Genomic DNA, 125,000 nt, shown 5'->3' with positions numbered 1-125,000 from the left:
ACCAGCCACAGCTGACACTCGTTGCCTCTGATTGGGAGTCACTCAGGCCAACAAAGAAACAGAAGAACTAGAACCCCCAACATAGAAATATACCACATAGAATGAACACACCCTGACTCAACATATAGAGTCCCAGAGCCAGGGTGTGACAGTACTCCCTAAAGGCGCGGGACTGCGACCGCGCCTCAACTAGAACAAAACAGGGGAGGGCTGGGTGGGCATTCCTCCTCGGCGGCGGTTCTGGCTCCGGCCTTTCCCACCACCCTCCAATAAACCCCCATAGCGCCCCTGGTCCGGGTCTGGCCCCGCTGGCTGGAGCTGAACTGGACGTAGCAGGAGCGGTTAGCTTCAGCTCCGTAGTGGAGCAGTTGACCGGTACCTTACCAGGCACCGGTGACCCAGGCACGGGTTGTGCTGGACTGACGACGCGCACCCCTGGCTTGGTGCGTGGAGCCGGAACGGGCCGGACCGGGCTGACGACTTGCACCCCTGGCTTGGTGCGTGGAGTAGGAACGGGCCGAACCGGGCTGACGACTCGCACCCCTGGCTTGGTGCGAGTGGCAGGAACAGGCCGGGCCGGGCTGGCAACGCGCACCGTAGACTTGGTGCGAGTGGCAGGAACAGGCCGGGCCGGGCTGACGATGCGCACCCCTGGCTTGGTGCATGGAGTAGGAACAGGCCGGACCGGGCTGGCGACGCACACCGTAGGCTTGGTGCGAGGAGCAGGGACAGGCCGGACCGGGCTGGCGACGTACACCGTAGGCTTGGTGCGTGGAGCAGGGACAGGCCGGACCGGCTGGCGACGCACACCGTAGGCTTGGTGCGAGGAGCAGGGACAGGCCGGACCGGGCTGGCGACGCACACCGTAGGCTTGGTGCGTGGAGCAGGGACAGGCCGGACCGGGCTGGCGACGCACACCGTAGGCTTGGTGCGAGGAGCAGGGACAGGCCGGACCGGGCTGGCGACGCACACCGTAGGCTTGGTGCGTGGAGCAGGGACAGGCCGGACCGGGCTGGTGACGCACACCGTAGGCTTGGTGCGTGGAGCAGTGACAGGCCGGACCGGGCTGGCGACGCACACCGTAGGCTTGGTGCGAGAGGCAGGAACAGGCCGGACCGGGCTGGCGACGCGCACCGTCCATTTGGTGCGAGGGGCCGTAACAGGCCGGACCGTACTGGGGACACACACCACTGGCTCTACCCCGGGATCTTCTGTCCCTACTTTGACCAGTGGCCCCCGTAACCTGGTGGCCTTCTGAATACGCCCCTTTTCTGCCTCCGTCAGCCCCGTCGTCCATGCCCTGTGCCCCCCCCTAAATTTTTTTTTGGGTTGCCTCTCGACCGTCCGACAACGACCCTGATCACGCCGTTGCTCCTCTCTCCGTCGCCTCTCCACTGTCTCACTCCATGGCCGGCGATCCATCCCGGCCAGGATTTCCTCCCAGGTCCAGGACCCCTGCCCGTCCAAAATCTGCTCCCACGTCCAGGCTGCCTGCTCCTGGACACGCTGCTTGGTCCTGGTATGGTGGGTTTTTCTGTCACGATCGTCATACATAGAGGAGACCAAGGCGCAGCGTGTTGAGCGAACATACTTTAATTAGTTAAAGTGCACACATGATACAAAACAACTAAACGACTCGTAACGTCCTAGGTAACAATGACCAACTGGAACAAAAACCCACAAACACCAAGGGAAAACAGACAGTTTAAATATGGCTCCCAATCAGAGACAACCAGCCACAGCTGACACTCGTTGCCTCTGATTGGGAGTCACTCAGGCCAACAAAGAAACAGAAGAACTAGAACCCCCAACATAGAAATATACCACATAGAATGAACACACCCTGGCTCAACATATAGAGTCCCAGAGCCAGGGTGTGACAACGTGTGTGTATAGTGCGTATGTTATCATGTGTGTGTGTGCATGTGTCTGTGCCTATGCTTGTGTTGCTTCACAGTCCCTGCTGTTCCATAAGGTGTTTTTGTATCTGTTTTTTAAATCTGATTTTACTGCTTGCATCAGTTACTTGATGTGGAATAGAGTTCCATGTAGTCATGGCTCTATGTAGTACTGTGCACCTCCCATAGTCTGTTCTGGACTTGGGGACTGTGAAGAGACCTCTGGTGGCATGTCTTGTGGGGTATGCATGGTTGTCTGAGCTGTGTGCTACTCGTTTAAACAGACACCTCGGTGCTTTCAAAATGTCAATACCTCTCAAAATACAAGTAGTGATGGAGTCAATCTCTCTTCTACTTTGAGCCAGGAGAGATTGACATGCATATTATTAATGTTTGCTCTCTGTGTACATCCAAGGGCCAGCCGTGCTGCCCTGTTCTGAGCCAATTGCAATTTTCCTAAGTCCCTCTTTGTGGCACCTGACCACATGACTGAACAGTAGTCCAGGTGCGACAAAACTAGGGCCTGTAGGACCTGCCTTGTTGATAGTGCTGTTAAGAAGGTAGAGCAGCGCTTAATTATAGACAGACTTCTCCCCATCTTAGCTACTGTTGTATCAACATGTTTTGACCATGACAGTTTACAATCCAGGGTTACTCCAAGCAGTTTAGTCACCTCAACTTGCTCAATTTCCACATGATTTATTACAAGATTTAGTTGAGGTTTAGGGTTTAGGGTTTAGTGAATGATTTGTCCCAAATACAATGCTTTTAGTTTTTTTAATATTTAGGACTAACTTATTCCTTGCCACCCATTCTGAAACTAACTGCAGCTCTTTGTTAAGTGTTGCAGTCATTTCAGTCGCTGTAGTAGCTGATGTGTCTAGTGTTGAATCATCCACATACATAGACACACTGGCTTTACTCAAAGCCAGTGGCATGTCGTTAGTAAAGATGGAAAAAGTAAGGGGCCTAGACAGCTGCCCTGGGGAATTCCTGATTCTACCTGGATTATGTTGGAGGCTTCCATTAAAGAACACCCTCTGTGTTCTGTTAGAGAGGTAACTCTTTATCCACATTATAGCAGGGGGTGTAAAGCCATCACACATACGTTTTTCCAGCAGCAGACTACGATCTATTAATGTCAAAAGCCGCACTGAACTCTTAACAAAAATGGGAGGGGCATGTTTCAAGTTTATTTGCCATGTGTAATGAATACATTGGAAATCTTACTCACCTGACCTCCCACAAATGCACAGGGGAAAGCATGGCTAGTCTTCGGTATGAAAAGACATGAACAGCATTTGACTATAAACGTGGTGGCGTCCTCTTTGCATCTCTGTGTGTCATTTCTTTTTGAAGACACCTACCAAGAAAATAAACAGTACTTTTTTTTTTCTTTGCCAAACTATTGCAGTTACACTTTGAATGCTATTGAAGCAAATGCTTTCGTCATATTGTATGTATTTCCTGTTTACATTATTTGCAGGTCTAGTGACTGAACCAATGATCTGGATATTGCTTCCTTCTACTGTTACTAGGTTCTTTCTTCTTGCTACTGCTTGTGTCCCAAATGGCACCCTATTCCCTTTGTAGTGCACTACTGTTGACTAGAACCCTATGTAGTGCACTACTGTTGACTAGAACCCTTTGTAGTGCACTACTGTTGACTAGAACCCTATGTAGTGCACTATATAGGGTATAGGGGGGCCATTTGGGAGGGGCCCATAGCATGTTAAGACAACAACTACATCCATCTGTACAAAGTCCATTTACGTCACATTCATTTTTGTACACTATCTGAAAGACGTTTATAATAAATGTTTCCAACTGAGTAACAACAATTGTGCCTCCCGTTATGTTGTATGTTTAAGTAATTGTGCCCCTCGACGATTAATACAGCTTTCGAATTCAATTGAAGGGTTCTGTTTTGTATGCAATTTAAATGTAGCTAGTATATACCTGGGGGATATGTGTTGCTGAAAATGTTTATTTATCTGTAAAACACAGCTGGTACAATGATTTGCTTTGGGCTGTTAAAACATATGAATATGATAGGCCAAGCATGGGAATGATTTATAACCATGTAATTAGAACAACAACAAATGCAGATTTTGCTGTGTGTTTGTCAGGGGATGGATCCCAAATGGCACCCTATTCCCTATATAGTGCACTACTTTGACCAAAGCCCTATGGGCCATGGTGAAAAGTAGCGCACTATACAATGAGTGTACAAAACATTACCCGTAGCACTCACGTCTGTAGCCATGAAGTGCTTTGAAAGGCTGGTCATGGCTCACATCAACACCATTATCCCAGAAACCCTAGACCCACTCCAATTTGCATACCGCCCCAACAGATCCACAGATGATGCAATCTTTATTGCACTCCACACTGCCCTTTCACACCTGGACAAGAGGAACACCTACGTGAGAATGCTATTCATTGACTACAGCTCAGCGTTCAACACCATAGTGCCCTCAAAGCTCATCACTAAGCTAAGGACCCTGGGACTAAACACCTCCCTCTGCAACTGGATCCTGGACTTCCTGACGGGCCGCCCCCAGGTGGTAAGGGTAGGTTACAGGAGGGGGGTCGCAGTTCCGGAGCGACCCACTAGGTGTCATCCTCCGACAACCTTAGGCAACTCCTCGCTCACAGTCGGGACTAATCATCATCCTATTGGTGTCACCTGTGTCTATCTGATTCACCTGTGTATTTATGCCCTCACTTCCCTGTGTTCCCTTGCTCAGTTTTCTCTGCTAGTTTCACTATGCCAAGCAGCACTAATCAGTGTCTGATCGCGGGACGTATGGACAAGGTAAGTGAGAAGTGTTCTCCCCTGTTATTTTATATATTGTTATTTATTATTTTATTATTTTCTATTTTTCTGCCTGTTTCTTGGAATCTTATTTGCTCCGCCTTTCTTTTTCGTGTAAAGTCCGTTATTTTGTATCCTGGCTTTGGGACCATCAGTAAAGTTCCTTGTTTCACCATCTCTGCCTACTGTCTAACCTGCACCTGGGTCGGGTCACACCTCACACCAACCCTTAAAGCCCTCCAGTATACCTACAGCATCCGATGTCACAGGAAGTCCAAAAAAGATCATCAAGGACATCAACCACCTGAGCCACGGCCTGTTCACCCCGCTATCATCCAGAAGGCGAGGTCAGTACAGGTGCATCAAAGCTGGGACCGAGAGACTGAAAAATAGCTTCTATCTCAAGGCCATCAGACTGTTAAATAGCCATCACTAGCCGGCTACCACCCGGTTACTCAACCCTGCACCTTAGAGGCTGCTGCCCCATGTACAGTTGAAGTGGAAAGTTTACATACACTCAGGTTCGAGTCATTAAAACTCGTTTTTCAACCACTCCACACATTTCTTGTTAACAAACTTTAGTTTTGGCAAGTCGGTTAGGACATCTACTTTGTACATGACACAAGTACTTTTTCCAACAATTGTTTACAGACAGATTATTTAATTTATAATTCACTGTATGACAATTCCAGTGGGTCAGAAGTTTACATACACTAAGTTGACTGTGCCTTTAAACAGCTTGGAAAATTCCAGAAAATGATGTCATGGCTTTAGAAGCTTCTGATAGGCTAATTGACATGTGGATGTATTTCAAGGCCTACCTTCAGACTCAGTGCCTCTTTGCTTGACATCATGGGAAAATCAAAAGAAATCAGCCAAGACCTCAGAAGAAAAATTGGTTGGTTCAGTCTGGTTCATCCTTGGGAGTAATTTCCAAACGCCTGAAGGTACCACGCTCATCTGTACAAACAATAGTATGCAAGCATAAACACCATTGGACCACGCAGCCGTCATACCGCTCAGGAAGGAGACGCGTTCTGTCTCCTAGAGATGAACGTACTTTGGTGCGAAAAGTGCAAATCAATCCCAGAACAACAGCAAAGGACCTTGTGAAGATGCTGGAGGAAACAGGTACAAAAGTATCTATATCCACAGTAAAAACGACTCCTATATCGACATAACCTGAAAGGCCGCTCAGCAAGGAAGAAGCCACTGCTCCAAAGCCAGACTATGGTTTGCAACTGCACATTGGGACAAAGATCGTACTTTTTTGAGAAATGTCCTCTGGTCTGATGAAACAAAAATAGAGCTGTTTGGCCATAATGACCATCGTTATGTTTGGAGGAAAAAGGGTGTGGCTTGCAAGCCAAAGAACACATTTACATTTTAGTTATTTAGCAGACGCTCTTATCCAGAGTGACTTACTGGAGCAATTAGGGTTAAGTGCCTTGCTCAAGGGCACAGACAGATTTTTCACCTAGTTGGCTCGGGGATTAGAACCAGCGACCTTTCGGTTACTGGCACAACGCTCTTAACCACTAAGCTACCTGAACACCATCCCAACCGTGAAGCACGGGGGTGGCAGCATCATGCTGTGGGGGTGCTTTGCTGCAGGAGGGACTGGTGCACTTCACAAAATAGATGGCATCATGAGGAAGGACAATTATGTGGATATATTGAAGCAACATCTCAAGACATCAGTCAGGAAGTTAAAGCTTGGTCGCAAATGGGTCTTCCAAATGGACAATGACCCTAAGCATACTTCCAAAGTTGTGGAAAAATGGCTTAAGGACAACAAAGTCAAGGTATTGGAGTGGCCATCACAAAGCCCTGATCTCAATCCTATAGAAAATGTGTGGGCAGAACTGAAAAAGCGTGTGCGAGCAAGGAGGCCTACAAACCTGACTCAGTTACACCAGCTCTGTCAGGAGGAATGGGCCAAAATTCACCCAAGTTATTGTGGGAGGCTTGTGGAAGGCTACCCGAAACGTTTGACCCAAGTTAAACAATTTAAAGGCAATGCTACCAAATACTAATTGAGTGTATGTAAACTTCTGACCCACTGGGAATGTGATGAAAGAAATAAAAGCTGAAATAAATAATTCTCTCTACTATTATTCTGACATTTCACATTCTTAAAATAAAGTGGTGATCCTAACTGACCTAAGACAGGGAATTTTTACTAGGATTAAATGTCAGGAATTGTGAAAAACTGAGTTTAAATGTATTTGGCTAAGGTGTATGTAAACTTCCGACTTCAACTGTACATAGACATGGAATCACTAGTCACTTTAATAATGTTTACACACTGCTTTTCTCATTTCATATGTATACACCGTATTCTACTGTATTTTAGTCAATGCAATCCGACATTGCTCATCCTAATATTTATATATTTCTTAATTCCATTCTTTTACTTTTAGATTTGTGTGTATTGTTGTTAATTGTTAGATACTACTGCACTGTTGGAGCTAGGAACACAAGCATTTCGCTAGACCCGCAGTAACATCTGCTAAATATGTGGATGTGACCAAAACAATTTGATTTGATTTGTTAGAATCTTGGCCCGTCATAGTGTATTTACCGTTGGATCGTCATTGTGTCTCAGATGTCCTCCCTTATTTGGAATGTGTTCTGTTCTGTCCGCTTGGCCGTCCCTTCGAGTAGCATTGGAATGTGTTCTGTTCTGTCCGCTTGGCCGTCCCTTCGAGTAGCATTGGAATCTGTTCTGTTCTGTCTGCTTGGCCGGTCTTCCAGCCTGCATCGTGTTGCCAGATCCTTTTTATAGTCTTCCAGCCTGCCTGGCGTTTCCAGTTCTTGTTAATTGGGATGTTTAACTGTCTGTGTGGTGGATGTCCACTAACCCTTCAGACCTTTCGCTGCTGCCTGCCTGCCTGTCTGCCTGCCTGCCTGCCTGCCTGCCTGTCTATCTGTCTGATAGAGAGAGAAGTCGGGTCCCAAATGGCACCCTATTCCTTATATAGTGCACTTCTTTTGACCAGGGCTCTGGTAGGAAATATGGTGCCCTTTGGGACGCAGACGAAGAGAAAACGTCATATCTCATAGTGGGATCCGTTTGGCTTCACAGCTTGTAGGGGTGATGTGGTCAATCCAAGCCCTGTGTTAGCGACAACTAAAGTGACGTTTCTAGCTAGCCTGGTCCCAGGTCTGTTTGTATTGTCTTCCCAATGACCATAGGAGTTGGCGAGATGGCACAAAAATATCTGGGACCAGGCTACTTTCTACGATTTGTAAACCCTTTCTTGTTAGATCAATCCGAGCCATATGTTAGTTGGGTTACTGTAATGGTTATCACTGATCCCTGAAGACCAGTTTATAACAGTTTCTTGTAAGATCATCTCACAATGATGTTTATATTCTATATCTCATCATTAGTGACGTGTTGAGATGCCAGGAAGGTGTTGGATTAACTACCATAGACTCTCTGCTGCCCTAGAAGTGTTTTTAAAAGGTATTTCTGTGCTGTATCCCAAACAGCACCCTATCCCCTACGTAGTGCACTACTGTTGACCAGGGTGGCTCCCTATCCCCTACGTAGTGCACTACTGTTGACCAGGGTGGCACCCTATCCCCTACGTAGTGCACTACTGTTGACCAGGGTGGCACCCTATCCCCTACGTAGTGCACTACTGTTGACCAGGGTGGCACCCTATCCCCACGTAGTGCACTACTGTTGACCAGGGTGGCTCCTATCCCCTACGTAGTGCACTACTGTTGACCAGGGTGGCACCCTATCCCCTACGTAGTGCACTACTGTTGACCAGGGTGGCACCCTATCCCCACGTAGTGCACTACTGTTGACCAGGGTGGCACCCTATCCCCTACGTAGTGCACTACTGTTGACCAGGGTGGCACCCTATCCCCTACGTAGTGCACTACTGTTGACCAGGGTGGCACCCTATCCCCTACGTAGTGCACTACTGTTGACCAGGGTGGCTCCCTATCCCCTACGTAGTGCACTACTGTTGACCAGGGTGGCACCCTATCCCCTACGTAGTGCACTACTGTTGACCAGGGTGGCACCCTATCCCCTACGTAGTGCACTACTGTTGACCAGGGTGGCACCCTATCCCCTACGTAGTGCACTACTGTTGACCAGGGTGGCTCCCTATCCCCTACGTAGTGCACTACTGTTGACCAGGGTGGCACCCTATCCCCTACGTAGTGCACTACTGTTGACCAGGGTGGCACCCTATCCCCTACGTAGTGCACTACTGTTGACCAGGGTGGCACCCTATCCCCTACGTAGTGCACTACTGTTGACCAGGGTGGCACCCTATCCCCTACGTAGTGCACTACTGTTGACCAGGGTGGCACCCTATCCCCTACGTAGTGCACTACTGTTGACCAGGGTGGCACCCTATCCCTACGTAGTGCACTACTGTTGACCAGGGTGGCACCCTATCCCCTACGTAGTGCACTACTGTTGACCAGAGTGGCACCCTATCCCCTACGTAGTGCACTACTGTTGACCAGGGTGGCACCCTATCCCCTACGTAGTGCACTACTGTTGACCAGGGTGGCACCCTATCCCCTCACGTAGTGCACTACTGTTGACCAGGGTGGCACCCTATCCCCTACGTAGTGCACTACTGTTGACCAGGGTGGCACCCTATCCCTACATAGTGCACTACTGTTGACCAGGGTGGCACCCTATCCCCTACGTAGTGCACTACTGTTGACCAGGGTGGCTCCCTATCCCCTACATAGTGCACTACTGTTGACCAGGGTGGCACCCTATCCCCTACGTAGTGCACTACTGTTGACCAGGGTGGCTCCCTATCCCCTACGTAGTGCACTACTGTTGACCAGGGTGGCACCCTATCCCCTACGTAGTGCACTACCCTATGGGCCCTGTAGAGGGAATAGGGTGTCATCTGCTCTCTGTATGTCTCTATTATAACTACTGTACCGAGTCAAAACACAACGTACAGCAGAGCGTTACTGTACCGAGTCAAAACACAACGTACAGCAGAGCGTTACTGTACCGAGTCAAAACACAACGTACAGCAGAGCGTTACTGTACCGAGTCAAAACACAACGTACAGCAGAGCGTTACTGTACCGAGTCAAAACACAACGTACAGCAGAGCCATTGGCATGGTGGTGTTAGTGCTTACCATTGACATATTGTTGTTATTGCTTACCATTGACATAGTGTTGTTAGTGCTTACTGTTGGCGTGGTGTTGTTAGTGCTTACCGTTGTCATGGGATTGTTAGTGCTTACCGTTGGCATGGTGTTGTTAGTACTTACTGTTGGCATGGTGTTGTTAGTGCTTACCGTTGTCATGGTGTTGTTAGTGCTTACCGTTGTCATGGGGTTGTTAGTGCTTACCGTTGTCATGGTGTTGTTAGTGCTTACCGTTGTCATGGGGTTGTTAGTGCTTACCGTTGTCATGGGGTTGTTAGTACTTACTGTTGTCATGGTGTTGTTAGTGTTTACCGTTGTCATGGTGTTGTTAGTGCTTACCGTTGTCATGGGGTTGTTAGTGCTTACCGTTGTCATGGGGTTGTTAGTGCTTACCGTTGTCATGGGGTTGGTATTGCTTACCGTTGTCATGGGGTTGGTATTGCTTACCGTTGTCATGGGGTTGTTAGTGCTTACCGTTGTCATGGGGTTGTTATTGCTTACCTTTGTCATGGGGTTGGTATTGCTTACCGTTGGCATGGTGTTGTTAGTGCTTACTGTTGGCATGGGGTTGTTAGTACTTACTGTTGGCATGGTGTTGTTAGTGCTTACCGTTGTCATGGTGTTGTTAGTGCTTACCGTTGGCATGGTGTTGTTAGTGCTTACCGTTGGCATGGTGTTGTTAGTGCTTACCGTTGTCATGGGGTTGGTATTGCTTACCGTTGGCATGGTGTTGTTAGTGCTTACTGTTGGCATGGGGTTGTTAGTACTTACTGTTGGCATGGTGTTGTTAGTGCTTACCGTTGTCATGGTGTTGTTAGTGCTTACCGTTGGCATGGTGTTGTTAGTGCTTACCGTTGGCATGGTGTTGTTAGTGCTTACCGTTGTCATGGTGTTGTTAGTGCTTACCGTTGTCATGGTGTTGTTAGTGTTTACCGTTGTCATGGTGTTGTTAGTGTTTACCGTTGTCATGGTGTTGTTAGTGCTTACCGTTGGCATGGTGTTGTTAGTCCTTGCCCCGCCTCCTCTCCTCATTCTCATCCTCCCATCTTTGCTCTCTTATTTACTTCATATAGATATGGTTTCACTTTGCCTGACAAGATACTAGAGGATTTAAACAGTTAACAACATGGGGGTTAGCTCCAAGAAGCAATGATTTTAATGAACCCGATAATAACAACAACAACATGAAGATCTACAGTGCCTACAGAAAGTATTCAGACCCCTTGACCTATTCCACATGTTGTTGTGTTTCAGCCTGAATTCAAAATTGATTAAATAGATTTTTTTTCTCACCCATCTACACGCAATACCCCATTATGACAAAGTGAAATGTTTGCACATTTATTGAAAATAACAAACAGAAATATCTAATTTACATAAGTATTCTCACCCTTGAGCTAATTAAGTGATAATGCTGGAGATGCTGGTGTTTGTTGGATATATTGCCACGGGTGTTGTTAGGCCAGAGAGGAAGTCAAGGGCCGGCAAACCTTGCCAATATACCCTCCAAACACTGGCTTCGAGGGCATTATCACTTTTATACAACGGGTTACCAACATATTCAAATAATGATTGACATAATTTCATTAAAAACGTTATTTTGATTAATGTATTCCTACTATTTCATCCTTCCACAAGATATAGTCCCGACACAAATCTAGAGTTGGTAGAGACGCGACCCAGTCGTTCAGTCTTTTTGTTCTGTATCTATGGATGCGACCCAGTCGTTCAGTCTTTTTGTTCTGTATCTATGGATGCGACCTAGTCGTTCAGTCTTTTTGTTCTGTAACTATGGATGCGACCTAGTCGTTCAGTCTTTTTGTTCTGTATCTATGGATGCGACCCAGTCGTTCAGTCTTTTTGTTCTGTATCTATGGACGCGACCCAGTCGTTCAGTCTTTTTGTTCTGTATCTATGGACGTGACCCAGTCGTTCAGTCTTTTTGTTCTGTATCTATGGACGCGACCCAGTCGTTCAGTCTTTTTGTTCTGTATCTATGGACGCGACTTCAGTCGTTCAGTCTTTTTGTTCTGTATCTATGGACGCGACCCAGTCGTTCAGTCTTTTTGTTCTGTATCTATGGACGCGACCCAGTCGTTCAGTCTTTTTGTTCTGTATCTATGGACGCGACCCAGTCGTTCAGTCTTTTTGTTCTGTATCTATGGACGCGACCCAGTCGTTCAGTCTTTTTGTTCTGTATCTATGGATGCGACCCAGTCGTTCAGTCTTTTTGTTCTGTATCTATGGACGCGACCCAGTCGTTCAGTCTTTTTGTTCTGTATCTATGGATACGACCCAGTCGTTCAGTCTTTTTGTTCTGTATCTATGGACGCGACCCAGTCGTTCAGTCTTTTTGTTCTGTATCTATGGACGCGACCCAGTCGTTCAGTCTTTTTGTTCTGTATCTATGGACGCGACCCAGTCGTTCAGTCTTTTTGTTCTGTATCTATGGACGCGACCCAGTCGTTCAGTCTTTTTGTTCTGTATCTATGGACGCGACCCAGTCGTTCAGTCTTTTTGTTCTGTATCTATGGACGCGACCCAGTCGTTCAGTCTTTTTGTTCTGTATCTATGGACGCGACCCAGTCGTTCAGTCTTTTTGTTCTGTATCTATGGACGCGACCCAGTCGTTCAGTCTTTTTGTTCTGTATCTATGGACGCGACCCAGTCGTTCAGTCTTTTTGTTCTGTATCTATGGACCGACCAGTCGTTCAGTCTTTTTGTTCTGTATCTATGGACGCGACCCAGTCGTTCAGTCTTTTTGTTCTGTATCTATGGACGCGACCCAGTCGTTCAGTCTTTTTGTTCTGTATCTATGGACGCGACCCAGTCGTTCAGTCTTTTTGTTCTGTATCTATGGACCGACCAGTCGTTCGTTCTAAATGTTCCATTGCCATACTGGCTGGCAACGTTATTTCCCCTTGCTAGCTAGCCAACTACGGCTAATTTACAGTTACATCAAAAAAGTTAAGCCAGGCAAAGTCGCGCATCATAAGCTGATTGTTATGGATGTATCCAAATAAATGTCACCTAGAAAACAGCTAAAACAAATGCAAATGCAGCTACTTTGCTGGCTGTTATTCTGTCTGAACTTTGTGACTTCGTCTCAGGCCTAACAACACCCGTGCCAATATATCCAACAAACACCGGCTTCTCTGGCGTTGTCACTTAAACATCCATAACAATCAGTTTATGATGCGCGACTTTGCCTGGCAGAGAAAGTGTGTTCTCTTGTTCAGACAAAAGAAAGACAATCCATGACATTCATTTGAGCTGATTTTAATAAATGAAACCATACATTATCTTTGTTATCCACCACCGTTGACATAGCTATAGCTACTTATCGTATGTCACATTTATCTGTACACTCTCCTGGATGGTGCATTGGTTGAAATATCTGTCGGAGTCTGCTACAACTTCTGCTGCCTTGCTTCAGCCTTTTGGGTGTTGATGGTGCTGCGGTGTTCTCTTTGTTTTCGGCCAGGATGTTGCTCCAGCGTTTTCTGTCTGTCAGTGAGGGACGCCAGTAGCTATGGAGCGAACCTTTGCACCGATGCCCACCCACTGACATCATCTCCCTCGCTTCTAAACCAGCATTGGCCAGTTTCTGGACTGTCGTGGTCCTGATGCTGTGATGTGTGTATGTAGGTGTTCCCGCTGCCCTGCAGATCTTGGGTAGAAGTGCTGCTAGTTCACGCCCATCGGCTCTGACGTGTACCAGATCGAGTCCCCGATATACTCTCCTCTCCTTGGGTGGAGATAAAATGCAAGGGCTTTTCTCTGGGCATTTCGATAGATATTTCTCCGGTGATGCCACCGGGCATAGTGGGTTCCCTGGCTGCTCGAGCATGAATTCCCTCTCTCTTGGGTCCAGATGATTCTTTGTGGCCTCGTTATATGTGAGAGTGGCGTATCCTAGAGAGTGAATGCGTTGTTATAATATTGTTTTCCAGATGCCTAATTACGAGTGCAACTTAGAAATAACACAAACAGGCTATGAACAACATACCTTAGACCGTTGTCGTCTGTTTTTACGAGGAATAAGTTGGGCTTTCGTTGTCTGTTCCCCTCTTTTCCTCTCCGACCCAGATGTAACTGGAGGTCGAACAACACTTTCTGGACCAGACCCCTTGGTATACCGGGATTCAGAGCCTGGGCGTTTTGGAGCTGGGCTCTGTTTTTTTTTTTATTTTATTTTTTATTTAACCTTTATTTAACCAGGTAAGAAGCCAGTTGAGAACAAGTTCTCATTTACAACTGCGACCTGGCCAAGATAAAGCAAAGCAGTGCGATAAAAACAACAACACAGAGTTACATATGGGGTAAAAAAAACATAAAGTCAAAAATACAATATAAAATCTATATACAGTGTGTGCAAATGTAGTAAGTTATGGAGGTAAGGCAATAAATAGGCCATAGTGCAAAATAATTACAATTATAATTTAGTATTAACACTGGAGAGATAGATGTGCAGAAGATGATGTACAAATAGAGATACTGGGGTGCAAATGAGCAAAATAAATAACAATGTAAATAACAATATAGGGATGAGGTAGTTGGGTGGACTAATTACAGATGGGCTGTGTACAGGTGCAGTGATCGGTAAGGTGCTCTGACAACTGATGCTTAAAGTTAGTGAGGGAGATAAGAGTCTCCAGCTTCAGAGATTTTTGCAGTTCGTTCCAGTCATTGGCAGCAGAGAACTGGAAGGAATGGCGGCCAAAGGAGGTGTTGGCTTTGGGGATGACCAGTGAGATATACCTGCTGGAGCGCATACTACGGGTGGGTGTTGCTATGGTGACCAATGAGCTAAGATAAGGCGATAATTTGCCTAGCAGTGATTTATAGACAAACAGGCTATGTCCTTATCGGTGATGGGAGGGTGGCTGTTTGTGATATATGTTCCTTGCCTTCATAGCTGTTTTGATGTTGCCCAGAAATACATGATTCGAGGTGGTAAATTAAGTGTCCTTCATAAGGCACCAGCTGCGACCGATGGGTGGGTAATTTAGAAACAGGTTGAGCCCACTCCGGAGTCCCAGGCAGCTACTTATGCTGGACTGCTCCCCCTTCACATTTCCTACATTTCCAAAAAACTGTCGGAGAAGGATGTTAAACTCTTCCTTAGTGACAGTTTTGAAGCCAACAGCTTTTTTTCTTCTCTGCTAGCCAGCCCTCGAAGCACCACACAGCCCAATTTGTATTCTTAACTGTGTTTTATATAAAAAAATTTCGTTGTGGCTTTTCTCTAGGTCATTCAATGCAGTACCACCCAAATCTGCATGCCTGGGTATTATTGACATCCCATAGTCAAAAAGATCCAAAGAAATGCTCCACTCATTCATTTTAGTTTTCGCAACAAAGTATCGATTTAGTCAACAACAACAAAAGTTGTGTATGTTGCTATGACAACCAGCTCAATTTGCTGTCGGTCACATTCACTTGATATGGGACGGTGGAGATCGCAATAAGGTCGGAGAGACAGACAGCAAGGTTTATACAAATCTCTGCTGTTGAAAACCAAATGCTAGTCTAAAAGAAATAGGAGATAATGTCTAGATGCTTTTTAAAGTGGAGATCAAGTTGATACATTTCCAGCAGGGCTGATGAGACAGTGGATTGGGCAGTCAGATGGAACAGAGTTAATAGGCATTTCAAGGTCATAGATTTAGCCGGTGGTAACTTGTGAAATAGACACCGGCTGGAATGCAGTTTTAACCAATCAGCATTCAGGATTAGACAATTTTTCAAGTCTTGCCATATATTTTCAAGAAGATTTAAGTCAAAACTGCTACTAGGCCATTCAGGAACATTCAATGTCATCTTGGTAAGCAACTCCAGTGTACATTTGGTTTTGTGTTTTAGGTTATTGTCCTGCTGAAAGGTGAATTAGTCTCCCAGTGTCTGGTGGAAAGCAGACTGAACCAGGTTTTCCTCTAGGATTTTGCCTGTGCTTAGCTCCATTCCGCTTCTCTATATACATATCACTAGTCCTTGCCAATGACGAGCATACCCATAACATGATGCAGCCACCACCATGCTTGAAAATATGCAGAGTGGTACTCAGTGATGTGTTGTGTTGGATTTGCCCCAAACATAATGCTTTGTATTCAGGACATAAAGTTAATTTCTTTGCCACATTTTCTGCAGTTTTACTTCAGTGCCTTATTGCAAACAGGATGCATGTTTTGGAATATGTTTATTCTGTACAGGCTTCCTTCTTTTCACTCTGTCTTTTACATTTTTATATTTTAGTCATTTAGCAGACGCTCTTATCCAGAGCCACTTACAGTTAGTGAGTCATTTAGCAGACGCTCTTATCCAGAGCCACTTACAGTTAGTGAGTCATTTAGCAGACGCTCTTATCCAGAGCCACTTACAGTTAGTGAGTCATTTAGCAGACGCTCTTATCCAGAGCCACTTACAGTTAGTGAGTCATTTAGCAGACGCTCTTATCCAGAGCCACTTACAGTTAGTGAGTCATTTAGCAGACGCTCTTATCCAGAGCCACTTACAGTTAGTGAGTCATTTAGCAGACGCTCTTATCCAGAGCCACTTACAGTTAGTGAGTCATTTAGCAGACGCTCTTATCCAGAGCCACTTACAGTTAGTGAGTCATTTAGCAGACGCTCTTATCCAGAGCCACTTACAGTTAGTGAGTCATTTAGCAGACGCTCTTATCCAGAGAGACTTCCAGTTAGTGAGTCATTTAGCAGACGCTCTTATCCAGAGCCACTTACAGTTAGTGAGTCATTTAGCAGACGCTCTTATCCAGAGCCACTTACAGTTAGTGAGTCATTTAGCAGACGCTCTTATCCAGAGCGACTTACAGTTAGTGAGTCATTTAGCAGACGCTCTTATCCAGAGCCACTTACAGTTAGTGAGTCATTTAGCAGACGCTCTTATCCAGAGCCACTTACAGTTAGTGAGTCATTTAGCAGACGCTCTTATCCAGAGCGACTTACAGTTAGTGAGTCATTTAGCAGACGCTCTTATCCAGAGCCACTTACAGTTAGTGAGTCATTTAGCAGACACTCTTATCCAGAGAGACTTACAGTTAGTGAGTGCATACATTTTTTTGTGGAGTAACTACAATGTTGTTGATCCATCCTCAGTTTTCTCCCATCACAGCCATTAAACTCAGTAACTGTTTTAAAGTCACCAATTGGCCTCATGGTGAAATCCCTGAGCGGTTTCCTTCCATTCCGGGAACGGAGATAGGAAGGACGCCTGTATCTTTGTAGTGACTGGGTGTATTGATACACCATCCAAAGTGTAATTAATAACTTCACCATGCTCAAAGGGATATTCAATGTCTGCTTTAATATTTTTTTACCCATCTACCAATAGGTGAGGCATTGGAAAACCTCCCTGGTCTTTGTGGTTGAATCTGTGTTTGAAATTCACTGCTCGACTGAGGGACCTTACAGATAATTGTATGTGTGGGGTACAGAGATAAAGTAGTCATTCAAAAATCATGTTAAACACTATTATTGCAGAGAGAGTGGGGGGGGGACAGAGTGAGTTCATGCAACGTATTATGTGACTTGTTAAGAAAATTTGTATTCCTGAACTTATTTAGGCTTGCCATAACAAAGGGGTTGAATTCTTATTGACTCAAGACATTTCAGCTTTTAATTTTGAATACATTTGTAAAGTTTTCTAAAAACATAATTCCAGCTTTGACATTATGGGGTATTGTGTGTAGGCCAGTGACACAAAATCTCAAATTTAATCCATTTTTTAAATTCAAGGTGGTAACGTAACAAAATGTGGAAAAAGGTAAAGGGGTCTGAATACTTTCCAAATGCACTGTATGTTAATGTCTATAACCTGAACGCTTCAGAATAACAAACACCCCTCCTTGTAACTCACACTTCTCTTCTTCATCTTAGTTCTTCTTCGTAGTGCGTAAAAATAGTCTGTCCTCGGTTGCAACACTCATTACCGAGTTCCAAACTGCCTCTGGAAGCAACGTCAGCACAATAACAGGAGCTTCATGAAATGGGTTTCCAGGGAAATCTTAACGCTACAGCAAACAATGACATTCTAGATGATTCTGTGCTTCCAACTTTGTGGCAACAGTTTGGGGAAGGCCCCTACCCTGTTTCAGTATGAAAATGCCCCCGTGCACAAAGCGAGGTCCTTACAGAAATAGTTTGTCGGGATCGGTGTGGAAGAACAGAGCCCTGACCTCAACTCCATCGAACACCTTTGGGATGAATTGGAACGTCCACTGCGAGACAGGCCTAATCACCCAACATCAGTGCCCAACCTCATTAATTATCTTGTGGCTCAATGGAAGCAAGTCCCCGCAGCAATGTTCCAACATCTAGTGGAAAGCCTTCCCAGAAGAGTGGAGGCTGTTATAGCAGCAAAGGGGGGACCAACTCCATATTAATGCCAATGATTTTGGATTGGTGTTCACATACTTTTGGTCATGTAGTGTACTTCAACCTTGCAGCTCTGTGTGTAATGTTTCCAAGGTTCTCCACCCTCCCTACCTCTCTATCTGATCAAGGTTCTCCATCCTCCCTACCTCGCTATCTGATCAAGGTTCTCCACCCTCCATCTGATCGAGGTGACTGACTAGTCTGCCTCCGCCATCCGCCTCAGGAGAAGTATTGGAGCTGCACAGGCCTTCATTAATATCCATGTAGTTGACACTTGTTGTTGTTGTTGTTGTTGATGTCTAGCAGAGCTGTCATAACCTTGATGACATCAGATGTCCTCTATAGGCCTGATAGCGCTGTTGTAAAGTACTTAAGTAAAAAATACTTTAAAGTACTACTTAAGTCATTTTGGGCAGTATCTGTACTTTACTATTTATATTTTTGACAACTTTTACTTTTACTTCACTACATTCCTAAAGAAAATAATGTACTTTTTACTCCATACATTTTCCCTGACACCCAAAAGTGTAACGTGTACGCTGGGAGTCAGGAAGCAAGTACAGGGAGTGAATTTAATAATAAATGAAACAAAACAAGAACCACGAGAAGCGCACCATGAAACACTGGAGCAATAACAATACTGCCTGGGGAATAACCCAAAGACAGATATAGGGGAGGTAATCAGGAAGATGATGGAGTCCAGGTGAGTCTCATAATACCGCGCAGGTGCGCGTAACGATGGTGGCAGGTGTGCGTAATGAACAGTCAACTGGCGACCTCGAGCGCTGGAGAGGGGGAGCTGGAGTAGACGTGACAAAAGTACTCGTTACATTTTGAATCCTTACCAGGACAGGAAAAGTCCATTCACACACTTATCAAGAGAACATCCCTGGTCATCCCTACTGCCTCTGATCTGGTGGACTCACTAAACACAAATGCTTCGTTTGTAAATTATGTCTGAGTGTTGGAGTGTGCCCTTGAATATCCATAAATTTAAAAAACAAGAAAATCGTGCCGCCTTGTTTGCTTAATATAAGGAATTTGAAATGATTTATACTTTACAAAAGTAAAAGTATATTTAAAAACTAATACTTTTAGACTTTTACTCAAGTAGTATTTTATTTGGTGACTTTTACTTGAGTCATTTTCTATTAATTTACTTTTACTCAAGTATGACAATTGGGTACTTTTTCCATCACTGCCTGATAGTTCCTTATAGTTCCTAGCTGGCTTTAAAAGTGATTGGCTCCGTGTCAGGGCCCTGGACACTGCATAGGGAACAGGGTGCCAAGTGATTGGCTCCGTGTCAGGGCCCTGGACACTGCATAGGGAACAGGGTGCCAAGTGATTGGCTCCGTGTCAGGGCCCTGGACACTGCATAGGGAACAGGGTGCCAAGTGATTGGCTCCGTGTCAGGGCCCTGGACACTGCATAGGGAACAGGGGGCCCTGGACACTGCATAGGGAACAGGGTGCCAAGTGATTGGCTCCGTGTCAGGGCCCTGGACACTGCATAGGGAACAGGGTGCCAAGTGATTGGCTCCGTGTCAGGGCCCTGGACACTGCATAGGGAACAGGGTGCCAAGTGATTGGCTCCGTGTCGGGGCCCTGGACACTGCATAGGGAACAGGGGGCCCTGGACACTGCATAGGGAACAGGGTGCCAAGTGATTGGCTCCGTGTCAGGGCCCTGGACACTGCATAGGGAACAGGGTGCCAAGTGATTGGCTCCGTGTCAGGGCCCTGGACACTGCATAGGGAACAGGGTGCCAAGTGATTGGCTCCGTGTCAGGGCCCTGGACACTGCATAGGGAACAGGGTGCCAAGTGATTGGCTCCGTGTCAGGGCCCTGGACACTGCATAGGGAACAGGGTGCCAAGTGATTGGCTCCGTGTCAGGGCCCTGGACACTGCATAGGGAACAGGGTGCCCTGGACACTGCATAGGGAACAGGGTGCCAAGTGATTGGCTCCGTGTCAGGGCCCTGGACACTGCATAGGGAACAGGGTGCCCTGGACACTGCATAGGGAACAGGGTGCCATTTGGGACTCACACCTTATCTTCCAACAGCCTTCTTTGCTCAGCATCAATCAATCACGTTTGTTTTGTTTTGTTGATGTTTTATAAATTTTTTATAAACAATACAAAACATACACATACAAATGACATCACACAAACATTAATGACATCACACCTGTCCAGACCCACCTGCTCACACCCCCATCTCCAAGGAGAGATGAGACTAGTGTTGTTATCTCTCATGGAGATAGATGTCCATGTTATGAAGGGTTGTTATATCTCATGGATATAATGTCCATGTTATGAAGGGTTGTTATCTCTCATGGAGATAGATGTCCATGTTATGAAGGGTTGTTATCTCTCATGGAGATAGATGTCCATGTTATGAAGGGTCGTTATCCCTCATGGAGATAGATGTCCATGTTATGAAGGGTTGTTATCTCTCATGGATATAATGTCCATGTTATGAAGGGTTGTTATCTCTCATGGAGATAGATGTCCATGTTATGAAGGGTTGTTATCCCTCATGGAGATAATGTCCATGTTATGAAGGGTTGTTATCTCTCATGGATATAATGTCCATGTTATGAAGGGTTGTTATCTCTCATGGAGATAGATGTCCATGTTATGAAGGGTTGTTATCCCTCATGGAGATATATGTCCATGTTATGAAGGGTTGTTATCCCTCATGGAGATAGATGTCCATGTTATGAAGGGTTGTTATCCCTCATGGATATAATGTCCATGTTATGAAGGGTTGTTATCCCTCATGGAGATAGATGTCCATGTTATGAAGGGTTGTTATCCCTCATGGAGATAGATGTCCATGTTATGAAGGGTTGTTATCCCTCATGGAGATAGATGTCCATGTTATGAAGGGTTGTTATCCCTCATGGAGATAGATGTCCATGTTATGAAGGGTTGTTATCTCTCATGGATATAGATGTCCATGTTATGAAGGGTTGTTATCCCTCATGGAGATAGATGTCCATGTTATGAAGGGTTGTTATCCCTCATGGAGATAGATGTCCATGTTATGAAGGGTTGTTATCCCTCATGGAGATATATGTCCATGTTATGAAGGGTTGTTATCCCTCATGGAGATAATGTCCATGTTATGAAGGGTTGTTATCTCTCATGGAGATAGATGTCCATGTTATGAAGGGTTGTTATCCCTCATGGATATAATGTCCATGTTATGAAGGGTTGTTATCCCTCATGGAGATAATGTCCATGTTATGAAGGGTTGTTATCCCTCATGGAGATAGATGTCCATGTTATGAAGGGTTGTTATCCCTCATGGAGATATATGTCCATGTTATGAAGGGTTGTTATCCCTCATGGAGATAGATGTCCATGTTATGAAGGGTTGTTATCCCTCATGGAGATAATGTCCATGTTATGAAGGGTTGTTATCCCTCATGGAGATAGATGTCCATGTTATGAAGGGTTGTTATCCCTCATGGAGATATATGTCCATGTTATGAAGGGTTGTTATCCCTCATGGAGATAATGTCCATGTTATGAAGGGTTGTTATCTCTCATGGAGATAGATGTCCATGTTATGAAGGGTTGTTATCTCTCATGGAGATAATGTCCATGTTATGAAGGGTTGTTATCCCTCATGGAGATAATGTCCATGTTATGAAGGGTTGTTATCCCTCATGGAGATAGATGTCCATGTTATGAAGGGTTGTTATCCCTCATGGAGATAGATGTCCATGTTATGAAGGGTTGTTATCCCTCATGGAGATAGATGTCCATGTTATGAAGGGTTGTTATCCCTCATGGAGATAGATGTCCATGTTATGAAGGGTTGTTATCCCTCATGGAGATATATGTCCATGTTATGAAGGGTTGTTATCCCTCATGGAGATAGATGTCCATGTTATGAAGGGTTGTTATCTCTCATGGAGATAGATGTCCATGTTATGAAGGGTTGTTATCCCTCATGGAGATAGATGTCCATGTTATGAAGGGTTGTTATCCCTCATGGAGATAGATGTCCATGTTATGAAGGGTTGTTATATATCATGGATATAATGTCCATGTTATGAAGGGTTGTTATCTCTCATGGAGATAGATGTCCATGTTATGAAGGGTTGTTATCCCTCATGGAGATATATGTCCATGTTATGAAGGGTTGTTATCTCTCATGGAGATAATGTCCATGTTATGAAGGGTTGTTATCCCTCATGGATATAATGTCCATGTTATGAAGGGTTGTTATCCCTCATGGAGATAGATGTCCATGTTATGAAGGGTTGTTATCCCTCATGGAGATAGATGTCCATGTTATGAAGGGTTGTTATCCCTCATGGAGATAGATGTCCATGTTATGAAGGGTTGTTATCCCTCATGGAGATAGATGTCCATGTTATGAAGGGTTGTTATCTCTCATGGATATAGATGTCCATGTTATGAAGGGTTGTTATCCCTCATGGAGATAGATGTCCATGTTATGAAGGGTTGTTATCCCTCATGGAGATAGATGTCCATGTTATGAAGGGTTGTTATCCCTCATGGAGATATATGTCCATGTTATGAAGGGTTGTTATCCCTCATGGAGATAATGTCCATGTTATGAAGGGTTGTTATCTCTCATGGAGATAGATGTCCATGTTATGAAGGGTTGTTATCCCTCATGGATATAATGTCCATGTTATGAAGGGTTGTTATCCCTCATGGAGATAATGTCCATGTTATGAAGGGTTGTTATCCCTCATGGAGATAGATGTCCATGTTATGAAGGGGTTGTTATCCCTCATGGAGATATATGTCCATGTTATGAAGGGTTGTTATCCCTCATGGAGATAGATGTCCATGTTATGAAGGGTTGTTATCCCTCATGGAGATAATGTCCATGTTATGAAGGGTTGTTATCCCTCATGGAGATAGATGTCCATGTTATGAAGGGTTGTTATCCCTCATGGAGATATATGTCCATGTTATGAAGGGTTGTTATCCCTCATGGAGATAATGTCCATGTTATGAAGGGTTGTTATCTCTCATGGAGATAGATGTCCATGTTATGAAGGGTTGTTATCTCTCATGGAGATAATGTCCATGTTATGAAGGGTTGTTATCCCTCATGGAGATAATGTCCATGTTATGAAGGGTTGTTATCCCTCATGGAGATAGATGTCCATGTTATGAAGGGGTTGTTATCCCTCATGGAGATAGATGTCCATGTTATGAAGGGTTGTTATCCCTCATGGAGATAGATGTCCATGTTATGAAGGGTTGTTATCCCTCATGGAGATAGATGTCCATGTTATGAAGGGTTGTTATCCCTCATGGAGATATATGTCCATGTTATGAAGGGTTGTTATCCCTCATGGAGATAGATGTCCATGTTATGAAGGGTTGTTATCTCTCATGGAGATAGATGTCCATGTTATGAAGGGTTGTTATCCCTCATGGAGATAGATGTCCATGTTATGAAGGGTTGTTATCCCTCATGGAGATAGATGTCCATGTTATGAAGGGTTGTTATATATCATGGATATAATGTCCATGTTATGAAGGGTTGTTATCTCTCATGGAGATAGATGTCCATGTTATGAAGGGTTGTTATCCCTCATGGAGATAGATGTCCATGTTATGAAGGGTTGTTATCCCTCATGGAGATAGATGTCCATGTTATGAAGGGTTGTTATCTCTCATGGAGATAGATGTCCATGTTATGAAGGGTTGTTATCTCTCATGGAGATAATGTCCATGTTATGAAGGGTTGTTATCCCTCATGGAGATAGATGTCCATGTTATGAAGGGTTGTTATCTCTCATGGAGATAGATGTCCATGTTATGAAGGGTTGTTATCCCTCATGGAGATATATGTCCATGTTATGAAGGGTTGTTATCTCTCATGGAGATAATGTCCATGTTATGAAGGGTTGTTATCCCTCATGGATATAGATGTCCATGTTATGAAGGGTTGTTATCCCTCATGGAGATAGATGTCCATGTTATGAAGGGTTGTTATCCCTCATGGAGATAGATGTCCATGTTATGAAGGGTTGTTATCCCTCATGGAGATAGATGTCCATGTAATGAAGGGTTGTTATCCCTCATGGAGATATATGTCCATGTTATGAAGGGTTGTTATCCCTCATGGAGATAATGTCCATGTTATGAAGGGTTGTTATCTCTCATGGAGATAATGTCCATGTTATGAAGGGTTGTTATCCCTCATGGAGATAGATGTCCATGTTATGAAGGGTTGTTATCTCTCATGGAGATAATGTCCATGTTATGAAGGGTTGTTATCCCTCATGGAGATAGATGTCCATGTTATGAAGGGTTGTTATCCCTCATGGAGATATATGTCCATGTTATGAAGGGTTGTTATCCCTCATGGAGATAATGTCCATGTTATGAAGGGTTGTTATCTCTCATGGAGATAATGTCCATGTTATGAAGGGTTGTTATCTCTCATGGAGATAGATGTCCATGTTATGAAGGGTTGTTATCTCTCATGGAGATAGATGTCCATGTTATGAAGGGTTGTTATCCCTCATGGAGATAATGTCCATGTTATGAAGGGTTGTTATCTCTCATGGAGATAATGTCCATGTTATGAAGGGTTGTTATCCCTCATGGAGATAGATGTCCATGTTATGAAGGGTTGTTATCCCTCATGGAGATAGATGTCCATGTTATGAAGGGTTGTTATCCCTCATGGAGATAGATGTCCATGTTATGAAGGGTTGTTATCCCTCATGGAGATAATGTCCATGTTATGAAGGGTTGTTATCCCTCATGGAGATATATGTCCATGTTATGAAGGGTTGTTATCCCTCATGGAGATAGATGTCCATGTTATGAAGGGTTGTTATCTCTCATGGAGATAATGTCCATGTTATGAAGGGTTGTTATCCCTCATGGAGATAGATGTCCATGTTATGAAGGGTTGTTATCTCTCATGGAGATAATGTCCATGTTATGAAGGTTAATTTTTTTTTTTTTTTTTTTTTTTTTGTCATTTAGCAGACGCTCTTATCCAGAGCGACTTACAGGAGCAATTAGGGTTAAGTGCCTTGCTCAAGGGCACATCGACAGATTTTTCACCTAGTCGGCTCTGGGATTAGAACCAGCGACCTTTCGGTTACTGGCACAACGCTCTTAACCACTAAGCTACCAGGGTTGTTATCCCTCATGGAGATATATGTCCATGTTATGAAGGGTCGTTATCCCTCATGGAGATAATGTCCATGTTATTGTTCCCCATGATGATGGTGATCAGGAGTACTACGCTGTATCCCAAATGGCACCCTATTCCCTATATAGTGCACTACTTTTGACCAGGGCCCGTAGGGCTCTATAGTGAATAGGGTGCCATTTGGGATGAAGCCTACTTTTAGGACATCTATTGTCTCTCAGGGACCATTCAGGCATTATTTTTTATAAGAAGATTATCATGAAACAACCCAGACAGGATTTGTTCCGATCCAGTGCTCTCACAAGCACTCTACACATTGAAGTCAAGTGACTATATACCAGGCAGGAAGAGCGTTAGGCTCCTTCACTAATTGGAATAAGATAACGTGTCATTCAAACAGATGTACAAGTCCCCAAGGACCACAGACAACCAGCACACATCCAAAGTGAAATATCGAAGATCCCTCGCCACGGCCGTTTCACTTCAGCACCATGGACAGCACAGCAGTTATGGACAGCGCCACTGACAGCTCGCAAAATAAGCCACTATTGCAGTACCCTTATTGGTTACAGAGAGGAACCTGCCGTTGCTTTCCACCTCCAGACCTGAAACACCGTGAGCTTTAAGACCATGCAGTACTCCAACAGGCAACATCTGTCCTCTACACTGTAAATCGCGCTTGGCTTCCAGTCTGCTTCTACACAGACGGTGATCTGACACACACAGCGCTGCCAGAGGAGCCATCCCCAACAGAGTGACGGACGGTGATGGGATGATATTATCCCACTTCTATTTTCTATTCTATATAAAGTGACTAATATCATGAGGAAAAGTGGAGCTACACGTGCAGACCACGGCAAATAAGACGGTGCTGCAAAATGGTAAGATCTCGTTGAACTAGACACCAAGGTAAGATCTTGTTGAACTAGACACCATGGTAAGATCTTGTTGAATTAGACACCATGGTAAGATCTTGTTGAATTAGACACCATGGTAAGATCTTGTTGAATTAGACACCATGGTAAGATCTTGTTGAACTAGACACCATGGTAAGATCTTGTTGAACTAGACACCATGGTAAGATCTTGTTGAACTAGACACCATGGTAAGATCTTGTTGAATTAGACACCATGGTAGGATATTGTTGAACTAGACACCATGGTAAGATCTTGTTGAATTAGACACCATGGTAGGATATTGTTGAATTAGACACCATGGTAGGATATTGTTGAATTAGACACCATGGTAAGATCTTGTTGAACTAGACACCATGGTAAGATCTTGTTGATCTAGACACCATGGTAAGATCTTGTTGAACTAGACACCATGGTAAGATTTTGTTGAATTAGACACCATGGTAAGATCTTGTTGAACTAGACACCATGGTAAGATCTTGTTGAACTAGACACCATGGTAAGATCTTGTTGAACTAGACACCATGGTAAGATCTTGTTGAACTAGACACCATGGTAAGATCTTGTTGAACTAGACACCATGGTAAGATCTTGTTGAACTAGACACCATGGTAAGATCTTGTTGAACTAGACACCATGGTAAGATCTTGTTGAATTAGACACCATGGTAAGATCTTGTTGAACTAGACACCATGGTAAGATATTGTTGAACTAGACACCATGGTAAGATCTTGTTGAACTAGACACCATGGTAAGATCTTGTTGAACTAGTGTTGTCGTGTCTATTCTTAGGCTAGAACTGTCTGTCTGCACAACTGAATAGAACTGTCTGTCTGCACAACTGAATAGAACTGTCTGTCTGCACAGCTGAATAGAACTGTCTGTCTGCACAACTGAATATAACTGTCTGTCTGCACAACTGAATAGAACTGTCTGTCTGCACAGCTGAATAGAACTGTCTGTCTGCACAACTGAATAGAACTGTCTGTCTGCACAACTGAATAGAACTGTCTGTCTGCACAACTGAATAGAACTGTCTGTCTGCACAACTGAATAGAACTGTCTGTCTGCACAACTGAATAGAACTGTCTGTCTGCACAGCTGAATAGAACTGTCTGTCTGCACAACTGAATAGAACTGTCTGTCTGCACAGCTGAATAGAACTGTCTGTCTGCACAACTGAATAGAACTGTCTGTCTGCACAACTGAATAGAACTGTCTGTCTGCACAACTGAATAGAACTGTCTGTCTGCACAGCTGAATAGAACTGTCTGTCTGCACAACTGAATATAACTGTCTGTCTGCACAACTGAATAGAACTGTCTGTCTGCACAACTGAATAGAACTGTCTGTCTGCACAACGGAATAGAACTGTCTGTCTGCACAACTGAATAGTTCAGTGTCTGTGGCCTAGTGTTCAGTGTCTGTAGTGTTCGCTAGCTGTTCTCAGCTGAGAAGGAGATTACAGAAAGCTTTGAACAATAGACTTCCAGCTGTGCGGATTGATTTATTAAGAATCGTGTTAGCTTGAAATGTATTATATTTCTTATATATACCATGAGGATCCATTTTTCTCACAAATACTGAAATCTTGCTCTTTGCGTAATGCATGTAAGGAAAGACATGCAGCAACGTCGTCTGCTGTAAAGCGTGTGAAGGCTATATTCCTTAATGGGGAAACAGCTCATGTGTTTTCCACTGTTTTCTGGAAATAATAGGCTCAATCTACTAGCAATGACTGACACCTGTAATGTAGAGTATGGTGTTAGTAGTGTAAAGGGGGAATTATTGGCACACATTTTTAAAGCACTGTAGTGTTTATCTTGTCTAGCCCCTAGAAATATAATCACATTTTATTCTAGAATTAGATTACATTCTAGAATCTCATTCTAGTTCTGGGGTTGTAGCCTTCTACCTGTTCCATCAATAATATGGAAACATTTGTTTCACATTTACCTTTTATGGTAGCCAATATCACTCCCAAAACAAACCATGGTCTCTGGGGATTAGTAGACAAAGGGGAAAAAAAGAGCTAGGTTTCTTTCTTAAGCAGCAGAGCAGTATTTATTGAGATTACTGGAGTCCCTGTGGGGACAACAACGCCTGTGTCCCAAATGGCACCTTATTCCCTACATAGTGCACTACTTTTGGCCGGGCTCTGGTAAAAAGAAGTGCACTTAGGCGTCATGTATCCCAGGGGTTAGAGAGGCGAGCCAGCAACTGCAGTTCGAATCCCGGGTCTGACGGGAAAAATCTTTCAGGAAGTGAGCTGGCCCTTACAAAAAAAACACATCAAATTTCAGTTTCAGATGTGAAATTGCATTTTCACATGTTGACACCACCTTTCACGTGAGGATAATAACATGTTAACTCAAAATCGGATATGCAGTTTCACATGTGAAAAACATTCACGTGAAAATCAAAATTTGCAGATTCACATGTCAGAAAACTCCAACTGTGAAAATCTCACTTTCACATGTGGAATTGCAGATTCACGTGGGGATTTGTCACGGTCGTTGAAGAACGGGTCAGACCAAGACGCAGCGTGAAATGCGTACATGTTTATTAAACCGGAATAAACACTGACAGAACAACAAAAGGCAACGAAACGTGACGTCGGAAGGCTATACACTAACAAGCCAAACAAGATCCCACAACCCAGGGAGGAAAACTGGCTGCCTAAGTATGATCCCCAATCAGAGACAACGAGCGACAGCTGCCTCTGATTGGGAACCACACCCGGCCAACATAGAATCCAAACATAGACTGTCCACATAGAAAACACACATGATATTCACACCCTGACCAAACTAACTAGAGTTCTATAGGTCAGGGCGTGACAGTACCCCCCCCTCCCCCCCAAAGGTGCGGACTCCGGCCGCACAAACCTGACTTAACAGGGGAGGGTCCGGATGGCCTTCCATCCTCGGTGGCGGCTCCGAGCTTGACGTCTACTCCCTTACTGACTCTGCGTTGCACCCCTGGACCGGTCTGGACCTCAACGCGGAGCTTCCCCTCTCAGTCCTCCCACAATGCACCGATCCCTGTCTGGACCCTGGTGTGGGAGACTCCGAACCTAGAGAGGGGCTGACGTCTGGACCCGGAGTGGAGCCGCTGACCGGAGCTGCACCGGATCCCGGTGGAGCGGACTGCTCTGGCTCCGGAGTGGAGCTGCTGACCGGAGCTGGCTTGGGCACCGGTGGAGCGGACTAATCTGGATCCGGAGTGGAGCTGCTGACCGGAGCTGGATCAGGCACCGGTGGAGCGGACTGCTCTGGCTCCGGAGTGGAGCAACCGACCGGAGCTGGATCAGGCACCGGTGGAGCGGACTGCTCTGGCTACGGAGTGGAACCGTTGACCGGAGCTGGACCAGGCACCGGTGGAACGGGCACGGGCCGTGCCGGACTGGAAACACGCTCCACAGGTCTGGTGCGAGGAGCAGGTACGAGGCGTACCGGACTGGGAACTGGCGCTGGAGGTCTACGACTGTCCTTTACACACTCCGCGCCCCGTCCTCCTCCAGTGAGGACTCCTCCTTGAGCCCCCACGAGTGCAGTGGTCGGGGCTCCTCTCTGTCGATCCCCGACCACCCTTTTAGCCCCCCAAAAATGTTTTGTTGGGGCTGTCTCTCCTTCTCCACCCTGATCCCTTTCAGGGCCTCCATCTGCTTGCCCAGATCCTCTCTCATCTCCCTCCAAGTCCATACTCTCTGCTCCTCCTGGGCACGCTGCTTGGTCCATTGGTGCTGGGATCTTCTGCCACGGTCGTTGAAGAACGGGTCAGACCAAGGCGCAGCGTGAAATGCATACATGTTTATTAAACTGAATAAACATACAAAAGGCAACGAAACGTGACGTCGGAAGGCTATACACTAACAAGCCAAACAAGATCCCACAACCCAGGGAGGAAAACTGGCTGCCTAAGTATGATCCCCAATCAGAGACAACGAGCGACAGCTGCCTCTGATTGGGAATCACACCCGGCCAACATAGAAATCCAAACATAGACTGTCCACATAGAAAACACACATGATATTCACACCCTGACCAAACTAACTAGAGTTCTATAGGTCAGGGCGTGACAGCATTAAATAATGTTATTTTCCTCACGTGAATAGATTGTGTTAACATGTTGCAATAGCAATGTTTCCACTGGTGGAATTAGGGTGATTTAGCAGAACAGAGGACAGACAAAAACATTTGGGGGCAGGTTAATGGATCACGTTCAAATGGTAACATAGTTCTGCTGTCTCTCTCTCTCTCTCTCTCTCTGTCTCTCTCACTCTCTCTCTCTCTCTCTCTCTCTCTCTCTCTCTCTCTCTCTCTCTCTCTCTCTCTCACTCTGTCTCTCTCTCTCTCACTCTGTCTCTCTCTCACTCTCTCTCTCTCTCTGTCTCTCTCTCTCTCTCTCTCTCTCTCTCTCTCTCTGTCTCTCTCTCTCTCTGTCTCTGTCTCTCTCTCTCTCTCTCTCTCTCTCTCTCTCTCTCTCTCTCTCTCTCTCTCTCTCTCTCTGTCTCTGTCTCTCTCTCTCTCTCTCTCTCTCTCTCTCTCTCTCTCTCTCTCTCTCTGTCTCTGTCTCTCTCTCTCTCACTCTGTCTCTCTCTCTCTCTCTCTCCACTCTGTCTCTCTCTCTCTCTCTCTCTCTCTCTCTCTCTCTCTCTCTCTCTCTCTCTCTCTCTTTCTCTCTCTCTCACTCTGTCTCTCTCTCTCTCTCTGTCTCTCTCTCTCTCTGTCTCTCTCTCTGTCTCTCTGTCTCTCTCTCTCTCTCTTTCTCTCTGTCTCTCTCTCTCTCTCTCTCACTCTGTCTCTCTCTCTCTCTCACTCTGTCTCTCTCTCTCTCTCTCTCTCTCTCTCTCTCTCTCTCTCTCTCTCTCTCTCTCTCTCTCTTTCTCTCTCTCTCACTCTGTCTCTCTCTCTCTCTCTGTCTCTCTCTCTCTCTCTCTCTCTCTCTCTCTGTCTCTCTGTCTCTCTCTCTCTCTCTTTCTCTCTGTCTCTCACTCTGTCTCTCTCTCTCTCTCCAGCGCCATGTGTTAGCTTTATTTCTCGTCATAACTCTGTGCGGCAGCCTGTTCTTGATCTACCACGCTGGTTTCCATGGTACCACCGCCGTGGCGGGGAGGTCCAGAGACAGGAGTGATGCAGCGAGGAGAAGCTGGCAGACAGAGCAGCAGCAGACCACCAAAACCCCACCTCCTCACCCCACAGTCCTACAGGGATACAGCAGTATCATCGACCACAAGGTAGGCACAGGTGGCCTTTTAATTTTCTCTCAGTTGATGTCTCTTGTCTTCCTGTGTTCTCTCGCTCTTCCTCTCCTCCCTCTCCTGCTCTCTATCAGTTGTGAGTATAGTTAAAGTACCAAAAAAAAAAAAATAACATAAATATGGATTGTATTCACAATGGTGTTTGTTCTTCACTGGTTGCCCTTTTCTTGTGGCAACAGGTCACACATCTTGCTGCTGTGATGGCACACTGTGGTATTTCACCCAATAGATATGGGAGTTTATCAAAATTGGATTTGTTTTCAAATTCGTTGTGGGTCTGTGTAATCTGAGGGAAATATGTGTCTCTAATGTGGTCATACATTTGGCAGGAGGTTAGGAAGCGCAGCTCAGTTTCCACCTCATTTTGTGGGCAGTGTGCACATAGCCTGTCTTCTCTTGAGAGCCAGGTCTGCCTACGGCGGCCTTTCTCAATAGCAAGACTATGCTCACTGAGTCTATACATAGTCAAAGCTTTCCTTAAGTTTGGGTCAGTCACAGTGGTCAGGTATTCTGCCACTGTGTACTCTCTGTTTAGAGCCAAATAGCATTCTAGTTTGCTCTGTTGTTTTGTTAATTCTTTCCAATGTGTCAAGTAATTCTCTTTTTGTTTTCTCATGATTTGGTTGGGTCTAATTGTGTTGTTGTCCTGGGGCTCTGTGGGGTCTGTTTGTGTTTGTGAACAGAGCCCCAGGACCAGCTTACTTAGGGGACTCTTCTCCAGGTTCATCTCTCTGTAGGTGATGGCTTTGTTATGGAAGGTTTGGGAATCGCTTCCTTTTAAGTGGTTATTTTTATTTATTTTTTAACGACTCTTTTCTGGATTTTGATAATTAGCGGGTATCGGCCTAATTCTGCTCTGCATGCATTATTTTGTGTTTTTTGTTGTACACTGAGGATATCTTTGCAGAATTCTGCATGCAGAGTCTCAATTTGGTGTTTGTCCAATTTTGTGAATTCTTGGTTGGTGAGCGGACCCCAGACCTCACAACCACAAAGGGCAATGGGTTCTATAACTTATTCAAGTATTTTTAGCCAGATCCTAATTGGTATGTCGAATTTTATGTTCCTTTTGATGGCATAGAAGGATCTTCTTGCCTTGTCTCTCAGATCGTGCACAGCTTTGTGGAAGTTACCTGTGACGCTGATGTTTAGGCCGAGGTATGTATAGTTTTTTGTGTGCTCTAGGGCAACTGTGTCTAGATGGAATTTGTATTTGTGGTCTTGGCAACTGGACCTTTTTTGGAACACCATTATTTTTGTCTTACTGAGATTTACTGTCAGGGCATGGAGTTAAGGTGGAGGAGGTTAACAGGTAGGTAGGAGCTGAATTTATACATTCTGCATCCAGAATGAACAAAGCTGTGGTTGTGTTCATGAAAATAGTCAATTTAGTGGGCAGGCTGCTTGCTAGTGTTGGTGCCGATTTCTCCTCTTTCGACTCCTTCGACTAGGGTGGTAGTTGCGAATCTGCCTCCGTTTATTACGGATGATCAAATCCGGAAAGAGCTGAGTCATTTTGGTAAGTTTGCTAGTGGTTTTCGTGTCGGCAGGTTTTCAGGCAGACGCAGTTAAGCATGTGGTTTCGTTCCGGAGGCAAGTGTTCATGTTTCTGAATAACAATGAGCAAGAGTTAAATGTGCATTTTAAAGTGAGGCATGGGGAGGGGCTCTACGCAGGTTTTGCCAGCACAGATAGTCTACGCTGCTTTGAGTGTGGGGATTTGGGGCATAAGAGCTTTGCCTGCCCACATAAAGGCCGTAGACAAGGTGAGGGTTCAAGCACCAGTGGGGGAAATAGAGGTCAACGTGCAGGAGGCCATGAGACACAGGCAGCAGAGGCAGGGCCAAGTCATGCTATAGATGGTGGTGTAGTCAAGGCTGGGTCTAGTCATGCTATAGATGGTGGTGTAGATGAGGCTGGGTCTAGTCATGTTATAGATGGTGGTGTAGATGAGGCAGGGCCAAGTCATGCTATAGATGGTGGTGTAGATGAGGCTGGGTCTAGTCATGCTATAGATGGTGGTGTAGTCAAGGCTGGGTCTAGTCATGCTATAGATGGTGGTGTAGATGAGGCAGGGCCAAGTCATGCTATAGATGGTGGTGTAGTCAAGGCTGGGTCTAGTCATGCTATAGATGGTGGTGTAGATGAGGCTGGGTCTAGTCATGCTATAGATGGTGGTGTAGATGAGGCTGGGTCTAGTCATGCTATAGATGGTGGTGTAGATGAGGCGGGGTCTAGTCATGCTATAGATGGTGGTGTAGATGAGGCTGGGTCTAGTCATGCTATAGATGGTGGTGTAGATGAGGCTGGGTCTAGTCATGCTATAGATGGTGGTGTAGATGAGGCTGGGTCTAGTCATGCTATAGATGGTGGTGTAGATGAGACTGGGTCTAGTCATGCTATAGATGGTGGTGTAGATAAGGCTGGGTCTAGTCAAGCTATAGATGGTGGTGTAGATGAGGCTGGGTCTAGTCATGCTATAGATGGTGGTGTAGATGAGGCTGGGTCTAGTCGTGTGATGGATGGTGGTGTAGATGAGGCTGGGTCTAGTCATGCTATAGATGGTGGTGTAGATGAGGCTGGGTCTAGTCATGCTATAGATGGTGGTGTAGATGAGGCTGGGTGTAATGCTATAGATGGTGGTGTAGATGATGCTGGGTGTAATGCTATAGATGGTGGTGTAGATGAGGCTGGGTGTAATGCTATAGATGGTGGTGTAGATGAGGCTGGGTCTAGTCATGTTATAGATGGTGGTGTAGATGAGGCTGGGTCTAGTCATGCTATAGATGGTGGTGTAGATGAGGCGGGGTCTAGTCATGCTATAGATGGTGGTGTAGATGAGGCTGGGTCTAGTCATGCTATAGATGGTGGTGTAGATGAGGCTGGGTCTAGTCATGCTATAGATGGTGGTGTAGATGAGGCTGGGTCTAGTCATGCTATAGATGGTGGTGTAGATGAGGCTGGGTCTAGTCATGTTATAGATAGTGGTATAGATGAGGCTGGGTCTAGTCATGTTATAGATGGTGGTGTAGATGAGGCTGGGTCTAGTCATGCTATAGATGGTGGTGTAGATGAGGCTGGGTCTAGTCATGCTATAGATGGTGGTGTAGATGAGGCTGGGTCTAGTCATGCTATAGATGGTGGTGTAGATGAGGCTGGGTCTAGTCATGCTATAGATGGTGGTGTAGATGAGGCTGGGTCTAGTCATGCTATAGATGGTGGTGTAGATGAGGCTGGGTCTAGTAATGCTATAGATGGTGGTGTAGATGAGGCTGGGTCTAGTCATGCTATAGATGGTGGTGTAGATGAGGCTGGGTCTAGTCATGCTATAGATGGTGGTGTAGATGAGGCTGACCTAGTCATGCTATAGATGGTGGTGTAGATGAGGCTGGGTCTAGTCATGCTATAGATGGTGGTGTAGATGAGGCTGGGTCTAGTCATGCTATAGATGGTGGTGTAGCTAAGGCTGGGTCTAGTCATAATATAGATGGTGGTGTAGATGAGGCTGGGTCTAATGCTATAGATGGTGGTGTAGATGAGGCTGGGTCTAATGCTATAGATGGTGGTGTAGATGAGGCTGGGTCTAGTCATGTTATAGATGGTGGTGTAGATGAGGCTGGGTCTAGTCATGCTATAGATGGTGGTGTAGATGAGGCGGGGTCTAGTCATGCTATAGATGGTGGTGTAGATGAGGCTGGGTCTAGTCATGCTATAGATGGTGGTGTAGATGAGGCTGGGTCTAGTCATGCTATAGATGGTGGTGTAGATGAGGCTGGGTCTAGTCATGTTATAGATAGTGGTATAGATGAGGCTGGGTCTAGTCATGTTATAGATGGTGGTGTAGATGAGGCTGGGTCTAGTCATGCTATAGATGGTGGTGTAGATGAGGCTGGGTCTAGTCATGCTATAGATGGTGGTGTAGATGAGGCTGGGTCTAGTCATGCTATAGATGGTGGTGTAGATGAGGCTGGGTCTAATGCTATAGATGGTGGTGTAGATGAGGCTGGGTCTAGTCATGCTATAGATGGTGGTGTAGATGAGGCTGGGTCTAGTCATGCTATAGATGGTGGTGTAGATGAGGCTGACCTAGTCATGCTATAGATGGTGGTGTAGATGAGGCTGGGTCTAGTCATGCTATAGATGGTGGTGTAGATGAGGCTGGGTCTAGTCATGCTATAGATGGTGGTGTAGCTAAGGCTGGGTCTAGTCATGCTATAGATGGTGGTGTAGATGAGGCTGGGTCTAATGCTATAGATGGTGGTGTAGATGAGGCTGGGTCTAATGCTATAGATGGTGGTGTAGATGAGGCTGGGTCTAGTCATGTTATAGATGGTGGTGTAGATGAGGCTGGGTCTAGTCATATTATAGATAGTGGTATAGATGAGGCTGGGTCTAGTCATGTTATAGATGGTGGTGTAGATGAGGCTGGGTCTAGTCATGCTATAGATGGTGGTGTAGATGAGGCTGGGTCTAGTCATGCTATAGATGGTGGTGTAGATGAGGCTGGGTCTAATGCTATAGATGGTGGTGTAGATGAGGCTGGGTCTAGTCATGCTATAGATGGTGGTGTAGATGAGGCTGGGTCTAGTCATGCTATAGATGGTGGTGTAGATGAGGCTGGGTCTAGTCATGCTATAGATGGTGGTGTAGTTGAGGCTGGGTCTAGTCATGCTATAGATGGTGGTGTAGATGAGGCTGGGTCTAGTCATGCTATAGATGGTGGTGTAGATGAGGCTGACCTAGTCATGCTATAGATGGTGGTGTAGATGAGGCTGGGTCTAGTCATGCTATAGATGGTGGTGTAGATGAGGCTGGGTCTAGTCATGCTATAGATGGTGGTGTAGCTAAGGCTGGGTCTAGTCATGCTATAGATGGTGGTGTAGATGAGGCTGGGTCTAATGCTATAGATGGTGGTGTAGATGAGGCTGGGTCTAATGCTATAGATGGTGGTGTAGATGAGGCTGGGTCTAGTCATGTTATAGATGGTGGTGTAGATGAGGCTGGGTCTAGTCATGCTATAGATGGTGGTGTAGATGAGGCTGGGTCTAGTCATGCTATAGATGGTGGTGTAGATGAGGCTGGGCCTATTCATGCTATAGATGGTGGTGTAGATGAGGCTGGGTCTAGTCATGTTATGGATGGTGGTGTAGATGAGGCTGGGTCTAGTCATGCTATAGATGGTGGTGTAGATGGGGCTGGGTCTAATGCTATAGATGGTGGTGTAGATGAGGCTGGGTCTAATGCTATAGATGGTGGTGTAGATGAGGCTGGGTCTAGTCATGCTATAGATGGTGGTGTAGATGAGGCTGGGTCTAGTCATGTTATAGATGGTGGTGTAGATGAGGCTGGGTCTAGTCATGCTATAGATGGTGGTGTAGATGAGGCTGGGTCTAGTCATGCTATAGATGGTGGTGTAGATGAGGCTGGGTCTAGTTATGCTATAGATGGTGGTGTAGATGAGGCTGGGTCTAGTCATGCTATAGATGGTGGTGTAGATGAGACTGGGTCTAGTCATGCTATAGATGGTGGTGTAGATGAGGCTGGGTCTAGTCATGCTATAGATGGTGGTGTAGATGAGACTGGGTCTAGTCATGCTATAGATGGTGGTGTAGATAAGGCTGGGTCTAGTCAAGCTATAGATGGTGGTGTAGATGAGGCTGGGTCTAGTCATGCTATAGATGGTGGTGTAGATGAGGCTGGGTCTAGTCATGCTATAGATGGTGGTGTAGATGAGGCTGGGTCTAGTCATGCTATAGATGGTGGTGTAGATGAGGCTGGGTCTAGTCATGCTATAGATGGTGGTGTAGATGAGGCTGGGTCTAGTCATGCTATAGATGGTGGTGTAGATGAGGCTGGGTGTAATGCTATAGATGGTGGTGTAGATGAGGCTGGGTGTAATGCTATAGATGGTGGTGTAGATGAGGCTGGGTGTAATGCTATAGATGGTGGTGTAGATGAGGCTGGGTCTAGTCATGCTATAGATGGTGGTGTAGATGAGGCTGGGTCTAGTCATGCTATAGATGGTGGTGTAGATGGGGCTGGGTCTAATGCTATAGATGGTGGTGTAGATGAGGCTGGGTCTAGTCATGCTATAGATGGTGGTGTAGATGAGGCTGGGTCTAGTCATGCTATAGATGGTGGTGTAGATGAGGCTGGGTCTAGTCATGCTATAGATGGTGGTGTAGATGAGGCTGGGCCTAGTCATGCTATAGATGGTGGTGTAGATGAGGCTGGGTCTAGTCATGCTATAGATGGTGGTGTAGATGAGGTTGGGCCTAGTCATGCAATAGATGGTGGTGTAGATAAGGCTGGGTCTAGTCAAGCTATAGATGGTGGTGTAGATGAGGCTGGGTCTAGTCATGCTATAGATGGTGGTGTAGATGAGGCTGGGTCTAGTCATGCTATAGATGGTGGTGTAGATGAGGCTGGGTCTAGTCATGCTATAGATGGTGGTGTAGATGAGGCTGGGTCTAGTCATGTTATAGATGGTGGTGTAGATGAGGCTGGGTCTAGTCATGCTATAGATGGTGGTGTAGATGAGGCTGGGTCTAGTCATGCTATAGATGGTGGTGTAGATGAGGCTGGGTCTAGTCATGCTATAGATGGTGGTGTAGATGAGGCTGGGTCTTGTCAGGTTATGCTAGTGGATGAGGACAGTATAGTGGGGAAGGGTAAGCCACTGGGGGGTGGAGGAGGGTGTAATGTGTGGCTCAGTTGGTAGAGCATGGCGCTTGCAACGGCAGGGTTGTGGGTTCGATTCCCACGGGGGGCCAGTATGAAAAATGTATGCACTCACTAACTGTAAATCGCTCTGGATAAGAGCGTCTGCTAAAATGACTCAAATGTAAATGTTACGTGGAAGAGGAAAAAGGGGAAGAAAACGGGTTTCAACGTAAAGACGTGTTCCAAGGCCTCTCCGCTAAGGGTTGATACTTTTATGTTTGAACCATTTTATCTATCGAAACGAGAACACACTTTGCACACCTACTGGCTCTAGCAACATTTGGGTGGCATTCTTGGATATGTCTGGAACCGGGAAAACGAGACGAAACGGTAAACAAGAAGACACGTCGAAGAACAAGATGGCGGATGCTAATGTTACGGAGATGCTATTCACCATACGCTCTGACCGAACTTCGTTCCTCTGTGTCAAGTCTACGAGCTGAAATTATGACAGAAGTCCAGTTACTATGGTGACACTACAAACAACTATCACCACACAAACCCCAAAAAATAAAGGATATGGAAACGTCGTTGACCGACATCGATGAGCAGCTTACCGAATTGGAGACCAAAAACGATGAGTTTACCTCCGAGAACATGAAGCTAAAGGTTAGTCTAGATGAACAGGAAAACCGTTTCCAGAGACAGAACATACAGTTGAAGTCGGAAGTTTACATACACTTAGGTTGGAGTCATTAAAACTAGTTTTTCAACCACTCCACAAATTTCTTGTTAACAAACTATATTTTTGGCAAGTCGGTTAGGACATCTACTTTGTACATGACACAAGTAATTTTTCCAACAATTGTTTGCAGACAGATTATTTCACTTATAATTCACTGTATCACAATTCCAGTGGGTCAGAAGTTTACATACACTAAGTTGACTGTGCCTTTAAACAGCTTGGAAAATTCCAGAAAATGATGTCATGGCTTTAGAAGCTTCTGATAGGCTAATTGACATAATTTGAGTCAATTGGAGGTGTAACTGTGGATGTATTTCAAGGCCTACCTTCAAACTCAGTGCCTCTTTGCTTGACATCATGGGAAAATCAAAAGAAATCAGCCAAAACCTCATAAAAATTTTTGGTTCATCCTTGGGAGCAATTTCCAAACACCTGAAGGTACCACGTTCATCTGTACAAACAATAGTATGCAAGCATAAACACCATGGGACCACGCAGCCGTCATACCGCACAGGAAGGAGACTCGTTCTGTCTCCTAGAGATTAACGTACTTTGGTGCGGAAAGTGCAAATCAATCCCAGAACAACAGCAAAGGAACTTGTGAAGATGCTGGAGGAAATAGGTACAAAAGTATATATATCCACAGTAAAACAAGTCCTATATCAATATAACCTGAAAGGCCGCTCGGCAAGGAAGAAGCCACTGCTCCAAAACCGCCATAAAAAAGCCAGACTACGGTTTGCAACTGCACATGGAGACAAAGATCGTACTTTTTGGAGAAATGTCCTCTGGTCTGATGAAACAAAAATAGGTTGGCCATAATGACCATCATTATGTTTGGAGAAAAAAGGGGGTTGCTTGCAAGCGGAAGAACACCATCCGAACCGTGGGCAGAACTGAAAAAGCGTGTGCGAGCAAGGAGGCCTACAAACCTGACTCAGTTACACCAGCTTTGTCAGGAGGAATGGGCCAAAATTCACCCAACTTATTGTGGGAAGCTTGTGGAAGGCTACCCGCAACGTTTGACCCAAGTTAAACAATTTAAAGGCAATACTACCAAATACTAATTTAAATAAATAAAAGCTTAAATAAATCATTCTTTCTACTATTATTCTGACATTTCCCATTCTTAAAATAAAGTGGTGATCCTAACTGACCTAAGACAGGGAATTTTTACTAGGATTAAATGTCAGGAATTGTGAAAAACTGAGTTTAAATGTATTTGGCTAACATGTATGTAAACTTCTGACTTCAACTGTACGTGTGTTCGGAATCCCAGAAGGGACGGATTGGCGCAATCCTACCGAGTTCATGGACCACTTTAAGCCGTACACTCCACAGAGCTGGGCTTTACAGAAGAGTGGCCAGAAAAAAGCCATTGCTTAAAGAAATAAGCAAACACGTTTGGCGTTCGCCAAAAGGCATGTCGGCGACTCCCCAAACATATGGAAGAAGGTACTCTGGTCAGATGAGACTAAAATTGAGCTTTTTGGCCATCAAGGAAAATGCCTTAGGGTGGAATTTATTCTATTATTAAAATTATAGACAGTGTGGAGATGTTTCAGGAGATGTGTGTCGGGAGACCGTCTGTACTGCTGGGGAAGATGGGTACGGTTGTAGAAGTGGTGAGGTTTTGGTTATTGTGATGTTGAAATGGTGTTGTTGTTTTTTTTAAAGGGGGAGGGGGGTTGAGGTTTTAAAGAAAGACAAAAGGTCTCTCTCTCAATTCAATTCAATTTAAGGGCTTTATTGACATGTGAAACATATGTTAACATTGCCAAATCAAGTGAAGTAGATAATAAACAAAAATAAAATTAACAATTAAAGAATGAACATTACACTCCAAAAAGAATAAAGGTATTTCAAATGTAATATTATGTGCAAATAGTTAAGGTACAAAAGGGAAGATAAATCAACATAAATATGGGTTGTATTTACAATGGTGTTTGTTCTTCACTGGTTGCCCTTTTCTCTTTCTCTCTCTTTCTCTCTCTCTCTCTCTCTCTCTCTCTCTCTCTCTCTCTCTCTCTCTGTCTCTCTCTCTCTCTCTCTCTCTCTCTCTCTCTCTCTCTCTCTCTCTCTCTCTCTCTGTCTCTGTCTCTGTCTCTCTCTCTCTCTCCACCTCTCTCTCTCTCTCTCTCTCTCTCTCTCTCTCTCTCTCTCTCTCTCTCTCTCTCTCTCTCTCTCTCTCTCTCTCTCTCTCTCTCTCTCTCTCTCTCTCTCTCTCTCTCTCTCTCTCTCTCTCTTTCTCTCTCTCTTTCTCTCTCTCTCTCTCTCTCTCTCTCTCTCTCTCTCTCTCTCTCTCTCTCTCTCTCGTCTCTCTCTCTCCACCTCTCTCTCTCTCTCTCTCTCTCCACCTCTCTCTCTCTCTCTCTCCCTCTCTCTCTCTCTCTCTCTCTCTCTCTCTCTCTCTCTCTCTCTCTCTCTCTCTCTCTCTCTCTCTCCTATTGTGAGGTGTGAAATTAATAATGAGTTATCCACCTAGCCAGTCTGGTCTGTAGCCTTTCTCTGCCTCATGGCACTGCCTGGGTGGCTCCTAACTCCACACACACACACACACACACACACACACACACACACACACACACACACACACACACACACACACACACACACACACACACACACACACACACACACACACACACACACACACACACAGGGTGGCTCCTAACTCCATACACACACACACACACACACACACACACACACACACACACACACACACACACACACACACACACACACACACACACACACACACACACACACACACACACACACACACACACACACACACACACACAGGGTGGCTCCTAACTCCATACACACACACTAACTCAAATAAATACACATTATACACAATATATATATACAGTGGCTTGCGAAAATATTCACCCCCCTAAACTGCTCCAGCTCCTTCAAGTTGGATGGGTTCCACTGGTGTACAGCAATCTTTAAGTCATAGCACAGATTCTCAATTGGATTGAGGTCTGGGCTTTGACTAGGCCATTCCAAGATATTTAAATGTTTCCCCTTAAACCACTCAAGTGTTGCTTTAGCAGTATGCTTAGGGTCATTGTCCTGCTGGAAGGTGAACCTCCGTCCCAGTCTCAAATCTCTGGAAGACTGAAACAGGTTTCCCTCAAGAATTTCCCTGTATTTAGCGCCATCTATCATTTCTTCAATTCTGACCAGTTTAAATAAACATAAATATGGGTTGTATTTACAATGGTGTTTGTTCTTCGCTGGTTGCCCTTTTCTTGTGGCAACAAATCATGTCACAAATCATGTCACAAATCTTGCTGCTGTGATGGCACACTGTGGTTTTTCACCCAGTAGATAAGAGAGTTTATCAAAATTTGATTAGTTTTTCGAATTCTTTGTGGGTCTGTGTAATCTCTCTCTGTCTCTCCTTCTCTCTCTCTCGCTCTCTCTCTCTCTCTCTCTCTCTCGCTCCTATTGTGAGGTGTGAAATTAATAATGAGTTATCCACCTAGCCAGTCTGGTCTGTAGCCTTTCTCTGCCTCATGGCACTGCCTGGGTGGCTCCTAACTCCACACACACACACACACACACACACACACACACACACACACACACACACACACACACACACACACACACAGGGTGGCTCCTAACTCCACACACACACACACACATACACACACACACACACACACACACACACACACACACACACACACACACACACACACACACACACACACACACACACACACACACAGGGTGGCTCCTAACTCCACACACACACACACACACTGTGTGCATCTGGCCCTTCATTGGACACTGTGTTAACAAACCTCCAAACGAGCTTCAATGCCATACAACACTCCTTCCGTAGCCTCCAACTGCTCTTAAACACTAGTAAAACTAAATGCATGCTCTTCAATCGAACGCTGCTGGCACCCGCCCACCCGACTAGAATCACCACTCTCGACGGGTCTGACCTAGAGTATGTGGACAACTACAAATACCTAGGTGTCTAGTTAGACTGTAAACTCTCCTTCCAGACTCACATAAAGAATCTCCAATCCAAAGTTAAATCTAGAATTGGCTTCCTATTTCGCAACAAAGCCTCCTTCACTCATGCTGCCAAACATGCCCTCGTAAAACTGACTATCCTACCGATCCTTGACTTCGGCGATGTAATTTACAAAATAGCCTCCAACACTCTACTCAGCAAATTGGATGTAGTCTATCACAGTGCCATCCGTTTTGTCTCCAAAGCCCCATACACTACCCACCACTGTGACCTGTACGCTCTTGTTGGCTGGTCCTCACTACATGTTCGTCGTCAAACCCACTGGCTCCAGGCCATCTATAAATCACTGCTAGGCAAATCCCCGCCTTATCTTAGCTCATTGGTCACCATAGCAGCACCCACCCGTAGTCTGCGCTCCAGCAGGTATATCTCACTGGTCATTCCCAAAGCCAACACCTCCTTTGGCCGCCATTCCTTCCAGTTCTCTGCTGCCAATGACTGGAACGAATTGCAAAAATCTCTGAAGCTGGAGACTCTTATCTCCCTCACTAACTTTAAGCATCAGTTGTCAGAGCACCTTACCGATCACTGCACCTGTACACAGCCCATCTGAAATTAGCCCACCCAACTACCTCATCCCTATATTGTTATTTATTTTGCTCTTTTGCACCCCAGTATCTCTATTTGCACATAATCTCTTGCACATCTAGCATTCCAGTGTTAATACTATTGTAATTATTTTGCACTATAGCCTATTTATTGCCTTACCTCCATAACTTGCTACATTTGCACACACTGTATATATATTTTCTGTTGTATTTTTGACTTTATGTTTTTTTACCCCATATGTAACTCTGTGTTGTTTTTATCGCACTGCTATGCTTTATCTTGGCCAGGTCGCAGTTGTAAATGAGAACTTGTTCTCAACTGGCTTACCTGGTTAAATAAAGGTGAAATAAAAAAATTAAATTAAAAAAACACACACACACACACACACACACACACACACACACACACACACACACACACACACACACACACAGGGTGGCTCCTAACTCCATACACACACACTAACTCAAATAAATACACATTATACACAATATATATATACAGTGGCTTGCGAAAATATTCACCCCCCTAAACTGCTCCAGCTCCTTCAAGTTGGATGGGTTCCACTGGTGTACAGCAATCTTTAAGTCATAGCACAGATTCTCAATTGGATTGAGGTCTGGGCTTTGACTAGGCCATTCCAAGATATTTAAATGTTTCCCCTTAAACCACTCAAGTGTTTCTTTAGCAGTATGCTTAGGGTCATTGTCCTGCTGGAAGGTGAACCTCCGTCCCAGTCTCAAATCTCTGGAAGACTGAAACAGGTTTCCCTCAAGAATTTCCCTGTATTTAGCGCCATCTATCATTTCTTCAATTCTGACCAGTTTCCCAGTCCCTGCCGATGAAAAACATCCCCACAGCATGATGCTGCCACCACCATGCTTCACTGTGGGGAGGGTGATCTCGGGGTGATGAGAGGTGTTGGGTTTGCGCCTTGATGGCCAAAAAGCCATAACCTTCAGGGTTATCTTTGGTCTCTTTGTTGCCTCTCTGATTAATGCCCTCCTTGCCTGGTCCGTGAGTTTTGGTGGGCGGCCCTCTCTTGGCAGGTTTGTTGTGGTGCCATATTCTTTCCATTGTTTAATAATCTAATCAAATTTTATTTGTCACATACACGTGTTTAGCAGATGTTATTGCGGGTGTAGCGAAATGCTTGTGCAGTAATATCTAACAAGTAATATCTAACAATTTCACAACATATACCCAATACACACAAAACTAGTAAGGAATGGAATTTAAGAATATATACATATGGACAAGCAATGTCAGAGCGGCATGGACTAAGATACAGTAGAATATTATAGAATAGAATGCAGTATATACATATGAGATGAGTAGTGCAAGAAACCAGCGTTGAATAGTCCTTAGCACGGGTACTTCCTGTTTGAGTTTCTGTCTATAGGAAGGGAGGTGCAAAATGGAGTCGTGGTCAGATTTTCCGAAAAGGAGGGCGGGGGAGGACCTTATAACCATCCCAGAAGTTCGAATAGCAATGGTCGAGGATTTTAGCAGCGCGAGTACAACAGTCGATATATTGATAGAACTTCGCAGCCTAGTTCTCAAATTTGCTTTGTTAAAATCCCCGGCTACAATAAATGCAGCCTCAGGATATGTGGTTTCCAGTTTGCATAAAGTCCAGTGAAGTTCTTTGAGGGCCGTCGTGGTATCGGCTTGAGGGGGGATATACACGGCCGTGACTATAACCAAAGAGAATTCTCTTGGGAGATAATACGGTCGGCATTTGATTGTGAGGTATTCTAGATCGGGTGAACAAAAGGACTTGAGTTCCTGTATGTTACTACAATTACACCATGAGTCGTTAATCATGAAACACACACCTCCGCCTTTCTGCTTCCCGTCTGGCTGGACCAATTTCGACAGAATATCCCCAGAGAGCCATGTTTCCGTGAAACAAAGTATGTTACAGGCCTTGATGTCTCTCTGAAAATAAATCATTGCCCGGAGCTCGTCGACCTTGTTAACCAGAGACTGAACATTAGCGAGTAGTAAACTTGGAAGCGGTGGGTGGTGTGCGCGCCTCCTAAGTCGAACCAGCAGGCCGCTCCGAGTGCCTCTCCTCCGCCGGAGATGTTTTGGGTCAGCCGCTGGAATCAGTTCAGTTGCCCTGGGGAGAGCAAACAAAGGATCTGCTTTGGGAAAGTCGTATTCCTGGTCGTAATGTTGGTGAGTTATTGCCGTTGGTTGATGTCCTTGATTATCTTTTTGGCCTTCCTGTGACATCGGGTGCTGTAGGTGTCTTGGAGGGCGGGTAGTTTGCCCCCGGTAATGCATTCGGCAGACCGCACCACCCTCTGGAGAGCCCTGCAGTTGCCGTACCAGGCGGTGATACAGCCCGACAGGATGCTCTCAATTGTGCATCTGTAAAAGTTTGTGAGGGTTTTAGGTGCCAAGACAAATTTCTTCAGCCTCCTGAGGTTGAAGAGGCTCTGTTGGGCCTCCTTCACCACACTGTATGCGTGGGTGGACCATTTCAGTTTGTCAGTGTTGTGTACGCCAAGGAACTTGAAGCTTTCCACTTCTCCACTGCGGTCCCGTCGATGTGGATAGGGGGGTGCACCCTCTGCTGTTTCCTGAAGTCCACGATCATCTCCTTTGTTTTGTTGACGTTGAGTGAGAGGTTATTTTCCTGGAACCACACTCCCAGAGCCCTCACCTCCTCCCTGTAGTCGGTCTCGTCATTGTTGGTAATCAAGCCTACTACTGTTGTGTCTGGGATAGGGAGAGACTGAATATGTCCGTAAGCACTCCAGCCAGCTGGTCTGTGCATGCTCTGAGGACGCGGCTAGGGATGCCGTCTGGGCCGGCAGCCTTGCGGGGGTTAACATTCTTAAATGTCTTAGTCACGTCGGCCACGGAGAAGGAGAGGCCACAGTCCTTGGTATCGGGCCTCGTCGGTGGCATTGTGTTATCCTCAAAGCAGGCAAAGAAGTTGTTTAGCTTGTCTGCAAGTGAGACGTCGGTGTCGGCGACGTGGCTGGTATTCCCTTTGTAGTCTGTGATTGTCTGTAGATCTTGCCATATACGTCTCGTGTCTGAGCCGTTGAATTGCGACTCCACTTTGTCTCTATACTGATGTTTTGCCAGTTTAATTGCTTTGCGGAGTGAGTAGCTACACTGTTTGTATTCTGCCATATTCCCAGTCACCTTGCCATGGTTAAATGCGGTGGTTCTTGCTTTCAGTTTAGCGCGAATGCTGCCATCTATATACGGTTTCTGGTTAGGGTAGGTTTTAATAGTCACAGTGGGCACAACCTCACCTATACACTTCCTGATAAACTCAGTCACCGTTTCAGTGTATTCGTCTAAACTATTTTCGCATTCTACCCGGAACATATCCCAGTCCGCGTGATCAAAACAAACTTGAAGCGTGGATTCCGATTGGTCAGACCAGCGTTGAATAGTCCTTAGCACGGGTACTTCCTGTTTGAGTTTCTGTCTATAGGAAGGGAGGTGCAAAATGGAGTCGTGGTCAGATTTTCCGAAAAGGAGGGCGGGGGAGGACCTTATAACCATCCCAGAAGTTCGAATAGCAATGGTCGAGGATTTTAGCAGCGCGAGTACAACAGTCGATATATTGATAGAACTTCGCAGCCTAGTTCTCAAATTTGCTTTGTTAAAATCCCCGGCTACAATAAATGCAGCCTCAGGATACGTGGTTTCCAGTTTGCATAAAGTCCAGTGAAGTTCTTTGAGGGCCGTCGTGGTATCGGCTTGAGGGGGGATATACACGGCCGTGACTATAACCAAAGAGAATTCTCTTGGGAGATAATACGGTCGGCATTTGATTGTGAGGTATTCTAGATCGGGTGAACAAAAGGACTTGAGTTCCTGTATGTTACTACAATTACACCATGAGTCGTTAATCATGAAACACACACCTCCGCCTTTCTGCTTCCCGTCTGGCTGGACCGATTTCGACAGAATATCCCCAGAGAGCCATGTTTCCGTGAAACAAAGTATGTTACAGGCCTTGATGTCTCTCTGAAAATAAATCCTTGCCCGGAGCTCGTCGACCTTGTTAACCAGAGACTGAACATTAGCGAGTAGTAAACTTGGAAGCGGTGGGTGGTGTGCGCGCCTCCTAAGTCGAACCAGCAGGCCGCTCCGAGTGCCTCTCCTCCGCCGGCGATGTTTTGGGTCAGCCGCTGGAATCAGTTCAGTTGCCCTGGGGAGAGCAAACAAAGGATCTGCTTTGGGAAAGTCGTATTCCTGGTCGTAATGTTGGTGAGTTACTGCCGCTCTGATATCCAATAGTTTTTCCCGGCTGTATGTAATGATACAAAACACTTTCTGATGCTCCGTGGGATGTTCAAAGTTTCAGATATAATTTTTTATAATCCAACACTGATCTGTACTTCTCCACAACTTTGTCCCTGACCTGTTTGGAGAGCTCCTTGGTCTTCATGGTGCCGCTTGCTTGGTGGTGCCCCTTGCTTAGTGGTGTTGCAGACTCTGGGGCCTTTCAGAACAGGTGTATATATACTGAGATCATGTGACAGATCATGTGACACTTAGATTGCACACAGGTGGACTTTATTTAACTAATTATGTGACCTCTGAAGGTAATTGGTTGCACCAGATCTTATTTAGGGGCTTCATAGCTAAGGGGGTGAATACATATGCACGCACCACTTTTCCGTTATAGATTTTTTTGAAACAAGTAATTTTTTTCATTTCACTTCACCAATTCAGACTATTTTGTGTATGTCCATTACATAAAATCCAAATAAAAACCCATTTAAATTACAGGTTGTAATGCAACAAAATAGGAAAAACACCAAGGGGGATGAGTACTTTAGCAAGGCAGTGTATACACTACATGACCAAAAGTATGTGGACACCTGCTCGTCGAACATCCCATTCCAAAATCATGGGCATTAATATGGAGTTGGTCCCCCCCTTTGCTGCTATAACAGCCTCCACTCTTCTGGGAAGGCTTTCCACTAGATGTTGGAACATTGCTGCTGGGGACTTGCTTCCATTCAGCCACAAAAGCATTAGTGAGGTCGGGCACTGATGTTGGGCGATTAGGCCTGGCTCGCAGTCGGTGTTTCAATTAATCCCAAAGGTGTTCGATGGGGTTGAGGTCAGGGCTCTGTGCAGGCCAGTCAAGTTCTTCCACACCGATTTCGACAAACCATTTCTCTATGGACCTCACTTTGTGCACGGGGCATTGTCATGCTGAAACAGGAAAAGGCCTTCCCCAAATCGTTGCCACAAAGTTGGAAGCACAGAAATGTCTAGAATGTAATTGTATGCTGTAGCGTTAAGATTTCCCTTCACTGGAACTAAGGGGCCTAGCTCAAACCATGAAAAACAGCCCCAGGCCATTATTCCTCCTCCACCAAACCTTACAGTTGGCACTATGCATTGGGGCAGGTAGCGTTCTCCTGGCATCCGCCAAACCCAGATTAATCCGTCGGACTGCCAGATGGTGAAGCGTGATTCATCACTCCAGAGAACATGTTTCCACTGCTCCAGAGTCCAATGGCGGCGAGATTTACACCACTCCAGTCGACGCTTGGCATTGTGTAATGTTATCTTAGGCTTGTGTGCGACTGCTCGGCCATGGAAACCCATTTCATGAAGCTCCCGACGAACAGGTCTTGTGCTGATGTTGATTCCAGAGCTAGTTTGGAGCTCGGTAGTGAGTGTTGAAATTGATGACAGACTATTTTAAAAAACATTTATAATTTTTACCCCCTTTTTCTCCACAATTTCATGATATCCAATTGGTAGTTCCGATCTTGTCTCATCGCTGCATCTCCCCTACGGGAGAGGCGAAGGTCGAGTCATGCGTCCTCCGAAACATGACCCGCCAAGCCGCGCTGCTTCTTAAAACCCGCTCGCTTAACCCGGAAGCCAGCCGCACCAATGTGTCGGAGGAAACACTGTTCAACTGACGACTGAAGTCAGACTGCAGGCGCCCGGCCCGCCACAAGGAGTTGCTAGAGCGCGATGAGCCAAGTAAAGCACCCCCGGTCAAACTCTCCCCTAACCCAGACGACGCTGGGCCAACTGTGCGCCGCCCTATGGGGCTCCCGGTCACGGCCGGTTGTGACACCGCCTGGGATCGAACCCCAGGCTGTAGTGACGGCGCAACACTGCGAAGCAGGACAGACGATTTTTACGCACTACGCGGTTCAGCACTTGGTGGTCACGTTATGTGAGCTTGTGTGGCCTACCACTTCGCAGCTGAGCCGTTGTTGCTCCTAGACGTTTCCACTTCACAATAACAGCACTTACAGTTAACCGGGGCAGCTCTAGCAGGGCAGAAAGTTGACATACTGACCTGTTGGAAAGGTGGCATCCTATGACTGTGTCACATTGAAAGTCACTGAGCTCTTCAGTAAGGACATTCTACTGCCAATGTTTGTCTGTGGAGATTGCATGGCTGTGTGTTTGATTTTATACACTTCTCAGCAACGGGGTGTGGCTGAAATAGCTGAATCCACTAATATGAAGGGGTGTCCACATACCTTTGTATATATAGTGTATCTCTATTAGAATCCACTAATATGAAGGGGTGTCCTCATACTGCTGTATATATAGTGCATCTCTATTAGAATCCACTAATATGAAGGGGTGTCCTCATACTGCTGGATATATAGTGTATCTCTATTAGAATCCACTAATATGAAGGGGTGTCCACATACTGCTGTATATATAGTGTATCTCTATTAGAATCCACTAATATGAAGGGGTGTCCACATACTGCTGTATATATAGTGTGTCTCTATTAGAATCCACTAATATGAAGGGGTGTCCACATACTGCTGTATATAGTGTATCTCTATTAGAATCCACTAATATGAAGGGGTGTCCACATACTGCTGTATATATAGTGTATCTCTATTAGAATCCACTAATATGAAGGGGTGTCCACATACTGCTGTATATATAGTGTATCTCTATTAGAATCCACTAATATGAAGGGGTGTCCTCATACTGCTGTATATATAGTGCATCTCTATTAGAATCCACTAATATGAAGGGGTGTCCACATACTGCTGTATATAGTGCATCTCTATTAGAATCCACTAATATGAAGGGGTGTCCTCATACTGCTGTATATATAGTGCATCTCTATTAGAATCCACTAATATGAAGGGGTGTCCACATACTGCTGTATATAGTGCATCTCTATTAGAAACACAGTCATGGGAAGCACAAATAAAACATCACAAATCAGAAAAACAGTCCACAAATAAATCCCCAATTAATACTCTAAACTGCCCGAATGGCACCAGAACATTAAGGCAGGCAGACAGGCAGGCAGGCAGGCAGGCAGGCAGACAGGCAGACAGGCAGACAGGCAGACAGGCAGACAGGCAGACAGGCAGACAGGCAGACAGGCAGACAGGCAGGCAGGCAGGCAGGCAGACAGGCAGACAGGCAGACAGACAGACAGACAGGCAGACAGGCAGACAGGCAGACAGACAGACAGACAGACAGACCACACACTTTGCAATAAATATTATATTATATTCTGAATGAGTCACCCATATTTAATAACCCTTGCCAAGCCAGGCAGAAGAAACGTGTTCTCTGAGTCTGAAATGTCAATATGCACTGAGTGAGCCTGTCTGATTAAATGAGGATTCACACACAAATACAAACACAAACACACACACACACACAAAACACACACACACACACACAAACACACACACACACACACACACACACGAACACACACACACAAACACACAAACACACACCCACAGGATGGAGGGGTATTGATCCATCCCTCTGGTGGTGTGAGCAGCGGAGCATCAATTTATTCTCCTGTGTTTCTTCTCCCAGACATCAACCTATTCACATTCAGGAGACACAGACCATCACTTAGAGGTCCTGGGTCTACTAAAGAGGATTTAAGCTTCCTCTAACCGTCTCTTATAGATAATTAAACTATTCCGCTATTGTAACCTTATCTACCTCTAGTTATACTTTTCCTCTATTGTAACACTATCTAACTCATTATATTATTCAACATTATTCAATTGACGGAAACATTACACACACACACACACACACTTCTACTTTCATGAGTCGGAGGTGGAAGACATATTGATTATCCCGGACCAGGCCCAAATCCCCGACACTCGAAGGAGGAGGCCGGCGTGCGGGGATACCTGACGAGACTACGTCGGAGAGTTGTTTAATCGCCTCTACCCTTCCGTTCTATTGGCGAACGCTCAATCACTGGAGAATAAACTGGACGAGCTCCGTTCGAGACTATCCTGTCAACGTGATCAGAAGACCTGTAACATCCTGTTTCTCCGAGTCGTGGCTGAACAAGGACATGGATAATATAAATCTGGCTGATCTTTCTGTACATCACCAGGACAGAACGGGGTCGTCGGGGAAACAGGGGGTGTATCTCTCTTTATTAACAACAGCTGCTGCGCAAAACGTTAATATTAAGGAAGTCTCAAGGTTCTGCTCGCCTGAGTTGGACTACCTCATGATAAGCTGTAGACCACCACTATTTACCAAGAGAGTTTTCATCTATATTTGTCATAGCTGTCTATTTACCACCACAAACCGATGCTGCATTAAGACCGCACTCAACAAGCTGTATAGGGCCATCACTGTCCGGTGACTTTAATTCAGGAAAACTGAAATCCCTTTTACCTAATTTCTACCAGCATGTCACCTGTGCAACTAGCGGTAGAAAACACTGTAGATCACCTTTATTCGAAACACAGAGACTCATACAAAGCTCTCCCTCGCCCTCCATTTGGCAAATCTGACAATAACTCTATCCTCCTGATTCCTGCTTACAAGGAAAAACTCAAACAGGAAGTACCAGTGACGCGTTCAATTCGGAAGTGGTCCAATGAAGCGGATGCTAAGGTACAGGACTGTTTTGCTAACACAGACTGGAATATGTTCCGGGATTCAGCCATGGATTACAGGCAACATCCACACTGAGCTAAAGGCTAGAGCTGCCGCTTTCAAGGAGTGGAACACTAATCCAGACGCTTATAAGAAATCCCGCTACGCCCTCTGACGAACCATCAAACAGGCAAAGCATCAATACAGGACCAAGATTGAATCCTACTACACCGGCTCTGATGCTCGTCGGATGTGGCAGGGCTTGCAAACTATCACGTATTACAAAGGGAAATCCAGCCGCAAGCTGTCCAGTGACGTGTGCCTTCCAGACGAGCTAAATACCTTTTATGCTCGCTTCAAGGCTAGCAACACTGAACCATGCATGAGAGCACCAGCTGTTCCGGACGACTATGTGATCACGCTGACCGTAGCCAATTTGAGTAAGTCCTTTAAACAGGTTAACATTCACAAGGCAGACTGATTACCAGGACGCGTACTCCGAGCATGCGCTGACCAGCTGGCAAGTGTCTCCACTAACATGTTCAACCTCTCCCTGACCCTGTCTGTAATACCTACATGTTTCAAGCAGACCACCATAGTCCCTGTCCCCAAGAACGGCAAAGTAACCTGTCTAAATGACTGTCGCCCCATAGCACTCACATCTGTAGCCATGAAATGCTTTAAAAAGGCTGGTCACGGCTCACATCAACATCCCAGACACTCTGGACCCACTTCAAGTCGCATACCGCCTCAACAGATCCACAGATGACGCAATATCTATTGCACTCCACACTGCCCTTTCCCAAGTTATCGTTACTCATTGTGTATGTATTCCTTGTGTAATTTTTTCTCTCTGTATTGTGGGTAAGGGCCCATCAGTATGCATTTCACTGTTAGTCTACACCTGTTTTTTACAAATAATAATATGCCATTTAGCAGACGCTTTTATCCAAAGCGACTTACAGTCATGCGTGCATACATTTTTGTGTATGGGTGGTCCCGGGGATCGAACCCACTACCTTGGCGTTACAAGCGCCGTGCTCTACCAGTTGAGCTACAGAGGACCACAAATCAAGTGACAAATAAAATGTTATTTGATTTGGAACCATCTTCAGGTTGGAATTTAGACTCCAATTGGTCCTCTGAGACTCTCTTAGATAGAGAAGGGAGTGGTAAAGAAAGAGACCAAGCACTGCATAAAACATAAAACAGTCCCCCTACCCCCCTAGCACTGCATAAAACAGAAAACAGTCCCCCTACCCCCCTAGCACTGCATAAAACAGTCCCCCTACCCCCCTAGCACTGCATAAAACAGAAAACAGTCCCCCTACCCCCCTAGCACTGCATAAAACATAAAACAGTCCCCCTACCCCCCTAGCACTGCATAAAACAGTCCCCCTACCCCCCTAGCACTGCATAAAACAGTCCCCCTACCCCCCTAGCACTGCATAAAACAGTCCCCCTACCCCCCTAGCACTGCATAAAACAGTCCCCCTACCCCCTAGCACTGCATAAAACAGTCCCCCTACCCCCTAGCACTGCATAAAACAGTCCCCCTACCCCCCTAGCACTGCATAAAACAGTCCCCCTAGCACTGCATAAAACAGAAAACAGTCCCCCTACCCCCTAGCACTGCATAAAACAGTCCCCCTACCCCCCTAGCACTGCATAAAACAGAAAACAGTCCCCTTACCCCCCTAGCACTGCATAAAACAGTAGGAAGAGAACTCCCACCCCTCGTCTTACCGGACGTAGCTGTTCTGTCCTGCCGATGCACGGAAAACCCAGCCAACTGTATATTATCTGTGTCGTCGTTCAGCCACGTCTCGGTGAAACAAGATATTACAGTTTTTAATGTCCCTTTTACATTTACATTTTTACATTTTCGTCATTTAGCAGACGCTCTTATCCAGAGCGACTTACAAATTGGTGCATTCACCTTATGATAGCCAGTGGGACAACCACTTTACAATATTATTTTTTTTGTATTTTTTTTTCTCTTTTGGGTGGGGTAAGGGGGGGTAGAAGGATTACTTTATCCTATCCCAGGTATTCCTTAAAGAGGTGGGGTTTCAAGTGTCTCCGGAAGGTGGTGAGTGACTCCGCTGTCCTGGCGTCGTGAGGGAGCTTGTTCCACCATTGGGGTGCCAGAGCAGCGAACAGTTTTGACTGGGCTGAGCGGGAACTGTGCTTCCGCAGAGGAAGGGGAGCCAGCAGGCCAGAGGTGGATGAACGCAATGCCCTCGTTTGGGTGTATGGACTGATCAGAGCCTGAAGGTATGGAGGTGCCGTTCCCCTCACAGCTCCATAGGCAAGCACCATGGTCTTGTAGCAGATGCGAGCTTCAACTGGAAGCCAGTGGAGTGTTCGGAGGAGCGGGGTGACGTGAGAGAACTTGGGAAGGTTGAACACCAGACGGGCTGCGGCGTTCTGGATGAGTTGTAGGGGTTTAATGGCACAGGCAGGGAGCCCAGCCAACAGTGAGTTGCAGTAATCCAGACGGGAGATGACAAGTGCCTGTACCGCTTCCTGTGTAAGGCAGGGTCGTACTCTGCGAATGTTGTAGAGCATGAACCTACAGGATCGGGTCACCGCCTTGATGTTAGCGGAGAACAACAGGGTGTTGTCCAGGGTCACGCCAAGGCTCTTTGCACTCTGGGAGGAGGACACAACGGAGTTGTCAAGTGATGGAGCGGGCAGTCCTTCCCCGGGAGGAAGAGCAGCTCCGTCTTGCCGAGGTTCAGCTTGAGGTGGTGATCCGTCATCCACACTGATATGTCTGCCAGACAGTATGCGGTGAATTTTCTAAACTCTTAGTACAAAACTCCAAACTGGTAACCCTTGTAACGCAGCCAGTCTTACATTTAAAACCTTCCATTCTGTTTGTAGTCATCTTGCACCACACAACCAACATACGTTTACTGTGAAATATAATGAGTACATTGGTTTAATCACCAAAACACAAATTTTTGTTGCACCTGCTGTAATAATGTAAAATAATAAATAATATGCCATTTAGCAGACGCTTTTATCCAAAGCGACTTACAGTCATGTGCGCATACATTTTTATGTACGGGTGGTCCCGGGGATCGAACCCACTACCCTGGCGTTACAAGTGCCATGCTCTACCAGCTGAGCTACAGAGGACCAAGCGCCGTGCTCTACCAGCTGAGCTACAGAGGACCAAGTGCCATGCTCTACCAGCTGAGCTACAGAGGCCACATCTGTAACATCTGCTAATCTGTGTATGTGACCAATAAACTTTGATTTCATTTGACGTGTCAGTATCTGATTTTAAAAAAAAGTTACTGTGAAGTAAAATCATAATACTCATCAACACAGGAGTATATATTCAAATATATATCATACTTTTTATGTTTCTACAGACATACATTTTCATTATGAACTTCTCAAAACCTGTAGTAGACAAACCAGTTTACACGTAAAATCTATAGGTTTACCAAATGTTTAAGAGATCGTCAATTAAGAGCAGTCGGATTAATAGTAAAATGTATTTTAACAAAAGAGAAGACAATCATATCAAAAGTAACGTGAGCGTTGCACTGTGAAAGGCAGTTACTTTATGTGAAACATGTATTTCTAGATGAAACACTGATTTAAGTGTAGTGACTGTGTGGTTTTTGAGTGTTGTACTTTAGTCAATTGAAAAGGTGCTTAGAGTTTTGCCCTGTTTTGAGTTTTGTATTAAGAATTGTGAAAATCTAACACACATTTTTTTTTTTTAATTGCACCAAAGTTATTTAAAAAACTAACTAGGCACTACATAATTTATGTTCAATTTTGAGCAGTTTGATTAAGTGATAATTAATTGTATTGTTAACAAATGACAGATAATTAGATTGAATATGTATCCTAAATGAAATAATGATTTGGTTCAGTGAACAAGTTACTTAGTGAATGTGTTTGTTGTACTCAGTAAATTTAAAATGTGCTTAGAGTTTTGAAACTTGAGCCATTTTGATGATCTGTTTTGATTGTTATGCTTGTTTGCGAAAATTAACCACATACTTGTGAAAATGTTACCAAAGTGATTGAAAAACATTGTTTGTTGTTACACGCATTGGTAGGAGACAGTAAGGATCACTGCTGGTTAATATATTATAAAGATGAAGTTAGATGGAGGTGATGTTAGTTAGATGGAGGTGATGTTAGATGATGTTAGTTAGATGGAGGTGATGTTAATTAGATGGAGGTGATGTTAATTAGATGGAGGTGATGTTAGATGATGTTAGTTAGATGGAGGTGATGTTAGTTAGATGGAGGTGATGTTAGATGATGTTAGTTAGATGGAGGTGATGTTAGTTAGATGGAGGTGATGTTAGTTAGATGGAGGTGATGTTAGTTAGATGGAGGTGATATTAGTTAGATGGACGTGATGTTAGATGATGTTAGTTAGATGGAGGTGATGTTAGTTAGATGGAGGTGATGTTAGTTAGATGGAGGTGATGTTAGTTAGATGGAGGTGATGTTAGATGATGTTAGTTAGATGGAGGTGATGTTAGTTAGATGGGGGTGATGTTAGTTAGATGGAGGTGATGTTAGTTAGATGGAGGTGATGTTAGTTAGATGGGGGTGATGTTAGTTAGATGGAGGTGATATTAGTTAGATGGAGGTTATTTTAGTTAGATGGAGGTGATGTTAGTTAAATGGAGGTGATGTTAGTTATATGGAGGTGATGTTAGTTAGATGGAGGTGATATTAGTTAGATGGAGGTGATGTTAGTTAGATGGAGGTGATGTTAGTTAGATGGAGGTTATGTTAGATTATGTTAGTTATATGGAGGTGGTGTTAGTTAGATGGAGGTGATGTTAATTGATGTTAGTTAGATGGATGTGATGTTAGTTAGATGGATGTGATATTAATTGATGTTAGTTAGATGGATGTGATGTTAGTTAGATGGATGTGATGTTAATTGATGTTAGTTAGATGGATGTGATGTTAATTGATGTTAGTTAGATGGATGTGATATTAATTGATGTTAGTTAGATGGATGTGATATTAATTGATGTTAGTTAGATGGATGTGATGTTAGTTAGATGGATGTGATGTGATGTTAGTTAGATGGATGTGATGTTAATTGATGTTAAAGTAAAGTAACACTCTCTATACTTCAACTAATTTTCCCTCAAAAGGTGGGTAAACCCTCTCACAAAATAACTGAAAAAGAAAGACTGGGTTTACTTGGGTTTACCCACCCCTACACCTCTGTCCTCTAAATGTAGATGGGACAGGAAGGTACTGGTCTGAGTTATGGTGGTTGTAATACCCACCAGAAGAGTACTTGGGTATTGAGTATAGACTGTATACTGTATATATGAAATCATTGGATGGATGAGACAAGAAATGAGAAAAGACTAGAAATATCATTTTAAGAAATAGCTTTTCCTCTTGGGCTTGGTTCAGACAGCTGAAGGACGAACCAGGGCTTGGTTCAGACAGCTGAAGGACGAACCAGGGCTTGGTTCAGACAGCTGAAGGACGAACCAGGGCTTGGTTCAGACAGCTGAAGGACGAACCAGGGCTTGCTTCAGACAGCTGAAGGACGAACCAGGGCTTGGTTCAGACAGCTGAAGGACGAACCAGGGCTTGGTTCAGACAGCTGAAGGACGAACCAGGGCTTGGTTCAGACAGCTGAAGGACGAAACCAGGGCTTGGTTCAGACAGCTGAAGGACGAACCAGGGCTTGGTTCAGACAGCTGAAGGACGAACCAGGGCTTGGTTCAGACAGCTGAAGGACGAACCAGGGCTTGGTTCAGACAGCTGAAGGATGAACCAGGGCTTGGTTCAGACAGCTGAAGGACGAACCAGGGCTTGGTTCAGACAGCTGAAGGACGAACCAGGGCTTGGTTCAGACAGCTGAAGGACGAACCAGGGCTTGGTTCAGACAGCTGAAGGACGAACCAGGGCTTGGTTCAGACAGCTGAAGGACGAACCAGGGCTTGGTTCAGACAGCTGAAGGACGAACCAGGGCTTGGTTCAGACAGCTGAAGGACGAACTAGGTGGGGAAAGAAACTGTGTTTTAAAAACGCTGTGATTTTGATAACTTGAGACTGTGCCGTGGTTTGAAGGCTGCTGTGCCAAGGAGGGATTGTCACAGTTCCCTCAGCCAGAACCCAAAAGCAGACCAGGACAAGGAGAGTTGAACGAAGGTGAGGGTTTATTCAGATACAGAAAAAGGTGCAGAATAATCCAGGGACAGAGCGGGCGGCGTGGATGAGTAGTTGGGGGTGCAGTTCTAGGTCCAGTGATGGCTCGGCAGCCGCCGACCATCAGGCAGAGGTGGGGTGAAGGTTCCGGACGTGTGACTGCAGATGGGACAAAAACGGAGGTAAGGAAACAATAACCCAACAAAGTACAAAACAACAAAACTCACGCTAGAAACTCTAAAACTGATACTCAGATACACCTACTGTTCATGGCTAACGATCCGGCAGGAACTGGATGTTTGGCCAGAGCCTAAGAAGGGTGATGATGAGGACCAGGTGTGCAGATTGCTGATGGGATGCAGGTGCGAAAAACAAGAGAGCTCCCCGGAGCGTTCCCGAACCCTCGGGAAACTGGCAACTACGAACCGTAACACTAGTCACCAGACAGGACCCGACTCAGACTGCCGGGATCGTTACAGTACCCCCCCTCCGACGAACGCCACCGGGCGGACTCCCCGGAGCGCCAGGATGGAGGCGGTAGAATTCGCTGATGAGGTCAGCATCTAGGACCTGTCGCCGCGGAATCCAACTCCTCTCTTCAGGACCATACCCCTCCCAGTCCACGAGGTACTGGAAACCCCGGCCCCGCCGTCTGGAATCCATGATGCGACGCACCGTGTAGGCAGGACCACCTCCGATCATCCGAGGAGGAGGAGGAGGAGGCGGAGGAGGCAACAGAGGACTGAGGAAGACAGGCTTGAGGCAGGAGACATGAAAGGTGGGATGGACTCTGAGCGTCCTCGGTAGTTTGAGTCGAACTGCCACCGGATTGATCACCTTCTCCACCACAAACGGACCAATGAACTTCGGTAACAACTTCCTAGACTCAGTCCGTAACGGAAGATCCCGTGTGGCCAACCAAACCCTATCTCCGATGGTATAGGTGGGAGCGGGGATCCGGCGACGATTCGCCTGGAGCTGATACCGGTCCGAACCTCTAAGGAGTGCCTTTCTGGCCCGATGCCAGGTCCGGTGGCAACGACGAATATGGGCCTGAACAGAAGGCACTGAGAGCTCCTTCTCCTGAGAAGGGAACAGGGGAGGTTGGTAGCCATACAGGCACTGGAAGGGAGACATCCCAGTGGCAGATGTAGGGAGAGTATTGTGGGCATACTCAACCCAAGGCAACTGAGAGGCCCAGGAGGTGGGGTTGGAAGAGACCAGACAGCGTAGCGTGGATTCCATCTTCTGGTTGGCTCTCTCCGCCTGACCATTGGATTGGGGGTGAAAACCAGATGTGAGACTGACTGTAGCTCCAATGGCCAAACAGAAGGACTTCCAGACAGCAGAGGTAAACTGAGGGCCACGGTCGGAAACGATATCACTGGGCAAACCGTGGACCCTGAACACCTCCCTAACCAGGATCTCGGACGTCTCCGAGGCAGAGGGAAGCTTGGCAATAGGCACAAAGTGGGCGAACTTGCTGAATCTGTCCACGATAGTCAGAACGACCGTGTTCCCCTCAGAAGCGGGCAACCCCGTGACGAAGTCCAGGGCCAGATGCGACCATGGACGCCGGGGAATAGGAAGGGGGGTGAAGTAGTCCAGAGCTGGGCCGATTGGTACTCTTATTCTGCGCACACACTGGACAGGCAGCAACAAAACCCCGAGTATCCTCGGCCATGGCAGGCCACCAAAAACGTCTGCGAAGAAACGCCATTGTCCGAGCCACGCCAGGGTGACAAGCCATCTTACTGGCGTGGGACCATTTGAGGACAGCAGGACGAACCGACTCAGGCACAAACAACCGACCGGGTGGACCGTTACCGGGACCGGGCTGAGTCCGAAGGGCCGCCAGCACCTCCTCCTCAATCTTCCACATAACTGCTCCCACGACGCAGTTCCGGGGGAGAATTGTCTCGGTCTTGGACCCACTCTCCTCCGTCTTGGAGAACATCCGGGACAAGGCGTCCGCCTTGCCGTTCTTAGATCCAGGTCGGAACGTCAGGACAAACTTGAATCGTCCGAAAAACAACGCCCACCTGGCCTGACGGGAGTTGAGACGTTTAGCCGATTGCACGTAAGCAAGATTCTTGTGGTCAGTCCAGACAATAAACGGTTGCTCCGCCCCCTCCAACCAGTGGCGCCACTCCTCCAAGGCAAGTTTCACCGCGAGAAGCTCCCGGTTACCCACATCGTAATTCCTCTCCGCAGGCGAAAGGCGACGAGTAGTAGGCGCAGGGATGGAGTTTACTGTCCGTGGAGCATCGCTGCGACAGGATGGCGCCAACTCCCACATCAGACGCGTCCACTTCAACCACGAACTGACGGGCCGTGTCCGGTTGAGAGAGAATCGGTGCGTTGGTGAATCGCCTCTTCAAATCCAGAAACGCTCGATCCGCCTCCGGATTCCACTTGAAGGTCCTGATACTGGAAGTCAAGGCAGTTAAAGGAGCGGCCACACGGCTGTAATCCCGGATGAATCTGCGGTAGAAATTCGCAAACCCCAAAAATCTCTGGAGCTGCAATCTCGTACCGGGCTGGGCCCATTCCAGAACCGCTCTAACCTTCTCCTGGTCCATCCTAATCTCACCCCTGGAGATGATGTACCCGAGAAAGGATGTCGTGTGGGCGTGAAACTCGCACTTCTCGGCCTTCACGAACAGGCGATTCTCCAATAATCGCTGCAGAACCTGCCGGACATGCTGGACGTGGTCGGGAAGGTTCCTTCGAGAAGATCAGAATGTCATCCAGGTAAACAAACACGAAGAGACCGATCATATCTCTCAGGACGTCGTTCACCATACTCTGGAATACCGCTGGAGCATTGGTCAGTCCAAACGGCATCACCTGATACTCGAAGTGCCCCATCGGTGTATTGAAACCCGTCAACCACTCGTCCCCCTCTCTGATCCGGACCAGGTGATACGCATTGCGTAGGTCTAGCTTGGTGAACACCGTAGCACCCTGTAAGGAGTCGAAGGCAGAACTCATCAAGGGCAGGGGATACTTGTTCTTGACCGTGATGTCATTCAACCCCCGATAATCAATACACGGTCGAAGAGAGCCATCCTTCTTACCCACAAAGAAGAATCCTGCCCCCCAGGGGTGATGACGAGGGACGAACGAGACCAGCAGCTAGGGACTCCTTGATGTAGGTCTCCAACGCCTCACGTTCAGGTCGGGAGATACTGTATAACCTTCCCTTGGGGTAGACAGCTCCAGGGACCAGGTTGATGGCACAATCATATGGTCGGTGGGGGAGGGAGTGACAGAGCCTTCTGCTTACTGAAAACTTCCCCAAATCGTGATATGTCTCGGGAACCAGGGACAAATCTGGGGTTTTAGCCTCAATCACCTGACTGGGAACCGAATGGGGGCAGGCAGTCTTGAGACAGTTAGCATGACAATCCAGGCTCCAACTCGTTACCTTGCCCGTCACCCAATCGAACGTGGGATTGTGTTCCTTCAGCCAGGGGTATCCAAGGACCAGAGGAACATGGGAAGACGGCAGAATGAAAAATGAAATCATCTCAGAATGATTCCCTGACAACCGCATCTTAACCGGTTCAGTCCTCATCGTGATACGTGCCAGACTACTGCCGTTCAGAGTGGTCGCTTCAATGGCTTCCGGCAATTGCTCCTTGGAAAGCCCCAGCTGTTCCACCAACTCGGCATCAAGAAAGCTTCCATCGGCACCTGAATCGATAAAAGCGTTAAGCGCTAAGCTCTGATTCCTGTTCACAAGGGTAGCCGGGAAGCGGGGTCTGACAGAGGTACTGAGAGGTTGAAACTGGCTCGCTAAAAGTCCTCCCAACTTTAGCGAGCCGGGCAGTTTGACGACCGCCGGGAACAAGTGGAGATGTAACGTCCCGAGCGACCACAGTAGAGGCAGCAGTTGGTCCTACGTCTATGTTGACGCTCCTCCTTGGTTAACCCGTGCCGCCCCACTTGCATGGGTTCAGAATCGGGAGAGAGGTCCTCTCCACTAATCCTTTGTGGTGGAGAATGATCGACGTGTTCTGGTCCACCACCCGACCCGACTGGGAACTGAGAAGCTGATCGATTGGACGGACCCCATTGCTTCTCCCTCCTTCGCTCTCGGACTCGATTATCCACCCGAATAGACAAGGCTACCAAGCTGTCCAGGTCACTAGGCTCCGGATAGGAGATCAACTCATCCTTGAGCTGCTCCGACAGACCCTGGTAAAAGGCCGCTTGCAAAGACTCCTCGTTCCACCCACTCTCCACAGCCAACGTCTTGAACTCGATCACGAAGTCGGCCACGCTATGCAGTTCCTTGGTGAAGAGAAAACAGGCGCCTAGCTGCGTCCCTCCCTCGGACGGAATGGTCGAAGAGCTTCCTCATCTCGGCCGTGAACCCCTGGTATGAAGCCATGCAGGGATCCTGTCGTTCCCAAACGGCTGAAGCCCACTCCAGCGCTCGACCACGCAGCAACTCAATCACAAAGGCTATCCTAGCCTTGTCTGTGGCATAAGAGTAGGGCTGTAGATCGAACACTAATCCACACTGCATAAGGAAGGAACGGCATCTTCCCAGCTCCCCCCTCATATTTATCCGGCGTCGGAACCTTGGGCTCACGGAGGGACACAACTTCAGAAGCGGCAGGCGAGATGGGTGAAACCGGTAGTGGGTCCTCCACCGGACACTGGCGTTGGTTCTGGACCTCCATCAGGCCGGTAGATAGGTTCCGAACTGACAACGCGATCTCCTGTAGTACCGTGCTATGATGGCCCAACATCTTCTCCTGCTGGGTAATGGCATGGCGAACTGAGTCCAGGTCCGCTGGGTTCATAATTGGCCGGATCGTTCTGTCACAGTTCCCTCAGCCAGAACCCAAAAGCAGACCAGGACAAGGAGAGTTGAACGAAGGTGAGGGTTTATTCAGATACAGAAAAAGGTGCAGAATAATCCAGGGACAGAGCGGGCGGCGTGGATGAGTAGTTGGGGGTGCAGTTCTAGGTCCAGTGATGGCTCGGCAGCCGCCGACCATCAGGCAGAGGTGGGGTGAAGGTTCCGGACGTGTGACTGCAGATGGGACAAAAACGGAGGTAAGGAAACAATAACCCAACAAAGTACAAAACAACAAAACTCACGCTAGAAACTCTAAAACTGATACTCAGATACACCTACTGTTCATGGCTAACGATCCGGCAGGAACTGGATGTTTGGCCAGAGCCTAAGAAGGGTGATGATGAGGACCAGGTGTGCAGATTGCTGATGGGATGCAGGTGCGAAAAACAAGAGAGCTCCCCGGAGCGTTCCCGAACCCTCGGGAAACTGGCAACTACGAACCGTAACACTAGTCACCAGACAGGACCCGACTCAGACTGCCGGGATCGTTACAGGGATAGTGTGCGTCTCAAATGCCATCCTATTCTATATAAAGTGCACTACTTTTGATCAGGGCCTGTAGGCTGCCATTTGGGCCACAGACATAGAGAGATGTCTCTCTCAGTAACGGCTCTTCTGACAACTGGAGAAAAAATATGTTTCCATTCCTCACAGAGTCAGACAGACAGATAGACAGCAGCTGTGAAAGACAAAGTCATTAGTCACTGTTCATTAACATCTAGCAGTGTCTGTCACCAACCAGCTGGAGAACACCAATCAACTAACTGTATTAGGCTTTAGAACATCATAACTCAGAGTTAACTCTTCAGAACATCATAACTCAGAGTTAACTCTTCAGAACATCATAACTCAGAGTTAACTCTTCAGAACATCATAACTCAGAGTTAACTCTTCAGAACATCATAACTCAGAGTTAACTCTTCAGAACATCATAACTCAGAGTTAACTCTTCAGAACATCCAGCTCAGACTGAACTCTTTATGACATCACACTCTGATTTAGCTCAGTTTATTGATCTGTAGCGTGTTCAACACGTCTGATTGAACGTATTTAGCTCAGAGAGGCCTAGAGTAGACTTTCTGACCTGTCCATAACACTAGACTTTCTGACCCGTCCATTACTGTCTGTAGTCTACACCGTTAAGGCTGTTGTGGCTAATTGCTCTGTGTTTTCGACAGAGTTACAGTATACATACAACAGAGAGCGATGTCTAGACTTTCTGAATAAAACCGTTTCTCTCTCTCTCACCTGGTTCAAAAGCCTGCATGGTTTTACATGGGCAGATCTGTTTCAAAACCCCACATGGTTTTACATGGGCAGACCTGTTTCAAAACCCCACATTGTTTTACATGGGCAGACCTGGTTCAGACCAACCTGGCTGTCTCTCTTCTATAGAAGGACTAGATCAGTCAATCCCATCTCAGTTTGATACACATATACATACGACACACACACACAAACACACACACACACACCAGAGGAGGCTGGTGGGAGGAGCTATAGGAGGACGGGATCATTGTAACGGCTGGAATGGAATGAATGGAACGGTACCAAACACATCAACCATGTGGAAACCACACGTTTGACTCTGTTCCATTTATTCCATTCTAGCCATTACTATGATCCCGTCCTCCTATAGCTCCTCCCACCAGAGTCCACTGTCTCTCACACACACACACACATACGGTGTACTGGGAGCTTTAACAGTGTACTGGGAGCTCTAGCGGTGTACTGGGAGCTCTAGCGGTGTACTGGGAGCTCTAGCGGTGTACTGGGAGCTCTAGCGGTGTACTGGGAGCTTTAACGGTGTACTGGGAGCTCTAGCGGTGTACTGGGAGCTTTAACGGTGTACTGGGAGCTCTAGCGGTGTACTGGGAGCTCTAGCGGTGTACTGGGAGCTTTAACAGTGTACTGGGAGCTTTAACAGTGTACTGGGAGCTCTAGCGGTGTACTGGGAGCTCTAGCGGTGTACTGGGAGCTTTAACAGTGTACTGGGAGCTTTAACAGTGTACTGGGAGCTTTAACAGTGTACTGGGAGCTCTAGCGGTGTACTGGGAGCTTTAACGGTGTACTGGGAGCTCTAGCGGTGTACTGGGAGCTCTAGCGGTGTACTGGGAGCTTTAACAGTGTACTGGGAGCTTTAACAGTGTACTGGGAGCTCTAGCGGTGTACTGGGAGCTCTAGCGGTGTACTGGGAGCTTTAACAGTGTACTGGGAGCTTTAACAGTGTACTGGGAGCTTTAACAGTGTACTGGGAGCTCTAGCGGTGTACTGGGAGCTTTAACAGTGTACTGGGAGCTTTAACAGAATCCTCTTAACTGCCTCCGTTTCAGTAGCATCGTCACTGTCCGTCTCCTTTCCTTCCCTCTGTCCTCCTCCCCTGCTCCTCCCCTCCGCTCTTCTCTTTCCTTCCCTCTGTCCTCCTCCCCTCCGCTCTTCTCTTTCCTTCCCTCTGTCCTCCTCCCCTCCTCCTCCCCTCCGCTCTTCTCTTTCCTTCCCTCTGTCCTCCTCCCCTCCAATCTTCTCTTTCCTTCCCTCTGTCCTCCTCCCCTCCAATCTTCTATTTCCTTCCCTCTGTCCTCCTCCCCTCCTCCTCCCCTCCTCCTCCCCTCCGCTCTTCTATTTCCTTCCCTCTGTCCTCCTCCCCTCCTCCTCCCCTCCAATCTTCTCTTTCCTTCCCTCTGTCCTCCTCCCCTCCAATCTTCTCTTTCCTTCCCTCTGTCCTCCTCCCCTCCGCTCTTCTCTTTCCTTCCCTCTGTCCTCCTCCCCTCCGCTCTTCTCTTTCCTTCCCTCTGTCCTCCTCCCCTCCTCCTCCCCTCCGCTCTTCTCTTTCCTTCCCTCTGTCCTCCTCCCCTCCAATCTTCTCTTTCCTTCCCTCTGTCCATTCCTCCTCTCTCTTTCCTCCTCTCCTCCTTTCTTCAGTTCCCTTCCTCTGTCTAACACGACTCAGGATATGACCCAGATGCAGACACAGGAGACGGAAGGTTCAATATACAGAGTAGTTTATTAAACCACAGGAGGCAGGCAAAGGGCAGGTCGAGGACAAGCAGAAGTTTGTAAACCAGGTCAGAGTCAGATAGGTACAGGACGGCAGGCTCGGGGTCAGGGCAGGCAGAATGGTGTGGCAGGCGGGCTCAGGGTCAGGGCAGGCAGAATGGTGTGGCAGGTGGGCTCAGGGTCAGGGCAGGCAGAATGGTGTGGCAGGCGGGCTCAGGGTCAGGGCAGGCAGAATGGTGTGGCAGGCGGGCTCAGGGTCAGGGCAGGCAGAATGGTGTGGCAGGCGGGCTCAGGGTCAGGGCAGGCAGAATGGTGTGGCAGGCGGGCTCAGGGTCAGGACAAGCAGAATGGTGTGGCAGGCGGGCTCAGGGTCAGGGCAGGCAGAATGGTGTGGCAGGCGGGCTCAGGGTCAGGGCAGGCAGAATGGTGTGGCAGGCGGGCTCAGGGTCAGGGCAGGCAGAATGGTGTGGCAGGCGGGCTCAGGGTCAGGGCAGGCAGAATGGTGTGGCAGGCGGGCTCAGGGTCAGGACAAGCAGAATGGTGTGGCAGGCGGGCTCAGGGTCAGGACAAGCAGAATGGTGTGGCAGGCGGGCTCGGGGTCAGGGCAGGCAGAATGGTGTGGCAGGCGGGCTCAGGGTCAGGGCAAGCAGAAGAGGTCAGAACTGGGAGGACTAGAAAACAGGGACTAGAGAAAACAGAAAAACACACTGGTAGGCTCGCTCCCCCCTCTCTCTCTCTCTTTCTCTCACCCTCTCTTTCTCTCTCTTTCTCCCTGTCTCTCTCTCCCTGTCTCTCTCTCTCTGTCTCTCTCTCTCTCTCCCTGTCTCTCTCTCTCTGTCTCTCTCTCTCTCCCACTCTCTCTTTCGCTCTCCCTCTCTCTCTCCTCCCATCTCACCCTCTCTTTCTTTCTCTCTCTCTCTCTCCCCCTCTCTCCCTCTCTCTCTCTCTCGTTCTCCCCATCTCTCTCTTTCTCTCTCTCTCTCTCTTTCTTTCTGCTGTGTTGTGCTGCACTATAGCAGACTTTTCTAGATTGTTCTAGCTAAGTTTTTCTGAACCTTTTTGGTTGTTCTGGCCTGTTCTCACAATACTGTCATTACTGCAATTGGTGTTGGATTGACCCGACCTGACTCCTAACTAAGACAACTCATTCTACAAATGATTCATCTTTGTCCTCAGCAGAGTTGCTCCTCACAGACCTTTTGGGGCCATGTGCTCAGACAAACAAACAAATAACAAGTTTTCCGCAACTGCGGTCACAGACTGGTTGAGCAATTATTAGAAGAAGAGGTGAAAGCAGCACGATCTGATGAGGAAGTAATCAGCTAAACTGGAATAAATGCTGCACTAATTAACAATGACCAACACAATTAAAGTCAAAATAGAAGATTCTAAGAAATACTGTAGCCATTCCTATATCCAACCCAACTCTTTGTTGCCACTATCATGTATCCCAGTGGTTTTCAAACTTTTTGACCCGCGACCCCCAAAAAGGAGTACAAACTCGCAAGCCCCATGCGCACAATCTCTGCTCAAATGTAGCCTGTCATTACAGCCATAAACGGTGATGCATTTTCAAAACACAAGATAGGCTACATAAATCAATATTAACTAGGGATATACTGTATCAATATCAACTAGGTATATACTGTATCGATATCAACTAGGGATATACTGTATCGATATCAACTAGGGATATACTGTATCGATATCAACTAGGGATATACTGTATCGATATCAACTAGGGATATACTGTATCGGTATCAACTAGGGATATACTGTATCGGTATCAACTAGGGATATACTGTATCGATATCAACTAGGGATATACTGTATCGATATCGACTAGGGATATACTGTATCGATATCGACTAGGGATATACTGTATCGCTATCAACTAGGGATATACTGTATCGCTATCGACTAGGGATATACTGTATCGATATCAACTAGGGATATACTGTATCGATATCGACTGGGGATATACTGTATCGATATCAACTGGGGATACACTGTATCAATATCGACAAGGGATATACTGTATCGATATCAACTAGGGATATACTGTATCGATATCAACTAGGGATATGCTGTATCGATATCAACTGGGGATATACTGTATCGATATCAACTGGGGATATACTGTATCGATATCAACTGGGGATACACTGTATCGATATCAACTGGGGATACACTGTATCGATATCAACTAGGGATATACTGTATCGATATCAACTGGGGATACACTGTATCGATATCAACTGGGGATACACTGTATCGATATCAACTAGGGATATACTGTATCGATATCAACTGGGGATACACTGTATCAATATCAACTAGGGATATACTTTATCAATATCAACTGGGGATACACTGTATCGATATCAACTAGGGATATACTGTATCGATATCAACTGGGGATATACTGTATCGATATCAACTGGGGATATACTGTATCAATATCAACTGGGGATATACTGTATCAATATCAACTGGGGATCAACTGTATCAATATCAACTGGGGATACACTGTATCGATATCAACTAGGGATACACTGTATCAATATCAACTAGGGATGTACTGTATCAATATCAACTGGGGATACACTGTATCGATATCAACTAGGGATATACTGTATCGATATCAACTAGGGATATACTGTATCGATATCAACTAGGGATATACTGTATCGATATCGACTAGGGATATACTGTATCGATATCAACTAGGGATATACTGTATCGATATCAACTAGGGATATACTGTATCGATGTCAACTGGGGATACACTGTATCGATATCAACTGGGATACACTGTATCGATATCGACTAGGGATATACTGTATCGATATCGACTAGGGATATACTGTATCAATATCAACTAGGGATATACTGTATCAATATCAACTGGGGATATACTGTATCAATATCAACTAGGGATACACTGTATCGATATCAACTGGGGATACACTGTATCGATATCAACTGGGGATACACTGTATCGATATCAACTGGGGATATACTGTATCGATATCAACTAGGTATATACTGTATCGATATCAACTGGGGGATACACTGTATCAATATCAACTAGGGATATACTTTATCAATATCAACTGGGGATACACTGTATCGATATCAACTAGGGATATACTGTATCGATATCAACCGGGGATATACAGTATCGATATCAACTAGGGATATACTGTATCAATATCAACTGGGGATATACTGTATCAATATCAACTAGGGATCAACTGTATCAATATCAACTGGGGATACACTGTATCGATATCAACTAGGGATACACTGTATCAATATCGACTGGGGATATACTGTATCAATATCAACTGGGGATACACTGTATCGATATCAACTAGGGATACACTCTATCAATATCAACTAGGGATATACTGTATCAATATCAACTAGGGATATACTGTATCGATATCGACTAGGGATATACTGTATCAATATCAACTGTGGATACACTGTATCGATATCAACTAGGGATATTCTGTATCGATATCAACCAGGGATATACTGTATCAATATCAACTGGGGATACACTGTATCGATATCAACTAAGGATACACTGTATCAATATCAACTAGGGATATACTGTATCAATATCAACTCGGGATATACTGTATCAATATCAACTGGGGATACACTGTCTCGGGTAGAGGAGGTTGTAGGATCAGAAGGAGAGCACTGCCATCACTTTCGAGGGCAGCCTGCTTGCAGAGTGTTCATTGCCAGCTGGGTGCGTTGCCCGGTTCTTCCTCACAAATATCCTAATTAATTTGCCAGAATATGTTACATCTTCATCTCATAATATTGAAGGCAGTGTAACATTACAGCTGCTTATCTTTAGACAGTAGCCACCCAAACTAGGCCTGAAATATGAAAACGATCAATCAAATCACCAGGTAGGCTATTGTTCTGGCTAAAAAGAGTCAGTAGTAGAATTAAACTGTATTAGGCCTACTCTGTTGTTGCCAGGTAAAACTGGAGGAAATGAAACAAGTTCTTTCTGGTCACTAATCTGGATACGCCCACCTGTGCTCGCCAATGCTGATGACTGGTCATTGGTCAACATTCAGGACGCTCGTCCTTTTGGTTGTGAAGCACCGATGAGATGTTGTTGAGACTATAATTTAGTGCAGTGCAGGAGGCCTATGTTAGTGGTCAGATCCAATAGGCCTATGTTAGTGGTCAGGTCCAATAGGCCTATGTTAGTGGTCAGATCCAGGAGGCCTATGTTAGTGGTCAGATCCAATAGGCCTATGTTAGTGGCCAGATCCTATAGGCCTATGTTAGTGGTCAGATCCAGGAGGCCTATGTTAGTGGTCAGATCCAGGAGGCCTATGTTAGTGGTCAGATCCAATAGGCCTATGTTAGTGGTCAGATCCAATAGGCCTATGTTAGTGGTCAGATCCAGGAGGCCTATGTTAGTGGTCAGATCCAATAGGCCTATGTTAGTGGTCAGATCCAGGAGGCCTATGTTAGTGGTCAGATCCAATAGTCCTATGTTAGTGGTCAGATCCAGGAGGCCTATGTTAGTGGTCAGATCCAGGAGGCCTATGTTAGTGGTCAGATCCAATAGGCCTATGTTAGTGGTCAGATCCAGGAGGCCTATGTTAGTGGTCAGATCCAGGAGGCAAAGACACGAGTAGAAAATACACATGGTAGGTTATATATAGCCTATTAAAGAATGCATGAAAAAAAACTAAAAACACACATATATATATATGTATACATACAGTGAGGGAAAAAAGTATTTGATCCCCTGCTGATTTTGTACGTTTGCCCACTGACAAAGAAATGATCAGTCTATAATTTTAATGGTAGGTTTATTTGAACAGTGAGAGACAGAATAACAGCAAAAAAAATCCAGAAAAACGCATGTCAAAAATGTTATAAATTGATTTGCATTTTAATGAGGGAAATAAGTATTTGACCCCTCTGCAAAACATGACTTAGTACTTGGTGGCAAAACCCTTGTTGGCAATCACAGAGGTCAGACGTTTCTTGTAGTTGGCCACCAGGTTTGCACACATCTCAGGAGGGATTTTGTTCCACTCCTCTTTGCAGATCTTCTCCAAGTCATTAAGGTTTCGAGGCTGATGTTTGGCAACTCGAACCTTCAGCTCCCTCCACGAATTTCTATGGGATTAAGGTCTGGAGACTGGCTAGGCCACTCCAGGACCTTAATGTGCTTCTTCTTGAGCCACTCCTTTGTTGCCTTGGCCGTGTGTTTTGGGTCATTGTCATGCTGGAATACCCATCCACGACCCATTTTCAATGCCCTGGCTGAGGGAAGGAGGTTCTCACCCAAGATTTGACAGTACATGGCCCTGTCCATCGTCCCTTTGATGCGGTGAAGTTGTCCTGTCCCCTTAGCAGAGAAACACCCCCAAAGCATAATGTTTCCACCTCCATGTTTGACGGTGGGGATGGTGTTCTTGGGGTCATAGGCAGCATTCCTCCTCCTCCAAACACGGCGAGTTGAGTTGATGCCAAAGAGCTCCATTTTGGTCTCATCTGACCACAACACTATCACCCAGTTCTCCTCTGAATCATTCAGATGTTCATTGGCAAACTTCAGACGGGCATGTATATGTGCTTTCTTGAGCAGGGGGACCTTGCGGGCGCTGCAGGATTTCAGTCCTTTACGGCGTAGTGTGTTACCTATTGTTTTCTTGGTGACTATGGTCCCAGCTGCCTTGAGATCATTGACAAGATCCTCCCGTGTAGTTCTGGGCTGATTCCTCACCGTTCTCATGATCATTGCAACTCCACAAGGTGAGATATTGCATGGAGCCCCAGGCCGAGGGAGACTGACAGTCTTTTGTGTTTCTTCCATTTGCGAATAATCGCACCAACTGTTGTCACCTTCTCACCAAGCTGCTTGGCGAGGTCTTGTAGCCCATTCCAGCCTTGTGTATGTCTACAATCTTGTCCCTGACATCCTTGGAGAGCTCTTTGGTCTTGGCCATGGTGGAGAGTTTGGAATCTGATTGATTGATTGCTTCTGTGGACAGGTGTCTTTTATACAGGTAACTGAGATTAGGAGCACTCCCTTTAAGAGTGTGCTCCTAATCTCAGCTCGTTACCTGTATAAAAGACACCTGGGAGCCAGAAATCTTTCTGATTGAGAGGGGGTCAAATACTTATTTCCCTCATTAAAATGCAAATCAATTTAAAACATTTTTGACATGCGTTTTTCTGGATCTTTTTGTTGTTATTCTGTCTCTCACTGTTCAAATAAACCTACCATTAAAATTATAGACTGATCATTTCTTTGTCAGTGGGCAAACGTACAAAATCAGCAGGGGATCAAATACTTTTTTCCCTCACTGTATATATATACAGTGGGGAGAACAAGTATTTTATACACTGCCGATTTTGCAGGTTTTTCTACTTACAAAGCATGTAGAGGTCTGTAATTTTTATCATAGGTACACTTCAACTGTGAGAGACGGAATCTAAAACAAAAATCCAGAAAATCACATTGTATGATTTTTAAATAATTAATTTGCATTTTATTGCATGACATAAGTATTTGATCACCTACCAACCAGTAAGAATTCCGGCTCTCACAGACCTGTTAGTTTTTTCTTTAAGAAGCCCTCCTGTTCTCCACTCATTACCTGTATTAACTGCACCTGTTTGAACTCGTTACCTGTATAAAAGACACCTGTCCACACACTCAATCAAACAGACTCCAACCTCTCCACAATGGCCAAGACCAGAGAGCTGTGTAAGGACATCAGGGATACAATTGTAGACCTGCACAAGGCTGGGATGGGCTACAGGACAATAGGCAAGCAGCTTGGTGAGAAGGCAACAACTATTGGCGCAATTATTAGAAAATGGAAGAAGTTCAAGATGACGGTCAATCACCCTCGGTCTGGGGCTCCATGCAAGATCTCACCTCGTGGGGCATCAATGATCATGAGGAAGGTGAGGGATCAGCCCAGAACTACACGGCAGGACCTGGTCAATGACCATCTGGATGATCCAGAGGAGGAATGGGAGAAGGTCATGTGGTCTGATGAGACAAAAATAGAGCTTTTTGGTCTAAACTCCACTCGCCGTGTTTGGAGGAAGAAGAAGGATGAGTACAACCCCAAGAACACCATCCCAACCGTGAAGCATGGAGGTGGAAACATCATACTTTGGGGATGCTTTTCTGCAAAGGGGACAGGATGACTGCACCGTATTGAGGGGAGGATGGATGGGGCCATGTATCGCGAGATCTTGGCCAACAACCTCCTTCCCTCAGTAAGAGCATTGAAGATGGGTCGTGGCTGGGTCTTCCAGCATGACAACGACCCGAAACACACAGCCAGGGCAACTAAGGAGTGGCTCTGTAAGAAGCATCTCAAGGTCCTGGAGTGGCCTAGCCAGTCTCCAGACCTGAACCCAATAGAAAATCTTTGGAGGGAGCTGAAAGTCCGTATTGCCCAGCGACAGCCCCGAAACCTGAAGGATCTGGAGAAGGTCTGTATGGAGGAGTGGGCCAAAATCCCTGCTGCAGTGTGTGCAAACCTGGTCGAGACCTACAGGAAACGTATGTGCAAACAAAGGTTTCTGTACCACATATTAAGTTCTGCTTTTCTGATGTATCAAATACTTATGTGATGCAATAAAATGCAAATTAACAGGTGCAGTTAATACAGGTAATGAGTGGAGAACAGGAGGGCTTCTTAAAGAAAAACTAACAGGTCTGTGAGAGCCGGAATTCTTACTGGTTGGTAGGTGATCAAATACTTATGTCATGCAATAAAATGCAAATTAATTACTTAAAAATCATACAATGTGATTTTTCTGGATTTTTGCTTTAGATTCCGTCTCTCACAGTTGAAGTGTACCTATGATAAAAAGTACAGACCTCTACATGCTTTGTAAGTAGGAAAACCTGCAAAATCGGCAGTGTATCAAATACTTGTTCTCCCCACTGTATACTGAGTATACAATACACCTGCTCTTTCCTTGACAGACTGGCCAGGTGAAAGCTATGATCCCTTATTGATATCACATGTTACAACTTTTTGGATCATAACTGTTCAGGGGGCCCCACACAGCTACATCATACTGTTAATAATCAATCAATCAAATGTATTCATAAAGCCCTTTTTACATCAGCAGATGTCACAAAGTGCTATACAGAAACCCAGCCTAAAACCCCAAACAGCAAGCAATGCAGATGTAGAAGCACGGTGGCTAGGAAAAACTCCCTAGAAAGGCAGGAACCTAGGAAGAAACCTAGAGAGGAACCAGGCTCTGAGGGGTGGCCAGTCCTCTTCTGGCTGTGCTGGGTGGAGATTATAAGACTACATGGCCATTTGAGGCCAGATTGTTCTTCAAGATGTTCAAAAGTTCATAACACATCATAACTGTTCAGGGGGCCCCACACAGCTACATCATGCTTCGTTATTGTCATGCTGATTAGAATATGAGTAATTATCATATTGTTGCATGGGAGATATTTCAATGTTTCTACACCTGGTTTGCATATCATTGATTTAAAGAACGGAGTTTGGTTGTCCTGTCTCGGGGTGATCACACATGCAGACAGACCGGAAATTGAAAGGCTACTGCCCTCCAGACCTAGACACACACAGACATACACACACACACACACACACACACAAAGACGCATGCACGCTCACACGTGCACACACACAACACACACACACACTCTCTTTATCCAAATGACCAAGTCAAAGATCAGCCTTCTATAATGCCAGGAGATTTTACGGCAGTCGTTGGGAATAATTTTGCAGCAGTCGTTGGGAATATGTATTAAGAAAACAGTGCATTCAGAAAGTATTCAGACCACTTGACTTTTTCCACATTTTGTTACGTTACAGCCTTATTCTAAAATTGATACAATTGTTGTTGTTTTTCTCATCAATCTACACACAATACCCCATAATGACAAAGCAAAAACAGTTTTTTTAGAAATGTTTGCAAATATGAAAAACAGAAATACCTTATTTACATAAGTACTCAGTCCTTTTGCTATTAGACTCGAAATTGATCTCAGGTGCATCCTGTTTCCATTGATCATCCTTGAGATGTTTTTACAACTTGATTGGACTCCACCTGTGGTAAATTCAAATGATTTGACATGATTTGGAAAGGCACACACCTGTCTATATAAGGTCCCACAGTTGACAGTGCATGTCAGAGCAAAAACCAAGTCATGAGGTCGAAGGAATTGTCCGTAGGCACAGGTCTGGGGAAGGGTAACAAAACATTTCTGCAGCATTGAAGGTCCCCAAGAAAACAGTGGCCTCCATCATTCTTAAATGGAAGAAGTTTGGAACCACCAAGACTCTTCCTAGAGCTGGCCACCTGGCCAAACTGAGCAATCGGGGGAGAAGGGCCTTGGTCAGGGAGGTGACCAAGAACCCGATGGTCACTCTGACAGAGCTCCAGAGTTCCTCTGTGGAGATGAGAGAACCTTCCAGAAGGACAACCATCTCTGCAGCACTCCACCAATCAGGCTTTTATGGTAGAGTGGCCAGACGGAAGCCACTCCTCAGTAAAATGCACATGACAGCCCACTTGGAGTTTGCCAAAAGGCACCTAAAGGACTCTCAGACCATGAGAAACAAGATTCTCTGGTCTGATGAAACCAAGATTGAACTCTTTGGCCTGAATACCAAGCGTCACATATAGAGGAAACCAGGCACCGCTCATCACCTGGCCAATACCATCTCTACGGTGAAGCATGGTGGTGGCAGCATCATGCTGTGGGGATGTTTTTCAGCGGCAGGGACTGGGAGACTAGTCAGGATCGAGGGATACAGAGAGATCCTTGATGAAAACCTGCTCCAGAGCGAATGTTCACCTTCCAACAGGACAACGACCCTAAGCACACAGCAAGACAATACAGGAGTGGCTTCAGGACAAGTCTCTGAATGTCCTTGAGTGGCCCAGCCAGAGCCCGGACTTGAACCCGATTGAACATCTCTGGAGAGACCTGAAAATAGCTGTGCAGCGACGCTCCCCATCCAACCTGACAGAGCTTGAGAGGATCTGCAGAGAAGAATGGGAGAAACTCCCCAAATACAGGTGTGCCAAGCTTGTAGCGTCATACCCAAGAAGAATTGAGGCTGTAATCGCTGCCAAAGGTGCTTCAACAAAGTACTGAGGAAAGGGTCTGAATTCTTATGTAAATGTGATATTTCCATATTTGTGTAGATTTTTTAATTTTTTTACTAAAACAATTTAAACCCCTAATGTTCTATGTCAATATGGGGTATTGTGTGTAGATTGATGAGGAAAAACAATTTCCTCCATTTTAGAACAAGGCTGTAACGTAACAAAATGTGGAAAAAGTCAAGGGGTCTGAATACTTTCCGAATGTACTGTATTGGGACAGTGAGGCATTTTTCCTACTTTTGTCTCTGTACGCCAGCACTTTGGATTTGAAATCATACAATGATGAGTGTCAGTTTTAATTTGAGGGTATTTTCATCCATATCGGGTCAACCGTTTAGAAATTACAGCACTTTTTGTACTTAGCTTCCCCATTTTAGGGAACCAAAGTATTGGGACAATTCACTTATATGATATATTATAATAATAATATATGTTTATTAAAGTAGTCAAAAGTTTAGTATTTGGTCCCATATTCCTAGCACTCAATGATTATATCAAGCTTGTGACTGTCACGCCCTGGCTCGGGGGACTCTCGTATGTTGAGCCAGGGTGTTAGTTTCTATGTTTTGTTGTGGGTTCTAGGTTATTGTATTTCTTTGTTTGAGTGACTCCCAATCAGAGGTAACGAGTGTCAGCTGTTGGCTCGTTGTCTCTGATTGGGAGCCATATTTAACTATCTGTCTTTCACGTTGTGTTTGTGGTTTCTTGTTCATTTCGGTTTGTGTGAAACCGTGAGCGTCACGTTTTCGTTTGTGTTTTTGATCGTGTGATCATTTAGAGTAATAAAATATGTTCACCTTCAACGCTGCGCATTGGTCCTCTATGTTAGACGATCGTGACAGAAGAAACCACCAAGATGGGACCAAGCAGCGTGTTCAGGAGCCATCGCCAGGGAGATCCCTCACAGATCTCCTTCGCCTCCTGGACTGGGTCAAGCCGAGGGAGGAAGACAAGGGCTTGACATTATGGCAGAAGGGCGAGAAGCTGGCGAGGGATATGGAGACGTGGTCCACGGGTAGGAGAGACGCCCCGAAAATTTTTAGGGGGGGGCTCACGACGGCGGACCAGCAGGAGGCCGCGATAGAGCGGTCCAGTGGGTTGCCGGAGAAGGCCGCCGGGTTACGGGGGCCACTGGTAGAAGAGGGGATGGAAGGTGTGGAGGCACGGCGAGAGGTACTGGCGTGTGTTGCCAGTCCGGTCCGGCCCGTTCCAGATCCCGGTGTAGAGCCAGTGGTGTGTGTCCCCAGTACGGTCCGGTCTATTCCTGCTCCCCGCACCGAACCTGCGGTGCGCGTCGCCAGCCCAGTCCGGCCCATTCCTGCTCCCCGCATCAAGTCTGTGGTGCGTCTCGTCAGCCCGGCTCTGCCCGTTCCTGCTCCCCGCACCAGGTCTGTGGTGCGCGTCGCCAGCCCAGTCCGGCCCATTCCTGCTCCCCGCATCAAGCCTGTGGTGCGTCTCGTCAGCCCGGCTCTGCCCGTTCCTGCTCCCCGCACCAGGTCTGTGGTGCGCGTCGCCAGCCCGGTCCGGCCCATTCCTGCTCCCCGCGTCAAGTCTGTGGTGCGTCTCGTCAGCCCGGCTCTGCCCGTTCCTGCTCTCCGCACCAGGTCTGTGGTGCGCGTCGCCAGCCCGGTCCGGCCCATTCCTGCTCCCAGCACCAAGTCTGTGGGGCGGTTCGTCAGCCCTGTCCGGCCCGCTCCTGCTCCCCACACCAAGCCAGTGGTGTGCGTGCGTCAGTGCAGCACGGCCCGTGCCTGTTCCCCACACCAAGCCAGTGGTGTGCGTGCGTCGGTCCGGCACGGCACGTGCCTGTTCCACTGGAGCCGGATCCGCCGCCTGGCGGAGTGCCCACCCGGTCCCTCCCCTGTTGTGTTTCGTTGGCGCGGTCGGAGTCCGCGCCTTTAGGGGGTACTGTCACGCCCCTGGCTCGGGGGACTCTCGTATGTTGAGCCAGGGTGTTAGTTTCTATGTTTTGTTGTGGGTTCTAGGTTATTGTATTTCTTTGTTTGAGTGACTCCCAATCAGAGGTAACGAGTGTCAGCTGTTGGCTCGTTGTCTCTGATTGGGAGCCATATTTAACTATCTGTCTTTCACGTTGTGTTTGTGGTTTCTTGTTCATTTCGGTTTGTGTGAAACCGTAGACGTCACGTTTTCGTTTGTGTTTTTGATCGTGTGATCATTTAGAGTAATAAAATATGTTCACCTTCAACGCTGCGCATTGGTCCTCTATGTTAGACGATCGTGACAGTGACTCTATAAATGTGTTGGATGCATTTGCTGTTTGTTTTGGTTGTGTTTCTGATTATGTTGTGCCCAATAGAAATGAAAGGTAAATAATGTATTGTCATTTTGGAGTCACTTTTATTGTAAATAAGGATATAATATGTTTACACTTCTACATGAATGTGGATGCTACCATGGGTGAGAAAGTTACAGACGCACAAATATCATACCCCCCCAAGACATGCTAACTTCCCCTGTTATTGTAATGGTGAGAGGTTAGCATGTCTTGGGGTATGATATTTGTGAGTTTGTAACTTTCTCATTCATCATTCTTCACGATTCATTATTCTCTCCCTCTGGTCCCCGTCCTCTGGTCCCCTTCCTCTGGTCCCCTTCCTCTGGTCCTCTCCCTCTGGTCCTCTCCCTCTGGTCCTCTCCCTCTGGTCCTCTCCCTCTGGTGCTCTCCCTCTGGTCCCCTTCCTCTGGTCCCCTTCCTCTGGTCCCCTTCCTCTGGTCCTCTGGTCCCCTTCCTCTGGTCCTCTCCCTCTGGTCCTCTTCCTCTGGTCCCCTTCCTCTGGTGCTCTCCCTCTGGTGCTCTCCTTCTGGTCCCCTTCCTCTGGTCCCCTTCCTCTGGTCCCCTTCCTCTGGTCCTCTGGTCCCCTTCCTCTGGTCCTCTCCCTCTGGTCCTCTTCCTCTGGTCCCCTTCCTCTGGTGCTCTCCCTCTGGTGCTCTCCCTCTGGTCCCCTTCCTCTGGTCCTCTTCCTCTGGTCCCCTTCCTCTGGTCCTCTGGTCCCCTTCCTCTGGTGCTCTCCCTCTGGTGCTCTCCCTCTGGTCCCCTTCCTCTGGTCCCCTTCCTCTGGTCCTCTGGTCCCCTTCCTCTGGTCGCCTTCCTCTGGTCCTCTCCCTCTGGTCCTCTTCCTCTGGTCCCCTTCCTCTGGTGCTCTCCCTCTGGTCCTCTTCCTCTGGTCCCCTTCCTCTGGTCCTCTGGTCCCCTTCCTCTGGTGCTCTCCCTCTGGTGCTCTCCCTCTGGTCCTCTTCCTCTGGTCCCCTTCCTCTGGTGCTCTCCCTCTTGTCCCCTTCCTCTGGTCCCCTTCCTCTGGTGCTCTCCCTCTGGTCCTCTTCCTCTGGTCCCCTTCCTCTGGTCCTCTGGTCCCCTTCCTCTGGTCCTCTTCCTCTGGTCCCCTTCCTCTGGTCCCCTTCCTCTGGTCCTCTCCCTCTGGTCCTCTTCCTCTGGACCTCTCCCTCTGGTCCTCTTCTCCTCTTCCTCTGGTCCTCTCTCTCTGGTCCTCTCCCTCTGGTCCTCTTCTCCTCTTCCTCTTGTCCCCTTCCTCTGGTGCTCTCCTTCTGGTCCCCTTCCTCTGGTCCCCTTCCTCTGGTCCCCTTCCTCTGGTCCTCTTCCTCTGGACCTCTGGTCCTCTGGACCTCTGGTCCTCTTCCTCTGGTCCCCTTCCTCTGGTCCCCTTCCTCTGGTCCTCTGGTCCTCTTCCTCTGGACCTCTCCCTCTGGTCCTCTTCTCCTCTTCCTCTGGTCCTCTCTCTCTGGTCCTCTCCCTCTGGTCCTCTTCTCCTCTTCCTCTGGTCCTCTTCTCCTCTTCCTCTGGTCCTCTTCCTCTGGTCCTCTTCTCCTCTTCCTCTGGTCCTCTTCCTCTGGTCCCCTTCCTCTGGTCTTCTTCTCCTCTTCCTCTGGTCCTCATCCTCTGGTCCTCTTCCTCTAGTCCTCTTCCTCTGGTCCTCTCTCTCTGGTCTCTCTCTGGTCCTCTTCCTCTGGTCCTCTTCCTCTGGTCCTCTTCCTCTGGTCCTCTTCCTCTGGACCTCTCCCTCTGGACCTCTTCCTCTTCTCCTCTTCCTCTGGTCCTCTTCTCCTCTTCCTCTGGTCCTCTTCTCCCCTTCCTCTGGTCCTCTTCTCCTCTTCCTCTGGTCCTCTTCCTCTGGTCCTCTTGTCCTCTTCATCTGGTCCTCTTCCTCTGGTCCTCTTCTCCTCTTCCTCTGGTCCTCTTCCTCTGGTCCTCTCTCTCTGGTCCTCTTCCGCTTCTCCTCTTCCTCTGGTCCTCTTCCTCTGGTCCTCTTCTCCTCTTCCTCTGGTCCTCTTCCTCTGGTCCTCTTCTCCTCTTCCTCTGGTCCTCTTCCTCTGGTCCTCTTCTCCTCTTCCTCTGGTCCTCTTCCTCTGGTCCTCTTCTCCTCTTCCTCTGGTCCTCTCTCTCTCTGGTCCTCTTCCTCTGGTCCTCTTCCTCTTCTCCTCTTCCTCTGGTCCTCTTCCTCTGGTCCTCTACCTCTGGTCCTCTTCTCCTCTTCCTCTGGTCCTCTTCCTCTGGTCCTCTTCCTCTGGTCCTCTTCCTCTGGTCCTCTTCCTCTGGTCCTCTTCCTCTGTCCTCTTCTCCTCTTCCTCTGGTCCTCTTCCTCTGGTCCTCTTCTCCTCTTCCTCTGGTCCTCTCTCTCTCTGGTCCTCTTCCTCTGGTCCCATCCTCTTCTCCTCTTCCTCTGGTCCTCTTCCTCTTCTCCTCTTCCACTCCCCTTCCTCCCTCGCTCTACTAAAATAACTAAATCTCCCCCAGCCTCTGAAGATGCACTGCCATAGCTGTGCGTTGGTCACCAGCTCTGGTCACCTGATGGGTGGTGGTCGCGGCGAGGAGATTGACCGGGCAGAGTGTGTCATCCGTATGAACGACGCCCCCACGGCGCTGGGCTACGGGCGAGACGTCGGGCGCCGCACCTCGCTACGCGTCATCGCTCACTCCAGCATGCAGAGGGTCCTACGGAACCGCCACGAACTGCTCAACGCATCCCAGGTTAGATGATTCATCCCAGGTTAGATGATTCATCCCAGGTTAGATGATTCATCCCAGGTTAGATGATTCATCCCAGGTTAGATGATTCATCCCAGGTTAGATGATTCATCCCAGGTTAGATGATTCATCCCAGGTTAGATGATTCTCTGGGATTTCAAATGTGTGCCGATCTGGTTGAACAGCAACACTTTAGACTCCGAACTACACATATCCCGACGGGGGTACAAGTCCCGACCCGAACTACACATATCCCGACGGGGGTACAAGTCCCGACCCGAACTACACATATCCCGACGGGGGTACAAGTCCCGACCCGAACTACACATATCCCGACGGGGTACAAGTCCCGACCCGAACTACACATATCCCGACGGGGTACAAGTCCCGACCCGAACTACACATATCCCGGCGGGGGTACAAGTCCCGACCCGAACTACACATATCCCGACGGGGGTACAAGTCCCGACCCGAACTACACATATCCAGACGGGGGTACAAGTCCCGACCCGAACTACACATATCCCGACGGGGTTACAAGTCCCGACCGAACTACACATATCCCGACGGGGTACAAGTCCCGACCCGAACTACACATATCCAGACGGGGGTACAAGTCCCGACCCGAACTACACATATCCCGACGGGGTACAAGTCCCGACCCGAACTACACATATCCCGGCCGGGGTACAAGTCCCGACCCGAACTACACATATCCCGACGGGGGTACAAGTCCCGACCCGAACTACACATATCCAGACGGGGTACAAGTCCCGACCCGAACTACACATATCCCGACGGGGTTACAAGTCCCGACCCGAACTACACATATCCCGGCGGGGTACAAGTCCCGACCCGAACTACACATATCCAGACGGGGTACAAGTCCCGACCCGAACTACACATATCCCGGCGGGGGTACAAGTCCCGACCCGAACTACACATATCCCGACGGGGTACAAGTCCCGACCCGAACTACACATATCCCGGCGGGGTACAAGTCCCGACCCGAACTACACATATCCAGACGGGGTACAAGTCCCGACCCGAACTACACATATCCAGACGGGGGTACAAGTCCCGACCCGAACTACACATATCCCGACGGGGTACAAGTCCCGACCCGAACTACACATATCCCGACGGGGTACAAGTCCCGACCCGAACTACACATATCCCGGCGGGGTACAAGTCCCGACCCGAACTACACATATCCAGACGGGGTACAAGTCCCGACCGAACTACACATATCCCGACGGGGTTACAAGTCCCGACCCGAACTACACATATCCCGGCCGGGTACAAGTCCCGACCCGAACTACACATATCCAGACGGGGGTACAAGTCCCGACCCGAACTACACATATCCCGACGGGGGTACAAGTCCCGACCCGAACTACACATATCCCGACGGGGGTACAAGTCCCGACCCGAACTACACATATCCCGACGGGGTACAAGTCCCGACCCGAACTACACATATCCAGACGGGGGTACAAGTCCCGACCCGAACTACACATATCCCGACGGGGTTACAAGTCCCGACCCGAACTACACATATCCCGACGGGGGTACAAGTCCCGACCCGAACTACACATATCCAGACGGGGGTACAAGTCCCGACCCGAACTACACATATCCCGGGGGGTACAAGTCCCGACCCGAACTACACATATCCCGATGGGGGTACAAGTCCCGACCCGAACTACACATATCCCGACGGGGGTACAAGTCCCGACCGAACTACACATATCCAGACGGGGTACAAGTCCCGACCCGAACTACAGATATCCAGACGGGGTACAAGTCCCGACCCGAACTACACATATCCCGACGGGGGTACAAGTCCCGACCCGAACTACACATATCCCGACGGGGGTACAAGTCCCGACCCGAACTACACATATCCAGACGGGGGTACAAGTCCCGACCCGAACTACACATATCCCGACGGGGTTACAAGTCCCGACCCGAACTACACATATCCCGACGGGGGTACAAGTCCCGACCCGAACTACACATATCCCGCGGGGTTACAAGTCCCGACCCAAACTACACATATCCCGATGGGGGGTACAAGTCCCGACCGAACTACACATATCCCGACGGGGTACAAGTCCCGACCCGAACTACACATATCCAGACGGGGTACAAGTCCCGACCCGAACTACACATATCCCGACGGGGTACAAGTCCCGACCCGAACTACACATATCCCGACGGGGTACAAGTCCCGACCCGAACTACACATATCCAGACGGGGGTACAAGTCCCGACCCGAACTACACATATCCCGGCCGGGGTACAAGTCCCGACCCGAACTACACATATCCCGACGGGGGTACAAGTCCCGACCCGAACTACACATATCCCGGCGGGGGTACAAGTCCCCGACCCGAACTACACATATCCCGACGGGGTACAAGTCCCGACCCGAACTACACATATCCCGACGGGGTACAAGTCCCGACCCGAACTACACATATCCCGACGGGGGTACAAGTCCCGACCCGAACTACACATATCCAGACGGGGGTACAAGTCCCGACCCGAACTACACATATCCCGACGGGGGTACAAGTCCCGACCCGAACTACACATATCCCGACGGGGGTACAAGTCCCGACCGAACTACACTATCCCGGCGGGGTACAAGTCCCGACCCGAACTACACATATCCCGACGGGGTACAAGTCCCGACCCGAACTACACATATCCCGACGGGGGTACAAGTCCCGACCCGAACTACACATATCCCGACGGGGGTACAAGTCCCGACTCGGCCTCTCCTCTCTGTGTCCTGATCTGATCTACTTCTAACAGTTCTATCTGCATCTTGTTGATGCATGTTTAACTTGCAACCCAAAATAACATTCAATTAGTGTAGCTCAGTTGGTAGAGCATGGTGTTTGCAACGCCAGGGTTGTGGGTTCGATTCCCACGGGGGGCCAGTATGAAAAATAAATAAATTATGCACTCACTACCTGTGTCGCTCTGGATAAGAGCATCTGCTAAATGACTAACATGTAAAAATGTAATTCAATTCCCTCTTAAAGGCACATTGTCAATAGTGCAGTGTGCTTGTTTTTTTATAGTTAAAAAAATTATAATGTCATTTTAGCAGACGCTCTTATCCAGAGCGACTTACAGTTAGTGAGCGCATACATATTCATACTGGCCCCCCGTGGGAATCGAACCCACAACCCTGGCGTTGCAAACGCCATGCTCTACCAACTGAGCTACAGGTTATCTACTGGGGACCCTATAGGACACAGTGTTATCTACTGGGGACCCTATAGGACACAGTGTTATCTACTGGGGACCCTATAGGACACAGTGTTATCTACTGGGGACGCTATAGGACACAGTGTTATCTACTGGGGACGCTATAGGACACAGTGTTATCTACTGGGGACCCTATAGGACACAGTGTTATCTACTGGGGACCCTATAGGACACAGTGTTATCTACTGGGGACCCTATAGGACACAGTGTTATCTACTGGGGACCCTATAGGACACAGTGTTATCTACTGGGGATGCTATAGGACACAGTGTTATCTACTGGGGACCCTATAGGACACAGTGTTATCTACTGGGGACCCTATAGGACACAGTGTTATCTACTGGGGACCCTATAGGACACAGTGTTATCTACTGGGGACGCTATAGGACACAGTGTTATCTACTGGGGACCCTATAGGACACAGTGTTATCTACTGGGGACCCTATAGGACACAGTGTTATCTACTGGGGACGCTATAGGACACAGTGTTATCTACTGGGGACCCTATAGGACACAGTGTTATCTACTGGGGACGCTATAGGACACAGTGTTATCTACTGGGGACCCTATAGGACACAGTGTTATCTACTGGGGATGCTATAGGACACAGTGTTATCTACTGGGGACCCTATAGGACACAGTGTTATCTACTGGGGACCCTATAGGACACAGTGTTATCTACTGGGGATGCTATAGGACACAGTGTTATCTACTGGGGACGCTATAGGACACAGTGTTATCTACTGGGGACCCTATAGGACACAGTGTTATCTACTGGGGACCCTATAGGACACAGTGTTATCTACTGGGGACCCTATAGGACACAGTGTTATCTACTGGGGATGCTATAGGACACAGTGTTATCTACTGGGGACGCTATAGGACACAGTGTTATCTACTGGGGACCCTATAGGACACAGTGTTATCTACTGGGGACCCTATAGGACACAGTGTTATCTACTGGGGACGCTATAGGACACAGTGTTATCTACTGGGGACGCTATAGGACACAGTGTTATCTACTGGGGACGCTATAGGACACAGTGTTATCTACTGGGGACCCTGTAGGACACAGTGTTATCTACTGGGGACCCTATAGGACACAGTGTTATCTACTGGGGACCCTATAGGACACAGTGTTATCTACTGGGGACGCTATAGGACACAGTGTTATCTACTGGGGACGCTATAGGACACAGTGTTATCTACTGGGGACGCTATAGGACACAGTGTTATCTACTGGGGACCCTATAGGACACAGTGTTATCTACTGGGGACGCTATAGGACACAGTGTTATCTACTGGGGACGCTATAGGACACAGTGTTCATCTTCTGGGAAATAAAATGTGCATCTTGTATTTGTTGCTTTCCATCCAGGAAACAGTGTTTATCTTCAGTAATGACATGTAACATAACATTCTCTACCCTCCAGGACACAGTGTTTATCTTCAGTAATGACATGTAACATAACATTCTCTACCCTCCAGGACACAGTGTTTTATCAGTAGTTACATGTAGCATAACATTCTCTACCCTCCAGGACACAGTGTTTTATCAGTAGTTACATGTAGAATAACATTCTCTACCCTCCAGGACACAGTGTTTTATCAGTAGTTACATGTAACATACCATTCTCTACCCTCCAGGACAGTGTTTATCTTCTGGGGGCCCAGTAGTTACATGTAACATACCATTCTCTACCCTCCAGGACAGTGTTTATCTTCTGGGGGCCCAGTAGTTACATGTAACATACCATTCTCTACCCTCCAGGACACAGTGTTTATCTTCTGGGGGCCCAGTAGTTACATGCGGAGAGACGGGAAGGGTCTGGTCTACAATAACCTGAGGTTGATGAACCAGGTGCTGCCCAAACTGAAGGTCTACATCATCTCCTGGCAGAAGATGCTGCAGTTTGACGAACTCTTCAAGAGGGAGACGGGTAAGGACAGGTGAGTTTAACCTGCGGGATTAGAGTTCTGTGAAGACGATGAGTGGAGATTAACCGCGTCTGAGACCTGAAGACTTGCGTTAGCTCCCAAAGTGAGTTCGAATAAATTAGTAAACTAAACTGCTTCCCTTTAAAGAAAGGAAAACATCACAAAAGTTACATTAGAAGTTGTGATCAGTATCGGCAACATTTTGGCGTCTTTTTTGCTTCCAATAGCTTGTGTGATTTGATTTTGTAGAAAGAACTTAATCTCTCTCAAATAGTGGGGGAGTGAGGCAGAGTTTCATCTGTCTCAGATAGTGAGGCAGTGTTTAATCTCTCTGAGAGTGAGGCAGAACTTCATCTCTCTCAGATAGTGGGCAGTGAGGCATCTTGCTCGTTCATGGTGTGCTCCATTCTGAATCCCATTGATGCTGAACAAAATAAATGCACAAAGGCTCTCTCTCTCTCTCTCTCTCTCTCTCTCTCTCTCTCTCTCTCTCTCTCTCTCTCTCTCTCTCTCTCTCTCTCTCTCTCTCTCTCTCTCTCTCTCTCTCTCCTCTCCTCTCTCTCCCCCCCCTCTCTCTCTCTCCCTCTCTCCTCTCTCCCCCCCTCTCTCTCTCTCTCTCTCTCTCTCTCTCTCTCTCTCTCTCTCTCTCTCTCTCTCTCTCTCTCTCTCTCCTCTCCTCTCTCTCCCCCCCTCTCTCTCTCTCCCTCTCAATCAATCAATCAATCAATTTTATTTTATATAGCCCTTCTTACATCAGCTAATATCTCGAAGTGCTGTACAGAAACCCAGCCTAAAACCCCAAACAGCTAGTAATGCAGGTGTAGAAGCACGGTGGCTAGGAAAAACTCCCTAGAAAGGCGAAAACCTAGGAAGAAACCTAGAGAGGAACCAGGCTATGAGGGGTGGCCAGTCCTCTTCTGGCTGTGCCGGGTGAAGATTATAACAGAACCATGCCAAGATGTTCAAAAATGTTCATAAGTGACAAGCATGGTCAAATAATAATCAGGAATAAATCTCAGTTGGCTTTTCATAGCCGATCATTAAGAGTTGAAAACAGCAGGTCTGGGACAGGTAGGGGTTCCATAACCGCAGGCAGAACAGTTGAAACTGGAATAGCAGCAAGGCCAGGCGGACTGGGGACAGCAAGGAGTCACCACGGCCGGTAGTCCCGACGTATGGTCCTAGGTGCTCAGGTCTCTCAGTTGGCTTTTCATAGCCGATCATTAAGAGTTGAAAACAGCAGGTCTGGGACAGGTAGGGGTTTCGTAACCGCAGGCAGAACAGTTGAAACTGGAATAGCAGCAAGGCCAGGCGGACTGGGGACAGCAAGGTGTCATCATGCCCGGTAGTCCTGACGTATGGTCCTAGGGCTCAGGTTCTCAGAGAGAAAGAGAGAACGAGAGAATTAGAGAGAGCATACTTAAATTCACACAGGACACTGGATAAGACAGGAGAAGTACTCCAGGTATAACCAACTAACCCCAGCCCCCCGACACATAAACTACTGCAGCATAAATACTGGAGGCTGAGACAGGAGCGGTCCGGAGACACTGTGGCCCCATCCGAAGAAACCCCGGACAGGGCCAAACAGGAAGGATATAACCCCACCCACTCCGCCAAAGCACAGCCCCCGCACCACTAGAGGGATATCCTCAACCACCAACTTACAATCCTGAGACAAGGCCGAGTATAGCCCACAGAGGTCTCCACCACAGCACAAACCAAGGGGGGCGCCAACCCAGACAGGAAGATCACGTCAGTAACTCAACCCACTCAAGTGACGCACCCCTCCCAGGGACGGCATGAAAGAGCACCAGCAAGCCAGTGACTCAGCCCCTGCAACAGGGTTAGAGGCAGAGAACCCCAGTGGAGAGGGGAACCGGCCCGGCAGAGACAGCAAGGGCTGTTCGTTGCTCCAGAGCCTTTCCGTTCACCTTCACACTCCTGGGCCAGACTACACTCAATCATATGACCTACTGAAGAGATAAGTCTTCAGTAAAGACTTAAAGGTTGAGACCGAGTCTGCGTCTCTCACATGGGTAGGCAGACTGTTCCATAAAAATGGAGATCTATAGGAGAAAGCCCTGCCTCCCGCTGTTTGCTTAGAAATTCTAGGGACAATTAGGAGGCCTGCGTCTTGTGACCGTAGCGTACGTATTGGTATGTACGGCAGGACCAACTCGGAAAGATAGGTAGGAGCAAGCCCATGTAACGCTTTATAGGTTAACAGTAAAACCTTGAAATCAGCCCTTGCCTTAACAGGAAGCCAGTGTAGGGAAGCTAGCACTGGAGTAATATGATCAAATTTCTTGGTTCTAGTCAGGATTCTAGCAGCCGTATTTAGCACTAACTGAAGTTTATTTAGTGCTTTATCCGGGTAGCCGGAAAATAGAGCATTGCAGTAGTCTAACCTAGAAGTAACAAATGCATGGATTAATTTTTCTGCATCATTTTTGGACAGAAAATTTCTGATTTTTGCAATGTTACGTAGATGGAAAAAAGCTGTCCTTGAAACAGTCTTGATATGTTCGTCAAAAGAGAGATCAGGGTCAAGAGTAACGCCGAGGTCCTTCACAGTTTTATTTGAGACGACTTTACAACCATCAAGATGAATTGTCAGATTTAACAGAAGATCTCTTTGTTTCTTGGGACCTAGAACAAGCATCTCTGTTTTGTCCGAAGTTTAAAAGTAAAAAGTTTTCAGCCATCCACTTCCTTATGTCTGAAACACAGGCTTCTAGCGAGGGCAATTTTGGGGCTTCACCATGTTTCATTGAAATGTACAGCTGTGTGTCATCCGCATAGCAGTGAAAGTTAACATTATGTTTTCGAATAACATCCCCAAGAGGTAAAATATATAGTGAAAACAATAGTGGTCCTAAAACGGAACCTTGAGGAACACCGAAATGTACAGTTGATTTGTCGGAGGACAGACCATTCACAGAGACAAACTGATATCTTTCCGACAGGTAAGATCTAAACCAGGCCAGAACTTGTCCGTGTAGACCAATTTGGGTTTCCAGTCTCTCCAAAAGAATGTGGTGATCGATGGTGTCAAAGGCAGCACTAAGGTCTAGTAGCACGAGGACAGATGCAGAGCCTCGGTCTGACGCCATTAAAAGGTAATTTACCACCTTCACAAGTGCAGTCTCAGTGCTATGATGGGGTCTAAAACCAGACTGAAGCATTTCGTACACATTGTTTGTCTTCAGAAAGGCAGTGAGTTGCTGCGCAACAGCTTTTTCTAAAATTTTTGAGAGGAATGGAAGATTCGATATAGGCCGATAGTTTTTTATATTTTCCGGGTCAAGGTTTGGCTTTTTCAAGAGAGGCTTTATCACTGCCACTTTTAGTGAGTTTGGTACACATCCGGTGGATAGAGAGCTGTTTATTATGTTCAACATAGGAGGGCCAAGCACAGGAAGCAGCTCCTTCAGCAGTTTAGTAGGAATAGGATCCAGTATGCAGCTTGAAGGTTTAGAGGCCATGATTATTTTCATCATTGTGTCAAGAGATATAGTACTAAAACACTTAAGTGTCTCTCCCGATCCCAGGCCCTCGCAGAGCTGTGCAGATCCAGGACAGCTAAGCCCTGGAGGAATACGCAGATTCAAAGAGGAGTCCGTAATTTGCTTTCTAATGGTCATGATCTTTTCCTCAAAGAAGTTCATGAATTTATTACTGCTGAAGTGAAAGCCATCCTCTCTTGGGGAATGCTGCTTTTTAGTTAGCTTTGCAACAGTATCAAAAATAAATTTTGATACTCTCTCTCTCTCTCTCTCTCTCTCTCTCTCTCTCTCTCTCTCTCTCTCTCTCTCTCTCTCTCTCTCTCTCTCTCTCTCTCTCTCTCTCTCTCTCTCTCTCTCTCTCTCTCTCTGAGGCGTGGCTCTGGGAGCCTGTCTGACTACAGCTACAGCATGGCTGCGTCACAAATGGCACCCTATTCCCTACATAGTGCACTACATTTGAACAGGGCTCATAGATCTCTGGTCAAAAGTAGTGCACTATACAGGGGTTTGGGTGCCATTGGAGACACACATCCTGCTTACACCAGGCTTCTTTCAGACAGGCAGACGCCACCAGGAAAATCCCTTTGGAGAGGATTTAGGGCCCGATTCAGACTTAGGAAATGTAGGTCTTTCCTACACATGCCTTTCCTACCAGTTCTCAGTGGTTGGTATTCAGACTTACCTGATGCAGGTGCGTTACGGGCGTTACAGGCGTGGTTCCCTTGAATAAATGTAATTCAACCTCTGAAAACCCTCCCACTTGCTGGCCAGCAGGTTTATTCATTCAATAGGGTTTTAAGTACATTTATCTAAAGCCATCTCTTTAAATTTGGTGTACCTTTTAATTAGAATCTCGACAAAATTACTAGAATATATAATAATAATAATAATAATAATATGCCATTTAGCAGACGCTTTTATCCAAAGCGACTTACAGTCATGCGTGCATACATTTTTGTGTATGGGTGGTCCCGGGGATCGAACCCACTACCTTGGCGTTACAAGCGCCGTGCTCTACCAGCTGAGCTACAGAGGACCATGGAGAGAACGGTTCAGAATATTAGGGATCAATGACAGAAAGCCATGGAAATACACACTTATTCGTCTCCTTTTCAGCACCAATTGGTAGATTTCAAAATACTCTGATGTTGTATATTATTTAGGGTTGGGAAAGTATTTATTAATAATACAAAAAAAACTGGTTTGGAGAACCTTTACGCACAAAATATATTGGTGAATCAAAAATAGTGGTTTGATTCATCCTGGAAGTTGCCATTTTACAATTGTTCAATCTATGAAATATTGGAAGGTGAAAAAAGTGTACAACAGAAACATTCTAGAAATCCTAAATCAACTCGGCAGGTTTGGCGCTGTACTGTCACATGGCTACAGAAGCCCAGAGCTTGGGTCTCCACATTTCATCCCTGACAGTTACACTATATATACAAAAGTATGTGGACACTGTAGTGTATTAAGATTATGACTTTGTTAATGGTTTTAAGTGGAACCTGAGAGGATGTTTATTTTAGTGTCAAGAGGGAATGTTTTAGTGTGACGCCACATACAACAGACAGGAAGTGTGTGTTGTAGACAGGGGATTGGACAGTAGAGGGAGCCACCCATATTTTGGGGAAGATTATATATACTGGGTTTAAACGAAGAAGAGGTTAGAGCGGCCATTGCAATCTGGGACGCCGCTCTCCGGGTGGTCATGACATCCGTAAACTTATGCTGGAATCTTGTGATATGAATAAAACTTATGATCAAAGGTTCAGTATGAGCAGACTCCTTTGTTTATCAGCAATAACTAGCGACATTGACTCGACACTACAACACCCCTTAAAATTAGTGGATTTGGCTATTTCAGTCACACCCGTTGCTGACAGGTGTATAAAATCGAGCACACAGCCATGCAATCTCCATAGTCAACGTTAACAGTAGAATGGCCTTCCTAAAGAGGTCAGTGACTTTCAACGTGGCACCGTCATAGGATGCCATCTTTCCAACAGGTCAGTTCGTCAACTTTCTGCCCTGCTAGAGCTGCCCCGGTCAACTGTAAGTGCTGTTATTGTGAAGTGGAAACGTCTAGGAGCGACGGCTCAGCTGCCCACAGCATGATGCATGATGCTGCCACCACCATGCTTCACCGTAGGGATGGTGCCAGGTTTCCTCTAGACGTGACACTTGGAATTCAGGCCAAAGAGTTCAATCTTGGTTTCATCAGACCAGATAATCTTGTTTCTCATGGTCTTTGAGTCTTTAGGTTCCTTTTGGCAAACTCCATGCGGGCTGTCATGTGCCTTTTACTGAGGAGTGGCTTCTGTCTGGCCACTCTACCATAAAGGCCTGATTGGTGGAGTGCTGCAGAGATGGTTGTCCTTCTGGAAGGTTCTCCCATCTCCACAAAGGATCTCTAGAGCTCTGTCAGAGTGACCATCGGATTCTTGGTCACCTCTCTGACCAAGGCCCTTCTCCCCCGATTGCTTAGTTTGGCCGGGCGACCAGATCTAGGAAGTCTTGGTGGTTCAAAACTTCTTCCATTTATGAATGATGGAGGCCACTGTGTTCTTGGGGACCTTCAATGCTGCAGAAATGTTTTGGTATCATTCCCCAGATCTGTGCTTCGACACAATCCTTACTCTACGGACAGTTCCTTCGACCTCATGGCTTGGTTTTTGCTCTGACATGCACTGTCAACTGTGGGACCTTGTATAGACAGGTGTGTACCTTTCCAAATCATGTCCAATCAATTGAATTTACCACAGGTGGACTCCAATCAAGTTGTAGAAACATCTCAAGGATGATCAATGGAAACAGGATGCACCTGAGCTCAATTTCGAGTCTCATAGCAAAGGATCTGAATACTTATGTAAATAAGGTATTTCTGTTTTTTATTTGTAAGTAATTTGCTAAAATTTCTAAAAACATGTTTTCGCTTTGTCTTTATGGGGTATCATGTGTAGATTGATGAGAAAAAAATATACAGTACCAGTCAAAAGTTTGGACACACCTACTCATTCCAGGGTTTTTCTTTATTTTTACTATTTTCTACATTGTAGAATAATAGTGAAGACATCAAAACTATGAAATAACACATATGGAATCATGTAGGAGCAAAAAAAGTGTTAAACAAATCAAAATATATTTTATATTTGAGATTCTTCAAATAGCCACCCTTTGCCTTGATGACAGCTTTGCACGCTCTTGGCATTCTCTCAACCAGCTTCATTATGTAGTCACCTGGAATACATTTCAATTAACAGGTGAGCCTTGTTAATTTTTGGAATTTATTTCCTTCTTAATGCGTTTGAGCCAATCAGATGTGTTGTGACAAGGTAGGGGGGGTATACAGAAGATAGCTCTATTTGGTAAAAGACCAAGTCCATATTATGGCAAGAACAGCTCATGTAAGCAAAGAGAAACGACAGTCCATCATTACTTTAAGACATGAAGGTCAGTCAATCCGGAACATTTCAAGAACTTTGAAAGTTTCTTCAAGTGCAGTTGCAAAAACCATCAAGCGCTATGATGAAACTGTCTCTCATGAGGACCGCCACAGGAATGGAAGACCCAGAGTTACCTCTGCTGCAGAGGATAAGTTCATTGGAGTTACCAGCCTCAGAAATTGCAGCCAAAATAAATACTTCACAGAGTTCAAGTAACAGACACATCTCAACATCAGCTGTTCATAGGCCTTCATGGTCGAATTGCTGCAAAGAAACCACTACTAAAGAACACCAATAAGAAGAAGAGACTTGCTTGGGCCAAGAAACACGAACAATGGACATTAGACCGGTGGAAATCTGTCCTTTGGTCTGATGAGTCCAAATTTGAGATTTTTGGTTCCAACAGCCGTGTCTTTGTGAGACGCAGAATAGGTGAACTGTCTGTTATTTATTTAGAATTCAAGGCACACTTAACCTTCTGCAGCGATACGCCGTCCCATCTGGTTTGGGCTTAATGGGACTATCATTTGTTTTTTTGACCCAGAAGGAGAGTGATGGAGCGCTGCATCAGATGACCTGGCCTCCACAGTCACCCGACCTCAACCCAATTAAGATGGTTTTGGGATGAGTTGGACCGCAGAGTGAAGGAAAAGCGGCCAACAAGTGCTCAGCATATGTGGGAACTCCTTAAATACTGTTGGAAAAGCATTCCAGGTGAAGCTGAAGCAGTCTAACTGGTAAACTCATGGGTACAGTCAATATGACAATATTGATTGTCAATATAACAATCAGGGATTATATTTCTATGGTTTGGACTGACTGTTCAGATCCTGTTGAATAGCATCATCGCTATCATCAGACTCCTGTAAACCCTTCTCAGTGCTACAGGACCTTTCACCTACAGTGAGGGAGAGAGACTTCTGATGTACTGTTTGCATCCCAAATGGCACCCTATTCCCTGTACAGAGCACTACTTCTGATCAGAGCCCTATTGTAGTGCACTACATAGGGAATAGGGTGCCAGATGGTACCATTACACTACCTGATTAATCAGTCACAGTAAACAGAGTGTGTCGTTTCACACAAAGTAATTAAGATTGTGTGTGTGTGTGTGTCTGTGTGTCAGTGTGAGTGTGAGTGTGAGTGTGAGTGTGTGTGTGTGTGTGTGTGTGTGTGTGTGTGTGTGTGTGTGTGTGTGTGTGTGTGTGTGTGTGTGTGTGTGTGTGTGTGTGTGTGTGTGTGTGTGTGTGTGTGTGTGTGTGTGTGTGTGGGCTGCCGCCTGTTCCACCTTGTGTCATTCTACCACGCTTCATTATAAAGTAGAGAGAAGACCCTCACGGTGTGATTAAAATAGAATTAAAGTCTGAATTTACACCTTGTTTTATGCAATTAGGGGTTAATCCATTCTCTGGTAATGGTAGATTGTAATCATCAATGGTCATACTACATTGCAAAGTACCATTGTTTGTTGTGTTTATTTCTATCATGATATGATATATCCCAGCAGTCCATTCTATAAAGAAGTCAACATAATAATAATAATAATAATAATAATAATAATAATAATAATAATATGAGACTATACACTAAGAAAGAAAGACACAGTACTGTGTTATCCTTTAATAAGTTATTAAATGCAGAGGTGGAGTATGGAGACATTTACAGCACATTATTCAACACCACCATCCTAAATAACAACAACATCACCATCCTAAATAACAATAACAACAACATCACCATCCTAAATAACAACATCACCATAATAAATAACAACAACATCACCATAATAAATAACAACATCACCATCCTAAATAACAACAACATCACCATAATAAATAACAACAACATCACCATAATAAATAACAACATCACCATCCTAAATAACAACAACATCACCATAATAAATAACAACAACATCACCATAATAAATAACAACAACATCACCATAATAAATAACAACAACATCACCATAATAAATAACAACATCACCATCCTAAATAACAACAACATCACCATCCTAAATAACAACAACATCACCATCCTAAATAACAACATCACCATCCTAAATAACAACAACATCACCATCCTAAATAACAACAACATCACCATCCTAAATAATAATAACATCACCATCCTAAATAACAACAACATCACCATAATAAATAACAACAACATCACCATCCTAAATAACAACAACATCACCATCCTAAATAACAACAACATCACCATAATAAATAACAACAACATCACCATCCTAAATAACAACAACATCACCATCCTAAATAACAACAACATCACCATCCTAAATAACAACAACATCACCATCCTAAATAATAATAACAACATCACCATCCTAAATAACAACAACATCACCATCCTAAATAACAACAACATCACCATCCTAAATAACAACAACATCACCATCCTAAATAACAACAACATCACCATCCTAAATAACAACAACATCACCATAATAAATAACAACAACATCACCATCCTAAATAACAACAACATCACCATAATAAATAACAACAACATCACCATCCTAAATAACAACAACATCACCATCCTAAATAACAACAACATCACCATAATAAATAACAACAACATCACCATCCTAAATAACAACAACATCACCATCCTAAATAACAACAACATCACCATCCTAAATAACAACAACATCACCATAATAAATAACAACAACATCACCATAATAAATAACAACATCACCATCCTAAATAACAACAACATCACCATAATAAATAACAACAACATCACCATCCTAAATAACAACAACATCACCATCCTAAATAACAACAACATCACCATCCTAAATAACAACAACATCACCATCCTAAATAACAACAACATCACCATCCTAAATAACAACAACATCACCATAATAAATAACAACAACATCACCATAATAAATAACAACATCACCATCCTAAATAACAACAACATCACCATAATAAATAACAACAACATCACCATCCTAAATAACAACAACATCACCATCCTAAATAACAACAACATCACCATCCTAAATAACAACAACATCACCATAATAAATAACAACAACATCACCATAATAAATAACAACAACATCACCATCCTAAATAACAACAACATCACCATCATAAATGCCTTTTTGTTTAAATCAAACCTGGGCTTGTGTTTTAGCCGTGATGTCGTCAGTGTGAGTTGACTCTATTTGACAAGCGAGCTGGCAGAGCTGGCTAAGATGCTGAGTGTTTCTCTATAACTAACTGTGTGTCAGAAATAACAGACTATACTGAATGTAGGCTCTATGGCAGAAAATACCTTCTTACCAAAACAGAATAGTGAAGCTGTCAGGATGCTATGTGGTGTTGATGCTTCATCTATGCTCACTGATTTCTGAAACAGAAACAAGACACACACAAAACCCAAAGACACAGCGTGTCTTTCTACTGACGCTGAGAGGCCTCTTTCTTCAAAGACACAGCAGGTCTTTCTACTGACGCGGAGAGGCCTCTCTCTTCAACTAAGGCTGTTTCTACTGAGAGGCCTCTCTCTTCAACTAAGGCTGTTTCTACTGAGAGGCCTCTCTCTTCAACTAAGGCTGTTTCTACTGAGAGGCCTCTCTCTTCAACTAAGGCTGTTTCTACTGAGAGGCCTCTCTTTAACTAAGGCTGTTTCTACTGAGAGGCCTCTCTTCAACTAAGGCTGTTTCTACTGAGAGGCCTCTCTTTAACTAAGGCTGTTTCTACTGAGAGGCCTCTCTTTAACTAAGGCTGTTTCTACTGAGAGGCCTCTCTTTAACTAAGGCTGTTTCTACTGAGAAGTCTTGTTGATCCTCATGTCTCTCAAACTATGGCTGCAGCTGAGCTCCTCTCTCTCTCTCTCTCTCTCTCTCTCTCTCTCTCTCTGTCTCTCTCTCTCTCTCTGTCTCTCTGTCTCTCTCTCTCTCTCTCTCTCTCTCTCTCTCTCTCTCTCTCTCTCTGTCTCTCTCTCTCTCCCTCTCTCTCTCTCTCTCTGTCTCTCTGTCTCTCTGTCTCTCTGTCTCTCTGTCTCTCTCTCTCTCTCTCTCTCTCTCTCTCTCTCTCTCTCTCTCTCTGTCTCTGTCTCTGTCTCTGTCTCTGTCTCTGTCTCTGTCTCTGTCTCTCTCTCTCTCTCTCTCTCTCTCTCTCTCTCTCTCTCTCTCTCTCTCTCTCTCTCTCTCTCTCTCGTCTCTCTCTCTCTCTCTCTCTCTCTCTCTCTCTCTCTCTCTCTCTCTCTCTCTCTCTCTGGATTTATTTGACTGCAGTCTCTCATGAGCTCATTAGCTAATTAATCTATGTAGTATTGACTTGAGCCACAGAGCCAGAGAGAGAGAGCCCAGTACCTCCTCTCTAGACATGGCTAATGGAGAGACTATTTTACAATGCAGACACAGCCTGCATCCCAAATGGAACCCTATTCCCTATAAAGTGCACTACTTCTGACCAATCACAGTACTCTAGGAAGTCTCTTCTAACCAATCAGTACTTATGAAATTATTGCCCACTGGGCACACACTGGTTGAATCAATGTTGTTTCCACCAACGTGGAATAGATGTTGAATTGCCGTCTGTGCCCAGTGGGTGAAGTCCTTTGTGACCAGTCACAGTCCTATGATTTGAAGTCCATTCTGACCGTTAACAGTCCTTATGAAAAGCTTATAGTTTATATCTGGCAAGACTGACACTGTGCAGTCCTGGAAAAGATAGATGGTTCTGCACCATAGTGGAGTTACTCCCAAGGTAGTAATAATAATAATAATAATAATATGCCATTTAGCAGACGCTTTTATCCAAAGCGACTTACAGTACTGTAGCTCTGGTCCAGGGTGTTAGTAGAGGAACGTATTTACGCCCTGGACCAGAGCTAGGCTGTACTGCAGGTATTTTCAGATGAGCAGTTTGATTATTTGGCAGGCTGTGTTTGTTTCATATCGACGGGTGGGATGGATTCGTATTTTAATGAAGCTGTTAGAAGTCATTATTTATCGATCTGTGCATTCGATTAAATGTTTATCGTACCCACATTAAACTCGTCCCCAGGCTCGAATTGCTGGGGCATAGAGCCTGGTAACAATGTGGGACTGTTTGGAATTTGGGGGGTGGATTTACTGAGTGACATACTAATCAATGCAAATTCTGAGCGAATCACACGACTATGAGGCATGGCTCTAAATCGAGCCGGGAAAGGACAACTGAATGCATTCAACCCAAATGTGTCTTCGAGAGGGTCGTCACTAGTTAACATAGCCACAAAGTCATAAATCCCCTCCTATTTGTACAATTTATCTTCTTAAAATGTGTTTTTAAACCCTAACCTTTACCTTTACCACACTGCTAACCTTATGTCTAACCCTAACCTTTAATTAAGACAAAAAAAGTTACTTTGTTAATTTTGACAGTGGAAGCTAGTGGCAGTGGAAGCTAGTGGCAGTGGAAGCTAGTGGCAGTGGAAGCTAGTGGCAGTGGAAGCTAGTGGCAGTGGAAGCTAGTGGCAGTGGAAGCTACTGGCAGTGGAAGCTAGTGGCAGTGGAAGCTAGTGGAAACCGAGACGGAGCGAGCCTGTGACAGTTGTATTAGATGTGACTTGGAAAATCGGCAATCAAAATTAATGTTCTATCACATTAACCATATTATTTTGGGGAAGCCCAATTGATTCTGATTTCGGGCATATAAAGTTTATATGTGAAAACTATTTCTAAGATGCTTACTTTCAGATTTTCCAAACTCACTTGCGCTGCTGGAGCTTTGAAGTCCACAATGTAGGGGGAGGTTCTAAGGGTTGCCCTTGACGATGAACTGAGCGATCAGCCAGTTAAAACCAGAGAGACAGAGAGAAAAGCCGAGCCTACGCCTCCACTATGGTGAATCACTAAAACAATAGGCAACAACAAATTCAATTCCTTTTAGACAACTTCCTGGACAAAAACATTTCACTGTAATAGTGAAGGTGTAAACTTTGCAGTAGAAAGCCTAAACTGTATATTTGACCTTTCAAATATACAGTTTAATTAACAACAATGTCAAATGGTTTGATGAAGAGTGTAGAAATACACTACGGAAAAAGAAGGAACAGCACGTCAGAAATCAGCTCAATGTAATTGAAGAATCCACTTCTGGGAAAATTGTAAAACACTAAACAACACAAAGAGTTATCTATCCAAAATGGGGATGTATGGGTAAACCACTTCTCCAATCTTTTGGCTCTATAACAAAGAACAAACAGCAAAGACATATACAAGATCAATTACAAATCTTAGAATCAACTATTAAAGACTACCAGAACCCACTGGATTCTCCAATTACATTGAATTAACTACAGGACAAAATGCAAACCCTCCAACCCAAAAGGCCTGTGGTGTTGATGGTATCCTCAATGAAATGATCAAATATACAGACCACAAATTTCAATTAGCTATACTTAAACTCTTTAACATCATCCTTAGTTCTGGCATCTTCCCCAATATTTGGAACCAAGGACTGATAACCCCAATCCACAAAAGTGGAGACGAATTCGACCCCAATAACTACAGTGGGATATGCGTCAACAGCAACCTTGGGAAAATCCTCTGCATTATCATTAACAGCAGACTTGTACATTTCCTCAGTGAAAACAATGTACTGAGCAAATGTGAAATTGGCTTTTTACCAAATTACCGTACGACAGACCACGTATTCACCCTGCACACCCTAATTGACAAACAAACAAACCAAAACAAAGGCAAAGTCTTCTCATGCTTTGTTGATTTCAAAAAGCTTTTGACTCAATTTGGCATGAGGGTCTGCTATACAAATGAATGGAAAGTGGGGTTGGGGGAAAAACATACAACATTATAAAATCCAAGTACACAAACAACAAGTGTGCAGTTAAAATGGGCAAAAAACACACATTTCTTTCCTCAGGGCCGTGGGGTGAGACAGGGATGCAGCTTGAGCCCCACCCTCTTCAACATTTATATCAACGAATTGGCGAGGGCACTAGAACAGTCTGCAGCACCCGGCCTCACCCTACTAGACTCTGAAGTCAAATGTCTATTGTTTGCTGATGATCTGGTGCTTCTGTCACCAACCAAGGAGGGCCTACAGCAGCACCTAGATCTTCTGCACAGATTCTGTCAGACCTGGGCCCTGACAGTAAATCTCAGTAAGACAAAAATAATGGTGTTCCAAAAAAGGTCCAGTTGCCAGAACAACAAATACAAATTCCATCTAGACACCGTTGCCCTAGAGCACACAAAAAACTATACATACCTCGGCCTAAACATCAGCGCCACAGGTAACGTCCACAAAGCTGTGAACGATCTGAGAGACAAGGCAAGAAGGGCCTTCTATGCCATCAAAAGGAACATAATATTTGACATACCAATTAGGATCTGGCTAAAAATACTTGAATCAGTTATAAAACCCATTGCCCTTTATGGTTGTGAGGTCTGGGGTCCGCTCACCAACCAAGAATTCACAAAATGGGACAAACACCAAATTGAGACTGCATGCAGAATTCTGCAAAGATAATCACGTACAATGTAAAACACCAAATAATGCATGCAGAGCAGAATTAGGCCGATACCCGCTAATTATCAAAATCCAGAAAAGAGCAGTTGAATTCTACAACCACCTAAAAGGAAGCGATTCCCAAACCTTCCATAACAAAGCCATCACCTACAGAGAGATTAACCTAGAGAAGATTCCTCTAAGCAAGCTGTTCCTGGGGCTCTGTTCACAAACAGACCCCATAGAGCCCCAGAACAGCAACACAATTAGACCCAACCAAATCATGAGAAAACAAAAAGATAATTACTTGACATTTTGGAAAGAATTAACAAAACAACTGAGCAAACTAGAATGCTATTTGGCTCTAAACAGAGAGTACACAGTGGCAGAATACCTGACCACTGTGACAGACCCAAAATTACGAAAATCCTTGATTATGTACAGACTCAGTGAGCATAGCCTTGCTATTGAGAAAGGCCGCCGTAGGCAGACCTGGCTCTCAAGAGAAGACAGGCTATGTGCACCCTGCCCACAAAATGAGGTGGAAACTGAGCTGCACTTCCTAACCTCCTGCCAAATGTATGACCATATTAGAGACACATATTTCCCTCAGATTACAGCGATCCACAAAGAATTCGAAAACAAACCCAATTTTGATAAACTCCCTTATCTACTGGGTGAAATACCACAGTGTGCCATCACAGCAGCAATATTTGTGACCTGTTGCCACAAGAAAAGGGCAACCAGTGAAGAACAAACACCATTGTAAATTTAACCCATATTTATGTTTATTTATTTTCCCATTTGTACTTGAACTATTTGCACATTGTTACAACACTGTATATATACACAATATGACATTTGAAATGTCTTTATTCTTTTGAAACTTCTGAGTGTACTTCATTCCTTCCCTCTCCCTCTTTCTCCAGGCGTATCTCTAACTCCCTCCCTCTACCCTCTCTCTCCCCCGCTCTCCCCCTCTGTCTCTCTCCCCCTCTCTCCTCTTCCTTCCCTCCCCCCTCTCCCCCTCCCTCCCTCTTTCTCCAGGCGTATCTCTAACTCGTGGTTGAGTACTGGTTGGTTCACTATGACCATAGCTCTGGAGCTGTGTGACCGGATCAATGTCTATGGCATGGTGGCTCCAGACCACTGCAGGTGAGATCTGATCTCTATCTTATTGTCCCTCTCTCTCTCTCAAATAATCTCTCTCAAATAATCTCTCCTGTGTTCCTGTCCCACTCCTAGAGAGCCCCAGCCCCCGTCCTCCCCCTCCCCCTACCACTACTACGAGCCCCTCGGTCCAGAGGAGTGTGCCATGTACATCAGCCATGAGCGAGGCCGCAGGGGCAGCCATCACCGCTTCATCACAGAGAAGAGGGTCTTCACCAGCTGGGCTCGGACCTTCAACATCCACTTCTACCAGCCTGACTGGGAGCCCCCGCCGCTGACCCCACCAACCGCTGCCCCCCGCTAACCGCTGCCTCCCGCTAACCGCTGCCTCCCGCTAACCGCTGCTAACCGCTGATCCCCGCTAACCGCTGCCCCCCGCTAACCGCTGCCCCCCGCTAACCGCTGCCTCCCGCTGATCCCCGCTAACCGCTGCCCCCGCTAACCGCTGCCTCCCGCTGATCCCCGCTAACCGCTGACCCCCGCTAACCGCTGCCTCCCGCTGATCCCCGCTAACCGCTGCCCCCCGCTAACCGCTGCCTCCCACTGATCCCCGCTAACCGCTGCCTCCCACTGATCCCCGCTAACCGCTGCCTCCCACTGATCCCCGCTAACCGCTGCCTCCCACTGATCCCCGCTAACCGCTGCCTCCCACTGATCCCCGCTAACCGCTGACCCCGCTAACCGCTGCCTCCCACTGATCCCCGCTACCTGCTGCCTCCTGCTGATCCCCGCTAACCGCTGCCTCCCGCTGATCCCCACCAACCGCTGCCCCCCGCTGATCCCCGCTAACCGCTGCCTCCCGCTGATCCCTGCTAACCGCTGCCCCCCGCTAACCGCTGCCTCCCGCTGATCCCCGCTAACCGCTGCCTCCCACTGATCCCCGCTAACCGCTGCCTCCCACTGATCCCCGCTAACCGCTGCCTCCCACTGATCCCCGCTAACCGCTGCCTCCCACTGATCCCCGCTAACCGCTGCCTCCCGCTGATCCCCGCTAACCGCTGCCTCCCACTGATCCCCGCTAACCGCTGCCTCCCGCTGATCCCCGCTAACCGCTGCCTCCCGCTAACCGCTGCCTCCCACTGATCCCCGCTAACCGCTGCCTCCCGCTGATCCCCGCTAACCGCTGCCTCCCACTGATCCCCGCTAACCGCTGCCTCCCACTGATCCCCGCTAACCGCTGCCTCCCGCTGATCCCCGCTAACCGCTGCCTCCCGCTGATCCCCGCTAACCGCTGCCTCCCGCTGCCCCCCGCTAACCGCTGACCCCCACTGATCCCCGCTAACCGCTGACCCCCACTAACTGCTGACCCCCGCTAACTGCTGACCCCCACTAACCGCACGCAGGGTGAGAGGGAGAAAGTCTTGGTGGCACCCCTACGTGGTCAGTGTCAGAATACGTGACTGGTGACCGGGAGAGGGACTGGGATGGTGATCGCTGAGCATCTGTGGAAGAGAAGCAGCTCAGATGGACTGAGGACTGGGCTGGAGCTGGATGGACCACATGGGATGGTCCAAAGCCTTCTGACCACAACTGGTCAGATACTGGTCCAACTGATACTGGTCCAACTGGTACTGGTCCAACTGGTACTGGTCCAACTGGTACTGGTCCAACTGGTATTGGTCAACACAGTACAGAGTCCTTCAGGGAGGATCCACCGTCCTCCTCCAGTTATCTGTCATGGACAACTGGAAGGACCAAATACAGTTGGATGGTCCATAGGCTACTGACCGCTATTAGATGGACCGCACTGGATGGATCTACAGTCCTTCTCCAGCTATCTGTCATGGACTACTGGAAGGACCAAATACAGCTGGATGGTCCATAGGCTACTGACCGCTATTAGATGGACCGCGCTGGATGGAACTACAGTCCTTCTCCAGCTATCTGTCATGGACTACTGGAAGGACCAAATACAGCTGGATGGTCCATAGGCTACTGACCGCTATTAGATGGACCGCGCTGGATGGAACTACAGTCCTTCTCCAGCTACATGAAGTACAGTCGTGGTCAAAAGTTTTGAGAATGACACAAGTATTGGTCTTCACAAAGTTCGCTGCTTCAGTGTTATGAGATATTTTTGTCAGATGTTACTATGGTATACTGAAGTATAATTACAATAATAATAATAATATAATAATATGCCATTTAGCAGACGCTTTTATCCAAAGCGACTTACAGTCATGCGTGCATAAATTTTTGTGTATGGGTGGTCCCGGGGATCGAACCCACTACCTTGGCGTTACAAGCGCCGTGCTCTACCAGCTGAGCTACAGAGGACCACTACAAGCATTCCATAAGTGTCAAAGGCTTTTATTGACAATTACATTAAGTTTATGCAAAGAGTCAATATTTGCGGTGTTGACCCTTCTTTTTCAAGACCTCTGCAATCCGCCCTGGCATGCTGTCAATTAACTTCTGGGCCACATCCTGACTGATGGCAGCCCATTCTTGCATAATCAATGCTTGGAGTTTGTCAGAATTTTTGGGTTTTTGTTTGTCCACCCGCCTCTTGAGGATCGACCACAAGTTCTCAATGGGATTAAGGTCTGGGGAGCGTCCTGGCCATGGACCCAAAATGTCTATGTTTTGTTCCCCGAGCCACTTAGTTATCACTTTTGCCTTATGGCAAGGTGCTCCATCATGCTGGAAAAGGCATTGGTCGTCACCAAACTGTTCTTAGATGGTTGGGAGAAGTTTCTCTCTGAGGATGTGTTGGTACCATTCTTTATTCATGGCTGTGTTCTTAGTCAAAATTGTGAGTGAGCCCACTCCCTTGGCTGAGAAGCAACCCCACACATGAATGGTCTCAGGATGCTTTACTGTTGGCATGACACAGGACTGATGGTAGCACTCACCTTGTCTTCTCTGGACAAGGTGTTTTCCGGATGCCCCAAACAATCGGAAAGGGGATTCATCAGAGAAAATGACTTTACCCCAGTCCTCAGCAGTCCAATCCCTGTACCTTTTGCAGAATATCAGTCTGTCCCTGATGTTTTTCCTGGAGAGAAGTGGCTTCTTTGCTGCCCTTCTTGACACCAGGCCATCCTCCAAAAGTCTTCGCCTCACTGTGCGTGCAGATGCACTCACACCTGCCTGCTGCCATTCCTGAGCAAGCTCTGCACTGGTGGTGCCCCGATCCAGCAGCTGAATCAACTTTAGGAGACGGTCCTGGCGCTTGCTGGACTTTCTTGGGCGCCCGGAAGCCTTCTTCACAACAATTGAACCTCTCTCCTTTAAGTTCTTGATGGTCCGATAACTGGTTGATTTAGGTGCAATCTTACTAGCAGCAATATCCTTGCCTGTGAAGCCCTTTTTGTGTAAAGCAATGATGATGGCACGTGTTTCCTTGCAGGTAACCATGGTTAACAGAGGAAGAACAATGATTTCAAGCACCACCCTCCTTTTAAAGCTTCCAGTCTGTTATTCTAACTCAATCAGCATGACAGAGTGATCTCCAGCCTTGTCCTCGTCAACACTCTCACCTGTGTTAACGAGAGAATCACTGACATGATGGCAGCTGGTCATTTTGTGGCAGGGCTGAAATGCAGTGGAAATATTTTGGGGGGATTAAGTTCATTTTCATGGCAAAGAGGGACTTTGCAATTAATTGCAATTCATCTGATCACTCTTCATGATATTCTGGAGTATATGCAAATTGCCATCATCAAAACTGAGGCAGCAGACTTTGTGAAAATTTGTATTTGTGTCATTCTCAAAACTTTTGACCACGATTGTAGACCATGATCAAACAGTGGAAGGGCTCAGAGATGGAACAATACATTCCTGCGGCACGATTCTGTCAACCTTCAGGTTAGACTGTATGTTTAATCTAGTCTGAAACCAAGCAAACATCAGTGTGTTTTTTTATTTTTATTTTGTTTTTTATTTCACCTTTATTTAACCAGGTAAGCCAGTTGAGAACAAGTTCTCATTTACAACTGCGACCTGGCCAAGATAAAGCAAAGCAGTGCGATAAAAACAACAACACAGAGTTACATATGGGGTAAAACAAAACAAAGTAAAAAATACAACAGAAAAAATATATATATACAGTGTGTGCAAATGTAGCAAGTTATGGAGGTAAGGCAATAAATAGGCTATAGTGCAAAATAATTACAATTAGTATTAACACTGGAATGAGTATGTTCCACCTCAGTCTGAAGTTTGGACTCTGGGTGGCTCTACACTGAGTACACCAAACATTAGGAACACCTTCCTAATATTGAGTTGCACCCCCTTTTGCCCTCAGAACAGCCTCAATTCGTCAGGGCATGGACTCTACAAGTTTTCGAAAGCGTTCCACAGGGATGCTGGCCCATGTTGACTCCAATGCTTCCCACAGTTGTGTCAAATTGGCTGGATGTTCTTTGGGTGGTGGACCATTCTTGATACACACGGGAAACTGTTGAGTGTGAAAAATCCAGCATCATTGCAGTTCTTGACACAAACCGGTGCGCCTGGCACCTACTACCATACCCCGTTTTACTCAGTGTATAACAAAGGTAACAGCATTGGACATTAACACTACTATAATTACTGTTACATTAACACTACTGTAATTCTGTAACTACTGTAATTACTGTTACATTAACAGTACTGTAAATCTGTAACTACGGTAATTACTGTTACATTAACACTACTGTAACACCACTGTATTCCCTGTGATCTCTGAACTATGTTGGCACCACAATGTTTACCCTGGTGTGAGATTACTTGTTAAATTCTGATCACTTGATTTAATTAAATCTGATTAAATGTAATTTGTTACTTGAGTGAACAGCGTATTATTGTTCTATGTTTTTGTCTCTGAGTTTGGTGTGCCCCCAGGGGGCCCCAGGGCCGAGTTTGGGAACCCTGGTCTTGTGATACTAGATGGCACCATGTTGCTTTTAGTGCACTACTTTAGGACAATGGACCTTAGTCAACAGTAGTTCACTAAATAGGACCCTGGTCAACAGTAGTGCACTAAATAGGACCCTGGTCAACAGTAGTGCACTAAATAGGACCTTAGTCAACAGTAGTGCACTAAATAGGACCTTAGTCAACAGTAGTGCACTAAATAGGACCTTAGTCAACAGTAGTGCACTAAATAGGACCTTAGTCAACAGTAGTGCACTAAATAGGTAATAGGGTGGCATTTGGGACGAAGAGGAGGTTTGTCCTCAGAGCGCTGCGTTGGAGTTCGGATTATTCTCCAGGTCTGTCAGAGCCAGAGACATATGATTTAACCTCCTTCACTCTGACACACACACTGACACACACACTGACACTGACACACACACACACACACACACACACACACACACACACACACACACCCCCCTTCACTCTGACTGCCTGTCTGTCAGTTAGATGGCCATCCACACGCGTTATGCCTGTCAAACTCTCTCCTCTCTAGGCTTCTCTCAGAGCTAGGAGAATGACAGGTGTCATCGGCAGAGATGGTTTCCACACGGTGTGTGTGTGTGCGTGATGATGTGTGAGTGTTTGGATGAAAGCCTCTACATTCTGCAGCATCTACACAAGGATTTATTAATGGACCTGTTACTCTACTGACACATCTCACACATTGAGTGTTTGTGTTTGTGTGTGTCAAACACAAACACTCAAACAAACACACACACACACACACACACTCAAACAAACACAAACATACACAGCCATTTACAGCAGCTAAATCTATTCACAGCTTCAGTTCAGATGAACAGAACGACAGAATGATGTTGTAGGAGATCAGTGACATCTGAAAAGGTTCATTACATGTTTTGTCTGGGATTGATTATAAGCATGTGATCTCTGTGGACTGGCTCCCCAACCCTTTCCCCCCTCTCTCTGAATGATCCAATCAGGGGAGAGGGGAAGCAGAGAAGGGTAGATTGGGTATGATTGATCCTGGTACTATAAGTGTATTGATCCTAGAGTTAGTTATTGGTCTCTGGAATGTGAGGTGTCTTCTCAGGGTCAGACATGTTTCATATCACCGCTTCTCCTCTGAGGAAAACTAAAAACTAAAATATCAACACATAGTACATCATTATTATTATTATTATTATTATTACATCAAGCTGATCTGTCATTACCACATAACCAGTGATGCACTGCAGTGGCGCTGGTTCTAATCTCCGAGCCGACTAGGTGAACAATCTGTCGATGTGCCCTTAAGCAAGGCACTTAACCCTAATTGCTCCTGTAAGTCGCTCTGGATAACAGCGTCTGCTAAATGACTAAAATGTAAAATGTAAAAATAGGTGGTTAAACCCTGATGTAAGGCTCCTGATATTTTCTTTGCATTTTCCTGTGATAGGTGGCTAAACTCGGTATCGCATGGAAACTATTTTTCTGCAGGCTACTAACAACAGCAGCTGCAGAGTCTTTGTCCATCTGAGTAAATGAAGCGGTACAGTCGTGTATTTACATTTACATTTTGTTTGTGAGAAAATGTGAATGTGATCAAATTCGGTTTATATTCAAACTTGGGCTGACTAGACTTTTTCAATCCCAAAATGATTCACTGGAATTAATCAATAAACTCAATAGCTGATAATTTTTAATTAGGCCCACATTGATGCAAACCTGCATTAAGCAAGCTCAGCCCTGTGAGTTTTATTGTCCAATCATTGTTGTGTATAGGAAACCCCCCTTCTTTAAAATGCCTTCAGAAAAGCTGAAATGTCTTGAGTCAATAAGTATTCAACCCCTTTGTTATGGCAAGCCTAAACAAGTTCAGGAATAAAAATCGTGCTTAACAAGTCACATAATATGCATGGACTCACTCTGTGTGCAATAATAGTGTTTAACATGATTTTATGACTACCTTATATCTGTACCCCACACATACAATTATCTGTAAGGTCCCTCAGTCGAGCAGTGAATTTCAATACACAAATTCAACCACAAAGACCAGGGAGGTTTTCCAATGCCTCGCAAAGAAGGGCACCTATTGGTAGATACAGGGTTTAATGTCTGTGATAGGAGAAAACTGAGGATGGATCAACAACATTGTAGTTACTCCAAAATACTACCCTAAAAGACAGAGTAAAAAGAAGGAAGCCTGTACAGAATACAAATATTCCAAAACATGCATCCTGTTTGCAACAAGGCACTAAAGTAAAACTGCAAAAAAAATTGGCAAAGAAATTAACTTTTTGTCCTGAATACTGTTGTATCTTCTTCTCTAAGAAATACTAAGTTGTCACGTGGCCAATATGCCATATCCCCCCCTGTCAAGATATGCCTTTTCCCTTAAAAGATAAAACAATAACAATTACAATAACAATTCTCTATAAATCCTGGTTAAACTTCTTTGCATAGTGAACACTGCATTTCAATAACACATTTCTACTTCCTCAATCAGCCTCTGAGGTGCTTTTGCTTCCCTACCTGACCATCTCATTTCAACAGGCTGCCCAGGAGGGTCTGACACAGGAGTGTCTGGGCTTGTCGTTGTCTGACCTGTAATGCCTGACCTCTCTCGCCTGTCTGTTTGCTCACACTCAGGTACAGTGGGGAAAAAAAGTATTTAGTCAACCACCAATTGTGCAAGTTCTCCCACTTAAAAAGATGAGGCCTGTAATTTTCATCATAGGTACACGTCAACTATGACAGACAAAATGAAAAAAAAAAAAAATCCAGAAAATCACATTGTAGGATTTTTTATGAATTTATTTGCAAATTATGGTGGAAAATAAGTATTTGGTCAATAACAAAAGTTTCTCAATACTTTGTTATATACCCTTTGTTGGCAATGACACAGGTCAAACGTTTTCTGTAAGTCTTCACAAGGTTTTCACACACTGTTGCTGGTATTTTGGCCCATTCCTCCATGCAGATCTCCTCTAGAGCAGTGATGTTTTGGGGCTGTCGCTGGGAACACGGACTTTCAACTCCCTCCAAAGATTTTCTATGGGGTTGAGATCTGGAGACTGGCTAGGCCACTCCAGGACCTTGAAATACTTCTTACGAAGCCACTCCTTCGTTGCCCGGGCGGTGTGTTTGGGATCATTGTCATGCTGAAAGACCCAGCCATGTTTCATCTTCAATGCCCTTGCTGATGGAAGGAGGTTTTCACTCAAAATCTCACGATACATGGCCCCATTCATTCTTTCCTTTACACGGATCAGTCGTCCTGGTCCCTTTGCAGAAAAACAGCCCCAAAGCATGATGTTTCCACCCCCCATGCTTCACAGTAGGTATGGTGTTCTTTGGATGCAACTCAGCATTCTTTGTCCTCCAAACACGACGAGTTGAGTTTTTGCCAAAAAGTTCTATTTTGGTTTCATCTGACCATATGACATTCTCCCAATCCTCTTCTGGATCATCCAAATGCACTCTAGCAAACTTCAGACGGGCCTGGACATGTACTGGCTTAAGCAGGGGGACACGTCTGGCACTGCAGGATTTGAGTCCCTGGCGGCGTAGTGTGTTACTGATGGTAGGCTTTGTTACTTTGGTCCCAGCTCTCTGCAGGTCATTCACTAGGTCCCCCCGTGTGGTTCTGGGATTTTTGCTCACCGTTCTTTTGATCATTTTGACCCCACGGGGTGAGATCTTGCGTGGAGCCCCAGATCGAGGGAGATTATCAGTGGTCTTGTATGTCTTCCATTTCCTAATAATTGCTCCCACAGTTGATTTCTTCAAACCAAGCTGCTTACCTATTGCAGATTCAGTCTTCCCAGCCTGGTGCAGGTCTACAATTTTGTTTCTGGTGTCCTTTGACAGCTCTTTGGTCTTGGCCATAGTGGAGTTTGGAGTGTGACTGTTTGAGGTTGTGGACAGGTGTCTTTTATACTGATAACAAGTTCAAACAGGTGCCATTAATACAGGTAACGAGTGGAGGACAGAGGAGCCTCTTAAAGAAGAAGTTACAGGTCTGTGAGAGCCAGAAATCTTGCTTGTTTGTAGGTGACCAAATACTTATTTTCCACCATAATTTGCAAATAAATAAATTAAAATGTGATTTTCTGGATTTTTTTCCCTAAATTTGTCTGTCATAGTTGACGTGTACCTATGATGAAAATTACAGGCCTCTCTCATCTTTTTAAGTGGGAGAACTTGCACAACTGGTGGCTGACTAAATACTTTTCCCCACTGTAACTCTCCTTCGGATTGATACATGTAACAAGTGTCTCCTATTTCTCCAGTATGTAACAGTATGATCTCTTATAATAATAATAATAGTGCTCTACCAGCTGAGCTACAGAGGACTACCTCTTCTCTGCCCTTAAGAGAAAAGAGATTCCTACTTTGCCCCATGGTCTCAATACCGCTTTTTCCTCAAGCCACATTGGCTCTTTGCTCTGTTTTGACCTGTATTTCTGGCATGTTTCACAGGCTCTGACAGTCTGCTCTATATCAGCATTCATCTTGGGCCAGAATAACACTGCTTTTGCATGTCGTTTGGACTTTTCCATCCTTAGATGGCCCTCATTTATTTTGATCAGCATGTTTTTCTGTAACACACTTGGTATCACAATTCTTGAACCCAAGTGCAGATAGCTCATCCCTGTATTGACCAATAAGGGTATGGTATAGCTTGTACAGACCATCCGTATGTTATGGCTTGAATCACCTTTTGCAAACGCTCATCTTCTGCAGTAGCACGTGAAATAACTGTCCACATTTCATCCGAGACTGGGCAACTCTTTCCGATAAGGTTTACCTGTAAGGGCTCGTCCTGCTCGTATATCTGGCTTGGTTCTGAGCTGTCAAAAGCTCTGGACAATGTGTCTCCCACTAACAATTCTTTCCCTGGCCTGGTCAAAGAGTTGCAAGTCATATTTCTGAAGGTTTAGAAAACAGTCTCTGTTCCCTTGGCGGTGTGTGTGTTAGACCCTTCTTTACAATAGTAACCAAAGGTTTATGATCTGTTTCGGCCCTCACTGTTTTCCCAAAGCTAAACACATGGAATTTCCCACATGAATATGACAGTGCCAGTGCTTCTTTCTCTATCTGAGCATAGTTACACTCAGAAGTTCGTCTCCCGAGTGGCGCAGTGGTCTAAGGCACTGCATCGCAGTGTTAGCTGTGCCACTAGAGATCCTGGTTCGAATCCAGGCTCTGTCGTAGCCGGCCGCGACCGGGAGACCCATGGGGCGGCGCACAATTTGTCCAGGGTAGGGGAGGGAATGGCTGGCAGGGATGTAGCTCAGTTGATAGACCATGGCGTTTGCAACGCCAGGGTTGTGGGTTTGATTCCCATGGGGGGCCAGTATGAAAAAAATAATGTATGCACTCACTAACTGTAAGTCGCTCTGGATAAGAGCGTCTACTAAAATGTAATGTAAGTTGTCCGAGTCCTGGAGGCATATGCGACTGTGCGCCACCTAGTGTCATACTGCTGTAACACTGCCCCTAAACCTGCTTTAGAGGCATCTGCTGAGAATTTAGGTTTCATCATAGAACCTCAGGACTGGAACATGCATGATTAATGCCTTGAGCTCCTCAAACTCTTTCTGCTGATTACTGTTTCCAACACCACTCTAGTTTTACACAGTAGACTTCTCATCTGACTCGTGTGAGTTGCCAGATTAGATTTGCCCACATAGTGAACCATCCCTAAGAACCTTTGTACGTCCTCTTGATCGGTAGGCGGTGGCGTGTTCTTGATGGCTGTCATTTTGCTCTGGTCTATCTGAACACCTTCACATGTTAATTTTTTTTCACCCAAGAAGGTCATCTCTTGTCTTTCTGAATTCACATTTGTCTGCGTTTTAGCATTAGACCATTAGCTCTGACTAGATCAAGTGCTGCTTTCTCAACCTTGTGCTGAGCTCTTCAACAGTCTGACCCCATATTAACACATCATCAATGGGGTGCCTGACACACTCTCAGATATCTGTTGGACTGAAAGACTTCTGGTGCTGAAGTGAGACCAAACGGGAGCCTTTTGAATGACTACCTACCAAAAGGAGCACTGAAAGTACCAAGCCGTGTACTCTACTTGTCTAGACTGATCTACCAAAAACCCAGAGGAGGCGTCTAGCTTTGAGAGGTATTTAGCCCCTGCTATGTCCCTGAATATCTCCCCTCTGGTAGGCAGCTGAAAGGGTTCCCTTTTTACATGCTTGTTTAGCTCTTTTGGATCCATACACAGTCTGAGCGAGCCGTCTTCCTTCTCAACTACTACTAGTGAGAGTGGACCCATTCAGTAGGCTCTTCTACTTTTGTCTAGGATGCCTAAGGGCTCTAGCCTCAGCAGCTCTGCTTTTAGCTAGTGTCTTGGTGATAACGGGACCGTTCTAGGTGCTTGGATCACTGATCTGTTTGGCTGCTCTAACTCCAGTTTGTGCTGCACCTTGAGTTTTCCTATTCCCTGAAAAACATCAGCATATGCATCCTAACCATTCACCGTATGAACCCGTTTCACTAGACCCAGTAAGTTACGCGACTTTAACCCAATGGTGGGTGTTTTTTCTCTCCATTTACTATGACAAACGTGCACCTTGTGAGATTTATCATCTACCTTCTTGTCTAAGAAAATACTAAAGAAAAACAACTGTTCTTTGAAACATAAGTCCTTCTTTATTCAAGTTAACCGGAGCCATACATGTATCACACATTGAGCCGGAGATCTCCCGCTCTCCCACTCCTCTGCGCGGGCTGCGCGGCCGTTAAGTCGTCACGTGTGACGTGGAAAATCTAATCAAAAAGGAAGAGAGAGACTGTAGATTCTCCAAACTACTTTATTATAAGATTTGCAAATCTGGAGCGGTTAACAATCCACTCAACAGTGCAGAGTTAAGAGCCCAACAAACAAGAGTTGGGTCTCAGCTTTTATAACCGTTGTCTACGGGGCAGTTTAGCAGATGTGTGAGAGCCTTGGTGGGAACATGGCGTACAAACCAGTGATAACGCCAGATTTGTAACTCCTTTCTGTTGATAGAATTGTCGCTGCTGCTCAAGCCAGCCTCTGTCCTCTTCATATCTCCACACGGCTGTGCCCTTGAAAGATACGAAAAGAACAGGATGGACTCAGAAACGGGTCACTCTCAGACGGCCCTTTGTCTTTGGCCGCGTGACTTAAGTTACTCAGAAACAAGAGAGGAGAAACACTGGCTTCTTCTTACGTGAGAGAAACAGACAATGGAAGGCTTAAGGCTCACACAGCGCATAACAACGTTTGAAATTGTTCCACCATATTCCTCTCTTTTGAGACTAATCAGATACTAATCTCAACCTAATGCAAAATTACAAGTAAGCATGTAAGTAATAATTCATAATGTAAACCAATTATGTCATAATCTAAGCAAAACTTCACACAAGCAATTACATTAAGCATTTGGGGGGGCTTTCTTCCACTAGTACATTATCTTTGTAAATGGCTTGTGTTGTGCCACTGAGTTTTTTTAACCTTCACATGGTGCAAAACATTCTTAAGGGAATCATTAAACAGTTATACAGAAGTACACTCTTCATCTATACAAAGAGGACAATCATCACGTTGACACTGTCCACACTGCCATGGTTCATCACGTTGACACTGTCCACACTGCCATGGTTCAGCATCAACCTCCTGCTTCTTCTAGCAATGGGTTCGGCTATTGTTTGCTGGACTCCCGTCCTGAGCCTGCCATTGGCTCCAGCTGGAGTGGCTGTTATTTAAGTCCCGCCTTGGGACTATCCTGGCTGTTGCATTGTGGCCATTTCGCCCAGGGCCCATACAACAGCTGCAATGGGAAGACTGACCACGAAAGCAACAAACATTTACATTTTTTAAAAACATTTTAGTCATTTTAGCAGACGCTCTTATCCAGAGCGACTTACAGTTAGTGAGTGCATACATTTATTTTTCATACTGGCCCCCAGTGGGAATCGAACCCACAACCCTGCCGTTGCAAACACCATGCTCTACCAACTGAGCTACACGGGACCGAACATGATGCGTAGAGTCCGGTCCTGGTCCTCCCATGGCCACTGGGGTAACCTATGACGATTCATCGGCTGGCACATCTTCGTCTGGTTTGTGGGGCACCTTCCTGCAGTGGCTGGCGTGAACCCACGTCGACCTCTCTGCAACCTTCACCGCTGTCTGGGTCGTCAGGAGCACCTGGAATGGACCAGTCCAGCGCTGTAACCTTCACCGCTGTCTGGGTCGTCAGGAGCACCTGGAATGGACCAGTCCAGCGCTGTTGGTGCCAAGTCTTTCTGCGGAGGTCCCTGATGACCCCCCAACCACCTGGTTGAAGTTTCTGGAGTGGTCCTCCCTTCGGTTCCGGTAAAGCCGCTTTTACCCTGGGGAAATCGATTTTACCGTGGGGAAACAGACTTCAGAGCATTGTTAAGTGCAGCACAGGGCATAGTAACTTACCATTCCAGCATTGTACTAAACAGGTATTCGACCTGTCCTTAAGAAAAATGTGTTAAACAGTTCATCAATAGGCAATCATTCATTCACATTCATTCTGTTATTGTGTGCGTCCGTACATTAATTCATGGGGCAAGGACTAGGGAGTTTTTAGAATAAAAAATAAACGAAATAGAGCTAAGGCAAAATCCCAGAGGAAAACCCTGGTTCCGTCTGCTTTCCAACAGACACTTGGAGACAAACTCACCTTCCAGCAGGACAATCACCTAAAACACAAGGCCCGATCCACACTGGAGTTGCTTACCAAGACGACAGGGAATGTTCCCGAGTGTCCGAGTTACAGTTTTGACTTAAATCTACTTGAAAATCTATGGCAAGACCTGAAAATGGCTGTCTAGCAATGATCAACAACCAATTTGACAGTTTGAAGAACGTTGAAAATAATAAAATGGGCAAATGTTGCACAATCCAGGTGTGGAAAGCTCTCAGAGACTTAACCAGAAAGACTCACAGCTGTAATCGCTGCCAAAGGTGATTAACATGTATTGACTCAGGGGTGTGAATACTTACGTAAATTAGATATTTCTGTATTTCATTTTCATTTTCAATAAATGTACAAAAGAGGCTAAAAACATATTTTAACTTTGTGATTATGGGGTATTGTGTTGGGAAAAAAAGAATCTGTCTGTAACAACAAAATGTGGAATAAATCAAGGGGTATGAATACTTTCTGAAGGTGATTCATATGAACAAGTACAAGGCTGCTGCAGTTTCATCCTCCCCAAGGCCAGGAGTTTAAAAAAAACATGTGACCTGATTAGAAAAACTCTGGTCCAATCATAGCCCGTATTAAACCTTTTCACAACAGATTAATCACGTCATACCGTATAAGGTCTGGAGTTTTACTTGGTTAGGTTACCAGATCAGGAAAAACTATGGGACCCAGATTTCTTTCCACCACACCTCTCTGGGACCTCTGGTGTGTGAGAGAAGAGAAATTACTATTATTAAGATTTTTTTATTAGGCCCAGCTCACAAGGCCCCTTGATGATGTGAGGCCAGAGGCTATCGCCTTTTCTATTGGTCCACTGTGTCAATGAGAGAAGTAAAGAACACAAACAATTAGCTTAGTGGTTAAGAACGTTGTGCCAGTAACCGAAAGGTCGCTGGTTCTAATCCCCGAGCCGACTAGGTAAAAAATCTGTCGATGTGCCCTTGAGCAAGGCACTTAACCCTAATTGCTCCTGTAAGTCGCTCTGGATAAGAGCGTCTGCTAAATGACAAAAAAAAATAAAAATAAAAATAAAATAAAAAAAGTCCCTTGATGTTGATTGGCTGTATGATATAAAACATCATTTCCATATCAGCTTCCTACCAGGCACTTTACAGTTTACTTCCAGTCAGATCTGTCTTAATATACGTCCCAAATGGCTCCCCATTCCCTAATGCACTGCTTTTGACCAGCACCCTAGGAATAGTGCACTATAATGGGAATAGGGTGCCATTTGAGTCGCAGGTCACAGCCATAACATCCAATGCCCTTTGAGCAAAACAATTAAATACATTAAAAAGAAAGAAAAAAAAAAAGAAATGAAAGAAATCTTCAACACTTCTCAGATCCCAAAAACCTCCATCTTTAATCAAGACATCAACAAAAGCATATCCATTTAAAGAAAAACATGAAACAAGGTTATTTCCTTCTCTCCCAGAAGAGAACACGAAGAATGGAATGCGAGGGAGGGAGGGGGGGAGGGAGGGGGGGAGAACGAGATGAGGAATGAGGAAATAAAGCAGTTAATAATGTATAGAAAGACGTAGTCAGTCGATGATGCAGAAACAGCCATACATCCAACTTACTACAGCCATACTTCCAACTTCATTCCCTCGTCCATCTGTCTGTCTGTGTGTGTGCATCCATTCCCCCTAACAGACAGACAGACAGACAGCATGCTGGGTGAAACGCAACGCCAACAGGAAAGAGAAAGTAGCAGAGATTCAATCTATATGCTTTTATCATCAGGCACTCCTCAATTTAGTGGAATTAAAAAAAACCTGAGATAGAGTTGCTTCCCCCCTGAGATAGAGTTGCTTACATTTATTGCAAGTCTGTTGCAGGAGGAAGGACCCCGCCTTGGAGGTGTGAAGTGACCTCTGACCTCTCATGGGACCCTTGACCCGCCAATCATCCCTCTTGACCTTGACCACCTTGGCCTTGAGCCAATAGGAAGTTTAGGCCGGGATTGATCAGAAGTCAGTTTCACTTTTCCAATTAAGTGAGTAGGCTACTCTTAGCAGAACTGGACATTTCCATCAGCCAAAGGATTCTAAACTCAACCTCCCTGGTGAAACTGAATGAGTCGATGATGAACAACCATTCATTCCACCATAAAGCTGTGATGTGTCTGAGGCAATAAAGAGTTAAACATGAGTCTGTGTCCTGTTTGTCATTGTGCCTCTAACCGGGTTCCCAGTCGCCCCTTTATCTAAACCGGCACCTGGTACACACCTGGTACACACCTGGTACACACCTGGTACACACCTGGTACACACCTGGTACACACCTGGTACACACCTGGTACACACCTGGTACTTTCCAGTCAGTTGGTGGTGCGCTATTTTTCATGTTCTTTTTATAAGCGCAACAATCCTAAATGCAACCGTGTCTTAAAAACAGTTTTAATGGCCGCGATTAAAAAGAGCTACTAATTGTATTTCTCAACTGGTAAATGAAGCACGCCTCCCATTTGCCAGTCAAGTGCAATGGTAGGCAGGCTTCAGCGCGTCACACACCGCTTTGCATTGAGCTGGACGCAGTATTCATTTTGAAAACATATACTACATTGTTTGAAACCTGAAAGTTAAGTCTAGAATCGGTTTCCTATTTCGCAACAAAGCCTCCTTCACTCATGCTGCCAAACATGCCCTCGTAAAACTGACTATCCTACCGATCCTTGACTTCGGCGATGTCATTTACAAAATTGCCTCCAACACTCTACTCAGCAAATTGGATGTAGTCTATCACAGTGCCATCCGTTTTGTCTCCGAAGCCCCATATACTACCCACCACTGTGACCTGTACGCTCTTGTTGGCTGGTCCTCACTACATATTCGTCGCCAAACCCACTGGCTCCAGGCCATCTATAAATCACTGCTAGGCAAATCCCCACTGCTAGGCAAATCCCCGCTCATTGGTCACCATAGCAACACCCACCCGTAGTCTGCGCTCCAGCGGGTATATCTCACTGGTCATCCCCAAAGCCAACACCTCCTTTGGCCGCCATTCCTTCCAGTTCTCTGCTGCCAATGACTGGAACAAATTGCAAAAATCTCTGAAGCTGGAGACTCTTATCTCCCTCACTAACTTTAAGCATCAGTTGTCAGAGCACCTTACCGATCACTGCACCTGTACACAGCCCATCTGAAATTAGCCCGCCCAACTACCTCATTCCTATATTGTTATTTATTTTGCTCATTTGTACCCCAGTATCTCTATTTGCACATCATCTCTTGCACATCTATCAGTCCAGTGTTAATACTAATTGTAATTTTTTTTGCACTATAGCCTATTTTATTGCCTTACCTCCATAACTTGCTAAATTTGCACACACTGTATATTATATGTATTTCTGTTGTATTTTTTGACTTTGTTTGTTTTGCCCCATATGTAACTCTGTATTGTTGTTTTTATCGCACTGCTTTGCTTTATCTTGGCCAGGTCGCAGTTGTAAATGAGAACTTGTTCTCAACTGGTTTACCTGGTTAAATAAAGGTGAAATAAAAAAAAATTTAAAAAAAATGTTGTACTTCATATTATGAGGCATGTCTTACCTTGCTTCAAAAGGAGCCTAGCCAAATTCCAACCATAGAAACGTGGAGGCAATTATTTTAGAAAGACTTCCATATGCCATTGGAACCAGTAGCCTATTTCTCTCGTGTTCTATTGGTTTTCAAATCAACTTTATTTTATTGTCCAGTAGCCAAAGGCACAATCCTAGTCATATTAGAAACTCATGCTAGTTGCATCTTTAGATCTCCCCTCTTTCTAACTGATATTTTAATCTCTGTCTCAAGAAACCATTTGCATGTGCAGTACGCTTTTAACAACAGAATTTTCCCACTGCATTGCATTATGGAACGAACATTCGCGCATAGCCTAGTGCGGATTGCTGCTCTTATAATGTGAATAAATAATCGTTTATCAGCATTCTAAGCTAAACGTTCTGATCAGTTGCATCAGCCTCATGTATCCGAGGCCTACTGGTTGGATGAGCCTCATGTATCCGAGGCCTACTGGTTGGATGAGCCTCATGTATCCGAGGCCTACTGGTTGGATGAGCCTCATGTATCCGAGGCCTACTGGTTGGATGAGCCTCATGTATCTGAGGCCTACTGGTTGGATGAGCCTCATGTATCTGAGGCCTACTGGTTGGATGAGCCTCATGTATCTGAGGCCTACTGGTTGGATGAGCCTCATGTATCCGAGGCCTACTGGTTGGATGAGCCTCATGTATCCGAGGCCTACTGGTTGGATGAGCCTCATGTATCTGAGGCCTACTGGTTGGATGAGCCTCATGTATCCGAGGCCTACTGGTTGGATGAGCCTCATGTATCTGAGGCCTACTGGTTGGATGAGCCTCATGTATCCGAGGCCTACTGGTTGGATGAACCTCATGTATCCGAGGCCTACTGGTTGGATGAGCCTCATGTATCCGAGGCCTACTGGTTGGCTGAATTTGGGATTTATCGTCCCACAACTGTCCCAGAGTCTGATTGGGCTGTTTCTTTCTCCACAAGCTGACCAATAGAATAGGTCAACATTTCTACTATGGGGGATAGTAGACTGACAGCTGGTGATTTGGCTGTTCGTTACTCGTCCTGTTGGCTGAGGAAAAGCAAAATGTGGACAGTTATTCTAACATCTGCGCATCGGAATTCGGTTAAGGACACATGCCGATGTTCTGTTAATATGAATTACCGTCATCTAAAAACTGTACATTTCTCAAAATGTCCGGTAAATTAAAATGCTGCCGGTGAAATGTCTGGGGACACATTTTCCTAACAGAAACCCTGGTGTGTGTGATGGAGGGCAGCAGGGTGGAGGGAGCTGATAAAGTAGAGGGGCCATCATCCGAGATATCTCTTGTTGTTAAAGCAGCTAGCTACCAGGGCTGTCTCAAATAGCACCCTATTCCTTATATAGTGCACTACTTTAGACCAGAGCCCTGTGGGGAACAGGGAGCCGTTTGGGACGCACCCCATCTCTCCTACGTGGTGTAAAGGTGAGGGAACGTGACACACAGGACAGGACACGACATTAAGACTAACTTTAAAGGATGGAGGGAGAGTGGTGTGTCGGATATTTTTGTGACAGGACATTTTTCCTGTCAGATTAGGGAGAAACGGTTTATTTGATGATGATGAGGACGTTGTATGATTTGTGATGTGTTCTACGTTTTAAACATGACCTCCTAAAATGTCCTACTCTCTGAATCCCGAGTACTCCGTCCCAAATGACTCCCTATATAGTGCACTACTTTTGACCAGAGCTCTGTGCGCCCTGGTGCCGTTTGTAGGGTGTAGGGTGTAGGGTGCCCTTTGGAACGCATTACTAGAGTTCTGAGTACCACTTAAGCCAAAAGCCTGGTGCTGAAATATGCAGAGCTGCATGCTCTCAAATAAATTAAAGTCTTATCAGCCTAGACTCAACTCCGGTGCCTTTTCATTCCCATCAACTTAATTATATACACGATGGAAGCACGGACAAAAAGACAGCGCTGACACAACATAAAGAATAAAGAATAGATACACACATTTCCATAAAAGACATTAAAATGTTCTCCTGAGAAGGACCGTTGCTTTCAAGTATTTTAAATCTCAATTTCCTTTTCGTTTTTTCACTCTTTAATCTAATTCTAAAAACCATGCAACAATAAAATACAAAATAAACATGGGATTGTTGCTTCCAGTATTTGTTGCTTCCATCCTTTTATCTTTAGTTGCTGTTTAACTCTAAACCCATTCACCAGTCAGACCCCATACAATACATCCAGAACAATAAACACCACCAGTAGCCAGTAGTCAGAGAGCTGTTAATGTCCAGAAAGGCACAACATCTTGCGTCTTTGGGCAGGTCAGTGCCGTGTCGCCACATTCTCTCCAACACAGAATAATAATAAACATAAACAATGATGTTAAAAGGCGCAAATCAGCAAATTCAAACAATAACAAAATTGATGTACCAATCACAGATTGCCCCTTTAATAACGTTAATAACCATAGAAATAGAATGACTAGAAAGGCCATTTCCATTCAATTCAATGTCATTCTTTCCCTATGTTAATAATGTCTGGGAGTCTTCTAGAAAATCCAGAGAAAGATTGTGATCTTGCCAAGACCGTGTCCCAATTGTCTGTCCTTTCTCCTGAAGTGTGCAGTCATGCACTCCTCCCCATGCATTTAAAATAATTGGATGGGTGAAAGCCTGCACTTTAGAGATTCCACCATAAGTCCTATACCAGTCCTTCTCTTTTAAATCTAGGAAGCGAAGCGAACTAGTGCAAACTGCACAAGAGCTGAACTGGGTAAGAGGTCAAAGGTTAGGTTAAAAGGTCAGGGGTTAGAAGATGTGTTTAAGGTGCTTGACGCCATACGTCTTGAAGAAGACCAGGAGGATGAGAGTCCACAGACCCAGGATGAAACCATCCGGAGGGTGCCAGTCCCTCTGCTTTGGTTTCTACAGGAGAAGAGGAACAGAACAGACATCTTGGTACAAACGCAGAAATACATCAAATGTGATGTCATCCAATATAGAAAACACAGGCAAAAAACACATTCTTCCTAAATGTACGGCCATCATCAGCAAGTAGTTAACATACCACTATTGGAATACCACTTGGCATACAAGTTAAAGAAGCGTAATTAAATAGGGTACACCCATCTAGTACCGGGTCGGACCCCTCTTTGCCTTCAGAACAGCCTGATTTCTTTGGGGCATGGAAATGTTGCTCGGTTGGTATCAAGGGACCTAACGTGTGCCAGGAAAACATTCCCCACACCATTACACCACCGCCGCCACCACCACCAGCCTGTACCGTTGACACCAGGCAGGATGGGGCCGTGGACACATCGACAAATCCTGACTCTGCCATCAGCATGACGCAACAGGAACCCGGGATTCGTTCTTTACAGTGTTCAATAGTGATAGCCGGGAATGAATATTTCCAAGACAAAACAGGTAGACAATAGAGTTACTTCTCAAACTAAATAAAAAGGCTTACCCCGTAGCTTCCATAGCCCTTACAGGTCGGGGGTGTAGCTGGCTCAAGCAGCCCCCCCACTCCATCACCAAACCCAATCTACCCAGAAACCCCAGAACAGGCGCTTATATCCTCTAGTCCCCCTCTCTGAGACATGCAATGACAAGTAACCCCATAACTGGTCTACACATTTAACTGGCTTCCTCATAATCACCCCGACATGCAATGACAAGTAACCACATAACTGGTCTACACATTTAACTGGTTTCCTCATAATCACCCCGACATGCAATGACAAGTAACCACATAACTGGTCTACACATTTAACTGGCTTCCTCATAATCACCCCGCCACCTACATTTAGTCTAGTCTAAAACGGACGTGACCACTTCCCGCTACACTTTCAATTGGGCAACACGTTAAACAACATTAAATCATGAATTCTTACATGAACGGAACCGGTGAAAGACGGACAACCCAGTAACATATACCAACTACCAGCTGAGCTACAGAGGACCAGTATAATGCTTCTAGAAAGAAATGTCAGAATGCATACGGGAAATAGAAGGCGCTATTTTAATATAGGACCTAACGGCCGATTAGACCGCGTTCGGTCGTAACGAGTGGGCAGAAATCCACATGGTCAGTGTCTCTCACCTGGTGTATAATCTCAGCCACTGGGAGCTGGTCCACGTATGACTGGCTCTCTGTCTTCAGCTCTCTTACTGGTCTGCTGGGAAACACATACAACATTAGACTACCTTCACACAGAAAAACACATACAACATTAGACTACCTTCACACAGAAAAACACATACAACATTAGACTACCTTCACACAGAAAAACACTCCTTTTGAAGAGTTGACCCCAATCCTGACAACAACCAGCTCAGTTAGTAGGAGAATCATTTTGACATGTGTACATCACATGTGTGTGTAAATGTGTGTGTGTGTTAAGCCGACATATAAATGACTGGGCTGGATAGCTCTATTGAAAATGCGAGAGAGCGACATTTTTATTTATTTATTTTCATTTCACCTTTATTTAACCAGGTAAGCCAGTTGAGAACAAGTTCTCATTTACAACTGCGACCTGGCCAAGATAAAGCAAAGCAGTGCGATAAAAACAACAGAGTTACATATGGGGTAAAACAAAACATAAGGTCATAAAATACAACAGAAAATATATATACAGTGTGTGCAAATGTAGCAAGTTATGGAGGTAAGGCAATAAATAGGCCATAGTGCAAAATAATTGAAGAATCCATAGACTCTAACCACTTCTAGTCAAATCAAAGTTTATTGGCCAATTTGTAAGTCGCTCTGGATAAGAGGGTCTGCTAAATGACGTAAATGTAAATGTAATTGGTCGTATACAGATTTGCAGGTGTTATCGAAATGCTTGTGTTTGGTAGGTTTATTTGAACAGTGAGAGACAGAATAACAACAAAAAAAAACAGAAAAAGGCATGTCAAAAATAATAATAAATTGATTTGCATTTTAATGAGGGAAATATTTGACCCCCTCTCAATCAGAAAGAATTCTGGCTCCCAGGTGTCTTTTATACAGGTAACGAGCTGAGATTAGGAGCACACTCTTAAAGGGAGTGCTCCTAATCTCAGTTTGTTACCTGTATAAAAGACACCTGTCCACAGAAGCAATCAATCAATCAGATTCCAAACTCTCCACCATGGCCAAGACCAAAGAGCTCTCCAAGGATGTCAGGGACAAGATTGTAGACCTACACAAGGCAGGAATGGGCTACAAGACCATCTCCAAGCAGCTTGGTGAGAAGGTGACAACAGATGATGCGATTATTCGCAAATGGAAGAAACACAAAATAACTGTCAATCTCCC

The 125,000-nt window shown here is 45.9% G+C and overlaps 2 protein-coding genes across 3 annotated transcripts in view; one reads left to right on the top strand and one right to left on the bottom strand.

The window, feature by feature from the left end:
- Window positions 1–4,707: 4,707 nt before the first annotated feature.
- On the top strand, window positions 4,708–102,888 carry st6galnac5a (ST6 (alpha-N-acetyl-neuraminyl-2,3-beta-galactosyl-1,3)-N-acetylgalactosaminide alpha-2,6-sialyltransferase 5a). The gene is made up of 6 exons (XM_041841091.2): window positions 4,708–4,716; window positions 31,373–31,591; window positions 81,495–81,728; window positions 86,782–86,960; window positions 102,462–102,569; window positions 102,660–102,888. Exons 1-6 carry the CDS (start codon window positions 4,708–4,710, stop codon window positions 102,886–102,888), a joined length of 978 nt encoding a protein of 325 aa, XP_041697025.1.
- Window positions 102,889–120,508: 17,620 nt separating this feature from the next.
- Window positions 120,509–125,000, bottom strand: part of pigk (phosphatidylinositol glycan anchor biosynthesis, class K) — a 26,583-nt gene continuing 22,091 nt past the window's right edge. The window contains exons 10-11 of one of the 2 annotated variants that reach the window (XM_045205917.1): window positions 123,801–123,876; window positions 120,509–122,620 (exon numbers count right to left, since the gene is read on the bottom strand). In XM_045205917.1, coding sequence (XP_045061852.1) covers window positions 122,504–122,620; window positions 123,801–123,876 — 193 coding nt within the window. In that variant the 3' untranslated portion in view covers window positions 120,509–122,503. The remainder of the gene's footprint in view (window positions 122,621–123,800; window positions 123,877–125,000) is intronic. The other variant, XM_045205918.1, reaches the window with a different exon arrangement.

The sequence above is a fragment of the Coregonus clupeaformis genome, chromosome 21 (genome assembly GCF_020615455.1).
Source record: "Coregonus clupeaformis isolate EN_2021a chromosome 21, ASM2061545v1, whole genome shotgun sequence".
Classification (NCBI taxonomy): Eukaryota; Metazoa; Chordata; class Actinopteri; order Salmoniformes; family Salmonidae; genus Coregonus; species Coregonus clupeaformis.
This window is presented reverse-complemented; position numbering and strand designations above follow the sequence as displayed.

What these genes read in the sequence shown, in the direction of transcription:
- st6galnac5a (XM_041841091.2), top strand. An exon ending in AACTGCTCAACGCATCCCAG is followed by an intron (nt 81,729 to 86,781) that starts GTTAGATGATTC and finishes TCTACCCTCCAG; the next exon opens with GACACAGTGTTTATCTTCTG. An exon ending in GTGGCTCCAGACCACTGCAG is followed by an intron (nt 102,570 to 102,659) that starts GTGAGATCTGAT and finishes TCCCACTCCTAG; the next exon opens with AGAGCCCCAGCCCCCGTCCT.